At 38.7% G+C, this 109,916-nt stretch overlaps 4 protein-coding genes and 1 long non-coding RNA gene across 7 annotated transcripts in view; 1 reads left to right on the top strand and 4 right to left on the bottom strand.

The window, feature by feature from the left end:
• fbl (fibrillarin) overlaps positions 1–1,249 on the bottom strand; it is a 17,264-nt gene extending 16,015 nt beyond the window's left edge. The window contains exon 1 of the mRNA XM_058054090.1: positions 1,086–1,249. Coding sequence (XP_057910073.1) covers positions 1,086–1,095 — 10 coding nt within the window. The 5' untranslated portion in view covers positions 1,096–1,249. The remainder of the gene's footprint in view (positions 1–1,085) is intronic.
• A 13,399-nt stretch (positions 1,250–14,648) lies between these two features.
• Positions 14,649–64,562, top strand: LOC131105237 (sodium- and chloride-dependent transporter XTRP3-like). 2 transcript variants are annotated; one of them, XM_058053144.1, is made up of 12 exons: positions 14,649–14,854; positions 26,504–26,644; positions 34,571–34,662; positions 34,757–34,984; positions 38,806–38,916; positions 38,983–39,224; positions 43,995–44,157; positions 53,259–53,460; positions 55,541–55,700; positions 55,770–55,935; positions 57,452–57,592; positions 61,269–64,562. In XM_058053144.1, exons 1-12 carry the CDS (start codon positions 14,731–14,733, stop codon positions 61,317–61,319), a joined length of 1,821 nt encoding a protein of 606 aa, XP_057909127.1. In that variant the 5' UTR covers positions 14,649–14,730; the 3' UTR covers positions 61,320–64,562. The 2 variants fall into 2 exon arrangements, with proteins under 2 accessions (XP_057909127.1, XP_057909126.1); XM_058053143.1 differs by lacking the exon at positions 61,269–64,562 and adding an exon at positions 59,516–59,921.
• LOC131105238 (uncharacterized) lies at positions 34,486–48,629 on the bottom strand. The gene is made up of 4 exons (XR_009119910.1): positions 47,968–48,629; positions 45,539–45,682; positions 35,135–35,186; positions 34,486–35,041 (listed from the first exon to the last, which is right to left on the bottom strand). It is a non-coding gene; the product is annotated as an uncharacterized LOC131105238 (long non-coding RNA).
• A 7,711-nt stretch (positions 64,563–72,273) lies between the features above and the next one.
• Positions 72,274–99,960, bottom strand: LOC131105407 (phosphatidylinositol-3-phosphatase SAC1-B). Of its 2 annotated transcripts, none has more exons than XM_058053473.1 (20): positions 99,538–99,695; positions 99,328–99,425; positions 99,173–99,247; positions 98,981–99,108; positions 96,717–96,866; positions 95,121–95,180; positions 94,976–95,009; positions 92,234–92,335; positions 87,266–87,351; positions 87,000–87,086; positions 86,857–86,925; positions 86,671–86,750; positions 84,605–84,703; positions 84,389–84,527; positions 82,691–82,760; positions 82,521–82,593; positions 82,329–82,422; positions 76,258–76,350; positions 76,129–76,186; positions 72,274–76,063 (listed from the first exon to the last, which is right to left on the bottom strand). In XM_058053473.1, exons 2-20 carry the CDS (start codon positions 99,338–99,340, stop codon positions 75,927–75,929), a joined length of 1,647 nt encoding a protein of 548 aa, XP_057909456.1. In that variant the 5' UTR covers positions 99,341–99,425; positions 99,538–99,695; the 3' UTR covers positions 72,274–75,926. The 2 variants fall into 2 exon arrangements, with proteins under 2 accessions (XP_057909456.1, XP_057909455.1); XM_058053472.1 differs by lacking the exon at positions 99,538–99,695 and adding an exon at positions 99,845–99,960 and having other exon boundaries at positions 72,277–76,063.
• A 277-nt stretch (positions 99,961–100,237) lies between these two features.
• On the bottom strand, positions 100,238–107,338 carry ggctb (gamma-glutamylcyclotransferase b). The gene is made up of 4 exons (XM_058053492.1): positions 107,155–107,338; positions 105,061–105,206; positions 104,863–104,995; positions 100,238–101,034 (listed from the first exon to the last, which is right to left on the bottom strand). The coding sequence occupies exons 1-4, from the start codon at positions 107,272–107,274 to the stop codon at positions 100,873–100,875; spliced, it is 561 nt and encodes a 186-aa protein (XP_057909475.1). The 5' UTR covers positions 107,275–107,338; the 3' UTR covers positions 100,238–100,872.
• Positions 107,339–109,916: the final 2,578 nt, after the last annotated feature.

The following is a 109,916-nucleotide window of genomic DNA, read 5'->3' on the forward strand; positions in this document are numbered from 1 at the left end:
ATTTATATCCAGTATATGCGTAAATCGGATTTTATCCGTTATAAAAAGGCACTTCCTTGACTATGTTTCCAATGTACCTGGACGCGCAGGCAACGCTGCAAATGACGTCGTATAGCGGCCTGTCAAGATTCGACGAATCGGAGCGCCACGATGCGGCCATCCAATATATGCGAGGGAAATTTAATGGAAATGCATTGGAACGGGACTGGAGATTTTCTCCGAAATAGGCAAAATCCGTTATAAAAAATCCGATATATGCAATGAATTTTTATTGGAAATGCATTACAGAAAAATCGCTTCTTTTTTATCTGTCCGTTGTGAGCGAATTTCCGATATATCCGAGGTTTACTGTACATGTGGCTTTGACGTGACTTTCCCTGGACTATCAAAAACGGCTGCTCTGTTGATTTCTAAGAGATTTTCACAGCATAAGTAGTTAAATATTCCGTAGTAGGTTGTACTTGCCAAGGTCTGTGGGTTGACCACAGCTTTTGTCTTGACTCAATGGTAAAGCAAAGGGGACCAATTGCTTAAACTTATTTAATGTTTGGGGCAAAGAAGTGAATGCGGTATCAGTCATGTATCATCACAATTATTCAGACTTGATATTACACATTTTAAAAACATTTTTAACGTCGCCACAGAAGTTAGAACAAAAGTACAAACACTTAATTTTAGACGGGAAAAATCATTTTCACCCACCGAACTTGTTTACTCACATTTACTCACTACTCAACTAATAGAACGAGCTAGCAAAAATAGCATGTGTCCATATAGGAAGACATAGCCATCAAAGTGTTTTAATTCAAACTTGTTTAGCTACACGTGTAAGGAAGCATGATGGCGGAATGTGTACGATATACGTAGTACCTCGAATAGACGACATAGTACACACACATACACAGTAAATACATATTAACCTGTAAAGGTTGACATTACAATCTACTTTTAGCACCGCAAAAGCATTAGCGTTTGACTACGCACGGCAGAGAGAAAAGGCCACGTTTAACGCCATATAAACGGAGACTAGTCATTTAGCTATCAAATAGTACCACATGTCGAAATAAAATAGTATTTTTCTTTACCTGGCCTCATGGTCTGTTGTACTTTTCGAATACTACGACGTAGTTGCACTTAAGTTGCTCTTCCAACGTACTTCAGCGTGCACGAGGGGAACCCAAGCACATGTGCCGCTACCGGAAGAACAGCACAACTACTTCCGCTCTATAGCTGGGATATCTTCTTTCTTGTATTTCTACCGCAGTGGTTCTAAGGGCTTCGAGTCTCTTTCGCCCCCTAATGGCTAGAATGTGATCTGCTGCAATGAAATCCGAATCAGCTTTAATGACCAAGCATGCTGACACAAACAACGAATAATAATAAAGCAATAATAATATAATGACTAGTAGTTCAACTTTGACGTGTTTAGGTGTTGATCGGAGTGAAGAAACTGTCTCGGTGCCTGGAATTTTAGCCAATCAGCGGGAGTATCACTGGTTAACCAATGAGCGGACAGGATGCTAATCAGTACGGTATATTTGCCCGTGTCAGATTTCACAGAGCTATTTCACATTTCTAAAAATGAATATAGTGATATAAACTAAAAAAAAATGTGACTTGGGAACTAGTTGGCGCCATCGTGAACAATTCTGGCAAATTTAAATTAATTTACATTAGTAGAGAAGCGGTAGAAAATGAATGAATTGTCACGATCCTCAAGCTAGCCTGTGTGACAGTTGAGTTGGTTTCTGCTTCTATGCCTTGGTTCCTGTTTTATGCTCTTGTTTTGGTAGCATTTCCTGTTTTACCCTGGGTTTTGTCTGCATGCTTTGCTTTTGCTTTTTTGTCGTGTTGGGGAACCAGGACTTTCTGGTGAGAAATTGTCATTTATGTGAGGAGCTGTCTTGTCTGCTAGTATTTTTCCACTTATCTTTGTATGCACAATGTTTGCTGAATAGACTATACTATAGAATAGACACTAGACATCAGACACAGACATCAGGAATCCACAAGTGCAACGTACAAATAAATTTCCATTTTGCCTAAACTCAACACCGGAAAAACATACGAAAGACACACGATGCACAAAGAAAAACAAAGTGCCAAAGTTTGTTTTGCAACCTGAAAACATGACAAGTGCCAATAGAGTTTGATTGACATCACAAATAAAACTCTGCAGTCAGTCTGTGGCTAGTTGATGGTTCAAAAATCAGCATGTCACATGCACGTACACCAACCTTAGGAGCCAATATGACCGGCTGTGACCGAGGCTTCCAGGAGAGCAGAAAACATTAGAAACTAATTTGTTTGAAATTCTGTTGTTTCCATCACAACCATCCATGAGGGTGGGAACGTAGCTGGACTCAATCAAGGTCAATCAAGAACTTCACCTTTCACCTGCGCTTCTTTGTCCACACGACTGCAAATGCCGGAACAAAAACCATACCGCTCCTGAGTCTAAGGATGGTCAGGCACAGTCAAGAGGCCATTCATTCATTCATTCATTCATTCATTCATTCATTCATTCATTCATTCATTCATTCATTCATTCATTCATTCATTCATTCATTCATTCATTCATTCATTCATTCATTCATTCATTCATTCATTCATTCATTCATTCATTCATTCATTCATTCATTCATTCATTCATTCATTCATTCATTCATTCATTCATTCATTCATTCATTCATTCATTCATTCATTCATTCATTCATTCATTCATTCATTCATTCATTCATTCATTCATTCATTCATTCATTCATTCATTCATTCATTCATTCATTCATTCATTCATTCATTCATTCATTCATTCATTCATTCATTCATTCATTCATTCATTCATTCATTCATTCATTCATTCATTCATTCATTCATTCATTCATTCATTCATTCATTCATTCATTCATTCATTCATTCATTCATTCATTCATTCATTCATTCATTCATTCATTCATTCATTCATTCATTCATTCATTCATTCATTCATTCATTCATTCATTCATTCATTCATTCATTCATTCATTCATTCATTCATTCATTCATTCATTCATTCATTCATTCATTCATTCATTCATTCATTCATTCATTCATTCATTCATTCATTCATTCATTCATTCATTCATTCATTCATTCATTCATTCATTCATTCATTCATTCATTCATTCATTCATTCCTTCCTTCCTTCCTTCCTTCCTTCCTTCCTTCCTTCCTTCCTTCCTTCCTTCCTTCCTTCCTTCCTTCCTTCTGTACCGCTTATCCTCATGAGGGTCCTGGAGTCTATCCCAGCTGTCTTCGGGCGAGAGGCGGAGTACACCCTGGACTGGTCGCCAGCCAATCACAGGGCACATATAGACAAACAACCATTCACACTCACATTCATACCTATGGACAATTTGGAGTGGCTAATTAACCTAGCATGTTTTTGGAATGTGGGAGGAAACCGGAGTACCCGGAGAAAACCCACGCATGCACGGGGAGAACATGCAAACTCCACACAGAGATGGCCGAGGGTGGAATCGAACTTGCGTCTCCTAGCTGTGTGGCCTGCTTGCTAATCACTAACGCACCGTGCAGCCCGGTTCAAATGTTATGTTAATCACAATTACTGGATAAAAGGCCCATGCTACCAATTTAGCAGACAGAATGGTGAATGAGGGCGGCACGGCGGTCTAGTGGTTAGCGCACAGACCTCACAGCTAGGAGACCAGGGTTCAATTCCCACCCTCGGCCATCTCTGTGTGGAGTTTGCATGTTCTCCCCGTGCATGCGTGGGTTTTCTCCGGGTACTCCGGTTTCCTCCCACATGCCAAAAACATGCTAGGTTAATTAGCCACTCCAAATTGTCCATAGGTATGAATGTGAGTGTGAATGGTTGTTTGTCTATATGTGCCCTGTGATTGGCTGGCGACCAGTCCAGGGTGTACCCCGCCTCTCGCCCGAAGACAGCTGGGATAGGCTCCAGCACCCTCGCGACCCTCGTGAGGAAAAAGCGGTAGAAAATGAATGAATGAATGAATGGTGAATGACAGAATGGCTAGAAGTAGGTCGCAGGAAAAAAGAAATAGTTCAAGTCTCCAGATGTCCTTCTCCTTGAGGGTATTTGAAGTGTCACAAGCAGAGAAGCTGTCCAGGATTTTGGAAACAAGACACAGTACTGACCTCCTGTAAAACCTCCTGCTGTCAAAACATGTCACCCCTCCATTGACCAACCAGTTGGCTCTTCAGCTTCCGCATACAAAAATGCAACCCCCTACTGAGTTTCTCTTGGGATAAGCAGTACGTCGGACTGACAGCAAAACACATGCAGCTGCAAAATCACACAACACACAAACGGTGCACGGTGAACAGCAACTTAACAACCCAGCACCAACAACTTTGTACGCATGCAGTCACTTTTTATGGTATCACACAAACCTCCATCCAAGTGTTCTAATGCAGGGGTGCTCACACTTTTTCAGCATGCGAGCTACTTTTAAAATGACCGAGTCAAAATGATCTACCCACTACAAAAATGCAAAACATCTATTTATTTTCAAATGTATTGAGGATTATTTGTACGTACAATGTATGTTGATGTACCTTACATAACCAAATGAGCCAATATTGCAAAACACACATAATTAACTATTAACATTTTTTGTAATTACCTGAGTTTACTTTGATGACTTGCACTGAATTGAACCAGCCAGGGATGCATAGTCCGGACAGTAGCTGCTGATAGCCAGCCTCAAGCACACTTCCAAATGTTTATCAGTCATGGATAATATCCGTATCATAATATCCGTATAATATTCCATATCCGTATGGAAGTGATATGTTTTTTGCCTTTTTACTTGGTCCAGTTTTTGCCTTTTTACTTGGTCCAGCTCCTTCACTCATTTTAGTGACCATAAACTTTAGCGAGGGCTTAAAATCTTGCAATTCGCCGACTAGCTTAGCACTTTGCATCGCTGTTTACGCATGAGCGGTGACCTAAAGGTCAAAATTCAGTTGTCATCTGACTGGTTGTCCTGTATGTCAATCAAGTAACGGGGATGGATGATAGGCTGACATCGTAAGTTCTGCTGCACTTAGAGACGTTGTTTGATTTGATTGGTCGCCCGAAGGGCAACATTCAGTTGTCATCTGAATGGCTGCCCTGTATATCAATCAAGTGACGGCATTGATGCTGGGATGATATTTTTTTAATGTCACGCCGCGATCGACCAGCGATCGACCAGTACCACCTCCGCGATCGACCGGTAGATCGCGATCGACTTAATGAGCACCCCTATTCTAATGTGTCCCATCACACTACTGCTGTGCTGTATGTACAGTTTATCACAAATGTAAACACGATCACACGGATGTTTCAGGGACTTTATATCACCTCGTACTTCGGTACCAGCCATCCATCCATCCATCCATCCATCCATCCATCCATCCTCCTGCTGTACGCTAGTTATTGTTTTCCCTAGCAGTGCCCAGTGGTGAGATTCTTTTGTTTTTTACCTCGCCACCATCTTGTGTTGCCCTCTTAGAAGTTGCCTTGGATTTTTCCTTTTAAAAGACTGTAAGACTGCACCTCTTGTTGCCTTCCTCTGCATCTGGGGCCCAACCCTCGACACGCCGTGACATTTTTTTTATGCTAACATTATTAATTTTTTGCCTTCTGTCTCCACTGACTGCGTGTCGCTGTGTAGAAGCATAGGCATATTGTCAGGACAGACAACAATGTTTACCCCAGAACTAAAATAATACTATTTACAGCAGGGGTCTCGAACTCAATTTACCTGGGGGCCACTGGAGCTAGGGTCTGGGCAAAGGTGGGCCGCATCAGGTTTTCTTAAAAAAAAAAAAAAAAACGCATTTATTAAAAACAGAAAAATATACAAACTTTTTCAGTGCTTTGGTTCCGATTTTCTACAAGAAAAGCTCTGATAAAACATTCCACTGTTCTCAAATATCTTCATTTTGATTTTTCTGCACAAAATAAGATGAAAAATAAATAAACAAATCAAGAATAAAGAAAATCAATCAATCAGTAATAAATAAATAAATATAATAATAACAATAAAACGGCAAATAATAAAAACGTAAGAAACCACATATAGTTGTTGGGTAGACAAATGATTTTTTTCAGATTAAAATGAACAAAGCATTATTAGAGCCCTGTAGACATGACAAAACACGACTATAGTCACATTTATACTCTTTTTATTTACAACATATTGCGCAACTGCAGGGTCTTGAGACACATGCTAACTCGCAAACTAGAGAGCTAGCGACCTAAACGGTAGCCTTCAAGTTATTTCCTTTAAACTTAAATAGCCAAAAACTTACCACTTCCACACGGATAGGGAGGATAACTATTAACAGTTATTTAACCTTTAACATGAACATGAATCAAACGTAATAATTTTTTCTGGGTACATGATACCATACAGCATCCATATCAAACTTGCGCGGGCCGCACTAACATTAAACTTTCATATCAAGGCGGGGGCCTCAAACTAGTGTCCTGCGGGCCACATTTGGCCCGCGGGCCACGTGTTTGAAACCCCTGATTTACAGTATTTATTTGTATAAACCACTGCATGAGTTGCTGGCACCAGCATTCTGCATACAATCAACTGATTACCAAAGTAAATTAATGAAGTGATTTCCACGTTAGGGTGCCACGGTGGTTGAGTGGTTAGCGTGCAGACCTCACAGCTAGGAGTAGTAAGTGTCAATATAGTGATATATATAGCACATCATGACTGGTTCAAGACTCTTCATCCTTGTATTTAGCAAACATCAACTGCTTGTATTGTTTCTTGAATTGGCTCATCGTTGTGCATTGTTTGAGGTCCTTACTCAATCCATTCCATAGTTTGATTCCACATACTGAAATGCTATGGCTAGCATAACGTAGTCCTAGCATAGAAGTGTTTCAAATGTACTTCTTCCCTGAGATCATATTTCTCCTCTCTTGTAGAGAAGTATTGGATGACATTTTTAGCTAATTGGTTGTTTTTAGCCTTATGCATTATTTTAGCTGTTTGAAGATGAACTATACCAGCAAGTTGAAGTATTTGTGATTTTAGAAATAAGGAGTTAGTATGTTCTCTGTAGGCGGCATTATGAATTATTTCTGCACCTGCCTACTTTTGTTTAAATAATTATTAAACACTTTCTGTAAATCCTATAAACTTCATTCCGTGTTTGTCTGCTATATGATATATTTAACTGAATTGACTGATCCAAACAACCAGTGGTTTGTAAAGGAAAATCTTGTTTTTTGTTTCCACAATGACAGCCACGAGAGTGTGCTCTTGGCTTGTGTGCCAGTATGTGCTGCTCCTATCACTCCCATATCATTGAAACATCAAGGCACACAAAAAAGAAACTCATATTTTGCAGATTACAAGCTGCAAGTAAACTAGTTATATTGTTTAGGTTATAGTTATCTGAATATGTTATGTTAACATACCACCTATTCATGTTACATTAAAGGAGACCTCCATGCATCCATTTTATATCCTCACTAAGGTTGCGGGTATGCTGCTGGAGCCTATCAGAGCTGACTTTGGGCAAGAGGCGGGGTACACTCTCGGACTGGTGGCCAGCCAATCACAGGGCACATATAGACAAACAACCATTCACACTCACATTCATACCTATGGACAATTTGGAGTCGCTAATTAACATAACCTAACACTAAGGTTGCAGGTATGCTGGAGCCTATCCCAATCCATGTCAGCAACACTTTAAATGTGTTCATTCATTCATTCATTCATTTTCTACCGCTTATCCTCTCCAGGGTCGCGGGGGTGCTGGAGCCTATCCCAGCTGTCTTCGGGCGAGAGGCGGGGTACACCCTGGACTGGTGGCCAGCCAATCACAGGGCACATATAGACAAACAACCATTCACACTCACATTCATACCTATGGACAATTTGGAGTGGCTAATTAACCTAGCATGTTTTTGGAATGTGGGAGTACCCGGGTACTCCGGGTAATAATTATCAGGACAGGAAGTGTTTATGGCGTTTTCTGTGGTTAAAGTCTACTGTTGGGAACACTTCTGAGTGAATATTCCATCCCATTCACACTTTTCCAGCATCAAAACATTCATTCATTCATTCATTTTCTACCGCTTTTCCTCACGAGGGTCGCGGAGGTGCTGGAGCCTATCCCAGCTGTCTTCGGGCGTAAGGCGGGGTACACCCTGGACTGGTGGCCAGCCAATCACAGGGCACATATAGACAAACAACCATTCACACTCACATTCATACCTATGGACAATTTGGAGTGGCTAATTAACCTAGCATGTTTTTGGAATGTGGGAGGAAACCGGAGTACCCGGAGAAAACCCACGCATGCACGGGGAGAACATGCAAACTCCACACAGAGATGGCCGAGGGTGGAATTGAACCCTGGTCTCCTAGCTGTGAGGTCTGCACGCTAACCACTAGACCACCGTGCCGCCCACTCCCAATCATAACATGTCTTATTTTCTTCTTGTTATGTGTACTAATAGGAGTATAAATGTAACTATAGGGGTGTTATTTTATGTCTAAAGGGCTCTGATAATGTTAAAAACCTTTGTCCTGTATGTCTGTCATTCTACTACATTGGGTTATATTCAATTTATTAGTAAAGAATCCTTATCACGGTGTAGTCTGGAACCAGTTTACTGCAATAAACAAGGGATTAACTGACTCTGGTGGTTCAGCCATTTTAGTGCTTTTAGACCTGACTGCTGCTTTTGACACAGTGGACCATACCATTCTTTTATCTCGCCTGGTCTGTGCGCTAACCCCTAGACCACCGTGCCGCCCTCAAAACATTCAGATTTCCCCCAAATTCTTACTTTTCCTGTAATTTTCTGAACAGCACTCGAGCTCAGCTTCCCTTCTTCAGAATTCACAATTTCGACACAAATTGCCATTAAAGCCGTTTACAGTAAAGTTACGGAGTTTTGCGCCTTCGTTGTACCCAAAATGAACCCAACCTTGAGCATAAAGGCAAGGTTGTGCCGGACCACGATGACGGCGTAGCGTTCCACTCCCAATCTCAGTTTATGTTCAACTTTACTGTCATCTTATCAGCGCTTGACTTCATCCAGCAAATGTCAGGCCTTACGTTGTTGACCTAGTTATTTCTGATTCGGAATGTCAAGCAGCAAACAATGCACATTATCAAAGTCAATAGTCCAGATTTATATTTTCTTGTATTCTCAACAATTCAAATGATGTTTTCTCTGCCCTAATAAAGCATAAAGTCTATGTATCGATGACTGATAGCAGTAAATATGTTGAAAGGTGAAATGAATAGAGCACCAAAAATTTCCACCAAGATGACCTTCGACTCCAGGTGCCTTATGTACATTGGATTGGTTATCTTCTGACCTTTGACATCATCCTGTGCCAGATATGCTTGGAAATCACAACCAGATGTATCTTAGTTTTGTGTACTGCAGTACTCCATATTCACAATGAATGTGACGCAACGATACTATCACAGTTGTGTCCTAAATGGCCTGCTGATTTTGAGAAGCTCACCAAAGGGTCAAAGAATATTTGCTTTAACCCTCCTCTTGTGTTAGGGTCGGCACCGACCCGTTTTACATTTTAATGCATAAAAAGAATCACATAACATTTGTTTATTGCATCAAGGCTTTTTGACTTTGTCAGGAAACTCTATTTCAACAAAATAAAACCAAAAAATAATTTTTACTACATTTTTAAAATGGTCTGGTTGAAATTATGACCACTGTATTGTTAGGGTCGGTTTGGACCCGGTTATAATAATATGACTATAAAGCAATATTTTGAGCCAAAACTGAAATCATAAGTGTCCAATTAGCCAACACAATGACAACCAGCTCCTCTTCTCATCATGTAAGCTTCAGGGGATTCTCATTTTGACCGCTTTTCCAGTATACCAGCAGAAAAACAAGGTCCAGACATGTGAGGTGAATTCACTCATTTGACTGATGGCTGATTTCACATTTACAATTTGGATCATGGAAAGAATGGCAAGAAGTACAGTGAACCAAGATCTGGACCTGTTCTGCTTTTTCATTTCACTTTATACTAAAGTTCTGTTGCTGAAAACAATCACTTTTTCTACCTTTTCTTGACATGAATATATATGGGTCAAAATTCACCCCAACACCATAGATGTTTCTTTAGTCATTAATACTAAAATGAGAAAATAAATAAAAGTAATTGATTTAAGAGATATGTTCTATAGCCCTCAGTAATAGCCAGGTAACAAAAGAACCTTCAATTTATGAATATGATTCTTTTGAGGTTCATTTGACCATTTTTGGAAATAGAAATGGAGGGGTATAGTGACAAAAAAAGGCCTACATGCCCACACCAAAAGTATTAAAAGCAACATTTTCATGGATGAGGAAGCCTAAGAAGGTAACCAAGACATTCATTCATTTTCTACCGCTTTTCCTCACAAGTGTCGCGGGGGGTGCTATCTCAGCTGTCTTCGGGCGAGAGGCGGGGTACACCCTGAACTGGTCGCCAGCCAATCCCAGGGCACAAATAGACAAACAACCATTCACACTCACATTCATACCTATGGACAATTTGGAGTCGCTAATTAAGCTAGCATGTTCTTGGAATGTGGGAGGAAACCGGAGTACCCGGAGAAAACCCTCGCATGCACGGGGAGAACATACAAGAGGGTGGGAATTGAACCCTGGTCTCCTAGCTGTGAGGTCTGCGCACTAACCACCAGACTGCCGTGCCGCCCAGGTTAACAGTTAGTTGATTTAATTCTAACTGTTGAATTCAGACTTTACATTATGACAAATGAACACACAATAGCATAAAGATGATGGCCACACTGTTTGGGTTGGTGAATAAAGTAGTAAACAATTTCAATGCTGCCAATCATAAATAAAACACAAATAGTTGACAACTCTAATTCGCTAGGGCTCCACAAAAGTCGAAGCCGAAGGATAGGTGGAAGGAGGCACGACCGGACTTGGAAGTTTTTCCCTCTCTCGCCACTAAGCCGGGTCCCTGATCTACCTAGGAAAGTGGCAACAGGACTCTGGTAGTACTCATGCTTGTAGTATTGTTAGTATTGTATTGTATAGTATTGATAATAGTATGGCGGCACGGTGGTCTAGGGGTTAGCGCACAGACCTCACAGCAGGGTTCAATTCCACCCTCGGGCATCTCTGTGTGGAGTTTGCATGTTCTCCCCGTGCATGCGTGGGTTTTCTCCGGGTACTCCGGTTTCCTCCCACATTCCAAAAACATGCTAGGTTAATTAGCCACTCCAAATTGTCCATAGGTATGAATGTGAGTGTGAATGGTTGTTTGTCTATATGTGCCCTGTGATTGGCTGGCGACCAGTCTAGGGTGTACCCCGCCTTACGCCCGAAGACCCCCCATGACCCTCGTGAGGATAAGCGGTAATGAATGAATGAATGATAATAGTATTGTTGTGGTACCGGTGCCAACTGGACCTCGGACCCGGAGGTCATGGTGCCAGACAGTGACAAAATTGTGCTGGTGTTGAGCAGGGACCTTTGAAGTGCTGGTCTTTGGGCCGGTAACAGTTTTGAGCATACACATTGGAACGGCGTTGTGGAGGCTTCGGAAGCAACTGCACCTTGGAATGGCGTGGAGCCGGTCCGTTTTCCTCCGACATTCCAAAAACATGCTAGGTTCATTGGTGACTCCAAATTGTCCATAGGTATGAATGTGAGTGTGAATGGTTGTTTGTCTATATGTGCCCTGGGATTGGCTGGCCACCAGTCCAGGGTGTACCCTGCCTCTTGCCTGAAGACAGAAGACAGCTGGGATAGGCTCCAGCACCCCTGTGACCCTCGTGAGGAAAAGCGGTATGAAATGAATGAATGAATGAAAAAAACAAATCTTAGGTTTACGGTATAAGTTCATTTCTTATTATCATTGTTCTTGACTATTATTATTATTATTATTTTTTTATATTCATTCATTCATTCATTTTCTACCGCTTTTCCTCACGAGGGTCGCGGGGGGTGCTGGAGCCTATCCCAGCTGTCTTCGGGCATAAGGCGGGGTACACCCTGGACTGGTGGCCAGCCAATCACAGGGCACATATAGACAAACAACCATTCACACTCACATTCATACCTATGGACAATTTGGAGTGGCCAATTAACCTAGCATGTTTTTGGAATGTGGGAGGAAACCGGAGTACCCGGAGAAAACCCACGCATGCACGGGGAGAACATGCAAACTCCACACAGAGATGCCCGAGGGTGGAATTGAACCCTGGTCTCCTAGCTGTGAGGTCTGTGCGCTAACCCCTAGACCACCGTGCCGCCCCTTTTTTTTAATTTATATTATTATTGTTATTATTATTGTTATTATTATTGTTATTATTATTGTTATTATTATTATTATTATTATTATTATTATTATTATTATTATTATTATTATTATTATTATTATTATTATTATTATTATTATTATCCTGGCAACGAAATCACATTTTCGAGGGATTTAACACCAAAAAACTCACAAAATCTGATGAGAGTGTGTCATCCTGGTATAAAATGTTCACGAATGAAAAACTCAATTCCTTTTACTGACTCGAGTTCTAAAGAGTCACTAACTCAAATGAATCAGTTACATGAGCTAGCTCACCTGACACATGGCATAGTGATGGAAATTTCAGCTCTCTTAAGAGAGCCAGTATTTTGGCTCCTATCCCAAATGGCTCTTCTGGTTTTTGTGTTGCTTAAATTCACTTATTACAAAATATACCTGTAATGATGTTTGTGCTATTTTCATTTTTTAATTATTAAAAATTATACAATTGGTCAATCGAAGTTCATCCAGCCTCCCATTTTTTCCAAATTAATTTTTTACCAAATTGTTTTTGTTGTTCATTCATTCATTCATTCATTCATTTTCCGGGGTAGGCGGGGTACACCCTGGACTGGTGGCCAGCCAATCACAGGGCACATATAGACAAACAACCATTCACACTCACATTCATACCTATGGACACTTTGGAGTCGCTAATTAACCTAGCATGTTTTTGGAATGTGGGAGTATCCGGGTATTCATTCGTTCATTTTCTACCGCTTTTCCTCGCGAAGGTCGCGGGGGTGCTGGAGTCTATCCCAGCTGTCTTCAGGTGAGAGGCGGGGTACACCCTGGACTGGTGGCCAGCCAATCACAGGGCACATATAGACAAACAACCATTCACACTCACATTCATACGGATGGACAATAGGGTCTTATTAAGATGACCTCTGACGCTGCTGGAACGACACTGCAGCATGAAATGATGGTGTGTTCAAGTACCGCTGGCAATAAAAACACTCAGTGAAACAATGAAACAAAACAAGACATATAAGCGCAATAGCATACTCTTTTACAACTTCCACCCATCCATTTTCTATGCCGCTTATCACAGTTAGGGTATATTATTTTAATAGCATTTATTAGCAAAATTGATGTTCATTTAAATAAAATTCAATGTAGTTATTATCAAATCTTTTTGGAAAACTTAAAAAACCTGCACGGTGGGTGAGTGGTTCGCACGCAGGCCTCACAGGTAGGAGACCTGAGTTCAATTCCACCCTCGGCCATCTCTGTGTGGAGTTTGCATGTTCTCCCCGTGCATGCGTGGGTTTTCTCCGGGTACTCCGGTTTCCTCCCACATTCCAAAAACATGCTAGGTTAATTAGCCACTCCAAATTGTCCATAGGTATGAATGTGAGTGTGAATGGTTGTTTGTCTATATGTGCCCTGTGATTGGCTGGCCACCAGTCCAGAGTGTACCCCGCCTATCCCGGAAACCGGAGTACCCGGAGAAAACCCACGCATGCACGGGGAGAACATAAAAACTCCACACAGAGATGCCCGAGGGGGGAATCGAACTCGAGTCTCCTAGCTATGACAAATGTACGAAATAAGACAAAATATATTTTAACAGCAAACAGTATAAATACAGCAATATGAGGCAATGTAATAATATCAACAAATTCTACCAATGTTTTGTCTATATGTGCCCTGTGATTGGCTGGCCACCAGTCCGGGGTGTACCCCGCCTCTCGCCTAAAGTCAGCTGGGATAGGCTCCAGCATACCCGCAACCTTAGTGTTAGGTAAGGTTCATTGGCGACTCCAAATTGTCCATAGGTATGAATGTGAGTGTGAATGGTTGTTTGTCTATATGTGCCCTGTGATTGGCTGGCCACCACTCCAGGGTGTACCCCGCCTCTCCAGCACCCCTGGTGAGGATAAGCGGTAGAAAATGACACATGTGAAGACATTTAAAGTGTTGCTGATATGGATTGCATTAAAAAAATACTCTGGTAAAGTAGTGTATGTAATATTGTAATTGGGCCTGAGCTGTAATTCAGTACATGGGCTGTAGGGGGCAGTCATACTTACCTGCTAGCGGAGCTCAACGTGCGTCTGTAGACGTGCGTCTTTGTGTGTGGAAGCACGTCTTTATGTTGTGACGCACGTCGTTCTGTTCGTCAAATATAAATAATAGCATACATACATACAGAGTATGATATAATGTATAATAATATTATAATAATGAGGACCGGGACGCAAGCTTGACAATATTACATTACTGCAGTAATAAAGACTTGAAGCCCCGCCCACTGTGGTTGAAACCCCGCCCACTGCCAATGTCCAACTTGGAATCAGGGAGGCGTAAAAGACTGGCACTGACCTGGAGCGGCATTCATCTTGTTGGCGAAGCACCGGGAGACGCAAACATGGAAAAAGATGCCCGACCCAACTGGGACAATCCCATGCAGTTCGTGATGGCCTGCGTTTCGTACGCGATCGGACTGGGGAACGTGTGGCGCTTCCCGTACCTGTGCCAGATGCACGGCGGAGGTAAGAACTTTCACTTTGCATCGTCTCTCTAGTCTTCTATTGTCAAAGTGGTCTTGGTGTAGGCGTATTTTGATTGATTTTAATTATCATCTAATCACGCTATTTTGTACACTCTACTATCCAATGAGTCTATAGCAAAGCAGATTTATTCACTTCTCATATGTGCTTAACGCAGGGGTGGGCAAACTACGGCCCGGGGGCCACATCCGGCCCGCCAAGTGTTTGAATACGGCCCGCCCAATCTTTCCAAAGTATTTCATTTAAACTCAACATACAACCTGGCATCATGGCCTGAGCCAACCTTTTGATGGTTTTATCAATTTCGTTTTTTGACATGGTCTGTTGTTTACAACGTGCTCCTGAAAAAAGGGACACAGGCACATAATAATAATAATAATTATTATTATTAGATTATTAGATTATTATAATTATTATTAGAACTATTATGATTATTATAATTATTATATTAATGCTAATTATTATATTAATTATATATAATATTATTGTTATATTTGCATATTTTACATAATAATAATATAATAATTATTATTTTAATTTTATTGTAATTATTATAATATTTTATTATTTTTAAAATATTAAAATATAAATATAAAATAATAAATAATAATAGCAGATTGCATGACAATTTTACAGATACAATAATACCAGGTGGACTGTTACGTGTAAAATATATAGTCTAATTATTATATTAATTATATATAATAATATTGTTATATTTGCATATTTTACATAATAATAATATAATAATTATTATTTTAATTTTATTGTAATTATTATAATATTTTATTATTTTTAAAATATTTAAATATAAATAAAAATAATAAATAATAATAGCAGATTGCATGACAATTTTACAGATACAATAATTTTTACAGATACAATAATACCAGGTGGACTGTTACTGTTACTGCACTTCCGGAATAACAAACAAAAACAGACTGTGTACATATATTTATACTGTTATTCTGTATATTTTGTATTTTCATATTTTGTATTTCATATTTTGTATTCTCATTCTTTTTTAATAGATGTGTATGCACCTACTACACCAAAACAAATTCCTAGTATGTGTTTGATCATACATGGCAATAAACCTTTTCTGATTCTGATTCTGATTCTGAATATATAGTCTGCCCCCCCCGTAAATTTTGTCATATCAATGCGGCCCGCGAGTCTAAAAGTTTGCCCACCCCTGGCTTAACGTAAAGTAGAAAGAAAGTAAAACAAGGCAATAAAAGGGTAAAAGGCACATAGCGGGACAAAAGTTTAAAAAAGGGTAAAAAAAAACAACAAAACTGATGGAATAATTCAAAGTGAAAGAAGATGAAAGCAAAAGATCAATTAGCAAAGGCATCAAGAAAATACGTCAATATTTAGTCTTTATTTCAACCAAGTAAGAGTTGAGACACTTTTCATGTGATTTATGGACTAAATATCAACTTTATTGTCACGGTCAGCATTATCAAAAACCAAACCAACAGCAAAAAAAAATAACTTCCAAGCTCATTGTATGATTTTGCTTTTCATTTGCTCATCTTATAATAATAATAATAATAATAATAATAATAATAATAATAATAATAATAATAATAATAATAATAATAATAATAATAATAATAATAATAATAATAATAATAAACACGGGACAATTGTATGATTCAGTCATTCATTAATTCTCACAAGGGTTGTGGGGGGTGCTGGAGCCTATCCCAACTTTAACCCTTGTATTATGTTACGGGTCAATTTGACCCGTTTCAGTTTTTGTGTTGACCAAAGTACTGGTTATCCTTTCTTTTTCTTCATGAAATTTTGTGACTTTTCCTCATCTAGGGTCATGAACACAAAAACTGAAACGGGTCAAATTGATCCGTAACATAATACAAGGTTAACTAGCATGATTTGTTAACCCTTGTATTATGTTACGGGTCAATTAGACCCGTTTCAGTTTTTGTGTTGACCAAAGTACTGGTTATCCTTTCTTTTTCTTCATGAAATTTTGTGACTTTTCCTCATCTAGGGTCATTAACACAAAAACTGAAACAGGTCAAATTGACCCGTAACATAATGCAAGGGTTAACTACCATGATGCTAGCATGATTTGTTAACAAATCATGCTAGTTAACCTTGTTAACCTTAACTGAAACGGGTCAAATTGACCCGCAACATAATACAAGGGTTAACAAATCATGCTAGTTAACCTTGTTAACCTTAACTGAAACGGGTCAAATTGACCCGCAACATAATACAAGGGTTAAAGGCCCCCCTATAGACTTCGGTCCCCTCCAAAACAACATTGGTCCCTCAGCCACCAGCCTTGGCGTCATAATAGTCAGTGATTTTAAACTCAACAAACAAATTAATGCAGTTATAAAATCCTGTTTTTATCATCTTCGGCTTTTATCTCAAATTAAATCTTTTTTTATTTTTGCAACACTTTGAGCAAGTCATGCACGCTTTTATTTCATCATGTCTGGACTACTGTAATGCACTTTATTCTGGAATTAGCCAAAAGTCTCTCTCCTGCTTATAGTTAGTCCAGAACTCTGCGACACGGCTTTTAACAGGAACCAAAAAGGGGGAGCACATCTACATTGGTTGCCTGTTCGTTTTAGGATTGATTTTAAGATTTTATTGTTTGTTTTTAAGGCGTTGAATGGGCTGGCCCCCCAAATACATCTCAGACCTCATCCAAGTTTACTCTCCAGCTCGGTCACTGAGGTCCGAGGGCCAGCTCCAACTTGTGGTGCCCAAGACGAGACTTAAGACCAGGGGGGACCGAGCCTTTTCTGTGGTCGGCCCCAAACTATGGAACTCTCTGCCCTCCCAAGTAAAAAAGGCCCCCAATATCGAAAGCTTTAAGTCTCGTCTTAAAACCCACTTTTATTCTCTGGCTTTTAACTCAGAGTGAGTCTTATGGTCCTGTGTCTTTTAGTTCTTTGTTTTTATTGTAATTGGTTCGATTTTTTATAATTTTATTGCTTTGTTTCTTGTTTTTAATATTTTAATATCTATTTTATTATTTTATTTCTTAAATGCTCTTTTAGTTTTGGATTATTACTTTTTATTTTACTCGTCTGTGCAGCACTTTGGAAACTCTGTTTATAAAATGTGCTATATAAATAAAGTGGATTGGATTGGATTACTGCGTTAGTGAGCAATGGCGACTGAATTAGGGCCCTATAAATTCCGTTTTATTTTTTCCCAAATTCCGTTTTTTTCCGTTTTAATTTTTTGGAATTCCATTTTTGTTTTACCTTTTACTCATTTTACCACAAAAGAGTGTGTTTTAATAATGTTTATGAATAAAATGCACACTAATTAATTAGAAATTAACTTACATTCGGGCGCGCAGACCTCACAGCTAGGAGAGCAGGGTTCAATTCCACCCTTGGGCATCTCTGTGTGGAGTTTGCATGTTCTCCCCGTGCATGCGTGGGTTTTCTCCGGGTACTCCGGTTTCCTCCCACATTCCAAAAACATGCTAGGTTAATTGGTGACTCCAAATTGTCCATAGGTATGAATGTGAGTGTGAATGGTTGTTTGTCTATATGTGCCCTGTGATTGGCTGGCGACCAGTCCAGGGTGTACCCCGCCTTACGCCCGAAGACAGCTGGGATAGGCTCCAGCACCCCCACGACCCTCGTGAGGAAATCACAAAATCCTCCACGAAGTCTTTTCTTAAGTCCGCTGACTTGAACGAGGCAGTAACGCATGTCTGTCGGGGCTGCCTGCTAGCGTTAGCGCTATGCGTTTCTTTTTTTTTTTTTTAATGACTTTTGGATAACAAGTGGTCATCACATGTGTTTTTTCGCTTCCAGTCAACTGAGTGTTGACAGAAAGTAGAAAATAACATGTCACCAGATACATAGAAGTCACCTGGGTACTGCTCGGCTCTGTATTTCGGCGTTAGCGTGGTATTGCGCAACTTCTTCGCAGACGGGGGGAGTGCCATGTTTGAAAAAGTTTTTTTTTTATTGTTTATGTCACATGTTTTTTTTTTTATTTATTTTTATTTTTATTTTTATTTTTTTTTATTGTGTCACATTGATTACCGACCTCCGGGAACGATTCCCCAGGTTTATGTTCCTCTTTCTCATGAAAACAGAATTTCCGCGATATTCCGCATTCAAAATAATTTCCGTTTTTAGATAGATAGATAGATAGATAGATAGATAGATAGATAGATAGATAGATAGATAGATAGATAGATAGATAGATAGATAGATAGACTCCCTTTATTGTCATTGCACAAAAACACAGTAGTGAAATTGTCAACGAAATGTCGTTGCCTGGCTCCCATATAATAACAGACACAAAAGAAGATAAGTGATAATAAATAATAATAATAATAATAATGTGGAGAATAAATAGATAGAATAGACACCAAATATGAACAACATAATGTAAAGTGCAGCGTGAACAGTAAATTGCCCAAATAATTTAAATAATTTAAATAAATAATAATAATGTAAGTAAGGGGGCGGCACGGTGGTCTAGGGGTTAGCGCGCAGACCTCACAGCTAGGAGACCAGGGTTCAATTCCACCCTCGGGCATCTCTGTGTGGAGTTTGCATGTTCTATTATTTGCATGTGAATGGTTGTTTGTCTATATGTGCTCTGTGATTGGCTGGCGACCAGTCCAGGGTGTACCCCGCCTTACGCCCGAAGACAGCTGGGATAGGCTCCAGCACCCCCGTGACCCTCGTGAGGAAAAGCGGTAGAAAATGAATGAATGAATGAATTGTCCAATTCCGCGATTCCGTCCGCGATTCCGCGAACGCGGAAATTATAGGGCCCTACTGAATGAGAATGTAGTAATTAATCGGATTACTTGTCACTAGAAAATAATCATGGCGTTAGTAACACAGTTACTCCCAACACAAAACAAAATTGCGCAATCACCTGTCCACATTATACACAATATGACAGGGGACGTAGACTGGAGGCCGGCAGCCATGTTGTCGTGTAACGTGGAGGCGGGGCCATAAATGACGTGCGTGCATAGGCCTGAAAATGTTTGAAAACTGCCGATTGCCCAAACGTGGAGCCTCAGTCTGTGGGATGTCACAGCAGTTGCCGTGGACACAGCCGTGAGTGGGTCCAGGCAGAGACAACAAACAACAGGTGTATGCAGAAGAGGAGGGTCAAAGCATGGCTGGTGGTGGTGGTGGTGGTGGGGGCTGGGGGGTGGGGTGGGGGGGGGGGGGGGCGTAATGCAGATTAAGAAGATTGTTTGTGCTTTGAGCGAGTAGCCACATTCCAATAGACTTGGCTTATTTTGTCCATTCTGGTCTACGAATCCATCCATCTGCCTTCACAAAGGCCAGAAGCTTCTCGAAGATCACCAAGATGTTTTCAGTCATGGTTTCCGCCATATCAATCAGCTGAGGGCATTGAACCGCTGCTTTCACCTTACTAATTCAGCGATAACAACAGTGCGGCACCATATCCAATCAGCAACAGACCTGTCATCATGGTTCCTCATAGTTAGACGTCTTCAACATCACCCACGGAAAGAATCGCCAGGCACACGACCTTCCACTTCATGACGCGTGTGAAGCTAGAATATCCAATTCTATGAACTCTTAACACCCCTCTGTTACACATAACTGAGTATTTGAGACCTAGAGGTCTGGAAAAGCAATTTCTAAAGCTTTGGGACTTCAGCCAACCATAGTGAGAGCTATTATCCACAAATAGCAAAACGTGGAACAGTGGTGAAAATTCCCGCAAAAATGAAATCATAGAATTCAATACTAGAATATCCAATTTTATGAACTCTAACACCCCTCTGTTGCACATAATGTTTGTATTTTTTCTTCAATATTTCAACTTTCATCTTAATTATTCATTAATTCATTTTCTACCGCTTATCGTCACAAGGACCGCAAGGGTGCTGGAGCCTATCCCAGCTGTCTTCGGGCGAGAGGCGGGGTACACCCTGGACTGGTGGCCAGCCAATCACAGGGCACATATAGACAAACAACCATTCACACTCACATTCATACCTATATGGACAATTTGGAGTTGCTAATTAACCTAGCATGTTTTTGGAATGTGGGAGGAAACCGGAGTACCCGGAGAAAACCCACGCATGCACGGGGAGAACATGCAAACTCCACACAGAGATGGCCGAGGGTGGAATTGAACCCTGGTCTCCTAGCTGTGAGGTCTGCACGTTAACCACTAGACCACACTCACAATCATACCTGTGGACAATTTGTACTCACCAATGAACCTAACATGCATGTTTTTAGAATGTGTGAGAATGTGGGTTTTTGGACTAGTGGCCAGCCAATCACAGGGCACATATAGACAAACAACCATTCACACTCACATTCAGTCGCTAATTAACCTAGCATGTTTTTGGAATGTGGGAAGAAACCGGAGTACCCGGAGAAAACCCACGCATGCACGGGGAGAACATAAAAACTCCACACAGAGATGCCTGAGGGGGGGAATCGAACTCGGGTCTCCTAGCTGTGAGCCATGCGTGCTAACCTCCATGCAGCTATCTACTGTTATTTAGTGTACATTATTGAAGCAGAAGCTTATTGTGCCGACTGGATTTGACATTGCTCAGCAGCATCTGCTACAGTATAACAAAAACCGGAAAACCGGAAACCGGAGTACCCGGAGAAAACCCACGCATGCACGGGGAGAACATAATAACTCCACAAAGAGATGACCGAGGGGGGAATCAAACTCGGGTCTCCTAGCTGTAAGGCCTGCGTGCTAACCACTCGACAAATGTATGAAACAAGACAAAATATCCTTCCTCTTGTGTTAGCTTTCTGGTATCATCTCTTATGTTAACGGGTGGGTTTTGACCCATGTATTAAATCAGCTATAAAATACACTAAAAACAATAAGTTACCATCAAATTTGCTTCTCATGTCTTGGTTACCTTCTTAGGCTTCCTCATCCATGAAAATGTTGCTTTTAATACTTTTGGTGTGGGCATGTAGGCCTTTTTTTGTCACTATACCCCTCCATTTCTATTTCCAAAAATGGTCAAATGAACCTCAAAAGAATCATATTCATAAATTGAAGGTTCTTTTGTTACCTGGCTATTACTGAGGGCTATAGAACATATCTCTTAAATCAATTAGTTGTATTTATTTTCTCATTTTAGTATTAATGACTAAAGAAACATCTATGGTGTTGGGGTGAATTTTGACCCATATATATTCATGTCAAGAAAAGGTAGAAAAAGTGATTGTTTTCAGCAACAGAACTTTAGTATAAAGTGAAATGAAAAAGCAGAACAGGTCCAGATCTTGGTTCACTGTACTTCTTGCCATTCTTTCCATGATCCAAATTGTAAATGTGAAATCAGCCATCAGTCAAATGAGTGAATTCACCTCACATGTCTGGACCTTGTTTTTCTGCTGGTATACTGGAAAAGCGGTCAAAATGAGAATCCCCTGAAGCTTACATGATGAGAAGAGGAGCTGGTTGTCATTGTGTTGGCTAATTGGACACTTATGATTTCAGTTTTGGCTCAAAATATTGCTTTATAGTCATATTATTATAACCGGGTCCAAACCGACCCTAACAATACAGTGGTCATAATTTCAACCAGACCATTTTAAAATGTAGTAAAAATGATTTTTTTGGTTTTATTTTGTTGAAATAGAGTTTCCTGACAAAGTCAAAAAACCTTGATGCAATAAACAAATGTTATGTGATTCTTTTTATGCATTAAAATGTAAAACGGGTCGGTGCCGACTCTAACACAAGAGGAGGGTTAAACCAAATTTCTCCCAAGGGAGACAAATAAATTGAACTGAGAACATGCAAACTCCACACAGAGATGGCCGAGTGTGGGATTGAATCATCTTAAATAATCCCTGTAACTTGTCTTTTCCAGGTATTATGACTTCATTCTAATTTTCCAAAAAAATACAGCTTTCTTAAAAAATGGGACCCGAAATGTGACATTCCGACCTATAAATGCAGTAATAATATTGTATTCTCGTATTAAACGATGGCAAAGCGTCAGATAATGAGTGCTTATGCATTGTGAAGTGACAAGCGCTCTTTTACACATTTTTTTCTAACACGGACTTCTACTGATGTCCATGTGATCCAGACTTGTTTACATGGGCTGAAGATTGCTTGCACTCCTTAAACGCGGACCTACGTATCCGGAAGTCATATGGAGCGCTCAGGAGTGTGACAAAATCACAGCGAAGTGGGTGTACCTAAAGATGGGCTGGGAGTGGAGTAAATTAAACAGACCAGATTTGGCTGGGAAGCAGGAAGTCCATGGAAACACTGCAGAAAGAGGTAGAGAGTCTGGAAGATCTAGAAAGCTTTTGTGCAGGTTATTGTGTGTAGCTGCTCTATAGGAGTCCACAACTCAATACAAAGCACCGAAAATGAGCATGATAGGTCCCCTTTAAATTATATTTTTAGCCACACTTTGGACACAGTATATATATATATATATATATATATATATATATATATATATATATATATATATATATATATATATATATATATATATATATATATACTTAAACAGACCTTAAATATAGACCTTAAATATTACTTAAATATATAATTAAACAGACCACTTGGCTGGGAAGCAGGAAGTCCATGGAAACACTGCAGAAAGAGAGAATCTGGAAGATCTAGAAAGCCATATATAAAGCCATATATATATATATATATGTATATGTATATATATACTGTGTCCAAAGTGTGGCTAAAAATATAATTTAAATTTTCGGTGCTTTGTATTGAGTTGTGGACTCCTATAGAGCAGCTACACACAATAACCTGCACAAAAGCTTTCTAGATCTTCCAGCTTCCCAGCCAAATGGTCTTTTTAATTATATATTTAAGTAATATTTAAGGTCTATATTTAAGGTATGTTTAAGTATATACGTGTATATATATATATATATACTGTGTCCAAAGTGTGGCTAAAAATATAATTTAAAGGGAACCTATTATGGCTTTCTAGATCTTGCATACGTATATATATATATATATATATATATATATATATATATATATATATATATATATATATATATATATATATATATATATATATATATATATATATACTGTGTCCAAAGTGTGGCTAAACATATAACATATAACATAAAATATGTTTAAATTTATAATTAAACAGACCATTCGGCTGGGAAGCAGGAAGTCCATGGAAACACTGCAGAAAGAGGTAGAGAGTCTGGAAGATCTAGAAAGCTTTTGTGCAGGTTATTGTGTGTAGCTGCTCTATAGGAGTCCACAACTCAATACAAAGCACCGAAAATGAACATGATAGGTCCCCTTTAAATTATATTTTTAGCCACACTTTGGACACAGTATATATATATACATACATATACAGTATATATAAATAAACACGTTTCCTTCATTATATTATGGTTCTACTTGCACTACTTGCACTGTCGGGTTAGCAAAGCAGAAGCACAACATTTAGGCCACACTTAAAAACGTGTTCATGCAGTAATTAATGTACATGTAATGCAGCACCAGGCCGGAAGAATATGCAGCCAAGTATCTTCAGGTAGTTAGCTTGTAAATGTCCAAACAAAGCCTTATCAGATGGTGACTTGATACAAAGTTGAAGTTGGCTGTAAACCTCAATAAGGTATCATAAACTATCGCTTGCAGGCGGTGAATGAGTGGAGGCTGTTTGTTACAGCAGCACACAATAGCGGGAGGCGATAAGCGGCCATGACATAACAGTTTACCGCACAAGCAAAACAGGAGCGCTATAAAATTGTCCACGCCATATGTCCAGTGGCATCCACTTGTTATGAAACATACGTTGCACTATTGAGTACAGAAAAAAAATCGATACAATGTTAAATTTCTTAAATAACACAATGTTATTATTAAAGTCAAACAATGTTCACGGTCACGCTCATGTGCACCGGTACATATAAGGCAGGGGTCTTAAACTCAATTTACTTGGGGGCCACTGGAGCTAGGGTCTGGGTGAGACTGGGCCGCATCAGGTTTTCAAAAAAAAAAAAAAAAAAAAAACGCATTTATTAAAAACAGAAAAATGAATAAACTTTGCTTTGGTTCCGATTTTCTACAATAAAAGCTCTGATAAAACATTCCACTGTTCTCAAATATCTTAATTCTTATTTTTCTACACAAAGTAAGATGAAAAATAAATAAACAAATTAAAAATAAAGAAAATTAATCAATCAGTAATAAATAAATATTATAATAATAATAAAACAGCAAATAATAAAAACTTAAGAAACCACATAAATAAAAATAAAAATAAAAATAAAAATAAAAATAAAAATAAAAATAAAAATAAAAATAAAAATAAAAATAAAAATAAAAATAAAAATAAAAATAAAAATAAAAATAAAAATAAAAATAAAAATAAAAATAAAAATAAAAAATAATAAAAATAAAAGGGTGATGCCCTGTGATTGGCTGGCCACCAGTCCAGGATGTATCCCGCCTCTTGCCCGAAGACAGCTGGGATAGGCTCCAGCACGCCCACGACCCTTGTGAGGAAAAAGCTGTAGAAAATGAATAAAAATAAAAATAAAAATAAAAATAAAAATAAAAATAAAAATAAAAATAAAAATAAAAATAAAAATAAAAATAAAAATAAAAATAAAAATAAAAATAAAAATAAAAATAAAAATAAAAATAAAAATAAAAATAAAAATAAAAATAAAAATAAAAATAAAAATGTGATGCCCTGTGATCGGCTGGCGACCAGTCCAGGATGTACCCCGCCTGTAGAAAATGAATAAAAATAAAAATAAAAATAAAAAATAAAAATAATAATTAAAAATAAAAATAAAAATAAAAATAAAAATAAAAATAAAAATAAAAATAAAAATAAAAATAAAAATAAAAATAAAAATAAAAATAAAAATAAAAATAAAAATAAAAATAAAAATAAAAATAAAAATAAAAATAAAAATAAATGATGCCCTGTGATTGGCTGGCGACCAGTCCAGGGTGTACCCCGCCTCTTGCCCGAAGACACCTGGGATAGACTCCAGCACCCCCGCGACCCTCGTGAGGAAAAGTGGTAGAAAATAAATGAATGAATGAACCTGCACCTCGACATTTGACATGGTAAAAAGCTGCTTGCATTCAGTTCGCTAATACAATGCAGGCTTCCATTCCATTTTGTGTTGCGTGTTCAATATTGAAGTATTTCCTGCCATTGTATGTTGAATTTTTGCCGAGAACGCCGAGAAATGTATTTTTGTTCACCCTGTCAATGTCTACTCCATCTCTTTGTCTTTTCAAACATATATTATTGCCTATCACATCAAGTAGCCCGACAATAAACCTTTGACTTTTATCTCGTGAGCTTTGACGTCATTCGCAATTAAGCTCAACAAACAAAATCGATCCACCGATTACAGCTTGAGTGCTATATAGCGGCAATGAAAATATCAACGGCACGTGTGTTTTCTTGGATTTTTGACAGCCAAGAACCGAATAAAGATAAAGACGTCCAAACCAAGTTGAATACTTCTCTTGAAAATGACCTCTTCCAATGAATTATTATTTATTTGCCAATACATTCTTTGCAGCTGCAATGTGTCCAAAATATCAATATCTTAAGTTGTTTTTCTGTTTTTCTGATTTTAGGGAGTTTCTTGATTCCATATATGCTGATGCTTCTTGTCGAGGGTGTGCCCTTGTTCTACATGGAGCTCGCCATCGGTCAAAAGATGCGCTTGGGAAGCGTCGGGGCTTGGCATGCTATTAATCCTTATTTGGGTGGAGTGGGTAAGTTCTGCAACAGTTACTTTTCGATAAGGCTCACTGGATTATAAAGCGGATTAAGCTAACCGGAACAGAAGTCGCACTTTATTCAACTCAATCACAATAACTCTAACATTTTTCAATTGTATCGATTAAAATACAAAACAATACACCCACTTTTTTTTATTATATATCACTCCTATTCCACAAATCAGGAAAGCAGGAAGTGAACAAATGTAACATTTACTGATTGTATGTTGTCATTGTATGGTCATATCACCTCGTACTTTGGTACAAGGTACATTATTAAAAATATATATTTTTTTTAAAAACCTTAAACTGTATTATGGAAAGCAGGAAGTGAACAAATGTAACATTTACTGATTGTATGTTGTCATTGTATGGTCATATCACCTCGTACTTCGGTACAAGGTACATTATTAAAAAAAAAAAAAATATTTAAACCTTAAACTGTATTATGGAAAGCAGGAAGTGAACAAATGTAACATTTACTGATTGTATGTTGTCATTGTATGGTCATATCACCTCGTACTTCGGTACAAGGTACATTATTTAAAAAAAAAATATTTTTTAAAAACCTTAAACTGTATTATGGAAAGCAGGAAGTGAACAAATGTAATATTTACTGATTGTATGTTGTCATTGTATGGTCATATCACCTTGTACTTCGGTACAAGGTACATTATTAAAAATATATATATTTTTTAAAAACCTTAAACTGTATTATGGAAAGCAGGAAGTGAACAAATGTAACATTTACTGATTGTATGTTGTCATTGTATGGTCATATCACCTCGTACTTCGGTACAAGGTACATTATTAAAAAAAATTTTTTTTAAAAACCTTAAACTTTATTATGGAAAGCAGGAAGTGAACAAATGTAACATTTACTGATTGTATGTTGTCATTGTATGGTCATATCACCTTGTACTTCGGTACAAGGTACATTATTTAAAAAAAACATTAAAAAAAAAAACTGTATTATGGAAAGCAGGAAGTGAACAAATGTAACAGTTAGTGATTGTAAAAGTACCAGATGGAGGGGTAGGATTTAATAAGCTTTGCTTCTTCCTACTCCTTTTGGACATGTGGAACTGGGAACTGATTATGGGATGCACTCAATTGTAATCTGATGCATGTTCAAATGAAATAAAACCATTACCATTACCATTACCATTACCATTACTAAATCCATCAAAGTCTTCATCTTTAGTGTCTGAATTTGGAGATTTCAGCATCAAGCATGCCCAGATACTTCTTGTCATGATCCGAGTCGGTCTCGTTCCTGTTAATCATCTGTTCAGTGATCATTCCAGTCTTTGTGAAAGCTCGGACAACACTTGATACTGCTCCTTTAGGCCAGGCTTCCACGACCGCAAAACTGTGTTTCCTTCCCATCTTGGTGAATGTTATCTTCTGTCATCGTTGAAACCCAATATCCATTAGTTGGAGATCTTTCGTTAAGCCATGTTGTGAATTAGTATGCTTTTGACGGTATCATTGCGATGGGCATGCATGGAGTCGCAGATGAATAAGGAAGGATATTTGTGGAAAAATCCATTTGGTTTCTTCACGTATACTTCTCTCAGCCACTCACTCGTCTTCTCCTCGATCATCCAGCCCAGGGGTGCTCACACTTTTTCAGCATGCGAGCTACTTTTAAAATGACCGAGTCAAAATGATCTACCCACTACAAAAATGCAAAACATCTATTTATTTTCAAATGTATTGAGGATTATTTGTACGTACAATGTATGTTGATGTACCTTACATAACCAAATGAGCCAATATTGCAAAACACACATAATTAACTATTAACATTTTTTGTAATTACCTGAGTTTACTTTGATGACTTGCACTGAATTGAACCAGCCAGGGATGCATAGTCCGGACAGTAGCTGCTGATAGCCAGCCTCAAGCACACTTCCAAATGTTTATCAGTCATGGATAATATCCGTATCATAATATCCGTATAATATTCCATATCCGTATGGAAGTGATATGTTTTTTGCCTTTTTACTTGGTCCAGTTTTTGCCTTTTTACTTGGTCCAGCTCCTTCACTCATTTTAGTGACCATAAACTTTAGCGAGGGCTTAAAATCTCGCAATTCGCCGACTAGCTTAGCACTTTGCATCGTTGTTTACGCATGAGCGGTGACCTAAAGGTCAAAATTCAGTTGTCATCTGATTGGTTGTCCTGTATGTCAATCAAGTAACGGGGATGGATGATAGGCTGACATCGTAAGTTCTGCTGCACTTAGAGACGTTGTTTGATTTGATTGGTCGCCCGAAGGGCAACATTCAGTTGTCATCTGAATGGCTGCCCTGTATATCAATCAAGTGACGGCATTGATGCTGGGATGATATTTTTTTAATGTCACGCCGCGATCGACCAGCGATCGACCAGTACCACCTCCGCGATCGACCGGTAGCTCGCGATCGACTTAATGAGCACCCCTGATCCAGCCCTTTGGGTTGATGATGACACCGGCCAGAAACCTTTCTTTTGGCAAGGTCTCCCTCTTGATAATGACCATGGCTGGTAGTTTATGGCCATGGCCACGGTGCGGTTCACGTATCTTCTGTTAAGTCAACTTGTTCTTGCAGTAGGTGCAGAAAACAGCCATCGTTTTTTGGTAATCGTTTAGCAGTTGTTGTAAAATGATAGTTCTTGTGCGGTTGGAGAGATTATACCTTTTCATAAAACGAAAGAACAAAGAAGGACCTCCCCGAAAGTTGTTTATCTTCATCTTGCATCCAACCACTGTTGCCTTGAGTCATGTTCCTTATTATTAAGCGGTGCACTTGACTTCTTCATAGTTAACCAAAGTCGTCCTGAAACATTTTGACAGATTTAAAAATTGGTTCGACATCAGTGAGCACAACCACAATTATTTTGACATTATTTTTGACAGAATGTAAAGATTTTAAATATGGCATATAGTCTGCAAAATATGGTAATTGTATATGGTAATGGTAATGGTAATGGTTTAATTTCATTTGAACATGCATCAGATTACAATTGAGTGCATCCCATAATCAGCTCACAGTTCCACATGTCCAAAAGGAGTAGGAAGAAGCAAAGCTTATTAAATCCTACCCCTCCATCTGGTACTTTTACAATCACTGTTACATTTGTTCACTTCCTGCTTTCTATAATACAGTTTAAGGTTTAAAAAAAATTTTTTTTTTTAATAATGTACCTTGTACCGAAGTACGAGGTGATATGACCATACAATGACAACATACAATCAGTAAATGTTACATTTGTTCACTTCCTGCTTTCCATAATACAGTTTAAGGTTTTTAAAAAATATATTTTTTTAATAATGTACCTTGTACCGAAGCAAAGCTTATTAAATCCTACCCCTCCATCTGGTACTTTTACAATCACTAACTGTTACATTTGTTCACTTCCTGCTTTCTATAATACAGTTTAAGTTTTTTTTTAAAATAATGTACCTCGTAGCGAAGTAGGAGGTGATATGAGCATCCAATGACATAATGTGTACCATAGTAAGTGTCAATATAGTGATATATATCAAACTATATAAAATTATTTATCTTCGTATAACCGCATGGTGTTCAAAAGTAAACAAGGGGAAATTCATGAGCTTCCAAGAACTACAACAACTATTCGACTTGGGCGAAAACGATTATTTTAGATATCTACAAATGAGAAATTACTATGACGGGAAAATAAAATGCTGCATGAATCGAAGAAGATTCAAATGGCAATGTCTGCCTACAAACCAAAAACTACCAAGATAGTATCCACACTATATACAAATTTAATAGAGGGAAAGGCAAATACTCAATATATTCATGAAAAATGGGAAAAAGAGCTCAAAACAAACATTACAGAAACTGAATGGTTGGGTATGATTATGACCCAAAACACCACAACATCATCTCGGGTGTGGAGGGAGCATTGCTGGAAGAATATAATTAGATTTTTCATTACACCAGAAATTAAACAAAAATATGTTAAAATTCAGTGTGGTACAGTCGATGTTAACCATTCACATGTGTTTTGGTTCTGCCCAAATATCATTCATTTTTGGAAGAGGCTATGTCAGGGGTGGGCAAACTACGGCCCGGGGGCCACATCCGGCCCGCCAAGTGTTTGAATACGGCCCGCCCAATCTTTCCAAAGTATTTCATTTAAACTCAACATACAACCTGGCATCATGGCCTGAGCCAACCTTTTGATGGTTTTATCAATTTCGTTTTTTGACATGGTCTGTTGTTTACAAAGTGCTCCTGAAAAAAGGGACACAAGCACATAATAATAATAATAATAATTATTATTATTATTAGATTATTATAATTATTATTAGAACTATTATGATTATTATAATTATTATATTAATGGTAATTATTATATTCATTATATATAATACTGTTATATTTGCATATTTTACATAATAATAATATAATAATTATTATTTTAATTTTATTGTAATTATTATAATATGTTATTATTTTTAAAATATTTAAATATAAATATAAAATAATAAATAATAATAGCAGATTGCATGACAATTTTACAGATACAATAATACCAGGTGGACTGTTACGTGTAAAATATATAGTCTGCCCCCCGGAAATTTTGTCATATCAATGCGGCCCGCGAGTCAAAAAGTTTGCCCACCCCTGGGCTATGTCAAACCATGGGGAGGATTTTGGGTTACAGTGTGACTTTTTTATGTGAGATATTGTATCTGGGCCACCTGGTGGGAGACTTTGTGTTAAGCGAAGATATGTATTTATATAAAATCATGTTGGTAGCACGGCGGTCTAGTGGTTAGCGCGCAGACCTCACAGCTAGGAGACCAGGGTTCAATTCCACCCTCGGCCGTCTCTGTGTGGAGTTTGCATGTTCTCCCCGTGCATGCGTGGGTTTTCTCCGGGTACTCCGGTTTCCTCCCACATTCCAAAAACATGCTAGGTTAATTAGCCACTCCAAATTGTCCATTGGTATGAATGTGAGTGTGAATGGTTGTTTGTCTATATGTGCCCTGTGATGGGCTGGCCACCAGTCCAGGATGTACTCCGCCTCTTGCCCGAAGACAGCTGGGATAGGCTCCAGCACGCCCACGACCCTCGTGAGGAAAAAGTGGTAGAAAATGAATAAAAATAAAAATAAAAATAAAAATAAAAATAAAAATAAAAATAAAAATAAAAATAAAAATAAAAATAAAAATAAAAATAAAAATAAAAATAAAAATAATTATTAAAAATAATGCCCAGACCCTAGCTCCAGTGGCCCCCAGGTAAATGGAGTAAGACGTCTGTTCATGTCTCACATAAGGATTGTGCACTTGTTCTTTAACAAATCAGGCCTGTGCCAGGAAAGCAAATCATTTTTAAATAAACTCTGCCAACAAGGCTGAAATATTCTGACGGAATTCTTAAGCTCCTTAATGACTTTCATAACAAAGCCGGGGGGGTATGAGGTGCCCCCTTGTGTGCCTGCCTTAAACGTCACGAGAAAGCTTAGTTTGTTGAGATAAACAACAACTCCGGGATACAATGATTCCTGCAGGCTTGATAAACACTAATATGGTAATGGTAATGGTAATGGTAATGGTAATGGTAATGGTAATGGTAATGGTTTTATTTCATTTGAACATGCATCAGATTACAATTGAGTGCATCCCATAATCAGTTCACAGTTCCACATGTCCAAAAGGAGTAGGACGAAGCAAAGCTTATTAAATCCTACCCCTCCATCTGGTACTTTTACAATCACTAACTGTTACATTTGTTCACTTCCTGCTTTCCATAATACAGTTTAAGGTTTTTTTTTTTTTTTAATGTTTTTTTTTAATAATGTACTTTGTACCGAAGTACGAGGTGATATGACAGCATACAATCAGTAACTGTTACATTTGTTCACTTCCTGCTTTCCATAATACAGTTCAAGTTTTTTTTTTTTTTTTTTTATAATGTACCTCATACCAAAGTACAAGGTGATATGAGCATCCAATGCCATAATGGGTACCATAGTGCGTGTCAATATAGTGATATATATAGCACATCATGACTGGTTCAAGACTCTTCATCCTTGTATTTAGCAAACATCAACTGCTTGTATTGTTTCTTGAATTGGCTCATCGTTGTGCATTGTTTGAGGTCCTTACTCAATCCATTCCATAGTTTGATTCCACATACTGAAATGCTATGGCTAGCATAACGTAGTCCTAGCATAGAAGTGTTTCAAATGTACTTCTTCCCTGAGATCATATTTCTCCTCTCTTGTAGAGAAGTATTGGATGACATTTTTAGCTAATTGGTTGTTTTTAGCCTTATGCATTATTTTAGCTGTTTGAAGATGAACTATATCAGCAAGTTGAAGTATTTGTGATTTTAGAAACAAGGAGTTAGTACAGGGGTGGGCAAACTTTTTGACTCGCGGGCCGCATTAATTTAACAAAATTGACGGGGGGGGATTATGTAGTATTTTACACGTAACAGTCCATTTTTACACCTATATTTTTACACATATTTTACATGTAAAAGTGTCATGCAATCTGCTATATGTGCACTTTGAAATCATTTATTTGATGTAAAATGTGTTTCTCAATGTATTATTATTATTATTATTGTTATTTTTATTAGAATTATTATTAGTTATAGTAATGTTATTATATTATTATTTTTTTGTTATATTAATAATATTACTACCATTATTATATTAATATTATTAACAACAATATTAATATAATAGTAGTATTATTATCATTATTGACAACATTATTATTATTATTGTTATTTTTATTAGAATTATTATTATTATTAGTTATAGTAATGTTATTATATTATTATTATTATTATTTTTTGTTATATTAATATTACTACCATTATTATATTAATATTATTAACAACAATATTAATATAATAGTAGTATTATTATCATTATTGACAACATTATTATTATTATTATTGTTATTTTTATTAGAATTATTATTATTATTAGTTATAGTAATGTTATTATATTATTATTATTATTATTATTAATTGTTGTTATAGTAATATTACTACCATTATTATATTAATATTATTAACAACAATATTAATATAATAGTAGTATTATTATCATTATTGACAACATTATTATTATTATTTTTTTTTATTAGAATTATTATTAATATTAGTTATAGTAATGTTATTATATTATTATTATTTTTTTGTTATATTAATAATATTACTGCCATTATTATATTAATATTATTAACAACAATATTAATATAATAGTAGTATTATTATCATTATTTGTATTACTATTATTGTGCTTGTGCTCCTTTTTCCAGGAGTATTTTGTAATATTACTACCATTATTATATTTATATTATTAACAACAATATTAATATAATAGTAGTATTATTATCATTATTGACAACATTATTATTATTATTATTATTATTATTATTATTATTATTATTATTATTATGTCCTTGTGTCCCTTTTTACAGGAGCATTTTGTAACAGACCACATCAAATAACGAAATTGATAAAGCAGCTACCTCAACCATCAAAAAATTGTCCCAAGCCACGATGCCAGGTTGTATGTTGAGTTTAAATGAAATATTTGGAAAAAACAGGCGGGCCGTATTGAAACACTTGGCGGGCCGGATGTGGCCCCCGGGCCGTAGTTTGCCCACCCCTGAGTTAGTATGTTCTCTGTCGGCGGCATTATGAATTATCCTTACTGACCTTTTTTGCAGTACATTTAGCGAGTGAAGATTGCTTTTATAGTTATTATCCCATATTTCCACACAATAAGTAAGATATGGTAGAACCAGAGAGCAATAAAGAGTGTGGAGTGATATCTGTCTGTTGTATTCAATTGTACCTCTCATTATTCTCAAAGAAGCCATCTTTTACTGTGTGGTGAATTTCCGTATTGGTTTGTTGTCGTTTCAGGACTTGCTAGCGTCATGGCTTCCCTGTATCTTTGCCTCTACTACAACATCATCAACGCATGGAGTTTCTGGTACCTCTTTAATTCATTTCAAGTGAGTGTCTCAATAACATCTTGCACCATGTCATTCAAGACGACATCAGAGCTCATTTGTTCATGAGTTCAAACTCCCTGGTTTGCATTCACAGTCCGTCCTGCCTTGGTCACAGTGTCCTGCTAATGCCAACTTGACAGGACCGCTAGAAGAGTGCCGGAAGGCTTCTTCCACGCAGTATTTCTTTTTCAGGGAAACACTGAATATTTCCCCCACTATTGAAGACACCGGAGGTGTGCAGACAAGCCAAGTTTTGTGCCTTCTGCTTGCCTGGGCCATCACTTACCTGTTCATTATACATGGAGTAAAGTCATCAGGGAAGGTAAGAGAACATGCCCTCCTGGTACATGGGCTAGCATTTGTGTTGCTATGGTAACCGCTACGCACAGGAAAGCAAAGAGAGCGAGACTGAAATGATTTCACCAACAAATGCAAGCTAACATTTAGCGCAGGGGTCTCAAACTCAATTTACCTGGGGGCCACTGGAGCTAGGGTCCGGGCGAGACTGGGCCGCATCAGGTTTTCTAAAAAAAAAAAAAAAAACGCATTTATTAAAAACAGAAAAATGAATAAACTTTGCTTTGGTTTCGATTTTCTACAATAAAAGCTCTGATAAAACATTCCACTGTTCTCAAATATCTTAATTTTTATTTTTCTACACAAAATAAGATGAAAAATAAATAAACAAATCAAAAATAAAGAAAATCAATCAGTAATAAATAAATAAATATAATAATAATAAAACTGCAAATAATAAAAACTTAAGAAACCACATATAGTTGGTGGGTAGACAAATGATTTTTTTCAGATTAAAATGAACAAAGCATTATTAGAGCCCTGTAGACATGACAAAACACGACTATAGTCACATTTATACTCTTTTTATTTACAACATATTGCGCAACTGCAGGGTCTTGAGACACATGCTAACTCGCAAACTAGAGAGCTAGCGACCTAAACGGTAGCCTCCAAGTTATTTCCTTTAAACTTAAATAGCCAAAAACTTACCACTTCCACACGGATAGGGAGGATAACTATTAACAGTTATTTAACCTTTAACATGAACATGAATCAAACGTAATAATTTTTTCTGGGTACATGATACCATACAGCATCCATATCAAACTTGCGCGGGCCGCACTAACATTCAACTTTCATACCAAGGCGGGGGCCTCAAACTTGTGTCCCGCGGGCCACATTTGGCGCGCGGGTCGCGTGTTTGAGACCCCTGATTTAGCGCTTCTTTCTGCCTCTTAGCGTGTTTTTCGGTTGACGTCAAAAAATGGACACCACAATTTTGCATACATTTTCCAGTTAGCCACATATCTTGTCGTGTTATTAAGTACACTGTGTGAGTCCAACTGTGTTCTTAATGCAGTTTTACCACAAAACATCCTCATTGGCCGCCTATTAGCTCGATGAAACGGGAGAAGCAGCAGAAGTCTATGACGATCAGCAGCTAATTCTGTAGTTCTTTGCAAACTTAACATATTTACGCTAACAAGTCCCAAAAATGTTATTAGATGACACCTTTTTATAGTTTTATATTCATAAACAATTCAGAGATCAACACAGACACAAAACTGATTTCCTTTCTTCATGCAATGAACCTAAGTCACTGAGTTCTGACACTTGAAGCTTGACTGAAATGCTGTGGAAATATGCTAAAAGTAGTAAAAACACCAAGAGTAGTTTGGTAGTTTGACCTTGACTCTGGGATTGAACCGACGATCTCTGGATCAAGACAAGTGAGCGATACATCTTTTCATTTAAATTGCATGTTTTTTTTTTTTATTGAAAAAAATCATAGAAAATATGAACACTAAATGTGGGAACATTTTGAAAAGTCTTCGAAGTGATTTGAACATTTTTATGTTGGATTTGTTAGAATTGGTTAAGAATTCGGTTGCCTCCTGGACGCCCCCCCGGTGAGGTATTCTGGGCATGCCCAGCCAGGAGAAGAGCCACCTGGCCTGGGAAGTCCTGGGTGTCCTGGAGCTGGAGGAGGTGGCCGAAGACCAGGAAGTCTGTGCTTCCCTCAGTGCACGGCTAGAAACTAAATACAAAACTACTTAAGAGACTTCCCAAATGTCAACAAAGACCACAACCGGAGCTCCCATTCGTCACAACCTGGCTCATGGGTTGTGACAAAGATGGCCGAAGACACAAACTAAATGAGCCTTTTAGAAAATTATTTTAACCAAGATGAATAAAGGAAAAATTTTAATTAGATAATAGATTGTCCTTAAACCTAAATAAAACTAAAATCATGCTGTTTGGTAACAGCAGAAGGGACACGAAAATAAACGAAATTACGAAAATACATTTCTGGGGATCACAATAGATGAAAATATGAGCTGGAAACCTCATATTACAAATATACAACATAAGGTGGCCAGAAATATTTCAATATTGAACAAAGCAAAATTTGTTCTCAATCAGAAATCACTCCACACTCTTTATTGCTCTCTGGTTCTACCATATCTTACTTATTGTGTGGAAATATGGGCTAATAACTATAAAAGCAATCTTCACTCGCTAAATGTACTGCAAAAAAGGTCAGTAAGGATAATTCATAATGCCGCCTACAGAGAACATACTAACTCAAATACTTCAACTTGCGGATATAGTTCATCTTCAAACAGCTATAATAATGCATAATGATTCATCATAGACGAGTTTTACAGATATTAGCAAGCTAATGGGATACTAAAAGGTAAAACTTTGGGGTAAAACTTGGACTCCAGCAGCATAGTTATAACAACAATATGTGTGCCATATAGTACACTAACCAAAAAATGTATGTAAACCGAGACAACATTTAGGCAACATTTACATTGTCTACATCAGGGGTGCTCACACTTTTTCAGCATGCGAGCTACTTTTAAAATGACCAAGTCAAAATGATCTACCCACTACAAAAATGCAAAACATCTATTTATTTTCAAATGTATTGAGGATTATTTGTACGTACAATGTATGTTGATGTACCTTACATAACCAAATGAGCCAATATTGCAAAACACACATAATTAACTATTAACATTTTTTGTAATTACCTGAGTTTACTTTGATGACTTGCACTGAATTGAACCAGCCAGGGATGCATAGTCCGGACAGTAGCTGCTGATAGCCAGGTTAGCCAGGCAAACGCACTTCGAAAAAGACATTGTGGGAAAAAAAAAAAAGTCCACCTCCCATTCCGTATGGAAGTGATATGTTTTTGCCTTTTTACTTGGTCCAGCTCCTTCACTCATTTTAGTGACCATAAACTTTAGCGAGGGCTTAAAATCTGATGCAATTCGCCGACTAGCTTAGCACTTTGCATCGTTGTTTACGCATGAGCGGTGACCTAAAGGTCAAAATTCAGTTGTCATCTGACTGGTTGTCCTGTATGTCAATCAAGTAACGGGGATGGATGATAGGCTGACATCGTAAGTTCTGCTGCACTTAGAGACGTTGTTTGATTTGATTGGTCGCCCGAAGGGCAACATTCAGTTGTCATCTGAATGGCTGCCCTGTATATCAATCAAGTGACGGCATTGATGCGAGGATGATATTTTTTTAATGTCACGCCGCGATCGACCAGCGATCGACCAGTACCACCTCCGCGATCGACCGGTAGATCGCGATCGACTTAATGAGCACCCCTGGTCTACATGAACCAAAAAACACGTTAAACCGGCGTGGACGCTAACTGAATTCATATTTTTTATTTCATTGTATTTTATTTTGGGGCTGCACGGTGGTCGAGCGGTTAGCGCGCAGACCTGGGTTCAATTCCACCCTCGGCCATCTCTGTGTGGAGTTTGCATGTTCTCCCCGTGCATGCGTGGGTTTTCTCCGGGTACTCCGGTTTCCTCCCACATTCCAAAAACATGCTAGGTTAATTAGCGACTCCAAATTGTCCATAGGTATGAATGTGAGTGTGAATGGTTGTTTGTCTATATGTGCTCTGTGATTGGCTGGCGACCAGTCCAGGGTGTACGAAGACAGCTGGGATAGGCTCCAGCACCCCCGCAACCCTCGTGAGGATAAGCGGTAGAAAATGAATGAATGTATTTTATTTTTACCCGGATTTTTATTCCTTGTCCTGAACCTTGCACCAAACTACAGCGTCTGTTTTTGTTGTTTCGTCTGCAGGTGGTTTACTTCACTGCCACGTTTCCCTATGCGGTCCTCCTCATCTACCTGGTGAGGGGTTTAACTCTACCTGGCGCCATCAATGGCATCAAATACATGTTCACCCCCAAGGTAAGGAAGAACCACCACAGCGTTGAAGATGTCTCCATGCCTAACCGTTCTTGTACCGGATCGCAGCTGCAAGAACTGGCCAACCCGCTGACGTGGATGAATGCCGCCACTCAAATCTTCTTTTCTCTGGGGTTGGGCTTCGGGTCGCTGATAGCGTTTTCCAGTTACAACCAGTACCACAACAACTTCGAGCGACAAGCCATCACTGTCGCTTTCATAAACAGCGGAACTTCCATCTTTGCTTCCGTCGTCACTTTTTCCATCTATGGGTTCAAAGCCACAGTGAACTATGAGAACTGCCTGGAGAGGTAATTCATTTAGTATCTTCTTTCTGGATCATTCTTTGTATAGGAGTCACGCTCCCAATGTACTTAGTAGCACTGGCTAATGTTTCACTTCAAGTTAGTTATGAGTACATACCAAAGTACATACTGAATATTCAGTAGTGTTGGTTTAAACCAGGGGTCTCAAACTCAATTTACCTGGGGGCCACTGGAGCTAGGGTCTGGGCAAGGCTGGGCCGATGATCTGAAGTTCGATGATCTGAAACGTTTAAGTGTGACAAACGTGCAAAAAAAAAAACATAAGGGGGCAACCACTTTTTCACACCACAATAAGTAGAAAGTGATTGATTTTTTATTTTTCACTATGTGGCCTTGCTGGAAACCCTTGGTGTAAACCAGGGGTCTCAAACACGCAGCCCGCGGGCCAAATGTGGCCCGCAGGACACTAGTTTGAGGCCCCCGCCTTGATATGAAAGTTTAATGTTAGTGCGGCCCGCGCAAGTTTGATTATCATGTACCCAGAAAATATTATTACGTTTGATTAATGTTCATGTTAAAGGTTAAATAACTGTTAATAGTTATCCTCCCTATCCGTGTGGAAGTGGTAAGTTTTTGGCTATTTAAGTTCAAAGGAAATAACTTGAGGCGGGGTACACCCTGGACTGGTCGCCAGCCAAAAAACAAACAAAACGCATTTATTAAAAACAGAAAAATATACAAACTTTTTCAGTGCTTTGGTTCTGATTTTCCACAATAAAAGCTCTGATAAAACATTCCACTGTTCTCAAATATCTTACTTTTTATTTTTCTCCACAAAATAAGATGAAAAATAAACAAATCAAGAATAAAGAAAATCAACCAATCAGTAATAAATAAATATAATAATAATAATAAAACAGCAAATAATAAAACGTTAAGAAAGCACATATAGTTGGTGGGTAGACAAATTATTTTTTTCAGATTAAAATGAACAAAGCATTATTAGAGCCCTGTAGACATGACAAAACACGACTATAGTCACATTTATACTCTTTTTATTTACAACATATTGCGCAACTGCAGGGTCTTGAGACACATGCTAACTCGCAAACTAGAGAGCTAGCGACCTAAACGGTAGCCTTCAAGTTATTTCCTTTAAACTTAAATAGCCAAAAACTTACCACTTCCACACGGATAGGGAGGATAACTATTAACAGTTATTTAACCTTTAACATGAACATGAATCAAACGTAATAATTTTTTCTGGGTACATGATACCATACAGCATCCATATCAAACTTGCGCGGGCCGCACTAACATTAAACTTTCATATCAAGGCGGGGGCCTCAAACTAGTGTCCTGCGGGCCACATTTGGCCCGCGGGCTGCGTGTTTGAGACCCCTGGTTTACACCAAGGGTTTCCAGCAAGGCCACATAGTGAAAAATAAAAAATCAATCACTTTTTTGATTGTGAAAAAATATTTCATTCATTTTCAACTTTCTACTTATTGTGGTGTGAAATAGTGGTTGCCCCCTTATGTTTTTTTTTTGCACGTTTGTCACACTTAAACGTTTCAGATCATCGAACTAATTAAAATATTAGTCAATGACAACACAACTCAGCACAAGATGCAGTTTTTAAATCCAACTTTTTATTATTAAGGGAGAAAAATCCAAACCTACATAGCCCTGTCTGAAAAAACTGTGCCTTCCCATGCTGTTAAAACATAACTTAAATGAGATTAATTGAGCTGCATAGCAGAGTTCTAAGCACAAACGCTTGATTGCAGTTATTGCAGCTAAGGATGGCCCAACCACTTATTAGTTTTTGCGGGGAATCACTTTTTCATACAGGGCCATGGAGCTTTGGATTTCTCCCTTCATGATATATTTGCTCACAAATGTTTGATTGCAGTTGTTGCTGCTAAGGATGGCAAACACTTTTCCACACCACTGTATATCAATTCATACAATATGAGCGGGCCAACATTCCTCCACAGCGCTGTAAGAGACTCATTGCAAGTTAGCACAAACGCTTGATTGCAGTTGTTGCAGCTAAGGATGGCCCAACCACTTATTAGTTTTTGCGGGGAATCACTTTTTCATACAGGGCCATGGAGCTTTGGATTTCTCCCTTCATGATATATTTGCTCACAAATGTTTGATTGCAGTTGTTGCTGCTAAGGATGGCAAACACTTTTTCACACCACTGTATATCAATTCGTACAATATGAGCGGGCCAACATTCCTCCACAGCGCTGTAAGAGACTCATTGCAAGTTAGCACAAACGCTTGATTGCACTTGTTGCAGCTACGGATGGCCCAACCACTTATTAGTTTTTGCGGGGAATCACTTTTTCATACAGGGCCATGGAGTTTTGGATTTCTCCCTTCATGATATATTTGCTCACAAATGTTTGATTGCAGTTGTTGCTGCTAAGGATGGCAAACACTTTTTCACACCACTGTATATCAATTCATACAATATGAGCGGGCCAACATTCCTCCACAGCGCTGTAAGAGACTCATTGCAAGTTAGCACAAACGCTTGATTGCAGTTGTTGCAGCTAAGGATGGCCCAACCACTTATTCGTTTTTGCGGGGAATCACTTTTTCATACAGGGCCATGGAGCTTTGGATTTCTCCCTTCATGATATATTTGCTCACAAATGTTTGATTGCAGTTGTTGCTGCTAAGGATGGCAAACACTTTTTCACACCACTGTATATCAATTCATACAATATGAGCGGGCCAACATTCCTCCACAGCGCTGTAAGAGACTCATTGCAAGTTAGCACAAACGCTTGATTGCAGTTGTTGCAGCTAAGGATGGCCCAACCACTTATTAGTTTTTGCGGGGAATCACTTTTTCATACAGGGACATGGAGCTTTGGATTTCTCCCTTCATGATATATTTGCTCACAAATGTTTGATTGCAGTTGTTGCTGCTAAGGATGGCAAACACTTTTTCACACCACTGTATATCAATTCGTACAATATGAGCGGGCCAACATTCCTCCACAGCGCTGTAAGAGACTCATTGCAAGTTAGCACAAACGCTTGATTGCACTTGTTGCAGCTACGGATGGCCCAACCACTTATTCGTTTTTGCGGGGAATCACTTTTTCATACAGGGCCATGGAGCTTTGGATTTCTCCCTTCATGATATATTTGCTCACAAATGTTTGATTGCAGTTGTTGCTGCTAAGGATGGCAAACACTTTTTCACACCACTGTATATCAATTCATACAATATGAGCGGGCCAACATTCCTCCACAGCGCTGTAAGAGACTCATTGCAAGTTAGCACAAACGCTTGATTGCAGTTGTTGCAGCTAAGGATGGCCCAACCACTTATTCGTTTTTGCGGGGAATCACTTTTTCATACAGGGCCATGGAGCTTTGGATTTCTCCCTTCATGATATATTTGCTCACAAATGTTTGATTGCAGTTGTTGCTGCTAAGGATGGCAAACACTTTTTCACACCACTGTATATCAATTCATACAATATGAGCGGGCCAACATTCCTCCACAGCGCTGTAAGAGACTCATTGCAAGTTAGCACAAACGCTTGATTACAGTTGTTGCAGCTAAGGATGGCCCAACCACTTATTCGTTTTTGCCGGGAATCACTTTTTCATACAGGGCCATGGAGCTTTGGATTTCTCCCTTCATGATATATTTGCTCACAAATGTTTGATTGCAGTTGTTGCTGCTAAGGATGGCAAACACTTTTTCACACCACTGTATATCAATTCATACAATATGACAAACACTTTTTCACACCACTGTATATCAATTCATACAATATGAGCAGGCCAACATTCCTCCCTGCGCTGCAAGAGACTCATTGCAAGTTAGCACAAACGCTTGATTGCACTTGTTGCAGCTACGGATGGCCCAACCACTTATTAGTTTTTGCGGGGAATCACTTTTTCATACAGGGCCATGGAGTTTTGGATTTCTCCCTTCATGATATATTTGCTCACAAATGTTTGATTGCAGTTGTTGCTGCTAAGGATGGCAAACACTTTTTCACACCACTGTATATCAATTCATACAATATGAGCGGGCCAACATTTCTCCACAGTGTTGTAAGAGACTCATTGCAAGTTAGCACAAATGCTTGATTGCAGTTGTTGCTGCTAAGGGTGGCCCAACCACTTATTAGCTTAGGGGGGAAACACTTTTTCATACAGGGCCATGGAGCTTTGGATTTTGTCCCTCTTTAGTTATCATTTTACTAGCTTCTAATTATTCTTCCTCATATTAGTTTATTCTTGCGAAATTGAAATTTTCATTCTTGTTAGAATACTTTACTTTTTTTCTAGCAAAATTACAGCAGTTGAATTTTCAGTTTCTATTGTATTACAGCTTAATTTTGACGTTCATATTTTTTCATAATGTTGTAAAAATTTTTCCAACCATGACAAAGTTTAATTTTTTTTGTTTTTCATATTACCAATTAAAAAAAATGTTCACATTGAATTGAAATGAAAGTATATTTCGTCATCATATTACAACATTGTTTTTGTAGAATTCTGATGTTTTCTCATCAGATTACTTTTTTTCCGTTTTATTTGTCTTAACATTTGGACTTTATTTTGGTCAATTTAGATTTTTCCATTTTTGCATTTTTTTTTTTTTAGTTTTCCTGTTAAATAGAATTTTTAGAATGTCCAGCAGGCCAATAGAAATAGAAAGCAGCCGAAGGCTCCAAACTGGCCTTAGGCCGCACTTTGTTTTAAAGTATGAAAGTCTATATGCAAGAGTGGATGATACTTTTTTTAACTTTTTTTTTTTTACTTTTTCAGGACACGAATATTACTGCTGAATGCCTTTGAGCTTGCAGAGGAGACGATCAGCATGAACAATGTGCTTGACTGGGTTGTCAAACTCAATGCATCAAACCCAGAACAGTTTGCTCAACTTGGCAATAAACTGGAAGCCTGTGACCTGACCTCTGAACTCGATACGGTATGTTCTTCTTCATTATACTACTAAACCCTAACCCCATCCCTAACCCCAGCCCAAAGCATGTGCCTGGTGTTAGCCTCCGTCATGCCTCTTGACGAGTGTCAAAGGACAAAACTAGACTAAACTAGAAAGGGAACAGCAAAGGAAGTGGAGACAAAATAAGGGCATAGATACAGAAAACAGAGGCAAAGGAGGAAAACACAGAGAGCTGTCACGAGGGGGTGAAGCCCAATCGTGACTATAGGGGTGTTATTTCATGGCTAGAGGGCTCTAGTAATTGTAGTTGGAGGGTGGTAAACAAGTTTTTTATGTCTTCTATCTTAATTTTTATGAATAGGAGTGTAAATGTGACTATAGGGGTGTTATTTCATGTCTCGAGGGCTCTAATATTATCGTGCATTTAGGTAAAAAAACAGCTTTCCTCTGTTTTATACTGTATAATTGTTTCTTATCACGTCTGTGTCTACTATATTGGGTAATAGTAGTGTAAAGTGAATATAGGGGTGTTATGTCGTGTGTAGAGGGCTCTATTAATGTTAGAACGCATATTTAGACGGTTGAAATTTTTTTCTATGCTCTTAACTCAAAAAATATTCAATTTATGAATAAGGAATCCTAGTTTGCGTAAATTCACTTTGGAGCCAACTAAGCATAATAAGAGGGATTACTTCATATACATTTATGAACACATGATCCATGTCTGAAATAACAGTATCAGTCGATGGAAACCGGGAGCGGAGATACATCAGTGGGGTGATTCTCAACTGGCGGGTCGCGGGTCTTTGCCTGGGGAAAAAACTAAACAATCCTGTGCTTTAATTCTGAAGACATATTTCCATTACAATAAGACTTTTGAATATAATATTTAGTATTTATCGTTGTTTTTTGTAATATTTTGTCTTTATTTCAATAACATTATAACTCTAAATTAGGACTTTTTTGTCTTACTCTGGTATTTTTTGTTGTTGTAAATTTTCCAACTTTGTTCTTGCAAATTTTCTTATTCTGACTTAATTCCCATATTATTTTGACTTTATTATTATTTATTTTTGTAATGTGGTGGGAAGGTTTGTTATCATATTGCGACGGTCGTACTGGTCAAAATACACACGCTTACACATGAATACATACAAACATGCAAAACTATATGCATGTATGTGCAACCCACAAGGCATGCTGGGTAACCTCACCATAGTTACGCTCCCCACCACGCTGCGCTAGCAGTTTGGGTTGCCGCTTGTCATGAAAAGACGATAGCGGGTCCCGCAGCCAAACCAGTTGAGAACAGAGACAGATGGAGATGGAAGCGACTGCGACGAGCAAAGATCACAACACCTCCATCAGGTATAAGAATAATGGCATGAAAATCAACTGAACCCACCTCTCTCTAAAATATGTGTGTTGACACGGCCAAAGGCTGGATAGGACTCTTGTCATCCTCATTGGGTGAGAATAACAGACTGGAAGCTTAAAAAAAAGATGGTGGTGAATGAAACCTTTGCTTTTCCACTGTTTCCATGGTTACCTGCAAGGAAACACATGCAGGCACCATTGATTAGCACAAAACAGGCTTCACAGATGAGGATATTGCTTCTAGTAAGATTCCACCTAAAGCAACCATTCATCAGATCATTAAAAGAGAGCTATTAGAACTTTTCCACTTTTCTGACATATGAATGTCGTTCAATGTTGTATTAACGTGTTAACCTTCCTCTTGTGTTAGCTTTCTGGTATCATCTCTTATGTTAACGGGTGGGTTTTGACCCATGTATTAAATCAGCTATAAAATACACTAAAAACAATAAGTTACCATCAAATTTGCTTCTCATGTCTTGGTTACCTTCTTAGGCTTCCTCATCCATGAAAATGTTGCTTTTAATACTTTTGGTGTGGGCATGTAGGCCTTTTTTTGTCACTATACCCCTCCATTTCTATTTCCAAAAATGGTCAGATGAACCTCAAAAGAATCATATTCATAAATTGAAGGTTCTTTTGTTACCTGGCTATTACTGAGGGATATAGAACATATCTCTTAAATCAATTACTTTTATTTATTTTCTCATTTTAGTATTAATCACTAAAAAAACATCTATGGAAGGGGTGGGCAAACTACGGCCCGGGGGCCACATCCGGCCCGCCAAGTGCTTGAATACGGCCCGCCTGTTCTTTCCAAAGTATTTCATTTAAACTCAGCATACAACCTGGCATCATGGCTTGAGCCAACCTTTTGATGGTTGAAGTAGCTGGTTTATCAATTTCGTTATTTGATGTGGTCTGTTGTTTACAAAATGCTCCTAAAAAAGGGACACAAGCACATAATAATAATAATAAATATAAAAAATATATATTTTCCAATAATATTAAATAATAATTATATTAATAATACAATCAATAAAATATTGTTAATTATTACCATTAATAATATTAATTAATAATAATATTAAATTTAAAATAATTATTAATATTAATGATATTAATTAATAATAGTACTAAATAAAATAATTATTAAATAATAATAATCATTATTATTATTATACATTTAATTTCTAACACACTTTATATCAAATAAATAATTTCAAAGTGCACATATAGCAGATTGCATGACACTTTTACATGTAAAACGTGTGTGAAATATACGTGTAAAAATTGACCGTTACGTGCAAAATATTATAGTCTGGCCCCCCCGTCAATGTTGTTAAATCAATGCGGCCCACAAGTCAAAAAGTTTGCCCACCCCTGATCTATGGTGTTGGGGTGAATTTTGACCCATATATATATTAATGTCAAGAAAAGGTAGAAAAAGTGATTGTTTTCAGCAACAGAACTTTAGTATAAAGTGAAATGAAAAAGCAGAACAGGTCCAGATCTTGGTTCACTGTACTTCTTGCCATTCTTTCCATGATCCAAATTGTAAATGTGAAATCAGCCATCAGTCAAATGAGTGAATTCACCTCACATGTCTGGACCTTGTTTTTCTGCTGGTATACTGGAAAAGCGGTCAAAATGAGAATCCCCTGAAGCTTACATGATGAGAAGAGGAGCTGGTTGTCATTGTGTTGGCTAATTGGACACTTATGATTTCAGTTTTGGCTCAAAATATTGCTTTATAGTCATATTATTATAACCGGGTCCAAACCGACCCTAACAATACAGTGGTCATAATTTCAACCAGACCATTTTAAAATGTAGTAAAAATGATTTTTTTGGTTTTATTTTGTTGAAATAGAGTTTCCTGACAAAGTCAAAAAGCCTTGATGCAATAAACAAATGTTATGTGATTCTTTTTATGCATTAAAATGTAAAACGGGTCGGTGCCGACCCTAACACAAGAGGAAGGTTAAACAATGTCAGAGCGTCATATAATGAGATCGGCGCATTTGGAAGTGAGTCCTGAAATAAGTTTTGGATGGCTCTGCAAGTGTTGCCCCTCCACCACCTGGAGGAGTTGTATGCCTTGAAAATCCTGTGGTACAGAATAAGGAAGACAATCCACGATGACTTGACGTATATTCACCCTCAGGATTTATTCTTCCTCTCAAAAATAAAAACACTAATATCATAATATGATATCATAAGATGATTACATCAACAATTACCAATTTGTTTCCAGACACATTTCACATTTTTCAGTTAGCCTGCTTCATGCTATTAACTGTACATTAAAGCTGGCTAGCATTAGCCATTTCGCTTATGTTCAAATGCTCTACAACACATTTTGTAACAAACATTTAGCAGTCAGCTGTTTACTCTAGCAACTTTCTAAACTCTTTACAGCCGTAAAAATATAAATTATCTCTACTTTGTACTAACTTGTGGTACAGAATAAGGAAGACAATCCACGATGACTTGACGTATATTCACCCTCAGGATTTATTCTTCCTCTGTGGTTTTGTCACCTACTCTATACCACCATCGCTGCTAGCACCCCCTAGTGGACCTTGCGGTATTACACCCAAACGCCAACAATGGAGATTTGGTTATTTTAGAAACAAACATATACAAAAAATAGTAGGGTGTCTTTTTTTCTTTTACAACTGAATTTTATATGTATAACATGAATTATTACTACTCTTAAATGCTCTAACCATATTTATGCATTTTTAACAGTTAAAAAAAAAAACATGTTACCTTATCTTTTGTGTACCTTACACAAGCTTTGGTTTGTGGAGTTCTACTGATGTCACTGCAACCAGAACTTCCTTATATGGGCATACCCATATGCGCAGTAGGCCTCGCTTCACCGTTTTAGCAATGGCACACGGGATATGTTTGTTCTGCTGTAAGGGAAAACTAAATTTTAGTTTTTCTAAAAAGGCAAGCATCAGCTGATTCCTGTCGGGAAAAGAACAATATGCTCATCTGTCAACGGAACACGGGACTGTTTTGTGACCATGGGAAAAGCGGGAACTGTAACTGTTGCTGAAGCCTGACGCCTTTACAACATTACTGAAAAGCAAGAGGGAACCGTGCATAACAATTCATCAGTGTCCCAACTGCGTTTGTTTTGCTGTGAGTAATTGGACAAAATGAGCTTGGCAGCTGTCCAGAAGTCCTCGGGAGCACTCGGGCGTGTGACCGTATAACAAAGTGGTTCGGCGAGCAACATAATAACATAACATCTGACAAAAAGATCGAAAAACACTGCAGCAGCAAATAAACAGAGGCGTCAATCTGCATCTACAGGACCCTTTGTATTGAGTTGTGGACTCCTATAGAGCAGCTACACACAATAACAGCACAGAAAGCTTTCTAGATCTTCCAGAATCAGCACCTTTCCCCTCTATTTCTAAGGATTTTGTGATTCCAGCGAAACAGTCTGTTTTAATATATTAAATATTAATATATATTATTAAATAAAAATATTAATAAATATTAATCTTAATATATTTAATACATTAAAACAGACCCACAGCTAAGACACGCCCACTGTAACATTTGGAGTTTTGCTTCTTAATCCCGATCTCCTGACTTTGGGGCCTCCGTGCTAATCACTCGTCCACCATCTTGAAATGTATCTTTGCACAAATTTGTTTTATTATATTTTATTATGTATTTACTATATTTTGCTGAAACTCAGCTATGTTCTACTGCTGATTACTAAAAAAACATATAAAGGTAATAACAGACCTTTTTATGATGAAAGATGAGTCTAATCTTGTCAAGTCAAACTTGAGATTTAGACACGTCAAAAAAAAGGGAGGAGGAACCTTCGTGACATCAATCGCGGCCGGACCGGAATAAGTGGCGCACACCAGCACAGGTGAAGCAATTAAGCAAACAGCGGCACCAGGCAGAGACTGTTTAACTATGGTTTGTAAGTCGCCCATACAAATCAGAGCATCTACAAACACCAGAGAGGCAGCCGGTAAGACGCCAAACTGTTTCAATGTGAAGAATCTGTGCTAACGATAGCTTAGCCACGGCGTCTAGTGCGTGGCTTGTTCACTGTTTAATGCTCACGTGCACCGATTGTTGTGTTAAACGCTTGTTGGTATCGTGGTTAACTTGATTTAATGTGGTTGAAATTGTGACGGGTGTAAATAGTTAGCTTATATTGTTGCGTATGTATTAAGTACGTTTATTTCACTTTGGTTTGGAAATGTGATTTGAAAGCTAACTGAATTTTATTTAATTTTATTTAATGCTAAGGGAAATTAAGAGAAAGCAGGGCTGAGTTATAATATTGTGCAAATTTTCCTTGTGTACAATCGCAGTTAAAATTTAAGAATTAATTCATGTGTATTAAGTTAAAAAAATCATGTGTCTTGTTAAAACAGTCAGTAAGTCATTCATGGTAAATACAAATCATGTTAAATACATTTAAGGTTAACAACTATGATAAATATCACAGTAAATTCTGAATGAATTAATTAATAAATTACAATGTGTTATTTATTATAATTAGTAATAATTTAAGAACACATAAAAAAAAAATATATATATATATATATATATATATAATATAATGTAATATATAAATAAAACAGCAATAAATATATGGGAAGTGGTGGAATTCATACCTGATTCATGCTTACCTGGTATTGTATTAAAGCTTAATTTGCTTATTCTCTATTGCAGTAATTTGTGAGGCATGGGATTTGTGACTTCCTTTTTCTTTCTTTTTTTTTTTATTGAAAGGATTTTCACCGAATTTCAGGTGGCAAACTGCACCCTAAATTGCAACTGAAAATAAAAGATGCAAAACAGGACAAGCCGCTTATTTATTGAGTGAATACGCTTCCTACACCTCTGGGTAGATGGCTCATCCCCTTCAAGTGGGGATTGTATGAAAACCAAAGGGAACTTGACAAATCTTTTTTTTCTGTCAAAATGGTCAAAAGTGGCCGGCCTTTTGGAAAAAGGAATGTCTTTGGAAAAATGTCTGGGATTGAATGCATTCGGAAGAATTTTGGCTGAGCTTCCACTGTAACATTTGGAGTTTTGCTTATTTGACAAGCTGTACAGGTTGTAATTGAACGTGTAAGAATGTTCCTAAGCCTAAGGAACGAGTCTATCGGTTTCTGGTTCCTGGGTCTTGGGTCTCCCTTCTTTGGAAATGAAACTTTTTCTGCCCCTCCTGCACATTTGTATTGTATCCACATACATATTGACTGTTTTCTTGTATTTCTTCCATTGATCAATGATTTCACCAATCGTGTTTTTTCTCACAAGCTTCTTGTTGATTGTCTTGTAGTCCATTCCAGTTTTGTGCAGGTCTTCGACAGCTCTTTGGTCTTGCCCACGGTGGTGGAGAGGCTTGAATGGAAGAGACTGTTTCTGTGACAGGTGTCTTTTATGCACATAATGAGTTGAGATGAGAATCACTTTCTTAAAGGGACAGGACCCATTAGCCGGTCTGTGGGGATCACAATACTTGCTGATTGGGAGGGGATAAAGTAATAATCAAATACAAATTTGTTGATTAGGAGAAAAGTCTCATTTTCAACAATTTTGACTCACATGACATGCCAAAATAATTGAAAAAAAAACAAAAACATTTTACAACACAGACCAGTAGAGCAGATAATGGCTTGTGTCCCCCGTCCGCCCATTGGCTACATGCTGAGAATTGAAATGTGTCATAAGCAACAATAACATGCAATACCTTGAATTTAAACTCAAGAACATCAGATTTTAGTTCAACCAAACCAATTGTAGAAATGACAAGACAATTCACAGCACAAGCACTTAAATGGACAAATGTGGAAAAACAGCGAGCATGTTACAAACATAGCAGCGTATGAAAGCTAACACTTAGGGCTCTAATTTCAAAGACTGGGGTCTGGCCAACACACGATTTTCGTGAGCAGCGCAGTCAGGCGCAGCGGCGCGCACCCAGGCCTCCATTCCTCCCACTGACGGAGGAAAGGGTTTAACACAGCCGAGTGTAATCTCAACCAATCAGATGAACGCCTCTTATTGCCTTTAAATGCGCCGGACTGGACTGTGCATTAAAGGCCACCATGCGCGTCATTCCCCACATATACCACCTAGGGGGACACGTCATCAGTACCTGACTGTTACATTAAACACAGCAGCAGGCTAATCCAGGCATCTTGCTTGTTTTCCACCATCATTCCTGCTCTAGTTACATTAAACACAACAGCAGGCTAATGCAGGCATCTTGCTTGTTTTCCACCAGCATTCCTGCTCTAGTTACATTAAACACAGCAGCAGGCTAATGCAGGCATCTTGCTTGTTTTCCACCATCATTCCTGCTCTAGTTACATTAAACACAGCAGCAGGCTAATCCGGGCATCTTGATTGTTTTCCACCAGCATTCCTGCTCTAGTTACATTAAACACAGCAGCAGGCTAATCCAGGCATCTTGCTTGTTTTCCACCAGCGTTCCTGCTCTAGTTACATTAAACACAGCAGCAGGCTAATCCAGGCATCTTGCTTGTTTTCCACCAGCGTTCCTGCTCTAGTTACATTAAACACAGCAGCAGGCTAATCCAGGCATCTTGCTTGTTTTCCACCAGCGTTCCTGCTCTAGTTACATTAAACACAGCAGCAGGTTAATCCAGGCATCTTGCTTGTTTTCCACCAGCATCCCTGCCCTAGTTACATTAAACACAGCAGCAGGTTAATCCAGGCATCTTGCTTGTTTTCCACCATCATTTCTGCTCTAGTTACATTAAACACAGCAGCAGGCTAATCAAGGCATCTTTCTTGTTTTCCACCAGCGTTCCTGCTCTAGTTACATTGAACACAGCAGCAGGCTAATCCAGGCATCTTGCTTGTTTTCCACCAGCATCCCTGCCCTAGTTACATTAAGCACAGCAGCAGGCTAATCCAGGCATCTTGCTTGTTTTCCACCATCATTCCTGCTCTAGTTACATTAAGCACAGCAGCAGGCTAATGCAGGCATCTTGGTTGTTTTCCACCAGCATTCCTGCTCTAGTTACATTAAACACAGCAGCAGGCTAATCCAGGCATCTTGCTTGTTTTCCACCAGCGTTCCTGCTCTAGTTACATTAAACACAGCAGCAGGCTAATCCAGGCATCTTGCTTGTTTTCCACCAGCATTCAAACGGTTACATTAAATAGTGGTTGTTATCATTGATTTTTCCACGGACTGTGCATGCCACTCTGTGAGGTTTCGGTGATTTACCACTGCGCTTCGCCTGCGCCAAGACTAGACCAGGTCAGAGCTTGCGAGCTTTCAGCACACCTTCAGCGCATTGTTTTATCACAAAATTGTCACTGCGCCAAGCAGAAAATACAAACACCTCCCATGGTGCGCCGCCACGCCCGTCTCAGCGCAGTCCAGTCGAGTCCAGCAAACCACCAAATTTGCTGCGCGGTGGTGCGCTGGATTAAATTACAACTGTGTGGGCTGCACCACACTTTGCCACCCTGTGCCACTTTGCGGTGCGCCACGAAATTAGAGCCCTATGTTGGAGACCCCTGTAATGTACACTAAACGCACACTAAAATATGATTTCTTTTTTAAGTGTGTATTTCTAGTAATGTGGCCCAGGCTTTAAGAGGTTCATGTAAATAAAAGTTGTAAAAGTGGTACAAATGAAGACAGACTATGAAGGCATGAACTGTGTTGTTGTCATTGAAGTGTTTTCCTTTTCTCTGGTCTCTTCCAGGCAGTGGAAGGGGTCGGTCTTGCCTTCATTTTGTACAGCGAAGCCATTCAGAACATGCCACTGCCTCAGATATGGTCAGTGCTGTATTTTGCAATGCTGCTGCTCTTGGGCATGGGTAGCATGCTGGGTAATATCACCGCCATCACCACCCCGCTGCGAGATTTTAAGTTCCTGGCTGGCGTTCGCAACGAGGTGTTAAACGGTAAGATTTCCACACATACTAAATGAGGTAGAAATGTATGCAGATTTCTTGTAGGAGGGTTGGATTTCCAAGTGGACCACACACACCAGGGGTCTCAAACATGCGGCCCGCGGGCCAAATGTGGCCCGCAGGACACTAGTTTGAGGCCCCCGCCTTGATATGAAAGTTTAATGTTAGTGCGGCCCGCGCAAGTTTGATATGGATGCTGTATGGTATCATGTACCCAGAAAAAATTATTACGTTTGATTCATGTTCATGTTAAAGGTTAAATAACTGTTAATAGTTATCCTCCCTATCCGTGTGGAAGTGGTAAGTTTTTGGCTATTTAAGTTTAAAGGAAATAACCTGAAGGCTACCGTTTAGGTCGCTAGCTCTCTAGTTTGCGAGTTAGCATGTGTCTCAAGACCATGCAGTTGCGCAATATGTTGTAAATAAAAAGAGTATAAATGTGACTATAGTCGTGTTTTGTCATGTCTACAGGGCTCTAATAATGCTTTGTTCATTTTAATCTGAAAAAAATAATTTGTCTACCCACCAACTATATGTGGTTTCTTAAGTTTTTATTATTTGCCATTTATTATTATATTTATTTATTTATTACTGATTGATTGATTTTCTTTATTCTTGATTTGTTTATTTCTTTTTCATCTTATTTTGTGTAGAAAAATAAAAAGTAAGATATTTGAGAACAGTGGAATGTTTTATCAGAGCTTTTCTTGTAGAAAATTGGAACCAAAGTGAAGTTTTAAAAAACATTTTTTTTTTAATAAATGTGTTTTGTTTTTTGGAAAACCTGATGCGGCCCAGTCTCACCCAGACCCGAGCTCCAGTGGCCCCCAAGTAAATTGAGTTTGAGACCCCTGACATACACATTGCACAATACTCAGTGGGCGTCTGCATCATTTGAGGATTAGTTGTGGAGGCCTACGTATATAAAGGTCCAAAAAAGGCCAGCATTGTTAGTCGAGTGAACGGCATCATTCCATGGCTATAAGTGAACAACGTCTCCGGGTACTGGCTACAGTGATATAGCCAGGCCTATGGACTGTTCCAAACCCACAATCAGAAATCACCGGAATCGCGGCATCTGGTCGCAACATAACTTAACATAAATATAAAGGTAATAATTATCATTATAATTGTTATTAATTATTATTAATTATTACTTTACAAAGAAATAGTAATAACGGACAGCAAGACATCATTGCTTAAAAAATTAAGTTTACAAGAAGCAATGAAGTCTGTAAAATTAAATTATTTAAAAAAAAATCCAAATATTGTTACAACTATAATGATGAAAATGGTAATATTAATGATGATTATAATAATGGTGATAATAATAACCATAATAATGATAATAATGATTATAATTATAATTCATTTATTTTCTACCACTTTTTCCTCATGTGGGTCGCAGGGATGCTGGAGCCTATCCCAGCTGTCTTCGGGCAAGAGGCGGGGTACACCCTGGACTGGTCGCCAGCCAATCACAGGGCACATATAGACAAACAACCATTCACACTCACATTCATACCTATGGACAATTTGGAGTGGCTAATTAACCTAGCATGTTTTTGGAATGTGGGAGGAAACCGGAGTACCCGGAGAAAACCCACGCATGCACGGGGAGAACATGCAAACTCCACACAGAGATGGCCGAGGGTGGAATTGAACACTGGTCTCCTAGCTGTGTGGTCTGCGCGCTAACCACTCGCCCGCCGTGCCACCCGCCTTGTGTTCATGTGTGTTGCTATTCAAGATATTATATGAATGAAGTCATATTATGAGACTTTTGGAATATTTGAATAATAATAATGGTAATGGTTTTATTTCATTTGAACATGCATCAGATTACAATTGAGTGCATCCCATAATCAGTTCCCAGTTCCACATGTCCAAAAGGAGTAGGAAGAAGCAAAGCTTATTAAATCCTACCCCTCCATCTGGTACTTTTACAATCACTAACTGTTACATTTGTTCACTTCCTGCTTTCCATAATACAGTTTAAGGTTTTTTTTTGTTGTTTTTTAAATATACAGAAGATTTGACGCCATCTTGATACGGTGTGTGTTTCTTGCAGGTATAGTATGTCTAGTCTTGATGCTGCTCGGCCTGGGCTTCACAACGCCTTCGGGAAATTACTGGTTTAGCATGTTCAACGACTACGGCACCTCCTTCTCACTCCTCTTCGTGGTCCTGATTGAGATCATCATCGTCAGCTACATCTACGGAATGAAAAGGTGGGTGATGACGCATGTTCTATCTGCTCTGCATTCATGTTCATGTTCAAGTTCTTATGTGGACTGTAGGTTTGAAAAGGACATAGAAGACATGCTCGGCCACCGGCCCAACTGGTTCTTCAAGATCATGTGGGTGGTGGTCAGTCCCCTGATCCTCATCGCCCTCTTCATCTCCTATATTGTCAACTACATCAGAGGAGGGACACCCACTTACCAAGCATGGGACAAGGAGCTGGTAAACATTTTCATGACTTGGTATTTCACGTGAAGGATTGCAGTGGCTGCCTTGGTAGGCCTTCAGAATCAGTAGTGTGGGCCCAAGTCACTTAAACACCATGCATCCATTTTCTATGCTGCTTATCCTTACAAGGATCACGGGGATATGCCGGAGCCTACCCCAGCTGTCTTCGGTCCGAGAGTCATCGGGTACACTCTGGACTGGTCGCCAGCCAATCACAGGGCACATATAGACAAACAACCATTCACACTCACATTCATACCTATGGACAATTTGGAGTCGCTAATTAACCTAGCATGTTTTTGGAATGTGGGAGGAAACCGGAGTACCATCATATTTAAGATTCATGGAGGGTCTGGACCCAAAACTGGTTTGTGGATTAATTCTGGGTCAAAAGGGACGTTAAAATACATAGTATAAAACTGATGTCTGACTTATGTAGAAGTACATTTGAGAGTAATATTTTCATCCTTGGTATATGTTCATTGCACAGTTATCAGAAATCAAACAAATATCTGATTTTTTTATATTTAATTTGAATTTACTTAGTATTGTATTTTCTGGACTGTAAGTCGCTCCGGAGTATAAGTCGCACAAGGCCAAAAAAAACATACATAAGTCGCACTGGAGTATAAGTTGCATTTTTTGTGGGTAATTTATTTTATGACCAAAACATTTACAATTACATTCTCTTGGAAGGCAAATTCTAACAATAAAATAATAGAAAACAGGCTGAATAGGTGTAAGATATGCTAACATATGCTTTTCAGTATGTGGAATCAAACTATGGAATGGATTGAGTAAGGGAATCAAACAATGCACAACGATGAGCCAATTCAAGAAACAATACAAGCAGTTGATGTTTGCTAAATACAAGGATGAAGAGTCTTGAACCAGTCATGATGTGCTATATATATCACTATATTGACACGCACTATGGTACACATTATGGCATTGGATGCTCATATCACCTCTTACTTCGGTATGTGACAAAAATGAAATGAAATTAAATTAAAATTATTTTTTTTAAATTAAAATTTTTTTATTTTTTTTTAATTATTTTTTTAAATTAAATTATTTTTTTTTAAATTAAATTAAAAAAGAATTAATTATTTAAAAAAAAATTAATTATATTAGGAAAGCAGGAAGTGAACAAATGTAAAAGTTAGTGATTGTAAAAGTACCAGATGGAGGGGTAGGATTTGCTTCTTCCTACTCCTTTTGGACATGTGGAACTGTGAACTGATTATGGGATGCATTCAATTGTAATCTGATGCATGTTCAAATGAAATTAAACCATTACCATTAATAGAACAGCTACACAAAAAATAAACATCAACAGAAAAGGTGTCCAACGTTTATGTAACAAACATTTTTTTCATTTATAAGTCGCTCTGGAGTATAAGTGGCAGGAACAGCCAACCTATGAAAAAAAGTGTGACTTATAGTCCGGAAAATACGGTATTTGTATACATGTTCGTCCTCAAATTTCTTGGTTCTTTTGCTACTTCAGGGAAAGACGGTGCTGACCAACTATCCCGTGTTTGGTCAAGTCTTCATCGGCGTGTTGCTGGTATCCGCAGTGAGCTGCGTTCCTCTTACAGCTCTGCACGTGTGGTGCAGGAGGAGAAAACACAGCTACATCAGAGACGAGGTCAGGACTCAAATCTGCTTAGTCTACCCACATTACGATACCGTAGATGCGCGTGGATGCGACTGTGGAATGTTTCGGTAGTCAAACTTTTTCGTATCGCAGCACACAACTATGGCGTATTCAAAGACGGCCTGAGATTGTGCGAAATCTCAACGTTTGGACTAAAAATGTTGGGGTGGTTTTAACAGAGGTACGTGTATGCGTTACATTAGGTGTCTTCAAAGTGCGGCCTAGGGACCATGTGCAGTCCATGCTACATTCTAATTTAACAAGAAAAGTCAAATTAAAAGAAAAAAAGTTGGGATATTTGTAAAAATATTTGTAAAATAATATATATATTTTTAAAATTTATATAATATATAATATTTTTTAAAAACCAACCATATAATTGATATCAATATGGACTGGATTTGAGCTGAGGTTTTGACAACCTTTATTTTTAGTGCCAGATATCTGCGGACTTGTGCGGAAAAATAACTTTATTTTATGAAATACCCGCATCTGCTGTGAAAGAAGTCTACTTCCAATCCAGAGCATTCAAAAAATATTTTTTACAAAATAAAATTTTTTAAAAATGTTTAACTCACACTTATTTTGTTATGAGCCTTTATGAAATACCCGCATCTGCTGTGAAAGAAGTCTACTTCCAATCCAGAGCATTCAAAAAATAATTTTTACAAAATAAAATGTTTAAAAAATGTTTAACTCACACTTATTTTGTTATGAGCCTTTATGAAATACCCGCATCTGCTGTGAAAGAAGTCTACTTCCAATCCAGAGCATTCAAAAAAAAATTTTTACAAAATAGAATTTTTAAAAAATGTTTAACTCACACTTATTTTGTTATGAGCCTTTATGAAATACCCGCATCTGCTGTGAAAGAAGTCTACTTCCAATCCAGAGCATTCAAAAAAAAATTTTTACAAAATAAAATTTTTTAAAAATGTTTAACTCACACTTATTTTGTTATGAGCCTTTATGAAATACCCGCATCTGCTGTGAAAGAAGTCTACTTCCAATCCAGAGCATTCAAAAAATAATTTTTACAAAATAATTTTTTAAAAAAATGTTTAACTCACACTTATTTTGTTATGAGCCTTTATGAAATACCCGCATCTGCTGTGGAAGAAGTCTACTTCCAATCCAGAGCATTCAAAAAAAAATTTTCACAAAATAAAAAAATATTAAAATGTTTAACTCACACTTATTTTGTTATGAGCCAAGGATTTGAGCAGAGCTAAAGGTTTGTTATAATTTATATTATATTTGTCTTTTTCTATATTTATTTAGAAAATAATGCACCACTTTGTTGTAGCAGCTATATTAGATAAGATATTTTTTTAATAATGTTTATTTAATAATTGTATTTAAAATTTTTAATAATCTTGTTTGAAGCTTTAAAATAAAATTAGAAAAACATTTACATGTTAAGTATTTTAACAAAAAAACTAACTTTGTGGAAAAAATATCAGGATATATATCCAATATCAATATTCAACCTAAATATATCGGAATATGATTTTTTTTCACCCAGCCCTAATCAGAAATGGAAAATCAGCTGTAATTTTATGAGAAAAAAGTCAAAATATGAAGAGAACATGAGGAAAATGAAGTTGCAATTTTGTAATATTATGCACAAAAAAGCACATCATTTTAGTTGCATAGAGTTGAAATATTAAAGAAAATTTTATTTTTTTCTAACACGCAAACCTGTAGCTTAGCAGCATAACACAAAATAATGTAGTAATTTATGGAAAGCTAGATTGAGGAAAAAGTCCAAATAGGAATCAAATCAAAATGTATGAAAGTTATGTAGAAAAGCGGAAAAATTTTGGGTGAAAAATAACAGCAAAAATATGAATAGTAAGGCTTTTCCACGTCCATGCCAAGGCTGAACTGTATGATTGTTTTGCTTTATAACAGGCGAGTCTGGTATACTCCTCCTCTTCCAGTTGCATTGCATATGTATTATTAAGACCACTGAACACAACATGGCTAGACGGACGACAGACAGAGACAGGAAGACAGAAGACAGCGTTAGCTTACATCAATAACGCATGGGAGTCTGAGTAAGGATATTAGCATGTCGCCACGGCATCCACGTCGTAGTCAGCTGGTCCAGTTTCCATGCCACCCACGGCAACTCCGAGCTGGCGGCCAGTAGCCCCCCCCCGTGAACCCAACCAACGGATCGTGTATGTAGGAATATAAGTGTCTATGGTGCAGTTTAAAAAAATAAATATATTTAAAACCAACCAAACAGATGCAGTTTTGTCTTTAAATATATAAAACCTCTTAGCACAGGGGTGGGCAAACTTTTTGACTCGCGGGCCGCATTGATATGACAAAATTTACGGGGGGGGGGGCTAACTATATAGTATTTTACACGTAACAGTCCATTTATATATGTATATTTTTACACATTTTGCACGTAAAATAAAGTGCGTTATAAATTAAACTTATTATTATTAATTCATTCATTCATTTTCTACCTATCTAGGTCATTATATAACACTCTGACTCACGTTGTCATCTTACAAATAACACTAAACTCATCACACAGCAACCTGACTACATATTTTACACGTAACAGTCCACCTGGTATTATTGTATTTGTAAAATTGTCATGCAATCTGCTATTATTATTTATTATTTTATATTTATATTTAAATATTTTAAAAATAATACAATATTATAATAATTACAATAAAATTAAAATAATAATTATGATATTATTATTATGTAAAGTATGCAAATATAACAATAATATTATATATAATTAATATAATAATTAGCATTAATATAATAATTATAATAATCATAATAGTTCTAATAATAATTATAATAATCTAATAATAATAATTCTTATTATTAGATTATAATTATTATTAGAACTATTATGATTATTATTATTATATTATAATTATTATATTAATGCTAATAATAATAATTCTTATTATTATTATTATGTGCTTGTGTCCCTTTTTTCAGGAGCACTTTGTAAACAACAGACCGCATCAAATAACAAAATTGATAAAATTAAAATAATAATTATATTATTATGTAAAATATGCAAATATAACAATAATATTATATATAATTAATATAATAATTAGCATTAATATAATAATTATAATAATCATAATAAGCACTTTGTAAACAACAGACCGCATCAAATAACAAAATTGATAAAATTAAAATAATAATTATTATATTATTATTATGTAAAATATGCAAATATAACAATAATATTATATATAATTAATATAATAATTAGCATTAATATAATAATTATAATAATCATAATAAGCACTTTGTAAACAACAGACCGCATCAAATAACAAAATTGATAAAACCGCCAAACCATGAAAATGTCGGCTTAAGCCATGATGCCAGCTTGTACGTTGACTTTAAATGAAATACTTTGGAAAGAACGGGCGGGCCGTATTCAAACACTTGGCGGGCCGGATGTGGCCCCCGGGCCGTAGTTTGCCCAACCCTGTCTTAGCATATCTAAGTGTTGCTTTACAATATTAATATTTAATATTGATAACCCTGAAGTGGAACTTTATGGTACTGGTTGGTCAGATAAGGAAAGTCAACCATCCCACACCATCCTGCTCATCCAATCAAATGTGAGAATTGGTGCTAATAAACGTTGTGCTTCTAAATACAGACACACAGCAAAGACGACAGAAGACAAGACGACATGGAAGAACGCATGTGAGACACGGAGAAAGAAGACAAAAGAGAGACAACAGAAAAAGAAATACACATTGAATGGGACTCGAAACATCTTTCAACCCAGAATGGACTCAATTTCTCTGGAAGCACAAACGCACTTTGTCTTGTCATAGGAAGTGTCAAAGTGAAAACTACAAAAAAAACAGCACTGACGGAACAGAAGCAGTTTCTACGACGCCCGATATTGACCGCAATCCCGACGCATTCATTCATTCATTGGACGACATCCGTCCATGCATTTTCCTCTGCTTATCCGGGTCGCGGGGGCAGCATTCTCAGTAGGGAAGCCCAGACTTCCTAGTCCCCGGTAGGACACCGAGGCCTTCCCAGGTCAACTGTGAGACATACATTCATTCATTCATTTTCTACCGCTTTTCCTCACGAGGGTCGCGGGGGTGCTGGAGCCTATCCCAGCTGTCTTCGGGCGAGAGGCGGGGTACACCCTGGACTGGTGGCCAGCCAATCACAGGGCACATATAGACAAACAACCATTCACACTCACATTCATACCTATGGACAATTTGGAGTCGCTAATTAACCTAGCATGTTTTTGGAATGTGGGAGGAAACCGGAGTACCCGGAGAAAACCCACGCATGCACGGGGAGAACATGCAAACTCCACACAGAGAGGGTGGGCCGAGGGTGGAATTGAACCCAGGTCTCCGAGCTGTGAGGTCTGCACGCTAACCACTCGACCGCCGTGCCGCCCGTGAGACATACAGTGGTATGAAAAAGTTTGGGCACCAAGATTGTTCTTTATAAATGACCGTTTTTTGGGATCAACCATTTCAGTTAAATATATCATATACAGGGCTCGACAATAACGATGTACCGATGGCCCGGGGCAAGTTAAAACAAAATTGGGGCAAGTAAATCCAATCAGTGATATTCCCGTCGGGCAAGTGTACTTTGGCATGCCATACTGCCAAGAGTTTTTTTTTAAAAGCGGTTCTTGTTGGGTGTTGGTAAAACACGGACTGCGTAATTCCGGTGCTAATTTGCAAACCAATCCTTGCAAATCTTGAAATGGACCAATCAGAATCGCGTTTTACCCACACCCGTTCTTGTTGGCGATCAACCAATGAGCGATGGTTTGACTAGGAAAACATCTATCATGGCGTCCCTGCCAACATGGTCTAATTCTTCAACAACTTGTGAAGGAAAAGAGCAAAAAGTGATGAAGCAGTGCCTCCTAAACAAGTATTTTATTAGCGGTTAGCAAATCAAATGATGGCACAGGTGAGTGAATCACATTGCTGTGACAATTTGAAGTGGTCACAATGAAACACCACCCATTAGATCCAATACCAAGTGCTGATTTTGCACAAGCTACAAAATCTAGCGCTTCCATTTCTCGCTGGATTTTTCTCACCTTTGCTTCACAAATTATTGTTTGACAAATTGAGCATTTTTTTCTGGATTCAAAACACTTTACTAGTACACAAATGTGTCTATTCAATAATGTTTCATTGTGGTGCACAACTTATAAATATCACTGCTTACTACGACTACCATGTGTAAGGTAGTATGGCATGCCATGTTAACATACATGGAATGCATCAGTACTATTATCTGATGAATTATCAGCATATTCGGGCAAGTAGTTCTCACCTTAAGGATTCCCCATGGGCAAGTCATTTTTGTTTTTAATGTAGAGCCCTGATATAGCAGACAAACACAGTGATATGAAATGAGAAGTGGAATAAAGTTGATAGGATTTACAGAAAGTGTGCAATAATTATTTAAACAAAAGTAAGCAAGTGCATAAATTTGGGCACCCCAACAGAAAAATGACATGAATATTTAGTAGAAATAAATACTTCCAATTAGGTTCTAGATTCTACTTGAAGGTATTTTTGACTATTCCTCTTTCCAAAACATGTCCACTTGAGTCGGGTTTGACATAACAGATTTTCAATAATATTTAGGTGTGGAGACTGAGATGGCCATTCTAGAACGTTGTACTTGTTCCTACTGCATGAATGCCTTAGTAGAATTTCAGCTGTGTTTAGGGTCATTGGAGATTTTTCTTGGCCTGCCACTCCGGGGCCTTAACTAGAACTGTACCTGTGGTCTTCCATTTCCTCGCTATGTTCTTCAGAGTGGAACCTGACAGCTAAAAATCGCTGAGCTAGCTTTTTGTATCCTTCCCCTAGACCATGATGTTTAACAATATTTGGTTTTGAGGTCATTTGAGTTGTTTTGAGGCTACCGTGGTGCTACTCTTCAGAGAAGGGGTCAATTCCGGGGCCAAACTTGTTCAACTTGTACATCAATGATATCTCCAAAGTATTGGGGGGGGGGCAGACTATATATTTTACACGTAACAGTCCACCTGGTATTATTGTATCTGTAAAATTGTCATGCAATCTGCTATTATTATTTATTATTTTATATTTATATTTAAATATTTTAAAAATAATAAAATATTATAATAATTACAAAAAATTAAAATAATAATTATTATATTATTATGTAAAATATACAAATATAACAATAATATTATATATAATTAATATAATAATTAGCATTAATATAATAATTATAATAATCATAATAGTTCTAATAATAATAATAATAATAATTATTATTATTATTATTATAATATAATAATTATTATTATTATTATTATTATGTGCTTGTGTCCGTTTTTTCAGGAGCACTTTGTAAACAACAGACCATGTCAAAAAAACGAAATTGATAAAACCATCAAAAGGTTGGCTCAGGCCATGATGCCAGGTTGTATGTTGAATTTAAAATACTTTGGAAAGAACAGGCGGACCATATTCAAACACTTGGCGGGCCGGATGTGGCCCCCGGGCCGTAGTTTGCCCACGCCTGCCCTAGACCATGATGTTGAACAATCTTTGGTTTTCAGGTCATTTGACAGTTGTTTTGAGGCTACCATGGTGCTACTCATAAACCATGAGTGCTTTACCAGATGGATACCAAATAACGAGGGTGCCCAGTTCTGCACCTGCCTACTTTTGTTTAAATAATTATTCCACACTTTCTGTAAATCCTATCAACTTCATTCCACTTGTCATCCATCACTGTGTTTGTCTGCTATATGATATATTTAACTGACATGGCTGATCCAATCAGCTAGTGATTTATAAAGGAAAATCTTGAAAATGACCAGGGGTGCCCCAAATTTTTCATACCACTGTAAACCCTCCAGCGTGTCCGATGGCTGCCCTGGGGCCTTCTTCCGGCTGGGCATGCCCGGAACACTGTGGCGGTGAAGCTAATGAGATGAGACCTCCAACTTTGGCCAGGGTTCTCAGTTGGAAAAGGGTCCTCCGGATTGGGAATGTGGTCCTGCCCCAGGTCGAGGACTTCTCGGGGGTCTTGTTCACGAGTAAGCGAAGGTTGGGGGTTGAGGTCGACAAACGGGACTACAGCAAAGTGGTCACTCTACTGGAGGACCGTCGTGGTGAACGAGACCACTCGTGAACAAGACCCCTGAGAAGTCCTCCACCTTGGACAGGACCACATTCCCAATCCGGAGGACCCTTTTCCAACTGAGAACCCTGGCCAAAGTTGGAGGTCTCATCTCATTAGCTTCACCGCCACAATGAAAGCTGACGTTTTGTCTGCAAGTAGATCCTAAGGCCCCCCAAACTGGACTTTGCTGTAGTCCAGTTTGTCGACCTCAACCCCCAACCTTCGCTCACTCGTGAACAAGACCCCAGAGAAGTCCTCCACCTGGGGCTGGACCACATTCCCAATCCGGAGGACCCTTTTCCAACTGAGAACCCTGGCCAAAGTTGGAGGTCTCATCTCATTAGCTTCACCGCCACAATGAAAGCTGACGTTCTGTCTGCAAGTAGATCCTAAGGCCCCCCAAACTGGACTTTGCTGTAGTCCAGTTTGTCGACCTCAACCCCCAACCTTCGCTCACTCATGAACAAGACCCTTGAGAAGTCCTCCACCTTGGACAGGACCACATTCCCAATCCGGAGGACCCTTTTCCAACTGAGAACCCTGGCCAAAGTTGGAGGTCTCATCTCATTAGCTTCACCGCCACAGTGAAAGCTGACGTTCTGTCTGCAAGCAGATCCTAAGGCCCCCCAAACTGGACTTTGCTGTAGTCACGTTTGTCGACCTCAACCCCCAACCTTTGCTCATTCATGAACAAGACCCCCGAGAAGTCCTCCACCTGGGGCAGGACCACATTCCCAATCCGGAGGACCCTTTTCCAACTGAGAACCCTTGCCAAAGTTGGAGGTCTCATCTCATTAGCTTCACCGCCACAGTGAAAGCTGACGGTCTGTCTGCAAATAGATCCTAAAGCCCCCCAAACTGGACTTCCTTGATACTGCGCCAAGAAAGTCTGCCCATGAAAATCATGAACCCAATCGGTGACAAAGGGCAGGCTTGGCTTGGCAATGCGAACCAGGCTCCTGTTCTGGTTGTACAAAAACCGAATGGCACATAGTGGCACGCCACCAATCCCGTACTCCCAGAGCACCCCCTCCACAGGATACCACAAAAGACACGGCTGAATGCTTTTTCTAAGTCTAGAACACAAGACTGGCTAGACGGACTGGGTACCCTCCAATACCCTTGCTAGTATGTCAATCTGGTCCAGTGTTTCTCGACCATGGCGAGAACCACATTGTACCTACTGCCGCCGAGCTCGTACCCTTCTATCCAGCAATAGACTTTTCACAGGGGGGCTGAGGCGTATGATACCCTCCCGCCGCCCTTCATGAAAAAGGGGACCACCACCCCTGGTTTGCGTTCCTCTGGAAAGCAGCGGCTTTCCCCTTTAAAAGCGGACCTGTTTGAATTTCAGTATTTCAGTAATAGTAATACCGATACTCCGATGTGTGGTATATTTGTTTGGTATTCTATTAAAGAACACAACAGTGGTAGATTTCTGCGACTGACATTATTGCCTCACGTGTCCTGTAAAATATGTATATACTGTACATGTCATCTGTCTCATAAAATACATCTCCACATATACGTACATATATATGTAGAAACTATATATGCACTTATTACAAATAAGTGTTACTGTACTTTCATGTCATGTATGAGTAGTAAAGTGAAGCAGTAATGTCATAATTGTGTAAACATGAGATTGATTATGAATGAATATTTTTAATAAAAAGACATTTTGAATGAAGTGAATATGGGATTTGGTCTTTGTGTGTGCAATTCATTCATTCATTCATTTTCTACCACTTTCGCGGGGGTGCTGGAACCTATCGCAGCTGTCTTCGGGCGTAAGGCGGGGTACACCCTGGACTGGTGGCCAGCCAATCACAGGGCACATATAGACAAACAACCATTCACACTCACATTCATACCTATGGACAATTTGGAGTGGCTAATTAACCTAGCATGTTTTTGGAATGTGGGAGGAAACCGGAGTACCCGGAGAAAACCCACGCATGCACGGGGAGAACATGCAAACTCCACACAGAGATGGCCGAGGGTGGAATTGGAGGAAATAATTCAGGGCACCCTTAATTATTATGTTATAATTAATTATGGAGAGGAACTAATGAGGAACTAATTAGTAGTTGCTGAAGAACTAAAGCAAATAAGAGTAGTTACTGACGAACTAATGAGGAAGGAATGAGTAGTTACTGAAGAACTAAAGCAAATAAGAGTAGTTACTGAGGAGCGAATGAGTAGTTACTGAAAAACTAAAGCAAATAAGAGTAGTTACTGAGGAACTAATGAGGAACTAATGAGTATTAAAGCAAACTAAAGCAAATAAGAGTAGTTACTGAGGAACTAATGAGGAACAAATGAGTAGTTACTGAAGAACTAAAGCAAATAAGAGTAGTTACTGAGGAACTAATGAGAAAGGAATGAGTAGTTACTGAAGAACTAAAGCAAATAAGAGTAGTTACTGAGGAACTAATGAGGAACGAATGAGTAGTTACTGAAGAACTAAAGCAAATAAGAGTAGTTACTGAGGAACTAATGAGGAACGAATGAGTAGTTACTGAAGAACTAAAGCAAATAACAGTAGTTACTGAGGAACTAATGAGGAACGAATGAGTAGTTACTGAAGAACTAAGTAGTTACTGAGGAACTAATGAGGAACGCATTAGTAGTTACTGAAGAACTAAAGCAAATAAGAGTAGTTACTGAGGAACTAATGAGGAACGAATGAGTAGTTACTGAAAAACTAAAACAAATAAGAGTAGTTACTGAGGAACTAATGAGTAGTTGCTGAAGAACTAAAGCAAACAAGAGTAGTTACTGAGGAGCGAATGAGTAGTTACTGAAGAACTAAAGCAAATAAGAGTAGTTACTGAGGAACTAATGAGGATCAAATGAGTACTAAAGCAAACATAAGCAAATAAGAGTAGTTACTGAGGAACTAATGAGTAGTTGCTGAAGAACTAAAGCAAATAAGAGTAGTTACTGAGGAGCGAATGAGTAGTTACTGAAGAACTAAAGCAAATAAGAGTAGTTACTGAGGAACTAATGAGTAGTTGCTGAAGAACTAAAGCAAACAAGAGTAGTTACTGAGGAGCGAATGAGTAGTTACTGAAGAACTAAAGCAAATAAGAGTAGTTACTGAGGAACTAATGAGGATCAAATGAGTACTAAAGCAAACATAAGCAAATAAGAGTAGTTACTGAGGAACTAATGAGTAGTTGCTGAAGAACTAAAGCAAATAAGAGTAGTTACTGAGGAGCGAATGAGTAGTTACTGAAGAACTAAAGCAAATAAGAGTAGTTACTGAGGAACTAAAGCAAATAAGAGTAGTTACTGAGGAACTAATGAGGAACGAATGAGTAGTTACTAAAAAAACTAAAGCAAATAAGAGTAGTTACTGAGGAACTAATGAGGAACTAATTAGTAGTTACTGAAGAACTAAAGCAAATAAGAGTAGTTACTGAGGAACTAATGAGTAGTTGCTGAAGAACTAAAGCAAACAAGAGTGGTTACTGAGGAACGAATGAGTAGTTACTGAAGAACTAAAACAAATAAGAGTAGTTACTGAGGAACTAATGAGGAACTAATGAGTACTAAAGCAAACATAAGCAAATAAGAGTAGTTACTGAGGAACTAATGAGGAACGAATGAGTAGTTGCTGAAGAACTGAAGCAAATAAGAGTAGTTACTGAGGAACTAATGAGGAGCGAATGAGTAGTTACTGAAGAACTAAAGCAAATAAGAGTAGTTACTGAGGAACTAATGAGGAACTAATTAGTAGTTACTGAAGAACTAAAGCAAATAAGAGTAGTTACTGAGGAACTAATGAGGAACTAATTAGTAGTTACTGAAGAACTAAAGCAAATAGGAGTAGTTACTGAGGAACTAATGAGGAGCGAATGAGTAGTTACTGAAGAACTAAAGCAAATAAGAGTAGTTACTGAGGAACTAATGAGGAACTAATTAGTAGTTACTGAAGAACTAAAGCAAATAAGAGTAGTTACTGAGGAACTAATGAGGAACTAATTAGTAGTTACTGAAGAACTAAAGCAAATAAGAGTAGTTACTGAGGAACTAATGAGTAGTTGCTGAAGAACTAAAGCAAATAAGAGTAGTTACTGAAGAGCGAAAGAGTAGTTACTGAAGAACTAAAGCAAATAAGAGTAGTTACGGAGGAACTAATGAGGAACGAATGAGTACTAAAGCAAACATAAGCAAATAAGAGTAGTTACTGAGGAACTAATGAGGAACTAATGAGTACTAAAGCAAACATAAGCAAATAAGAGTAGTTACTGAGGAACTAATGAGGAATGAATGAGTAGTTGCTGAAGAACTAAAGCAAATAAGAGTAGTTACTGAGGAACTAATGAGGAACGAATGAGTAGTTGCTGAAGAACTAAAGCAAATAAGAGTAGTTACTGAGGAACTAATGAGGAAGGAATGAGTAGTTACTGAAGAACTAAAGCAAATAAGAGTAGTTACTGAGGAACTAATGAGGAACGAATGAGTAGTTACTGAAGAACTAAAGCAAATAAGAGTAGTTACTGAGGAATTACAGCAAATAAGAGTAGTTACTGAGGAACTAATGAGGAAAGAATGAGTAGTTACTGAAGAACTAAAGCAAATAAGAGTAGTTACTGAGGAACTAATGAGGAACGCATTAGTAGTTACTGAAGAACTAAAGCAAATAAGAGTAGTTACTGAGGAACTAAAGCAAATAAGAGTAGTTACTGAGGAACTAATGAGTAGTTGCTGAAGAACTAAAGCAAAAAAGAGTAGTTACTGAGGAGCGAATGAGTAGTTACTGAAGAACTAAAGCAAATAAGAGTAGTTACTGAGGAACTAATGAGGAACGAATGAGTACTAAAGCAAACATAAGCAAATAAGAGTAGTTACTGAGGAACTAATGAGGAACGAATGAGTAGTTACTGAAGAACTAAAGCAAATAAGAGTAGTTACTGAGGAACGAATGAGTAGTTACTGAAGAACTAAGTAGTTACTGAGGAACTAATGAGGAACGAATGAGTAGTTACTGAAGAACTAAAGCAAATAAGAGTAGTTACTGAGGAACTAATGAGGAACGAATGAGTAGTTACTGAACAACTAAAACAAATAAGAGTAGTTACTGTGGAACTAATGAGTAGTTGCTGAAGAACTAAAGCAAACAAGAGTAGTTACTGAGGAGCGAATGAGTAGTTACTGAAGAACTAAAGCAAATAAGAGTAGTTACTGAGGAACTAATGAGGATCAAATGAGTACTAAAGCAAACATAAGCAAATAAGAGTAGTTACTGAGGAACTAATGAGGAACAAATGAGTAGTTACTGAAGAACTAAAGCAAATAAGAGTAGTTACTGAGGAACGAATGAGTAGTTACTGAAGAACTAAGTAGTTACTGAGGAACTAATGAGGAACGAATGAGTAGTTACTGAAGAACTAAAGCAAATAAGAGTAGTTACTGAGGAACTAATGAGAAAGGAATGAGTAGTTACTGAAGAACTAAAGCAAATAAGAGTAGTTACTGAGGAACTAATGAGAAAGGAATGAGTAGTTACTGAAGAACTAAAGCAAATAAGAGTAGTTACTGAGGAACTAATGAGGAACGAATGAGTAGTTACTGAAAAACTAAAACAAATAAGAGTAGTTACTGAGGAACTAATGAGTAGTTGCTGAAGACCTAAAGCAAATAAGAGTAGTTACTGAGGAGCGAATGAGTAGTTACTGAAGAACTAAAGCAAATAAGAGTAGTTACTGAGGAACTAATGAGGAACTAATGAGTACTAAAGCAAACATAAGCAAATAAGAGTAGTTACTGGGGAACTAATGAGGAACTAATGAGTAGTTACTGAAGAACTAAAGCACATAAAATAGTAGTTACTGAGGAACAAACGAGGAACTAATGAGTAGTTACTGAGGAACTGAAGCACATTAGAGTGGTTACTGAGGAACTAATGAGAACTAGCGAGAGTGTGAATGAGTAGTGGTTAGGTTTGTAATTATGTGTACCTTATTGGAAAATGTTGCCAAATATTTGATTAATTGATTGACAGCCTTAGTACACGTAAAAAAAGTCAAGTCCGTTAACAAAATAGGCCTAATTTGCAAACATCTCTTGAAGGTCCACATGGGCTGAATAATCCATACAGTAAAAACAGATCTGATGATGATATCATAAAGCGATTGCGATACAAACCTTTATTGTCCTTTGGAGGGGAGAAGTGATTTCCTCAATAAAGACTGTTGCCTTATCATCATCCCTTCATCCCTTGTGGTGAAAGACTCAATTCCCTACCCAAATACTGTACCGTATCTCTTGTGTGTCTTTATCACGGTCACGCCACAATGACAAGTACGAGTAATGATTTGCAAGGTTTACAGCTTAATGCAAAACTGAAAATGAAGGGCATCAAATCATAAAGAGGTTATCTTGTCATATTTTTAGTCCGAATGACTGCCACGGAACACTAAAACGTGCAAGAACAATTCCCCTCATGAGATGAATAAAGTCTGCCAAAGTTCTAAGATCTTCAAAATGTAAAAAGAACCAATAGGAGTGTTTCAGTGTTTCCAGGAAGCTAATGGGAATGTTGATCCAGGTGGTGAAGATGGTTTCACGAAGGGCGTCCAATGTCACGAACTGATGGCCATTTTGATAAACTTCCCTTGCCATCCATCCCAAAATGTTCCTTATTGGATTTAGATAAGAGGAACATGCAGGATGGTCCTAAAGAGTGAACTTATTCTTCTGGAAGAAGTCCTTAGTGAAGTGCAACATTGTTGAAAAAGCCAGTCATGACCACACAGACGAGGGCCTTCAATCATGAGGGATGCCCCCTGCATCATGTCCACATAGATGGCTGCCGTTTCACGCCCCTGCACAACCTGAAGCTCCATTGTTGCCATGTACAAAACATCTCAGGTGGGATCTCCTTCTCATGCCAGTGACGTTCAAGTCAAGGTAAAATGCATAAACAACGCGCACATCTTTGCTTGCAGAGCTCATTTCATCTGGGATGCATTTAGGGGATGGGACTTGAACAACCAAACCAGCTGCATGTCGAAATGCACATGCAAAGCGAGGCTGAAGATGAAGAATATTCAATGAGTACAGTAAACCTCGGATATATCGGATTCAATTGTTCCCACTGGTTTTGTCCGATATAAGCGAAATCCGTTATATGCGTATACCGGAAAATGTCCGTTTTACGCATATATCGGATTTATATCCGGTATATGCGTAAATGGGATTTTATCCGTTATAAAAAGGCACTTCCTTGACTATGTTTCCAATGTACCTGGACGCGCAGGCAACGCTGCAAACGCTGCAAATGACGTCGTATAGCGGCCTGTCACGATTCGGCGAATCGGAGCGCCACGATGCGGCCATCCGATATATGCGAGGGAAATTTAATGGAAATGCATTGGAACGGGACTGGAGATTTTGTCCGAAATAGGCGAAATCCGTTTTTTTAATTTTTATTGGAAATGCATTACAGAAAAATCGATTCTTTTTTATCTGTCCGTTGTGAGCGAATTTCCGATATATCCGAGTCCGATATAGAAGGGCCAAATGTGGCGCGCAGGACACTAGTTTGAGGCCCCCGACTATTTATTTATTATTGATTGATTGATTTTCTTTATTCTTGATTTGCTTATTTATTTATTCTTTATTATTTATTCTATCTATTTATTCTCCACATTATTATTATTATTATTATTTATTATCACTTAGCTTCTTTTGTGTCTGTTATTATATGGGAGCCAGGCAACGACATTTCGTTGGCAATTTCACTACTGTGTTTTTGTGCAATGACAATAAAGGGAGTCTATCTATCTATCTATCTATCTATTTTTCATCTTATTTTGTGCAGAAAAATAAAAATTAAGATATTTGAGAACTGTGGAATGTTTTATCAGAGCTTTTATTGTAGAAAATCGGAACCAAAGCACTGAAAAAGTTTGTATATTTTTCTGTTTTTAATAATTGTGTTTTTTATTTTTATTTTTTTTCAGAAAACCTGATGCTGCCCAGCCTCGCCCAGACCCTAGCTCCAGTGGCCCCCAGGTAAATTGAGTTTGAGACCCCTGGTCAATGGCATCGCCTTTGTTTGCAATTACAGATTCAAGACGTCTCCTGTAGTTGACTACCAGGTTCCGACACGTTTCCACAGGGATTTTGGCCCATTTCTCCTCTGAAATTCTCTCCAGGTCCTTCAGATTGGATGGCGTCCTTGCACTGACCTTGACCTTGAGTTCCCGCCACAGATTTTCGATAGGGTTGAGGTCCGGGCTTTGGCTTAGCCACTCCAAAACAATAATTTCATTGTCCTCAAACCATTTTTTGACGGTATGTTTGGGGTCGTTATCTTGTTGGAAGAGCCAATGTGGCCCTAAACCAAGTTTTGCAGCAGACTGCCGGATGGTCTACTGTTCCTTCCGCATGATGCCGTCCACCTTAATGAGGTTCCCCGTCCCACTCGCCGAGAAACAGCCCCACAGCATTATGCTTCCTTCTGCATGCTTAACAGTTGGCACCGTGTTCTTTGGTTTGAAAGCTTCACCCTTCTTTCGCCAAACGTAAACAACATCTCTGCGGCCAAAGAGCTCCATCTTCATCTCATCTGACCACAGAATTGACGACCAAAATGCCTTGGCTTCGTCTAGGTGTTTTTTGGTGAAGTCCAGACGTGCTCTTGTGTGGTTGGGTTTGAGGAGTAGAGTCTTGCGTGGTCACCGTCCATTGAGTCCTGCCCTATTCAATGTCCTCTGGAGTGAGTGTCTGTCTTGAGATATTGCTTCCCTCGTCACCCAGGTCACGCAACATCTCCTTGGTGGTGATATGGGAGTTAATGGTGGCGGCCCGTACCAATTTTCTCGCCTGCCTGGGTGAGACTTTGGGCTTCCTTCCAGGTCTTCTCAGGTGCTTCACTGTGTGGAATTCTTTATACTTCTTAATGATGCTCTGGACCAGGGGTCTCAAACACGCGGCCCTAGGACACTAGTTCGAGGCCCCCGCCTTGATATGAAAGTTTAATGTTAGTGCGGCCCGCGCAAGTTTGATATGGATGCTGTATGGTATCATGTACCCAGAAAAAATTATTACGTTTGATTCATGTTCATGTTAAAGGTTAAATAACTGTTAATAGTTATCCTCCCTATCCGTGTGGAAGTGGTAAGTTTTTGGCTATTTAAGTTTAAAGGAAATAACTTGAAGGCTACCGTTTAGGTCGCTAGCTCTCTAGTTTGTGAGTTAGCATGTGTCTCAAGACCCTGCAGTTGCGCAATATGTTGTAAATAAAAAGAGTATAAATGTGACTATAGTCGTGTTTTGTCATGTCTACAGGGCTCTAATAATGCTTTGTTCATTTTAATAAAAAAAAAATTTGTCTACCCAACAACTATATGTGGTTTCTTAAGTTTTTATTATTTGCCGTTTTATTATTATTATTATTATTTATTACTGATTGATTGATTTTCTTTATTCTTGATTTGTTTATTTATTTTCATCTTATTTTGTGCAGAAAAATAAAAATTAAGATATTTGAGAACAGTGGAATGTTTTATCAGAGCTTTTCTTGTAGAAAATCGGAACCAAAGCAAAGTTTATTCATTTTTCTGTTTTTAATAAATGCGTTTTTTTTTTTTTTTTTTGGAAAACTTGATGCGGCCCAGTCTCACCCAGACCCTAGCTCCAGTGGCCCCCAGGTAAATTGAGTTTGAGACCCCTGCTTGGATATTGCTTTGTAGCCCAAACCATCCTTGTGTTCATCCACAATACGCAACCTCAGGTCCTCACTCAGTTCTTTCTCCTTGACCATGGTGGAGAATCTGGCGATGATTTCAAACTGAAAGTGACCTCACCAATCCCCTCAATTTATCGTTAATGTTTACTTGGATTTGTTGAATAACATTGAGGGGACCAACAAGACACATTTTACAAGTAGAAAAATACTTAAGCAATGAAAAACAGATGACTTTATACTTCAGGAGGACAAGGGTATGAATACTTTTGAACAGGGGTGGAAATAGAAATGTTATCATAAATGTCATAATGCCCATCAACCCAAATCAAATGTGCGTTGGATTGTTGCATAACAACTATGTCTCATATATATATATATATATATATATATATATATATTCATTCATTCATTCATTTTCTACCGCTTTTCCTCACGAGGGTCGCGGGGGGTGCTGGAGCCTATCCCAGCTGTCTTCGGGCGTAAGGCGGGGTACACCCTGGACTGGTCGCCAGCCAATCACAGGGCACATACTATAGACAAACAACCATTCACACTCACATTCATACCTATGGACAATTTGGAGTAGCCAATTAACCTAGCATGTTTTTGGAATGTGGGAGGAAACCGGAGTACCCGGAGAAAACCCACGCATGCACGGGGATGCCCGAGGGTGGAATTGAACCCTGGTCTCCTAGCTGTGAGGTCTGTGCGCTAACCCCTAGACCACCGTGCCGCCCATATATATATATATATATATATATATATAATACATGTTAAATTCAGGATTTATATTATCATATCGTGATATAGCCCCAAACTATCGTGATGCTAAGCTATGCTAAGGTCCATGTCACCCATCACCCGACCCTAATATGGTACATGTACTGCAAAAGTGGGGCATTGTTTACATTCAGCACCACATTGTTATTCTTTAAATGTCGGAATCATCATTTCCCGAACACAAAATGATTGAAGCCTGATTGTAAATTCTATTTATTTTAAACGTCATACACCTGCGGTAGTTAGCAATAAAGCAACTGCGATTTACAATGAGGCTTGCATCATTTCAACTGTACAATGCTTAGTCATTCCCCCGAGTAATCAATACACTATACGCCAAGGGGAAGGACAGTTTTAAGAAAAATCAGACAGTGGAGATGTTGTATACATCCACTGATATTCCCCGTGAAGTACTTTCTGAGTACATGAACCCCCCAGAGGTTCAGTGTACATAAACACCTATGTGCAGATTTGAGTATCGTAGCAGTGTGGATAGCAGCAGCTGACCTCCTCACCTTCCTCGCCTCCACCCTGTCTGTGCTAGTACAGGCTCCAGGCCTGCTGATGATGATGATGATGGTGGTGGTGTTGCCGGGGGTAAAGCGATGACGAGGTGGTGATCTCACCAGGGCAGAGCTGCTTTCCACACACACACATTCAGTCCAGCTTCTCTTTCTGCACCAGCTTTGGAGCATCGACAAACTCCCGCCCGTTGAAGAGGATCACACCGCCCGTCACCACGCTGGCCGTTCCCCAGAACAGAACGTAAGCCAAAGTCTCCGTCCACGTGTCGCCTGATGAAAAGCAGCGGAGTGAATAAAGTGACACGGTTTTCCTTTCCCACTGGAGATGTTCTTACCAGCCATTAGCAAGCAGATGATACACATGGAGAACGCCACCACCATGATTATCGGCAACTGGAAAAGCAAAGGGGTCATTGGAGATGAAAGAACATGCGGGGGAACCTTCAATGTCTTTGGAGTCTTACGGTCAAAAACTTCCAATCTTTGGGCTCGCGCAGTGGCGTCATGGTGTCGGCTTCGTCAACAGCAAAGTTGCCAAGAAACAGGTCGATCGAGTCCTGTTTAAAAACACACATCGCACTTTCGGTAAAACTTCATAATGTTATTATTATGTTATTTTATTCAAAGCAAGGCATAATATATTACCATATCCATTACAGAAATTGTTTCATGGTGGTTATGATTTACTCAAGGAGCTAAATTTCAAGAAACTAATACATAGAACCGGCACGGCGGTCCAGTGGTTAGCGCACAGACCTCACAGCTAGGAGACCAGGGTTCAATTCCCATCCTCGGCCATCTCTGTGTGGAGTTTGCATGTTCTCCCCGTGCATGCGTGGGTTTTCTCCGGGTACTCCGGTTTCCTCCCACATTCCAAAAACATGCTAGGTTAATTAGCGACTCCAAATTGTCCATAGGTATGAATGTGAGTGTGAATGGTTGTTTGTCTATATATGTGCCCTGTGATTGGCTGGCGACCAGTCCAGGGTGTACCCCGCCTCTCGCCCGAAGACAGCTGGGATAGGCTCCAGCAGCCCCCGCGACCCTCGTGAGGAAAAGCGGTAGAAAATGAATGAATGAATAATACATAGAACAACATTAAAAAGTTTTTGAAGAACTCGACAATAACGATGTACCGATGGCCCGGGGCAAGTTAAAACAAAATTGGGGCAAGTAAATCCAATCAGTGATATTCCCGTCGGGCAAGTGCACTTTGGCATGCCATACTGCCAAGAGTTTTTAAAAAACACGGACTGCGTAATTCCGGTGCTAATTTGCAAGCCAATCCTTGCAAATCTTGAAATGGACCAATCAGAATCCTTTATTTAGACCGCGGTCCACGTTTTACCCACACCCGTTCTTGTTGGCGATCAACCAATGAGCGATGGTTTGACTAGGAAAACATCTATCATGGCGTCCCTGCCAACATGGTCTAATTCTTCAACAACTTGTGAAGGAAAAGAGCAAAAAGTGATGAAGCAGTGCCTCCTAAACAAGTATTTTATTAGCGGCAGCAAATCAAATGATGGCACAGGTGAGTGAATCACATTGCTGTGACAATTTGAAGTGGTCACAATGAAACACCACCCATTAGATCCAATACCAAGTGCTGATTTTGCACAAGCTACAAAATCTAGCGCTTCCATTTCTCGCTGGATTTTTCTCACCTTTGCTTCACAAATTATTGTTTGACAAATTGAGCATTTTTTTCTGGATTCAAAACACTTTACTAGTACACAAATGTGTTTATTCAATAATGTTTCATTGTGGTGCACAACTTATAAATCCAGATTTCCATGTAACGTCATGATCTATATAGGAAAACAACCACAAGAAATAATAATCATTCATTCATTCATTTTCTACCGCTTTTCCTCACGAGGGTCGCGGGGGGTGCTGGAGCCTATCCCAGCTGTCTTCAGGCGAGAGGCGGGGTACACCCTGGACTGGTCGCCAGCCAATCACAGGGCACATATAGACAAACAACCATTCACACTCACATTCATACCTATGGACAATTTGGAGTGGCTAATTAACCTAGCATGTTTTTGGAATGTGGGAGGAAACCGGAGTACCCGGAGAAAACCCACGCATGCACGGGGAGAGGGTGGGCCGAGGGTGGAATTGAACCCAGCTATCCATCCCAACAGACTCCCATCCCGTCTTTTTAATGCAACACACAGCATAGGACAACACAGCACTGATTAACTCAAGTTAAGTAGATAGGGCAGCCGGGTGAGGGCTTGCTGAGTGGGGCTGCAGTCCACTCTCAACAGGCCCACTCTACACCGTGGCTTTTTAATGCATGAGGGGAAAGAGGAAGGATGATAAATACAATTAAATAAATTCATAAATAACCAAAAAATAAAAGAATAAAGGAAGTGGAAGTGGAAAACACTGTAGTTGGGCTAGCAGTGACAATAAGGAAGTAGTAAGACTCAAGTGTGATTATTTCATTTGAGGTATTTTAAAGAATATTTTTTCTTTTTCAATCTCACTGAAACAATACCTTGATGATACATTGATGTTTTTTATATCCATGTTAAATTGTGGTGACTGTACAGTTGGAGTGGTTTCACTGGTTCTTTCTTTCTTTTGTACTGGACTATGTACGATACGATGACTAGTAATGAACTGGTTGCTCTTGGCACGTGGTTGGGTGCCTCAAACTGGGTGAGGGTGGTTGGATGTGGGGTTTCCATTCTGGTAGACAAGGAATAATATATGTTTTGTTGGGATGAGGTCGGAATCTGGGTGGTTAGGGTTGACTTCTTCCCATTCCCTTTCAAACATGTGTATGTTTATATGTACATATATATTTTTATTTGTGTTGATTTACGTTTGGTTTTTTGTAAGAGTACAAAAGATGTGAGGTTTACCATTATTCATTTGGTTCTCCCAGCTACAAAACCACATATTTCGATGTGAAATGTCCAAAAAAAAAAAAAAACCTTTGTTGCAAAAATGTCATTGCTAAACATTAACCTCACTGGCCATTAACTACGAAAAGTCAACACGTTCACGTGCACGCCATTTAGAGTTGAACCCGGAATAAACACCGAAATGATTGTAGAAGAAACAATGCCAGCGATGAATAGGTCTATTGGCTTCAAAGGTACACCTGATGTTTTGGTTTAGAGCTTTACATTGCCGATAAATCATGATCAAATCATAAAATCATAAAGTCATGGAGGAGGCTTTGGTTGTACTTTGGCCACTGCACTGACTCACTTCATTTTTGGCACGGTTAAAGCAGACTCCATTGCAGTAGTGTCCAAACGTTTTCCAGCAAGGCCACATTGTGAAAAATCGAAGGATGCAACTTTGATATATTGTAAAGCAAAACATGACGATATGCTAAAAACTTACATTTTAATGCATAAAAAGAATCACATAACATTTGTTTATTGCATCAAGGCTTTTTGACTTTGTCAGGAAACTCTATTTCAACAAAATAAAACCAAAAAAATCATTTTTACTACATTTTTAAATGGTCTTTTTGAAATGATGACCACTATATTGTTAGGGTCGGTTTGGACCCGGTTATAATAATATGACTATAAAGCAATATTTTGAGCCAAAACTGAAATCATAAGTGTCCAATTAGCCAACACAATGACAACCAGCTCCTCTTCTCATCATGTAAGCTTCAGGGGATTCTCATTTTGACCGCTTTTCCAGTATACCAGCAGAAAAACAAGGTCCAGACATGTGAGGTGAATTCACTCATTTGACTGATGGCTGATTTCACATTTACAATTTGGATCATGGAAAGAATGGCAAGAAGTACAGTGAACCAAGATCTGGACCTGTTCTGCTTTTTCATTTCACTTTATACTAAAGTTCTGTTGCTGAAAACAATCACTTTTTCTACCTTTTCTTGACATGAATATATATGGGTCAAAATTCACCCCAACACCATAGATCAGGGGTCGGGAACCTTTTTGGCTACAAGAGCCATGAAGACCAGATATTTTAAAATGTATATTTGTGAGAGCCATATACATTTTTTTAAACATTGAATGCAATAAAATGTGTGCATTTTTATGTAAGACCAACAGTTTTAGATATAATGGGCTCTAATTACGTAGACCAGGCACACTACCCCACGCCAAGGGGGTGTGGCCAGCACACTTTTGTGAGCAGCGCAGTGTCCAATAATAAATCAAATACTTGCTGCCATTAATGCAACTTCTGCTGCTGCATGGTTTTGCACCGTACTCCGTATATTTCATTCTTTTGGCCATCTTTGCCAGAAGGCTTGGTTCTGCAGCTTTAGCTAGGTGACTATTTGACTAAAGGAGGAAAGTTTACATTTACATCTTAATGACCGAGGTACACGACCGCATTACCCAGTAATAATCGAGTTTTGGTGTTTGACCTGGAAAATATCATCAGGAAAGATAGATATGGTCGGCCGTATTGCAGTAGAAAATAGATGGACGGATTAAAATGCATAAGAAAGTTGTTGATTTTTAATATTTTTAACAGTGATTTCTGTGATGTTTACTTTAAAATGTTAGCAAACATACATTTTTATTGTGGTAAATGCTTGAGAGCCAGATACAGTCATCAAAAGAGCCCTACCTGGCTCCCAAGCCATAGGTTACCTACCTCTGCCATAGATTCTTTAGTGATTAATACTAAAATGAGAAAATAAATCAAACTAATTGATTTAAGAGATATGTTCTATAGCCCTCAGTAATAGCCAGGTAACAAAAGAACCTTCAATTTATGAATATGATTCTTTTGAGGTTCATTTGACCATTTTTGGAAATAGAAATGGAGGGGTATAGTGACAAAAAAAGGCCTACATGCCCACACCAAAAGTATTAAAAGCAACATTTTCATGGATGAGGAAGCCTAAGAAGGTAACCAAGACATGAGAAGCAAATTTGATGGTAACTTATTGTTTTTAGTGTATTTTATAGCTGATTTAATACATGGGTCAAAACCCATCCGTTAACATAAGAGATGATACCAAAAAGCTAACACAAGAGGAAGGTTAAATATATATTTTTTTAAAAACTGCATCATAGCTTTATCATATCAGCATATCAACAAAATGTGCATTCACATTTTATTTGAATCACGCGCAACCAACACTTAACAGTGAATGAATTAACAGGCTGAAGTGATTCCAGTCTGGGATGAATTCTATCTGATAAAACACATTTAATTTCAACTTTTAAACTTTAATTTGATAACTCATATACTTCGCTATTAAAGAAGTTAAAGCAAATTTGTGCCTTTTGTTCCCATTGCTTAAAAGGGGACCCATCCAAAACGGTGTGTTTTAATTTATTCCACCGGCCCACCTCCGGGTTTCCCCACTACACTGTGATAGGTCACACACACAGTGCTTACGATCTATGAACCATATAAGGACGTCCGCCACAACCAAAGGAAATACAGCTGGAATAGGTATAGATTCTGCAAAATCGAAAACTTTTTCTGTGCGGGTTATTGTGTGTAGCTGCTCTATAGGAGACCACAACTCAATACAAAGGGTAGAAAATTTAGGAAAATAAGTCCCCTTTAAGTATTTTTTTTCATGAATATATTTAGAAGAGGCAGCACAGTGATCTAGTGGTTAGCGCGCAGACCTCACGGCTAGGAGACCAGGGTTCAATTCCACCCTCGGCCAGGGAGTGGAAAGGAGTTTGCATGTTCTCCCCGTGCATGCGTGGGTTTTCTCCGGGTACTCCGGTTTCCTCCCACATTCCAAAAACATGCTAGGTTAATTAGCCACTCCAAATTGTCCATAGGTATGAATGTGAGTGTGAATGGTTGTTTGTCTATATGTGCCCTGTGATTGGCTGGCGACCAGTCTAGGGTGTACCCCGCCTTACGCCCGAAGACAGCTGGGATAGGCGCCAGCACCCCCCGCGACCCTCGTGAGGAAAAAGCGGTAGAAAAAGAATGAATGAATATTTAGAAGAGGCAGCACAGTGGTCTAGTGGTTAGCGCGCAGACCTCACGGCTAGGAGACCAGGGTTCAATTCCACCCTCGGCCAGGGAGTGGAATGGAGTTTGCATGTTCTCCCTGTGCATGCGTGGGTTTTCTCCGGGTACTCCGGTTTCCTCCCACATTCCAAAAACATGCTAGGTTAATTAGCGACTCCAAATTGTCCATAGGTATGAATGTGAGTGTGAATGGTTGTTTGTCTATATGTGCCCTGTGATTGGGTGTACCCCGCCTCTCGCATGAAGACAGCTAGGATAGGCTCCAGCACCTGCCGCAACCCTCGTGAGGAAAAAGCGGTACAAAAAGAATGAATATTTAGAAGCCGTGGAAGTGGAGGCGCAAAGTGGCTAGGTATGAGTGTACTGCAAATATCAATGACTGACTGAAGGACTGCAGTGGTAAACTACATTTGTAGCCACAGCTGTCCTGGGGTTTGGACAGGGTCTCTCCGTCCAACACCAAGCATTCATTAACGTTTGTACAGCATTGGGGGCAAAGTGGATGAAATGTCTCACCCCCAAACACAACAGCGATGAATGGGACCCGCGCCGCAAAATGTGAACCTACCTGTCTAAAGCCATCGGAGAAGTTGTTTTTGTAATATCGGATCATCGAGTTCCAGCCATCCATCAGCAGTCCCCACTGAGTTCTCTTGCCTGTCCTAAAACAATGACCCCGGCACCATGACTCAGAAAATTGCTGATATGAGGATTATTGACACTTGGCAAGCGAGTTACCAAGAAAGGGGTCATAACTGACCTGGTAAAGTCCGTCTTCAAGGCTCCAGTGCCGGCATATTGTTTGGCACACGCGTCTGCATTGTCTGCCCAAGCTGCAGGAAAACAGGAAGACAAAGAAAGAGGAAGCTCAGAAAGACTGAAAAGAGGGAATGCAAGTCCAGGAAAGACACTGTGTGATAGACAGCTCACCATTCTTGTACATCTTTTCAAAGTCTGCTTGATCCTCAATTTGCTGGTTCGTGTGTAGGACCCCTAGTCTCTGTGGAGGCATAGCACAGTCATACTGGCAGAACCACAATTCGGTACACATATGTGCCCAACAGAAGGTTCCATAGCACAAAATCGGATTGATTGTTTTAACCTTCCTCTTGTGTTCGGGTCGGCACCGACCTGTTTTACATTTTAATGCATAAAAAGAATCACATAACATTTGTTTATTGCATCAAGGCTTTTTGACTTTGTCAGGAAACTCTATTTCAACAAAATAAAACCAAAAAAATCATTTTTACTACATTTTAAAATGGTCTGGTTGAAATTATGACCACTGTATTGTTAGGGTCGGTTTGGACCCGGTTATAATAATATGACTATAAAGCAATATTTTGAGCCAAAACTGAAATCATAAGTGTCCAATTAGCCAACACAATGACAACCAGCTCCTCTTCTCATCATGTAAGCTTCAGGGGATTCTCATTTTGACCGCTTTTCCAGTATACCAGCAGAAAAACAAGGTCCAGACATGTGAGGTGAATTCACTCATTTGACTGATGGCTGATTTCACATTTACAATTTGGATCATGGAAAGAATGGCAAGAAGTACAGTGAACCAAGATCTGGACCTGTTCTGCTTTTTCATTTCACTTTATACTAAAGTTCTGTTGCTGAAAACAATCACTTTTTCTACCTTTTCTTGACATGAATATATATGGGTCAAAATTCACCCCAACACCATAGATGTTTCTTTAGTCATTAATACTAAAATGAGAAAATAAATCAAACTAATTGATTTAAGAGATATGTTCTATATCCCTCAGTAATAGCCAGGTAACAAAAGAACCTTCAATTTATGAATATGATTCTTTTGAGGTTCATTTGACCATTTTTGGAAATAGAAATGGAGGGGTATAGTGACAAAAAAAGGCCTACATGCCCACACCAAAAGTATTAAAAGCAACATTTTCATGGATGAGGAAGCCTAAGAAGGTAACCAAGACATGAGAAGCAAATTTGATGGTAACTTATTGTTTTTAGTGTATTTTATAGCTGATTTAATACATGGGTCAAAACCCACCCGGTAACATAAGACGTGATACCAGAAAGCTAACACGCACAATTTCTGTGAACTCACCGCAACTTAGGCAACGAAACAATGGGGGTGGCTCGCATAAATAGCGCGTCTCATTCACAAAGACCGGCTTAATGTTTCCACAAAGTCTGCAGCAAGGTGTCGTCTTAGTTAGTTATCAATGCACACAGCAAAGAAGTTAGGGACGTGTTTTAAATCATCAAAATAGGCCAAGATACTGCAACTGTACATGTTATCATCAGTGTACGTGTTAATGCATGATCATAGCATGTATATCAAACCATGTAATGTTGTTAGAGGTTTTTTAGAGGGCTTCATAGTTGATATATGTGTATCCCAATGACAGCATTGTAAGCTAGCTCATTTGAACTTGTTTTCTTGTGTTATAATGCACAGAAAATGGAAAGAAATATGTGTTCATGTTTCACATAATGATTGTGAATGATGGGAAAAACTCCCAATTCCCACCCGTGGTATATGGCATATTGTTTGAAAGTCTTACTACAGTTGTTAAGCTCTCAATGCCTCCACTATTAGGCTTTTCCTCCCTGTTTCCACTGATTGGAGCATGACCGCCTTACCCGTAGCTGTGATTGCAGAGAGCGTCTGGCCAGCAGACTCTGAATGACATTGGTGCGGTCCAGGCAGTCCATGCAGTTGCTGCGAAATGTCCCCTCCTGGTTTAACAGCACCTTCCCATCTGAATCCACCAGGAAGTACCTGTACCCAAATCCACATTGTTACTAATTACGAGGGCCGTTATGGTATCTATCCAATATACCTGCTACTTCACTGACCCAAACTCCTCCTGGATTTCGCCAACCATGTCCATCAAGAGTTGGAGGCGATGCCACCTCATCCTACTGCACTCCTTGTGGAAGTCAAAAGCGATGTACCTGGGGAAATGGTAATGGTAATGGTTTTATTTCATTTGAACATGCATCCCATAATCAGTTCACAGTTCCACATGTCCAAAAGGAGTAGGAAGAAGCAAAGCTTATTAAATCCTACCCCTCCATCTGGTACTTTTACAATCACTAACTGTTACATTTGTTCACTTCCTGCTTTCCATAATACAGTTTAAGGTTTTTGTTTTTTTTTTTAATGTACCTCGTACCGAAGTACGAGGTGATATGAGCATCCAATGCCATAATGTGTACCATAGTGCGTGTCAATATAGTGATATATATAGCACATCATGACTGGTTCAAGACTCTTCATCCTTGTATTTAGCAAACATCAACTGCTTGTATTGTTTCTTGAATTGGCTCATCGTTGTGCATTGTTTGAGGTCCTTACTCAATCCATTCCATAGTTTGATTCCACATACTGAAATGCTATGGCTAGCATAACGTAGTCCTAGCATAGAAGTGTTTCAAATGTACTTCTTCCCTGAGATCATATTTCTCCTCTCTTGTAGAGAAGTATTGGATGACATTTTTAAATAAATTGTTATTTTTAGCCTTATGCATTATTTTAGCTGTTTGAAGATGAACTATATCAGCAAGTTGAAGTATTTGTGATTTTAGAAATAAGGAGTTAGTATGTTCTCTGTAGGCGGCATTATGAATTATCCTTACTGACCTTTTTTGCAGTACATTTAGCGAGTGAAGATTGCTTTTATAGTTATTATCCCATATTTCCACACAATAAGTAAGATATGGTAGAACCAGAGAGCAATAAAGAGTGTGGAGTGATTTCTGATTGAGAACAAATTTTGCTTTGTTCAATACTGAAATATTTCTGGCCACCTTATGTTGTATATTTGTAATATGAGGTTTCCAGCTCATATTTTCATCTATTGTGATCCCCAGAAATGTATTTTCGTTCACCCTTTCAATGTCTACACCAGGGGTGGGCAAACTACGGCCCGGGGGCCACATGCGGCCCGCCAAGTGTTTCAATATGGCCCGCCTGTTTTTTCCAAAGTATTTCATTTAAACTCAACACATAACCTGGCATCGTGGCTTGGGCCAACTTTTTGATGGTTGAGGTAGCTGCTTTATCAATTTCGTTATTTTATGTGGTCTGTTGTTTACAAAATGCACCTGGAAAAAGTAACACAAGCACAAAAATAAAAATAAAAATAATGACAATAATAATAATAATAAGAATGTTGTTAATAATAATAATATTACTATTATTATATTCATATTGTTGTTAATAATATTAATATAATAATAGTCGTAATATTATTATTGTTATTATTATTAACAATAATAATAATAATATAATGATAATAACATTGCTATAACTAATAATAACAAATCTAATATAATAATATATATATAAAATAGTAATAATGAAGACAATAATAATAATAAAAATAATAATACATTTAATTTCCAACACACTTTACATCAAATAAATGATTTCAAAGTGCACATATAGCAGATTGCATGACACTTTTACATGTAAAATATGCGTAAAAATAGGACTGTTGCATGTAAAATACTATATAGTCTGCCCCCCCTGTCAATTTTGTTAAATCAATGCGGCCCGCGAGTCAAAAAGTTTGCCCACCCCTGGTCTACACCGTCTATTTGTATTTGCTGGTGTGTGTCCTTTCTGCTGTTACCAAACAGCATGATTTTAGTTTTATTTAGGTTCAAGGACAATCTATTATCATCAAACCATCTTTTTAGTGTGACCATTTCTTCTCTGACCTTTCTAATGATTTGGTCTGTACTCCCTCCAAAACAAAAAGCAGTGGTATCATCCGCAAATAATACCAGCTTTAAGTCTTTCGTAACTTTGGAGATATCATTGATGTATAAGTTGAACAATTTTGGCCCCAGAAATGTAAGTGTTACTGAGCAAAAGCAATACAGCCGTGTGTGAAATGTCAACTGCACACTCTTACTTGATGGTGCCGTTTCCCAAGCAGGCCACCATCTTTTCAAACGCCTGCTCCAGTGGCTTTTCTGAGCCCTTCTGGTTGATCTGGAAAAAGAAGTAGCCTTTATTTACTGATGTTCCTATTGACCATTACTTCAGAATCGTCAAGAAACGTCAGTCGGACATGTTATGTCCGTTTTAAGCACCTTACCAAGTTCAAAATGACCTGTTTCCCATAAAGAATAATCTGCGAGTCAAAGTGCCTCTGGAATCCATCCAACTGAAACAATCAAGAGGAAATAAGGAAATTCTGTGTAGAAACGGTTCAATGAGGAATACAGAAGAGTCAATTACATGATTGATTGTTGTGCTTATCTGTGGTCTTGGCTTGTACTTCAGGTTGGGCCTTTGGGACCAGTAGAAGGGGATTGAGCCTCTTGTCTATGGAGGAAATAAAACGAATGAACAATGCATATATACCATGGTGTGAAAAAGTAAAAATAAGAAATCCGGAAGGCGGCACACCACTGTATATCATCCTATCATCACAAATGTCAATCAAATGTAAGCGTGAATTTATGTGTGGTTTAAGAAAGTCTCTCATTCATGCTGGAGCTCACCTGAACAAAAGATGCCTTGGCGCTGTTGTACTGCACAATCTGCTCCGTCTCCACGTAGTTTGCAGCATGGCCTTCGGTATCAATCCCTAGCAGCAACAACACAATCAAGAATGGATGAAACACAATGGAGAGCCGTACCAATGGCAAGAAACATTTCCAATATTGAATAAAGCTAAATTTGTACTTATAAAATACCCTTTATTGCTCTTTGGTTTTACCATATCTAACTTATTGTGTGGAGAGATATGGGTTAATAACTATACAAGCAATCTTCACTCGCTAAAGGTACTGCAAAAAACAATGAGGATAATCCAATATACAAATCCTTTATTGCTAAAATCACAAATATTAAAAGTCGCCAAAACAATGCATAAAGCTAATAATAACCTATGACCCCAAAATATCATACAATAATATGATCTTATGAAAAACTAAACTTCAGATATTGATATGAGAGAACAACGTTAAAGGGGAGCTATTTTGCTTATTCCACTTTTCTGACCTATAAATGTAGTTAGAATGTTTTTATTCTCGGATTAAAGCATGCCAAGTTACAGCCCTAAAACAAGTTTGGGATGGCTCAAAACACTCAGGTTTCAGAGGGCGTTCCAACACTGGCGGTTTGTGATGTCACAGAATGCCAGACTTCCTTATATGGGTATGTGCTGTAGGCCAGATATGCTTTATGTCCTCCCCTTAGCTATAGCGGCTCTATAGGAGTCCACAACTCAATACACTAAGATTCCTTTCTTCCTTCCACAACTCAATACATGATCCTTCCTTCCTTCCTTCCTTCCTTCCTTCCACAACTCAATACACTAACCTTCCTTCCTTCCTTCCACAACTCAATACACTATCCTTCCTTCCTTCCTTCCCTCCTTCCACAACTCAATACACTAACCTTCCTTCCTTCCACAACTCAATACACTATCCTTCCTTCCTTCCTTCCTTCCACAACTCAATACACTAACCTTCCTTTCTTCCTTCCACAACTCAATACACGATCCTTCTTTCCTTCCTTCCTTCCTTCCTTCCTTCCTTCCTTCCTTCCTTCCACAACTCAATACACTAACCTTCCTTCCTTCCTTCCTTCCTTCCTTCCACAACTCAATACACGATCCTTCCTTCCTTCCTTCCACAACTCAATACACTATCCTTCCTTCCTTCCTTCCACAACTCAATACACTATCCTTCCTTCCTTCCTTCCACAACTCAATACACTATCCTTCCTTCCTTCCTTCCTTCAACTCAATACACTATCCTTCCTTCCTTCCTTCCACAACTCAAACACTATCCTTCCTTCCTTCCTTCCTTCCTTCCACAACTCAATACACTAACCTTCCTTCCTTCCTTCCTTCCTTCCACAACTCAATACACTATCCTTCCTTCCTTCCACAACTCAAACACTATCCTTCCTTCCTTCCTTCCACAACTCAATACACTATCCTTCCTTCCTTCCACAACTCAAACACTATCCTTCCTTCCTTCCTTCCTTCCTTCCTTCCTTCCACAACTCAATACACTAACCTTCCTTCCTTCCACAACTCAATACACTATCCTTCCTTCCTTCCTTCCTTCCTTCCTTCCTTCCTTCCTTCCTTCCACAACTCAATACACTAACCTTCCTTCCTTCCACAACTCAATACACTATCCTTCCTTCCACAACTCAAACACTATCCTTCCTTCCTTCCTTCCTTCCTTCCACAACTCAATACACTAACCTTCCTTCCTTCCTTCCTTCCTTCCACAACTCAATACACTAACCTTCCTTCCTTCCTTCCACAACTCCATACACTAACCTTCCTTCCTTCCTTCCTTCCACAACTCAATACACTATCCTTCCTTCCTTCCTTCCACAACTCAATACACTAACCTTCCTTCCTTCCTTCCTTCCACAACTCAATACACTAAGTCTTTTGAAACCAGGAAAGTAATTGACAGGGATTTATATGCCATGTAGAGCAAATAAATATGCCAACCTCCCTCATTAAAGAATCAATCTGTCTGTCTTTAAATTAATATTTACTGTTATTCAGGTAGTTCCTTTTTAAGATACTGATTTCTGATTTTGACTTCTATGACTTTCTTTGCATACCAGTGTGGGGAAAATGATCAAACAGCCACCTTTTAACACCAAAAGTCATTTTTTGGTGAACGCAATGAATTACTGCAGCCACTAAGTGTCGCCATAAGACAACCACCAGGCACTTACACGATACAGTATATACATGATCAAAACTTTAAGACCAGTTAAAAAAATGCAAAAATGTACATTTTGTACTATTGGACCTTAAGATATTTATTGCAAACAAGCATTAAAGCGGATAAATAAATAAAAAATTATTGAAATAAGGTTAACAATAATTACTGTTAACAAATGGCCTTAGGCATGCTTGATGCAGTGGTTCCAGGGGGCTTGTGGGAATGTTGATCCAGGGGGTGAAGATGCCTTCACGGAGGGTATCCACTGTCTGGAACTGACGTCCATTTTTGTTAACTCCCCTTGACATTAATCTAAAAAAAATTCTCCATTGGATTTAGATGAAGAGAACTGCAGGATGGTCCAAAATAGTGAACTTATTCATCTGGAAGGGATGTCCCCTGCAACATCTCCACATAGATGGCTGCCGTTTGACGCCCCTGCAGAACCTGAAGCTCCATTGTTCCATTGAAGGATCATGATGGCGCCCCCTCCACTGTGCTGTGCACAAAACCCCTCTCCTTGTCGTGCCGGTCACGTTGGAGGAAGCCATCGGCAATAAAACCTTCTTCTACCTTTCAATGTCCCATGTTTGGTGCTCCCCTGCAAATTCCCAACTGTCAGAAGCAGATGAGGCTTTTGAAGACTTCTTTTTTTTTTTTCTTCAAACCTTCCTGGCGTCTGATGGTTGGTCTGACTGCATTCGGCACCAGTAACAACCTCCATTTGGGCTGAGGATGGTCCCGTGTTTTGACACACAGCCATTTTTGGATGTTTTCCACAATCCTCAGGACCAGGCATTTCAAATGAACGTCTACTTCTTCCAACCCTCAGCGGCAATGACGCGTTGCCAGATGATCCCACCAGGATTGACAGCCTTTTTGTCTTTGTCATCAGGATATCACAGCAGTGTGAATACCTGACAAAAAATTACCTTATTGCCAATATTTTGCCTTTTAAAGACTTTGGATCAGTTGAACAGCTTATTTATTTCACTTTAGTGCTTGTTTGTAATAAATTGTTAAATTGCTTACGCAAAACATTTTTTGTCTCACTCCAATTTTGAAACTGTACCAAATATCCAACAGTGCAAGACGTTTTTAACTGGTCTTACCACTTTGATCAGGAGTGTATATAGTGAGATATATATAAGTTGCACCTGACTATAAGCCATAGGAGTAGCGAAACCAGGGGTGGGCAAACTTTTTGACTGGCGGGCCGCATTGATTTAACAAAATTGACGGGGGGCCAGACAGATATTTTACACGTAACAGTCCAGCTGGAATTATTGTATCTGTAAAAGTGTCATGCAATCTGCTTTATGGGCACTTTGAGATCATTTATTTGATGTAAAGTGCGTTATAAATGTATCATAATAAATGTATTATTATTTATATTATTATTATTTATTATTATTAATTGTATTATTATTATTATTATATGCTTGTGTCCCTTTTTTCAGGAGCACTTTGTAAATAACAGACCACATCAAATAACAAAATTATTGTATCTGTAAAAGTGTCATGCAATCTGCTATATGTGCACTTTGAGATCATTTATTTGATGTAAAGTGCGTTATATATTTATAATAAGAAGAATAAATTTAGTATTATTTTATATTATTATTATTTGTTATTATTATTATTATTATTATTATGTGCCTGTGTCCCTTTTCTCAGGAGCACTTTGTAAATAACAGACCACATCAAATAACGAAATTATTGTATCTGTAAAAGTGTTATGCAATCTGCTATATGTGCACTTTAAGATAATTTATTTGATGTACAGTACGTTATAAATTTATAATAATTAGAATAAATGTATTATTATTTGATATTATTTTTTATTATTTTATATTATTTTTATTATTATGATGATGTAAAGTGCGTTATAAATTTATAATAAGAAGAATAAATTTAGTATTATTTTATATTATTTGTTATTATTATTTTACATTATTATTATTTGTTATTATTATTATTATTATTATGTGCCTGTGTCCCTTTTTTCAGGAGCACTTTGTAAACAACAGACCGCATCAAATAACAAAATTATTGTATCTGTAAAAGTGTTATGCAATCAGCTATATGTGCACTTTGAGATCATTTATTTGATGTAAAGTGCATTATAAATTTATAATAATAAGAATTTATTATTATTATTATTATTATTATTATTATTATTATTATTATTATTATTATTATTATTATTATTATTATGTGCTTGTGTCCCTTTTTTCACAGACCGCATCAAATAACGAAACCGCCAAACCTTCCTTCCTTCCACAACTCAAACACTATCCTTCCTTCCTTCCTTCCTTCCACAACTCAATACACTAACCTTCCTTCCTTCCTTCCTTCCTTCCACAACTCAATACACTATCCTTCCTTCCTTCCACAACTCAAACACTATCCTTCCTTCCTTCCTTCCACAACTCAATACACTATCCTTTACCGCCAAAAAATGTCGTCTCAAGCCATGATGCCAGCTTGTATGTTGACTTTAAATGAAATACTTTGGAAAGAACGGGCGGGCCGTATTCAAACACTTGGCGGGCCGGATGTGGCCCCCGGGCCGTAGTTTGCCCACCCCTGAGCTAAACTATGAAAAAGTGTGGGGGAAAAATGTAACTGACGACGACCTGCTCAGCTCTCTACATTTTTGGCATTACTTCTGTTGTGCTTAGTGGAGGTGTGTGTTGAACTGAGTATTTTGGACAGTATAGCGTCTAGTCAACTTGTGTTGTGGGGGTATGACAGTGTGGTTACCTCGGACATAGTATCGTACCCCTGCTCTGAAGCAGCTCCTCCGGGAGATAATACTCCAGTCAAACACTTTCCCGTTGATACAACTGGATTTCATGACGATGACTAGTAAAAGGGTGTGTTAAGAAAAAGGCAGAGGAGTCAGATCTACCGGCAAACGATGGCCCACTTATGGTACACAAAACATAGAATATGCAGGGATAGTGCGCAAGCAATGCATAGGATGCCAAGGGCCAACAGTTGTCTGGCAGTGAGCAAACCATGCTAACCACGGTGCAGCCCAAAAGCAAGCTCAATCAGGATTCCTTATTTAGAAATGGAATATTCCCCTAGATCAGGGGTCTCAAACACGCGGCCCGCGGGCCAAATGTGGCCCGCAGGACACTAGTTTGAGGCCCCCGCCTTGATATGAAAGTTTAATGTTTGATATGAATGCTGTATGGTATCATGTACCCAGAAAAAATTATTACGTTTGATTCATGTTCATGTTAAAGGTTAAATAACTGTTAATAGTTATCCTCCCTATCCGTGTGGAAGTGGTAAGTTTTTGCCTATTTAAGTTTAAAGGAAATAACTTGAAGGCTACCGTTTAGGTCGCTAGCTCTCTAGTTTGCGAGTTAGCATGTGTCTCAAGACCCTGCAGTTGCGCAATATGTTGTAAATAAAAAGAGTATAAATGTGACTATAGTCGTGTTTTGTCATGTCTACAGGGCTCTAATAATGCTTTGTTCATTTTAATCTGAAAAAAATCATTTGTCTACCCACCAACTATATGTGGTTTCTTAAGTTTTTATTATTTGCTGTTTTATTATTATTATTATATTTATTTATTACTAATTGATTGATTTTCTTTATTCTTGATTTATTTATTTTTCATCTTATTTTGTGCAGAAAAATAAAAACTATTTGAGAACAGTGGAATGTGGCCCAGTCTCACGCAGACCCTAGCTCCAGTGGCCCCCAAGTAAATTGAGTTTGAGACCCCTGCCCTAGGTAGATCATATCATAAAAAAACGTTCATGACCTTAACATTATTGGAGCCCTCCGGAGCATGAAACAACACCCTTACACATTTAGACTCCTATTAGCCAATTTAGCAGACATAAGAGAAAATAAGATGTAATATAAAGTCACACATGCTAGCATCGGGAGTTTGTTGTACCAGTTTCTGTACAGTACTTCCTTGCTTCATCAATGGAACATTGCTGACACCTAGTGACCGGTGTAGAATACTACATATCAACACAATGTCTTTGAATGCATCTTTGATTGTCGTATAGTTGCATCCATATTTGCCATCCATTTTGTGTACCGTTTGTCCTCGCTAGGGTTCAAATATGCTGGAGCCTATTCCAGCTTCGGGCGAAAGGCGGGGTACCCTCTGGACTGGTTGCAAATCCAAGTATTTAGCAATTATTGTGCGTACAAAACACGTACAATTTGCAGATTTTTTTTTTTTTTACTATCGGCGATCCATATTTTTTCTAAAAACCGTAATACAATGAAGCCTCAAAATTTTAAATGCGAACCAGTAAACATTGTTCACTGGTCGACTTACTTGAAAGCTAATACAGCGGTGTCAAAAGTCACTGGTTTTATTGGCGTGTGGCATATTCTAAAAATATGTGGTGTAGTGGTTAGTGTTCTGGACTTCGGAGCAAACGCCCTGGGTTCAAATCTCCACTAGTAAGCATCATTCATTCATTCATTTTCTACTGCTTTTCCTGGAGCCTGGTGCTGGAGCCTATCCCAGCTGTCTTGGGGCGAGAGGCGGGGTACACCCTGGACTGGTGGCCAGCCAATCACAGAGCACATATAGACAAACAACCATTCACACTCACATTCATACCTATGGACAATTTGGAGTCGCTAATTAACCTAGCATGTTTTTGGAATGTGGGAGGAAACCGGAGTACCCGGAGAAAACCCACGCATGCACGGGGAGAACATGCAAACTCCACACAGAGAAGGGTGGAATCAAACTTGGGTCTCCTAGCTGTGAGGCCTGCGCGCTAACCAGTCGTCCACCGTGCAGGCAAAAGTTAGTATGAAATTAATTCATTCATTCATTCATTTTCTACCACTTATCCTCACGAGGGGGTGCATGGGGTGCTGGAGCCTATCCCAGCTGTCTTTGGGCGAGAGGCGGGGTACACCCTGGACTGGTCGCCAGCCAATCACAGGGCACATATAGACAAACAACCATTCACACTCACATTCATACCTATGGACAATTTGGAGTCGCTAATTAACCTAGCATGTTTTTGGAATGTGGGAGGAAACCGGAGTACCCGGAGAAAACCCACGCATGCACGGGGAGAACATGCAAACTCCACACAGAGATGGCCGAGGGTGGAATTGAACCCTGGTCTCCTAGCTGTGAGGTCTGCACGCTAACCACTCGACCGCCGAGTTGCAATATTATGAGTTGGAATTTTTGGAATATTACAGTGGGGAAAAAAATTCCAACAATGATTGTGGTGAAGCTTGCGTATCCTGATGATCCTAGGAGCTAACGGCTAACAGCAGGTTGTCGGGGGCATTTATGCCGCTACTCGGGTCACCAATGACAAACTGGTGCTCGGGGAGGGACCAGACAAAGAGCGGCTCATCGGGCACTAATGTAGAGAAATTATGTTGGACCTACGTACATTGCAGGGGGGGCATGATGGCGAGCGTCTGGGTCTCCCCTCCAGTGAGCTCACCACTCATTGGAGAGGCTGTCAGACAACAAGAAAAGGATACAGCCGTGGATGACGGGGTATACAAACTTGTGTAACTGTAAGAAATAGACAGAAATACAGTATGAAGAGTCACATATTATATTCACACAACACCAATAAAAAAACCTTTTTAAAAAGTCTACATAAATTCCCAGATGAAGTCTCACCTCTGGTTGTGCAAAGAATTCCCTCAACAGGTGGCCATTCCACACAAAACGCTGATCTGCCTGGAAGGAAAAATCCAATATTATTGTTGTGAATAGTCGTGTGCTTCATGTTCTTCCTGTTGCTGCTCCGTTTGCCTGCCAATCAGCGGATAATCTTAACCTCAAACAGCGTAGGACGTTGACAAAATATACCTTATTTGCACCCAAACGCGCACCTTTTAGGAGAGCAAATATTGAGTCATATTTGGACAACAAAGAAACCTAACCTCCGAGTGGACAGTAGATGGCAGTAAAAGCACATTGTCGGAATTGTGGCTTCGCTCTATTACCGTTCTTCAAAATATATGAATGTTTTATGGTTAATTATTAGAAAATATTCATGTTTAAGCCAATGTTAGATATTTCTGTCTAAATTAATCACTTTCAAGCATAAAAATGACAAACTCAAATGCAAATAAGTCCTTAATAATAATAATAATAATAATTATTGTCTATATGTGTTATGCCATTGGCTGGTGTCCAGTCCAGGGTACACCCCGCCTCTTGCACAAAGTCAGCTGGGATGGGACCCAGCATACCCCCGCCACCCTAGTGAGCATAAGCGGAATAGAAAAAGAATCGTCGATGTGTAGTATTCTACACTGGTCAGAAGGTGTCAGTAATGCTACATTAGCCACTGCAGGAAGTCCAAAGTAAACAAAAACAAAAAAAGGGACTCTCCCGAAGCTAACTAGTGCGAGTCTAGGTCTTATTTTCTCTTATTATGTCTACTATATTTGGTAATATAGGTGTAAAGGTGACTATAGGGGTGTTATTCTATGTCTACAGGGCTCTCATGATGGTCAAAATTGTATTTAGAAGGTGGTAAAAAAGTTTTCTATGCTTTAACGACCAAACTAGTCCATTTATAAAGAAGGAAAAACAATAAATCAGACAAGATAGAAATGTCAAATCAGCCAGTTGGATGAAAATCTTGCCTAGGTTCAAGGCCGAGACCTGGGATCTTGGGCTCAAAAAGGTAAAATATTACACCATAAGTCTGTAAAAACAAATATCCGACAGGTCTGGTGCCACTTGGTATCCTGGCTGATTTCTCTTTTGTTCCGCAAACGTACGAAATTGCTCTCATATGATGTTTTGGGGGGCGGCACGGTGGTCTAGGGGTTAGCGCGCAGACCTCACAGCTAGGAGACCAGGGTTCAATTCCACCCTCGGGCATCTCTGTGTGGAGTTTGCATGTTCTCCCCGTGCATGCGTGGGTTTTCTCCGGGTACTCCGGTTTCCTCCCACATTCCAAAAACATGCTAGGTTAATTGGCTACTCCAAATTGTCCATAGGTATGAATGTGAGTGTGAATGGTTGTTTGTCTATGTGTGCCCTGTGATTGGCTGGCGACCAGTCCAGGGTGTACCCCGCCTTACGCCCGAAGACAGCTGGGATAGGCTCCAGCACCCCTCGTGAGGAAAAAGCGGTAGAAAATGAATGAATGATGTTTTGGGGGTTTGTGTTTATTTTTGGCATTTGCGGTGTTTTTCTTCTGCATCCTCCATGGCGGTGCAATGAGGGCTCGCATTTGCAACATGCAGACACACATACCCTCTCCAGGAGGCTCATCTCCTGAAATTCAGGACTGGTGTTGGCCAGCCGTTGCAGTGTGTGCGTCAGGTCGTAGTCTGTTGCAAAGTAGAAGCTGTCTGTATGAATGACACTGTTGATCATGGACAAATATGTCTTGCTGTCTTGCATCTGGAAAAAAAAAGAGAGAGAGATTGTTAGAATGTGCCGTGGGCCAATTAAAAAGGTAAAAAGCCAACAATTTTTTACATGTGGATGTCTTTATGCTACACGGATAATGTTGGTGCGATTTGCCCACTTGAACTCACCATCAAACGGTCTGTCTGTCTACGTCACGGTCAATCCCGTCTCTAAAGTTTACACGAGTTGATGGTAAACCGTGCCTACGACAGGCAGCATAAAATCCTGACCAGAGCATCCCTGATCATCGGTTATTTGAGCTATTTTTAACGTTATCGGATTTATTGGCATGACATTATAATTTCTTCATTTCTGAAACATTACAGTGCATTTCTTACATCAATCAAAATATAACTTTCCATTATTTACATTTGTATTCAACTATCTGATCACAAGCGTAGAGTAGGCTGAAGCAAAAGCTTATAAATGCCTACCCCTTTTTGCAAGATATAATCATATTCATGCCACTGTCTTGTTTTCCCCTCTTATTATTATCATTGTAATATTATTATTGTTATTATCATTCATTCATTTTCTACCGCTTTTTCCTCACGAGGGTCGCGGCGGGTGCTGGAGCCTATCCCAGCTGTGTTCATGCGAGAGGCGGGGTACACCCTGGACTGGTTGCCAGCCAATCACAGGGCACATACAGACAAACAACCATTCACACTCACATTCATACCTATGGACAATTTGGAGTGGCTAATTAACCTAGCATGTTTTTGGAATGTGGGAGGAAACCGGAGTACCCGGAGAAAACCCACGCATGCACGGGGAGAACATGCAAACTCCACACAGAGATGGCCGAGGGTGGAATTGAACCCTGGTCTCCTAGCCGTGAGGTCTGCGCGCTAACCACTCGACCACTGTGCCGCCCATCATTATCATTATTGTTATAATTATTGCCATTATTATTGTTATTATTATCACCATTATTCTAATCATTATTAATATTACCATTTTCATCATTATAGTTGTAACAATTTTTGGATTTTTTAAAATTTATTATTAATTATTTAATTTTACAGACTTCATTGCTTCTTGTAGAGTGCTGTATCATTCCATCTGTTGTTTTCTGAAATCCGCAGTATTTATGCTTTTTTGTCAATTTATTAGCCCACTTCCCCCCCCCCCCTAAGTGTAACATTTACATATCATTTTCTGGATTGCATGTGTCTAATCTTGTGCATTAAAAAACAAGAACTTGAGGCTGTGTCTGAACAGGTGACCAACCCAAATATCAGTTTCTTCTTGTTAAACCCTACCTTAAGGTTTTAGAAAAAAAACATTACAGTGCATTTCTTACATCAATCAAAATATAACTTTCCATTATTTACATTTGTATTCAGCTATCTGATCACAAGCCCAAAAGGAGTAGGCTGAAGCAAAAGCTTATAAATGCCTACCCCTTTTTGCAAGATATAATCATATTCATGCCACAGTCTTGTATTCCCCTGTTATTATTATCATTGTAATATTATTATTATTATTATCATTATTATCATTATTGTTATACTCTTTATCATTACCATTATTATTGTTATTATTATCACCATTATTATAATCATCATTAATATTACCATTTTCATCATTATAGTTGTAACAATGTTTTGATTTTTTTTCATTTTATTGTGCTGTATCATTCCATCTGTTGTTTTCTGAAATCCGCAGTATTTATGCTTTTATTGTCAATTTATTAGCCCACTTTTTCCCCCCCTAAGTGTAACATTTACATATCATTTTCTGGATTGCATGTGTCTAATCTTGTGCATTAAAATAACAAGAACTTGAGACTATGTATGTCTGAACAGGTGACCAACTCAAAGTTCTCAGTTTCTTCTTGTTAAGCCCTACCTTTAGTTTTTTAGATATTTTTAGATATTTTTTTAAGTTGATAATTATCAGTTCAATAAGTAGAATTCTATAATACTTTATATGTGTCTCAAACCTGTGTCATGAGAATATAAGAAGAAGAATTATAGAGAGAAAAGAGCGGTGGGGGTTCTGGAGCTGATATCATCCGATACAAATCAGTGGCCAACCCCCTAATATCAATACTACTGTCCACCAAAGATTACAGTCGCAAGTACAATCCTGGTGTCTACCTGGCTGTCTGTTAGATGGATTATTGTCTTCTTGTAGGAGATGATGTCAAAATCCACAGCCTTCCACACGGCATGGCCAAGTAGATCCCCCACTTTGGTCTTCTTGGTGATGACGATCAGGTACATGCCTACGACAAACAGGAAGTTGTGTTGATTGTCTCAGATATGACACTTTTCGTGATGACGTTCTACCTGCCACCAAACGCAGCGTCCCCATGAGTCCACATATTGGCCTGGTCTCAGCTGATGCAGGAACCTCCCGCTTCACTGTGGAACGCAGCAAGGAAGAACAGGAAGCAGGAAGCCATGTAAACAAGCTCAAAGTACTGTTGACAATGAATGCCTACCTGTGAGAGTCATCTCCGTCGACACCCTATCGATGACCAGAACGTCCACAGATCCATCGTCACAAGCCTCGATGTAGAATTTCTCAGGTGTGGTGCGCCTAAGGTGGAACGAGAACAGCACTTATTTTACGCAATTGATCAGAAATTGTGATTAGAGGTAAAATGGTTCGATTAAAATGCGGTTACAATGATACTCTTGTTGAGTCATACCGTACTAAACATGGAAATGAATGAATTCAATCACAGAAGCACCCAAATGTATCTTAAACTGTTTTAAACCGCGGAACCACTTATTAAACTCAACAAAACAGACGACTTAAAATGCTAAGTATAACTTTAACTACTAGCATCAAATGTGTTTCATCCAGGACCCCGTGACGTAGGCGTGGATACACGGCTCAGCAGCATGGTTCCGTTTCGCTTACTCATCGTTCATCCACTAAATGTACATATTCCGGTTGTTCTACGACCACAAAACAAAACGACGTGACATTATCCGAATGTCGTAGGCACTTACAAGTTAAAGCTGGCATAGGTGCTCGCCATCTTTCATTCAGTTTAACCTCCGTGACGTGTCAGCTCAGCACGCCGACTACTTCCGCCATCAAATGTGGGGGCTATTGTTGACGTTACTGCGCATGTGCTAAACACAGCGCCTGCCTTCAAAATAAAAGCGCTATTGTGGACTGTAAAAAGCTTGAGAACCAACCACTGGTTGTCAATGACCACTATCGCCCCCTAGTGTTCATACTGTTTTTTTTAAAGAAGTACACAAGGAGCCACCATTAACAGTAAATGTTATTCACAGGTTTTGTTATTTTGCTTTTTTAAAATATTTTATTACAAGCTTCAATTGCACAAAACAATAACAATATAAGCAGAATTACAGGAACATAAAAGTGCAATAAATTAAAAAAAATAACAAAGAAAGGAATGTGCGAGGGATATTGCTTGAAAATAAGAACAACAAAATAAAAATAGAAAACACGTCACTTAAGCTTGTTCTTCATATGAATTGTTTTTAGAACGTTCTCCAACGTATGAAAGGTTTTCAGTGCTTTTCTGTTTTTGATTATCAATTTGAGTGATTCATATAATATTTTCAGTTCAGAAGAATATTTGTGAATATTTGGCTTGCATAACATGACTCTGGATTGTTATTTACAGGTGATGCTTTTACAGATACCACTGCTTTTCTTTCTGATCCGAGTTGGACAATTCCAGGACAAACATGAGCAAACAACAGATGCTAACAGACAAACATTACAAATAATTGAAGTATCAAAAGTATCAATATTTTCATTTGATAATCTCTTTTAGAGAATAAAGAGCTGATATCTGAAGCATCGATACTTGTATCATCTGGACTGCATGAAGTCTTCAGAAACACGAGGCATCATTTTTCAAAGATTTTATTATAGAAAATATTCTAAAAGCTTTTCTTGCCAAACCCATTTGGAAATAATGAGAGTCTGGTCCACGTGGCCTATGAAATACAATGAGTAGAAATCAAGAACTGAAGATGTCAGGTTTGATTTTGTGCGGTCAGGCATGATTGTCACAGCACGGATGTTGTTCCGCTTCTCTGGCTCGCTCCAGGTCAGCCATCATGGGAAGAGGACCATCATACATGTTGGTCTGGATCGCTCTCAACTTCTCCTGGTAGTCCTTTGGCAGTCTGTTCTGCTCAGCTCCCATCAGAATCACCTTCAACAGGAAATCAACCTTTCGGTAAAATATAACTGATTCTACTAAAACCTGAAGCTCCGGTGTTCCACTGAATGAAAAAACACCTCGGATCATGATGGACCCCCCCTCCACTGTGCCGGGTAGAAAACATCTCAGTTGGGATCGCCAAGGTTACATTTTTTCCACCATTCAATGTCCCGTGTTTGATGCTCCCTGGTAAAGTATAAACGGGCAGTTTTGTGGTGTTGAAGGACACCAGGTCTTTGAATTCCTTTTTTGTTTTTTGTTTTTTCGGTCTACAACTTGACTTTTTTGTTCCGTAATACTCAGGATCGTTTTCCAAAAATGTAGAACGACTGTTAAGGTGCATCAAATTTAAATGGGACATTTTTAATTCATAATATCAATTTGGCTGGCATTGCATTTTTTTCTAATGAACATAAAAATGTCTTTTGTAACGTTTTGAGGAAATCCATTGAGATTTAGGGGTGCCACCTCACACATAAACTTTTGTCAAATTTTGGAAAAAATAATAAATGGACAAGTGTATATCAGATTATGTAGAACTACAGTACCACTCTCAATAAATATGAAGTATCAGTAATACTGTCTACTCTATATTACTGTTGTTGATGTTATGCTTGCTCAGCTATTAGCTAACTGTCATTAGCAAACTGTAGCTAGCTAATGTTAGCTACAGTAGAGGCAATGAGCACTAAACAGTGACTAAAATAATAAATGGACAAGTGTATATCAGATTATGTAGGACTACAGTACCACTCTCAATAAATATGAAGTATCAGTAATACTGTCTACTCTATATTACTGTTGTTGATGTTATGCTTGCTCAGCTATTAGCTAACTGTCATTAGCAAACTGTAGCTAGCTAATGTTAGCTACAGTAGAGGCAATGAGCACTAAACAGTGTCTAAAATAATAAATGGACAAGTGTATATCAGATTATGTAGTACTACAGTACCACTCTCAATAAATATGAGGCATCAGTAATACTGTCTACTCTATATTACTGTTGTTGATGTTATGCTTGCTCAGCTATTAGCTAACTGTCATTAGCGAACTGTAGCTAGCTAATGTTAGCTACAGTAGAGGCAATGAGCACTAAACGGTGTCTAAAATAATAAATGGACAAGTGTATATCAGATTATGTAGGACTACAGTACCACTCTCAATAAATATGAAGTATCAGTAATACTGTCTACTCTATATTACTGTTGTTGATGTTACGCTTGCTCAGCTATTAGCTAACTGTCATTAGCAAACTGTAGCTAGCTAATGTTAGCTACAGTAGAGGCAATGAGCACTAAACAGTGTCTAAAATAATAAATGGACAAGTGTATATCAGATTATGTAGGACTACAGTACCACTCTCAATAAATATGAGGCATCAGTAATACTGTCTACTCTATATTACTGTTATTTATGTTATGCTTGCTCAGCTATTAGCTAACTGTCATTAGCGAACTGTAGCTAGCTAATGTTAGCTACAGTAGAAGTAATGAGAACTAAATATATAAATATGACTACAAATCATTCAAATTACAAAAACAAAACCACAAATTTGGTAGTAATATGTAATAGGAGTATTAATACCAACAAAAACAAAAATCACTTGAGCTGCATTCTTTGCTGACCTCAAATCTCCATGGCGACCATTGAACTGTTCACCACTTTATTCCACAAAAACAGATGTATGGTGGCACCCCTAAATAATCATGTATTGGAAAAATATTTGGTATGTGTTGTTTCTAAATATATCGGAACACTTTTAGCCAAATCAAAATTCAATAATTGTGTTTTGTGATGCACCCTAATGACTCTCTTACTGCGTCCAATCTCAGCAACAATGGCATGCTGCAGAGACCTTCTTATGTAGCTCCACTATCCACGTTCAAGAAGAGAAAGCTTATTAGCTTTAGCCATCAGGAGGGCATGACCGTGTCAATGCCTGACAGAAAATTGGGTAGATTTTGGCTTTTATAGCCGCTGGCCTTAAACTTTTGATCAGGTGAAAGACAATCTATTTCATTTTTTTTTTTAATTACAAGTTCCGACTGGCACGGCGGTCTAGTGGTTAGCGTGCAGACCTCACAGCTAGGAAACAAGGGTTCAATTCCACCCTCGGGCATCTCTGTGTGGAGTTTGCATGTTCTCCCCGTGCATGCGTGGGTTTTCTCCGGGTACTCCGGTTTCCTCCCACATTCCAAAAACATGCTAGGTTAATTAGCCACTCCAAATTGTCCATAGGTATGAATGTGAGTGTGAATGGTTGTTTGTCTATATGTGCCCTGTGATTGGATGGCCACCAGTCCAGGGTGTACCCCGCCTCTCGCCCCAGGACAGCTGGGATAGGCTCCAGCACCCCCATGACCCTTGTGAGGAAAAGCGGTAGAAAATAAATGAATGAGTTCTCCTCCTAATTTGTGTGGAAGTGGTAACTTTTTGGCTTCTTATTTTGTTTTTCCCCACCCTCGGCCATCTCTGTGTGGAGTTTGCATGTTCTCCCCGTGCATGCATGGGTTTTCTCCGGGTACTCCGGTTTCCTCCCACATTCCAAAAACATGCTAGGTTAATTAGCCACTCCAAATTGTCCATAGGTATGAATGTGAGTGTGAATGGTTGTTTGTCTATATGTGCCCTGTGATTGGCTGGCCACCAGTCCAGGGTGTACCCCGCCTCTCACCCAAAGACAGCTGGGATAGGCTCCAGCACCCCCCGCGACCCTCGTGAGGAAAAAGCGGTAGAAAATGAATGAATGAATTACCATTACCATTACCATTACCATTGCCATTACCATTACCATTACCATTACCATTGCCATTACCATTACCATTACCTTACCGTTACCTTACCATTACCATGACCATGACCATTACCTTACCATTACCATTACCATTGCCATTACCATTACCATTACCATTACCATTACCATTACCATTGCCATTGCCATTGCCATTGCCATTACCATTACCTTACCGTTACCTTACCATTACCATTACCATGACCATTACCTTACCATTACCATTGCCATTGCCATTGCCATTGCCATTGCCATTGCCATTACCATTACCATTACCATTACCATTACCATTACCATTACCTTACCATTACCATTGCCATTGCCATTGCCATTACCATTACCATTACCTTACCATTACCTTACCATTACCTTACCATTACCATTACCATTGCCATTGCCATTACCATTACCATTACCATTACCATTACCATTACCATTACCATTACCATTACCTTACCATTACCATTACCATTACCTTATCATTACCTTACCATTACCATTACCATTACCATTACCATTACCATTACCTTACCATTGCCATTGCCATTGCCATTGCCATTACCATTACCATTACCATTACCATTACCATTACCATTACCATTACCATTACCATTACCTTACCATTACCTTACCATTACCATTACCATTACCATTACCATTACCTTACCATTACCTCTCGCCCCAAGTCAGCTTGGATAGGCTCCAGCATACCCATGACCCTAGTGAGGATAAGCGGCATAGAAAATGGATTGGATGGAAATCTTTGGAGTAAAAAAAATCAGGAAAATAAAGATGAAAAAGTTGAGTTGATACTAAAATATGCATTTTCGCTTATGTGACAAAGCTGAGATGCTGTTCTACGTATATCCTTTCATTTGTCACGATGTGGCCCTCGTTGGGAAGACGTTTGGACACCCATGGTTTAAAATGTGTGCCCCGTGATTGGCTCATGAGCTGGCCCCAGAGTGTACAGTTACCATAGCAACACCACTTGTGCTAGGGTGTAGATGCAGTAAAAGAATACTCACCTGCAAGTACTGCGGCGATGGTGGGGCATACACACAGCTGTTCATCATGTAGGTGCGACAACTGAGCTCCGGACCTTTTGTGGTGACGAATATTTCCATGGGACGGTACGCGCCCAACATCACATTCTCCTGACTGTGCGTGGACACATTCCATTCATTCATGAGGGGGAAACTCGACAGTGGAAGAGGAGGCATTACCTATCGAGAGACTCCAGATCAGATTGGTTCATTCTCCACACCACCCCCCACACCTCATTCCCGGGGCTGTACTCCACTGTAGCAACGCCCCCATGCCAGCGTTCACTCGCAAGGCCTTTGTGGTTCCCAAATACCAGTTTATAGTCCTGAAAGAGAAAAGAAGCTGCACAGAAGCTGCACACATCGGACTCGGGGGCGGCACGGTGGTCTAGGGGTTAGCGCGCAGACCTCACAGCTAGGAGACCAGGGTTCAATTCCACCCTCGGGCATCTCTGTGTGGAGTTTGCATGTTCTCCCCGTGCATGCGTGGGTTTTCTCCGGGTACTCCGGTTTCCTCCCACATTCCAAAAACATGCTAGGTTAATTAGCCACTCCAAATTGTCCATAGGTATGAATGTGAGTGTGAATGGTTGTTTGTCTATATGTGCCCTGGGATTGGCTGGCCACCAGTCCAGGGTGTACCCCGCCTTACGCCCGAAGACAGCTGGGATAGGCTCCAGCACCCCCCGCGACCCTCGTGAGGAAAAGCGGTAGAAAATGAATGAATGAATATCGGACTCGGATATATCGGAAATTCGCTCACAACGGACAGATAAAAAAAGAACCGATTTTTCTGTAATGCATTTCCAATAAAAATTCATTGCATATATCAGATTTTTTATAACGGATTTCGCCTATTTCGGACAAAATCTCCAGTCCCGTTCCAATGCATTTCCATGAAATTTCCCTCGCATATATCGGATGGCCGCATCGTGGCGCTCCGATTCGCCGAATCGTGACAGGCCGCTATACGACGTCATTTGCAGCGTTTGCAGCGTTGCCTGCGCGTCCAGGTACATTGGAAACATAGTCAAGGAAGTGCCTTTTTATAACGGATAAAATCCCATTTACGCATATACCGGATATAAATCCGATATATGCGTAAAACGGACATTTTCTGCTATACGCATATAACGGATTTCGCTTATATTGGACAAAACCAGTGGGAACAATTGAATCCGATATATCCGAGGTTTACTGTAGTATATATAGCCCTAAACATAACCACCATTTACACTATGTACTATGTCCATTTAAGACATATACAGTAAACCTCGGATATATAGGACTCGGATATATCGGAAATTCGCTCACAACGGACAGTTAAAAAATAACCGATTTTTCTGTAATGAATTTCCTAAAAAAATTCATTGCATATATCGGATTTTTTATAACGGATTTCGCCTATTTCGGACAAAATCTCCAGTCCCGTTCCAATGCATTTCCATTAAATTTCCCTCGCATATATCGGATGGCCGCATCGTGGCGCTCCGATTCGCAGAATCGTGACAGGCCGCTATACGACGTCATTTGCAGCGTTTGCAGCGTTGCCTGCGCGTCCAGGTACATTGGAAACATAGTCAAGGAAGTGCCTTTTTATAACGGATAAAATCCGATTTAGGCATATACCGGATATAAATCCGATATATGCGTAAAACGGATATTTTCCGCTATACGCATATAACGGATTTCGCTTATATCGGACAAAACCAGTGGGAACAATTGAATCCGATATATCCGAGGTTTACTGTAGTATATATAGCCCTAAACATAACCACCATTTACACTATGTACTATGTCCATTTAAGACATATACAGTAAACCTCGGATATATCGGAAATTCGCTCACAACGGACAGTTAAAAAAGAACCGATTTTTCTGTAATGCATTTCCAATAAAAATTCATTGCATATATCGGATTTTTTATAACGGATTTCGCCTATTTCGGACAAAATCTCCAGTCCCGTTCCAATGCATTTCCATTAAATTTCCCTCGCATATATCGGATGGCCGCATCGTGGCGCTCCGATTCGCCGAATCGTGACAGGCCGCTATACGACGTCATTTGCAGCGTTTGCGCGTCCAGGTACATTGGAAACATAGTCAAGGAAGTGCCTTTTTATAACGGATAAAATCCGATTTGTGCATATACCGGATATAAATCCGATATATGCGTAAAACGGACATTTTCCGGTATACGCATATAACGGATTTCGCAACAATTGAATCCGATATATCCAAGGTTTACTGTATAAAAAATACATGTGAGTATACCTTTAGTACGGCCACGCAGTGCAACGCCGCTGATGGATTCTTCAGCTGCAGTCGTTCCTTTAACAGATTGCTGCCGTATGCAAAGTACAGGAAAGTGTTAGCGTCCGCCATGTTTAGCATAACGTGAGTCCAAGATGACGGACATTCAGAGGGAAGGCAATGATGACGGAGCGGGAGTGTTGCAAGGCAGTATGGAGCAAAAGGGGATAAAAGCGAGCGCTGGACGGGCATAGAAATGAACTACTGACCTTCCAGCACTTCCACGCTATTCTCATGCTAATCTAAGCCCGTGCAATAGTGCTGATAGCATCTGCACCGGTGGGAGGGACATTGTTCAACCACATGGTGTTCATCCACTGGTGTGGACACAAGTTGGCCACACTTCCATGTTTCAGATCATCCAAAAAATAAAAAAAAAAAAATATTAGTCTTGACAAAACAACTAAATTAAAATTTTTATTATTATGCTCATTTTCCATCCCTTTGTATTGAGTGGTGGACTCCTACAGAGTAGCTACACACAATAACACGCACAAAGAGCTGTCTAGAACTTCCAGAATCTGCAACTCTTACATATGCATTTCCTTGGCATTCCAAAAAACTCTTAATTTATTCCACCCACCTATGCCCCGCCCACTCTGCTTTGATTGGTCTAACTCTTCACAGGGCAGCAGCTTGTATTTGGGAATAAGGAAGTCTGGCTCACAGTGAAAAACTCTCTTGATCAGGGGTCTCAAACCCCATTTACTTGGGGGCCACTGGAGCTAGGGTCTGGGTGAGACTGGGCCGCATCAGGTTTTCAAACCCCCCCCCCCCAAAAAACGCATTTATTGAAAACAAAAAAAATGTAAAAAATTCGCTTTGGTTCCAATTTTTTTCCAATTTTTCCAACATTCCACTGTTCTCAAATGTCTTAATTTTTATTTTTCTACACAAAATAAGATGAAAAATAAATAAACAAATCAAGAATAAAGAAAATCAATCAATCAGTAATAAATAAATAAATATAATAATAATAATAATAATAAAACGGCAAATAATAAAAACTTAAGAAACCACATATAGTTGGTGGGTAGACAAATTATTTTTTTCAGATTAAAATTATACTCTTTTTATTTACAACATATTGCGCAACTGCAGGGTCTTGAGACACATGCTAACTCGCAAACTAGAGAGCTAGCGACCTAAACGGTAGCCTTCAAGTTATTTCCTTTAAACTTAAATAGCCAAAAACTTACCACTTCCACACGGATAGGGAGGATAACTATTAACAGTTATTTAACCTTTAACATGAACATGAATCAAACGTAATCATTTTTTCTGGGTACATGATACCATACAGCATCCATATCAAACTTGCGCGGGCCGCAAACTAGTGTCCTGCGGGCCACATTTGGCCCGCGGGCCGCGTGTTTGAGACCCCTGCTCTTGAGCGTTCAGAGGCATCCCAAGCTTCTTTCAAGGCTCACTTCCAAATGTGCAAACCTCATCATCTGAAACTCTGACATACTGTAGGTTATTTTTATTCAAACTACATTTAACTCTTAGATGCACTAGTGACTGGACCCTACGCTCTTCCATAAGTGGGTCAAAAATGACCCATACTAGAATCAATGCGTTTGTTTTTTTTTTGCCAATTTTGCCATTTTGGTTAGGAATAATCACTTGTATGATATTTAGTATTATATTTAGGACCACACAAGAATGATTTCATGTTAGAAACATCTTCATTTTTCACTTTTTTACATCTTTGGAAAAGAAGATGACCCCGTACAACAATAGAAAATGTGAGGATCCATTGTGTGTTGCATAAAGGTAAGTTAAAAATGTGAATGGCATGATATCAAAAACATGTTTTTGAGGAATACCTAGAATATGAAATGATAACAATTTTCATTACGAAGATGTTTCAAGAAAACAACCTGACCGGGTCATTTTTGACCCACTTATGGAAGGTTGGGGTAGTAACACAAAAACTAAAATTTCTTAAAATCTATAAAAGGTAAGTTAAAAATGTGAATGGCATGATATCAAAATATGTTTTTTGAGGAATACCTGGAATATGAAATGATAAAAAATGTTCATTACGAAGATATTTCAAGAAAAGCGGGTCATTTTTGACCCACTTATGGAAGTTTGGGGTAGTAACACACAAAAAAAAATTCTTAAAATCTATAAAAGATAAGTTAAAAATGTGAACGGCATGATATCAAAACCATGTTTTTTGAGGAATACCTGGAATATGAAATGATAACAATTTTTCATTACGAAGATATTTCAAGAAAACAACCTGACCGGGTCATTTTTGACCCACTTATGGAAGGTTGGGGTAGTAACACAAAGACTAAAATTTCTTAAAATGTATAAAAGATAAGTTAAAAATGTGAACGGCATGATATCAAAAACATGTTTTTTTTAGGAATACTTGGAATATGAAATGATAACAATTTTTCATTACAAAGATATTTCAAGAAAACAACCTGACCGGGTCATTTTTGACCCACTTATGGAAGGTTGGGGTAGTAACACAAAAACTAAAATTTCTTAAAATCTATAAAAGGTAAGTTAAAAATGTGAATGGCATGATATCAAAATATGTTTTTTGAGGAATACCTGGAATATGAAATGATAAAAAATGTTCATTACGAAGATATTTCAAGAAAAGCGGGTCATTTTTGACCCACTTATGGAAGGTTGGGGTAGTAACACAAAAACTAAAATTTCTTAAAATGTATAAAAGATAAGTTAAAAATGTGAACGGC

Source organism: Doryrhamphus excisus, chromosome 17 (assembly GCF_030265055.1).
Source record: "Doryrhamphus excisus isolate RoL2022-K1 chromosome 17, RoL_Dexc_1.0, whole genome shotgun sequence".
In the NCBI taxonomy this organism is placed as follows: domain Eukaryota; kingdom Metazoa; phylum Chordata; class Actinopteri; order Syngnathiformes; family Syngnathidae; genus Doryrhamphus; species Doryrhamphus excisus.

Excerpts from the sequence above, each read along its gene's own strand:
- LOC131105237 (XM_058053143.1), top strand. The coding sequence starts at position 14,731 with ATGGAAAAAGATGCCCGACCCAACTGGGACAATCCCATGCAGTTCGTG. Across the intron at positions 44,158-53,258 it reads TGACCTCTGAACTCGATACG|GCAGTGGAAGGGGTCGGTCT; the intron begins GTATGTTCTTCT and ends GGTCTCTTCCAG. Across the intron at positions 57,593-59,515 it reads ACAGCTACATCAGAGACGAG|GCGAGTCTGGTATACTCCTC; the intron begins GTCAGGACTCAA and ends GCTTTATAACAG.
- LOC131105407 (XM_058053472.1), bottom strand. The coding sequence starts at position 99,873 with ATGGCGAGCACCTATGCCAGCTTTAACTT. Across the intron at positions 95,181-96,716 it reads AGATGAGCCTCCTGGAGAGG|GCAGATCAGCGTTTTGTGTG; the intron begins GTATGTGTGTCT and ends TTTTCCTTCCAG. Across the intron at positions 87,087-87,265 it reads CCAAGGCATCTTTTGTTCAG|ACAAGAGGCTCAATCCCCTT; the intron begins GTGAGCTCCAGC and ends TTTCCTCCATAG.
- ggctb (XM_058053492.1), bottom strand. The coding sequence starts at position 107,274 with ATGCTAAACATGGCGGACGCTAACACTTTCCTGTACTTTGCATACGGC. Across the intron at positions 105,207-107,154 it reads ACTGCGTGGCCGTACTAAAG|GACTATAAACTGGTATTTGG; the intron begins GTATACTCACAT and ends TTTCTCTTTCAG. Across the intron at positions 104,996-105,060 it reads GATCTGGAGTCTCTCGATAG|TCAGGAGAATGTGATGTTGG; the intron begins GTAATGCCTCCT and ends GTCCACGCACAG.